General features: G+C 44.6%; 3 protein-coding genes and 1 long non-coding RNA gene across 6 annotated transcripts in view; 2 read left to right on the forward strand and 2 right to left on the reverse strand.

Moving 5' to 3' along the window:
- fdx1 (ferredoxin 1) overlaps window positions 1-1,981 on the reverse strand; it is an 11,200-nt gene extending 9,219 nt beyond the window's left edge. The window contains exon 1 of the mRNA XM_088645671.1: window positions 1,659-1,981. Within this exon, the coding sequence (XP_088501797.1) occupies window positions 1,659-1,831 (173 nt within the window). The 5' untranslated portion in view covers window positions 1,832-1,981. The remainder of the gene's footprint in view (window positions 1-1,658) is intronic.
- Window positions 1,982-1,987: 6 nt separating this feature from the next.
- On the forward strand, window positions 1,988-6,078 carry LOC148675703 (uncharacterized). Its single transcript, XR_015941234.1, has 3 exons — window positions 1,988-2,116; window positions 2,917-3,040; window positions 5,805-6,078. It is a non-coding gene; the product is annotated as an uncharacterized LOC148675703 (long non-coding RNA).
- A 14,268-nt stretch (window positions 6,079-20,346) lies between these two features.
- Window positions 20,347-68,615, forward strand: LOC148675704 (radixin). Its single transcript, XM_088645727.1, has 14 exons — window positions 20,347-20,712; window positions 26,412-26,532; window positions 41,544-41,627; window positions 47,083-47,178; window positions 48,142-48,416; window positions 49,129-49,212; window positions 50,790-50,936; window positions 52,075-52,171; window positions 52,886-53,049; window positions 53,795-53,925; window positions 58,868-59,028; window positions 60,011-60,103; window positions 60,992-61,249; window positions 63,063-68,615. Exons 2-14 carry the CDS (start codon window positions 26,521-26,523, stop codon window positions 63,225-63,227), a joined length of 1,767 nt encoding a protein of 588 aa, XP_088501853.1. The 5' UTR covers window positions 20,347-20,712; window positions 26,412-26,520; the 3' UTR covers window positions 63,228-68,615.
- A 4,690-nt stretch (window positions 68,616-73,305) lies between these two features.
- LOC148675705 (putative ribonuclease ZC3H12C) lies at window positions 73,306-121,114 on the reverse strand. 3 transcript variants are annotated; one of them, XM_088645714.1, is made up of 7 exons: window positions 120,584-121,114; window positions 120,032-120,173; window positions 97,269-98,077; window positions 89,769-89,908; window positions 85,891-86,125; window positions 81,738-81,844; window positions 73,306-81,495 (listed from the first exon to the last, which is right to left on the reverse strand). In XM_088645714.1, exons 3-7 carry the CDS (start codon window positions 98,003-98,005, stop codon window positions 80,090-80,092), a joined length of 2,625 nt encoding a protein of 874 aa, XP_088501840.1. In that variant the 5' UTR covers window positions 98,006-98,077; window positions 120,032-120,173; window positions 120,584-121,114; the 3' UTR covers window positions 73,306-80,089. The 3 variants fall into 3 exon arrangements, with proteins under 3 accessions (XP_088501840.1, XP_088501830.1, XP_088501823.1); XM_088645704.1 differs by lacking the exon at window positions 120,032-120,173 and having other exon boundaries at window positions 120,584-120,735; window positions 120,995-121,113; XM_088645697.1 differs by lacking the exons at window positions 120,032-120,173; window positions 120,584-121,114 and adding an exon at window positions 107,724-107,823.
- Window positions 121,115-121,896: the final 782 nt, after the last annotated feature.

Below are 121,896 nucleotides of genomic sequence, written 5' to 3' on the forward strand. Positions count from 1 at the left end.
GAGTAATAAAGGAAAGTATACGTCTCCTCTTCTTAACACTAACTGTCCTTAAATGCCACTGCTCATTCAAATAAAACCTGTTTATTTCAGCTCTTAGCTGTCCCCTATTAACCCTGAAGACCAGAGGATTTAATTCACGCCTTAAGCATTGATAAGTTTACACCCCATTCATTCTTACACTGGGATACCAAAATTCGAACCTTGTGAAGTAACTGTTCAAGGTGACAATTCGGTACCACCAATCACAAAATCACAAAACAGCTTTATGTAGTTTTGCGTCTTTAAGCCAACAGAAAGAATGCTTTATACGCTGCAGCTACAATACAGCCACTTCCCTGCAAGGTGACGACGCTTGAAATCATTCTGTTCCTAAACCGATGAAAAGGCATGTGATCAACACATTTTCAAACATCATTCTGACCGTGGACCTCTCGGCCACTTGACAGCTGTTACCACCAAGGGTCAAGAGAAGCTGGTTTCGACTGACCTGAACCGATCTTAACTGGGTGGCAGGGGGTTGATTTACAGGTTAATTTACTTGATGAATGGGAATACTGTATGTATAGTCTGAAAACTATTTCAATAGCACAGGCAAAAGGATTTGAACCACTAAGACCAGGTGCTGGACGTTAGTCAGAACAGGGTACGGGGTACGGACAGGCATGCAAAACGATTTTAAAATTAAATACATTTGATTTCTGCATCATCAGTACAATTTGTAAAAACAGGCAAACCTCATATCATTTAAACTGCCCGTCACCATGAATGGCCCCAGGCATTTGATATACGCTGTAAACACGGGACAAAATCTGGATTTCAACTAGCATTAAAGACGGATGCACAGTCCTTACTCTGAACAATACAGTGCTTTATTTTCTACCTAGTAGAGAAAAATCAAAGAACCGAGGCAGCTCTGCTATAATCTCTCCGACACTGTTGGTGCCACTGTGAAACAGGCCTTCACAACTACTCAAGTAGGAAATTTAAGCATTGAAGATTACTTGTCCAAGCAACACTAATCCGCAATCGTTTGATTAATTCTTAAACACCTATCTAGACGCTTACTTAGCACACCCGAAACATAGCATAATTGTATTTTTTTGCTTTATTTTTACATAATGCAGTGCCTCTCTTCGCGAAACGAAGCAGAGGATGCAAACTCGTACGTGAATCTTAAAAAGTCAGTTTTAGCAGACTAGACACGACTTGTCTTATTTAAGAGTCTCAAACAGCACACAAGGTGACATCCCGGTCAGGCCAGCTACGTTCAAACAAAGTTGAACTTCTGTCCTTGTTACGTAACCTGCACAGGATGACAGCTCTTCAGCCTTTTCCCAATTATGAAACGTTTTCGTCAGACTTAACGGTGGGGTTTTAGAAATGTTCAGTGAATGCCAGTTTTACACAAAGTACATTTTAATGCTCTAGAAAACGACGTTCCTGTGCCATTCATTACGTATCCATGCGACATTCACGTCTCACAAACACAGGTGCAAAGCAGCTATCCGATTCTTAAACATAGTTCACGACGTGTTTCTTCAACAAAGGTTATCTCTTACAGCGAGTTCGCACATAAAGGTCGCTGCTGACTTTCAGCCGCTAAGCCGAGACGGTCCGCTCAGTGTCCCGGGTCTTGGGCGCCACCGAGTGTTTCCTACCTGCGAGCCCCGGTGCCGGAGCTCAGCGCCCGGCTCAGACTGCAGGCCGTGCCCCGGCGGCCGGCCGCTGCCAGCGTCCCCGGCGGAGTGTGCCCGGCAACCGCCAACCTGGAGCCGAGCACCAGGCTCTGGGAGAGCGAGAGTAATCTCCTCGTCACCGCCGCCACCGTCATGTTAATGACACGCTAAAATAAAAATAATCAGAGGAAGAAGGGGGGAAAAAAAAGGCCGGAATGACACCACCGCTCGTCTTCCACAATGACCGGCTCCGAGCTTGTGCAGCAGATCCTCCAGCTCAGCACACTGCCTCCGTCTGGTTTGAACACCGCGTCTTCTCTTCCTCATAGATCACGCAAATCCTGTATAAAGTTCAGAGGCAGTATATGTTTCTTCCGCCCCCCGAAAGTCTTCTTTTCAACACGTATGACTCGTTCCTTGGCGATATTTTACGTTTAAAGGTGTGTCATATCTTTTTGTCCACTTTGCGTGCACAATAAAAATTGATTCTGATTTCGATATTCAAGATAGGATTTGTCTACGAGTTTCATAGCTGAAACAACTGGAACATATAAAAAATCGAGTTATATTGTGCGCAATACAAAAAAAAAAAATTAACTTATCTAAGAAATGTTTAAAAGTTCTGCATACCTTTTCAGATATCTTTTTTTTTGTAACTGCTTTTGAGCTTGCAGGTAGAATTATTTGCAAATGTATCATCTTATGTAACTAACTATAACTATACTATGGTCAAAATAGCAATTCTGTACAGCGAAAGTGGTACATTTTTCGTCTTTTAGGTTAGTCTAAATTCCATTTAGAATGGTCTGCAGATCTATTCATGCTTCCGACTAAATAAACAAAACAAAAAAACATCATAGAACGGAATCAGTTCTATGTTAAAATGTCTTGCTTACAATAATCTAAAATGTTACCATCGTAATTTTGCACAGAATAGTCATATTTGTGGTACCTAATTGGATTCCAGAAAACACGATGGTCCCATTTATTCACGTCTCAAATTATTCATTTACATAAATCCCATAAAAACAAATCTTCAATAATATTCTTATGTCTGGAAGTGCAGTGGAACTATTTAGAGGCCTTTGAAGGGCTCTTGTTTCCCTGGGGTGCAAAGGGGCAGCACACAGAAGAGAATAGTGGCAGGCAAATGGTCATTGACTTCTGCCATTTCGATGTTGATGATGATGATGATGATGATGATTAGTTTTCATAATAATAATTCCTTACACTTAAAAAGCACTTTACAGGGACTCCCCTCCACCACCACCAGTGTGCAGCCCCACCTGGATGATGCTCCAGTACTCTCCCCACACACCAGCTCTCAGTGGGGAGGAGAGCAGAGTGATGAAGCCAGATCACAGGTGGGGATTATTAGGAGGCCATGACTGGTAAGGGCCAGGGGGAAATTTGGCCAGGATGCTGGGATAACACCCCTATTCTTTTCGAGAAACACCCTGGGATTTTTAATGACCACAGAGAGTCAGGACCTCAGTTTTACTTCTCACCCGAAGGATGGCTCCTTTTTACAGTACAGTGTCCCCGTCGCTATCATGGGGCATTAGGACCCACACAGACCGCAGGGTGAGCGCCCCCTACTGGCCCCCACTAACACCTCTTCCAGCAGCAACCTTACCTTTCCCAGGAGTCTCCCATCCAGGTACTGGCCAGGCTCACACCTGCTGAGCTTCAGTGGGTTATGATGAAGTATCCCCCAAAATGCTGAATATAAAATCCGAGAGGATGCAGGTGTATCTTGCCTCAACAGACCACAAGAAAAGTGATTTGGGAGGCAAAGCTAATAGTGGAAGATCTCAAGCACAAATTGGCATCTTCAGGGATACAAACAGTTAAAAACTACCATTCATCACGACCTGCATGAAGGCGGTATTAATAGACTGGTTGGGTCTTCCTCGAGTGACAGAAAAGTGACTTTCAGATGTTGTTTGTCAAAGTCCTTGGAGTCATGTCTTATGATCATCTCAGGTGGCATCATAAACCCAAGTGCTGAATGTAATCAACACTTTATCTTAGACTGAGTAATGTACAGTACGTACCCCAATGTTTAATTGAAAGCTTTTATTACACTTTTTCTGCTTCCTAAATTGTTAACAAGCACAGTACAAATTTTGCAAATGATAGGAAAAGTATGTCCAAAAGTGCTCGTGCACAAGGAAACATAGGTGGAACACTTGACACGATCAAAGAAAAGTAACAATATGTGCTTTAAATATAGTGTTGCAAAAGTTGACACGAAGAGCTGAATGAGCTTCCACACCAAAAAAAATAAAAATAAACTTAAAAATGTAAATGTGTATGATTTTAAGTGTTTATGTATGTGTACGCAATGTGTTGTATTTGCAACACTGTGTGTACATATAAAGTTCAGGGGAGGAGCTGCGTCAGCATGCGTAGGCAGCAAAGGAACAAGTAATAGGTTTATTCCATGCCGAAAAGAGAAGAAAGAAAACACGTTTCGACTGTGTGAGGCCCTCACACCCAAAGAAGGCTCAACCGCCGAAACGTTGTCTTCTCTCTTGTCTTTTCGGCATGGAATAAACCTTTTACTTGTTCCTTTGCGGTGTACATACAGTATACAGTATATACATGTTCAAGTAGGTAGCTACGTCAGCATGAGTAGGCTACAAAGGAACACGTAGAAGGTTTATTCCCTGCTGAAAAGAGAAGAATATATATACATTAGGAACACCAGACTTTTTTATTTAGGAAAAAGTTTGTTTTTTTTATTCCTGAGTGTCAAGCCACAATATACAGGTTTTTCCTACTTGGAACATTATTCAATGGCCAGATTAGAGGGAGTACACATTTCTTCTGTCTCAGTAACATTCCAAAGCCCAACCAACAACAAGCTGTGTGTTCGTTAATTACAACGTCTCGTGTTCTCCTGGGGAAAAAGCTGCTTCTCACCCATTCTCTGCTCGGGGTCAAGAAAGTGCAGAGGCATTACTGGATTTGAACTCTTTTCAGTTTAGTGCAACAGCACTCCAGGAAACCCACGCCAGTCTGTAATTGTTTGCTTTGTCCACTCTTCAAAAAAAATGAAGCTAAGAAAAGGGTTTAGTGACTGTAAGTGCCTTCTTATGCTGACCTGCTGTAAATAATGCACTGTGCGTTTCTGAGGGCACTGAGGAAAAGTCTAAATCATCACCACTTTTCAACAAATGATAAATAATAGTGATTCGTCTTTCTTCGGATTGTTATGAAAGCCTGGGAGGTGTTTTTATTTTGACAAGTACATCTTGTATTGCATCTTGTCCAGGCATAGGTGCAAGTTGCATAAGATGGGTATTAAAATAATGTTACAGAACATGAATATTGTCGGTACAGTTGTTCAACAGAGTAATTTGTGAAAAGGAAATTACAAAATTCCCCTTCCCACGGCCCGCCAAATCACCCCTCACAAGAAAGAGCAAGATTAAAGGAAAGAAAAACAGACACAAGACACAAACAGAGGGCACAGCAAAATACTAATGATACTAAACAGTCTTTGGGAAGCAAAAAAAAAAGATGAAAGGCCAGTCTTATCAAGTTTAATCTGATTAACCAATTAGATTGAAGTCTAGGGTGTAAAAGAGAGGCTCAAAGTCAGAAATGGTCGCTAAGCTTTAAAACAAATAGTTTGCATTTGATTTTCTCTAATTTAAGAAGCTGCATCATGTATCTAATCCATTGAACAAAGCTGGGTTGGACAGCTTGGCATGGGAGGTGTTTTCTGGAAATTGGCTTTGTGTGTTGGCAGCGATCAAGGCACAGAGTGTTAAATCCTCAGGTCTTCTGGGTGTGTACAACAGAGGCACTCTGTCCTGGTCCTAATCCGCAAAGGAATGCAGATATTCCTGGTCTTTTTAGAGTTCTGCACCCTGGAAAAGGTAAAGCTTGAAAAGCTGGTAAACGTTGGGAAATGTACGTCTGTAAAGCCAGGTAGCAGCTGATTTAAGTCATAAAGAGCTGAGATGGAATGAAAACTGTCTCTTCAGGGCCAAGACTGGAGAGACCTGGTCTACGCTGTCCTGCAAGTATAACACGTCCTTATTATATAGGATGTCCTTTATCTTCAGGCAGTGACAGATGACACGTACCTGTATGTCTTCCCTCCTCTCAACACAGGAGTGTGAAAATATGGCATTGGGGTGGAGCGGTGGCTCTGTGGCTCAGGATCTGCGCCTGGGGCTGGAAGGTTGCCGGTTTGTATCCTGCGGCCGGCAGAGGAATCCTACTCCATTGGGCCCCTGAGCAAGGACCTTAACCCCAACTGCTCCAGGGGCGCTGTACAAATAACTGACCCTGCGATCTGACCCCCAGCTTCTCTCCCTGTCTGTGTGTCTCATGGAGAGCAAGCTGGGGTATGAGAAAAGACAAATTCCTAATATGAGAAATTGTATATGGCCAATAAAGTGATCTTATCTTATAAGCGCTAAGGAACATTGTTTTTCTGTGTCAACTCTGTGTTGGGAATGAGCCTTGACCCCCTGGAGGTGGTGGCTGAGAGGAGAATGCTGACCAAGCTCACAGCCATCATGAACAACACCTCTCATCTGCTTCATGGGACTGTTATTGGGCAGCGGAGCACTTTTAGCAACAGACTGCTCCAGCTGCGGTGTTTCCGCAGGTCTTTCCTCCCGGCGGCTGTCAGGGTGTATAACGCTGCCCTAGGCTAGGACTGTTAGCCCTTCATTTGCTTGTCTATGGACAGCATGTTGCTCCATTGTACTTTTTTTGGAAACTCAATCTGTATATACCTATGCACATTTTGCACATATTATATTGTTTTTACATTGACTATGAGCAGAGTGATGAAGTTAGTTCAGAGATGGGGTTTATTAGGAGGCCATGATTGGTAAAGGCCAGGATGCTGAGGTAACACCCCTACTCTTATAATAATAATAGTAATAAGTAATAATAGTATTATAATAATAGTAATAAGTCCTTACACATACTGTATGTAGTGCTTTTCTGGAAACTCCACTCAAAGCACTTTACAGATAATGGGGATCCCCTCCACCAAACACATCTCATCCAAAGGACAGTTCCAGACCTGGGGTGTTATCTGTGCAGAGTTTGTCTGTTATCCCTGTATTCGTATGCTTTTTCTTCCCACAGTCCAAAGACATACTGGCAGGTTAATTGGCTTCTATGATAACTGGCCCTGGTGTGAGTGAGTCTGTGCCTGTGTGTGCCCTGTGATGGAGTGGTGTCCTGTCCAGGGTGTGTGTGTGCCCAGTGATGGACTGGTGTCCTGTCCAGGGTGTGTGTGTGTGCCCAGTGATGGACTGGTGTCCTGCCCAGGGTGTGTGTGTGTGTGCTGTGATGGACTGGTGTCCTGTCCAGGGTGTGTGTGTGTGCTGTGATGGACTGGTGTCCTGTCCAGGGTGTGTGAGTGTGTGTGTCTCCTGTGATGGACTGGTGTCCTGTCCAGGGTGTGTGAGTGTGTGTGTCTCCTGTGATGGACTGGTGTCCTGTCCAGGGTGTACCCTGCCTTGCACCTCTTGCTTGCCGAGTTAGGCTCCAGCTCCCCTGTGCCCTTTTACTGGAGAAAGAAGTTACAGAATGAACAGATGGTTACAGTGGAGTAAATCCTATCAGCTATTGGTTTCATCTCTGTGGTCACTCAGATGAGCTCTAGAGCTGCAGCCAGAACGTCCTGTTCCAATTTTAATGATCTGCATTTAGCTCATGCCAATACACTTGAACCCATTCAAATTTAGTTTGCTTTCTCAAGGACTGAGGAGAATCACATCTAAAAAAGCAATGCTTTTAAAAAGGGTTCAAATAAGATTGAATGGCGGTTGAAACTAAAATATTTTAACATACATAAATGAATATTACATTTTGGTGAAATGCTTTATGCAATGGAAAGTTGCGAAAAATGATCATGAAGAAGAGATGCAGGAACTGGGAGAGGTGCCAAGGGAATGCTGCCTGTATGCTGAAGACAGGAACATCTCAGTTATCTTGCATCTTTGATGGAATTTAAGATGCAGACATTCACATGCATTTGTGAATAAATGTGAAATGCTGACTCCATCCCCAGTTCTTAAATATTCTGCATAACAAATTACTCACGTACTGTACCAACACAGACCACAGGGCGAGCGCCCCCTGCTGGCCTCACTAACACCTCTTCCAGCATGATCCTTAGTTTTTCCCAGGAGTCTCTCATCCAGGAACTGACCAGGCTCACACCTGCTGAGCTCCAGAGGGCTGCTAGCTGGGAGTTGCAGAGTGATTCAGCTCTTTGTTGAGTAAATTCTCGCGCGTTGCCTGAGAAGTCAAACACATTATGTCACGAGTGTTGTTGTGCGGCTCTGTTGAGGTGCACGGAGCTTCATTGCTCCCAGTTGGTCATCTCTGCTTTTGAGACGGCGATGGCAGCGGTTCGGAGTTGCTGAGAGAGCAGCCCCTCTGGCACTGCTGCTGACGCCGGAATGACAAGCTGGACAAGCGCTGACCAATATGGGCAGGCTTACTGGCCCGCAAGACGACGGCTAAGCGCTTGTGGTGTCAGTGCACACCACCCTGGGGAAGGGCGTCGGGTATTTCCCCCAGGATCAAGCGTGCTTTCGTGGTTTCATAGATTAAAATGACTCCCGATTCTTCTCCTGAAATCTATTCCATGGCCTGCCCTGAATAGTTATTAATAGGCTCCAGAACTGTGAGCTGATACATGCCCTGGGGGATGAGTGGCACAGAGCAATCAAATCATTAATACCATCACACAGCTATGGACTAGCCCAGTACTTGATCTAAGATTCAAGGTTGCTTTGGAGCCAAGGTACCTTGAATGCAGTTTTACATGCCTGTTTCTTTTGAATTAGTTTCTCACCAGACATCACTGTTTCTCATGATTGCTAACATATACTAAACATATTACATGCGTAAGCGCGGCTGATTTGATCATTTTTACACGCAAACACTCGTGTTGCTCTTCACTGTGAGAGCTCCAACCCACCCAGAAGTATGAAGAGATCTGAAGCAACACCCGACATTTAAGGTTTGGCTGTAGTAACAATAACTTCCCACAAGGTGTCTCTATTCGCCGTCATAGACAGGCTGCTGGAAAACAAAGCTTGTAATAATAGTACTGGTTACTGTTCCACAATTCGATAAAGTAGACGAGAAAGTGCTGCGTCCCTCGCCAGACCAGATGGATGGATAAATTGAAGCAAAACTTCTCTTTATCAGACTTTTATAACCTTATTTCCTACCAGCTATATCACCCTGCAGCTCACAAGCTGTCAGCCCACAAAAGCTCAGGAGATGGGAGACCTCCTGGGAAAAACTATGCTGCTGGAAGAGGAGTTTGTGGGGCCAGTAGGGGGCGCTCACCCTGCGGTCTGTGTGGGTCCTAAAGCCCCAGTATAGTGACAGGACTATACTGTAAAAAGGTGCCGTCCTTCACCACACACCAACTCTCAGTGGGGAGGAGAGCAGAGTAATGAAGCCAGTTCAGAGATGGTGGTTATTAGGAGGCCATGATTCGTAAGAGCCGATGGGAAATTTGGCCTGGACACCGGGGTAACACCCCTACTCTTTTCGAGAAATGCCCTGGGATTTTTGACCTGACCACAGAGAGTCAGGACCTCGGCTTTACGTCTCATCCCAAGGACGGCGCCTGTCAGTGGTCTTGTTTTTTTCCTATTCATTCTTTTTGGTTTGGGGAACATGTCAAAATCCTATGCCCAGAGACGTTCAGATATAAACAGCGGAAATGCTCAGTTGACACCCCAGGTAGGGTTAGGGTTAGCATTTACACACTACTTCGACAATTTTTAAGCTCAGGAATTAATTCTGGGTCCCAGGTTAGTTTGAGGACGAGTGGTTTTTACCTTCTATCTGAACATTTTTGTTTCAGAATCTCCCAGGGGCCTGGATGTCCCGGTGCACCGCGTGCCAGTTGTATTCCAAAACTGATTCGGTTGGATCAAAAGGCAAAACCAAGCATTATTGTTTACAGTATAGTGTTCCTATCACTATACTGGGGCATTAGTACCCACATGGACCACAGGGTGAGCGCCCCCTGCTGGCCCCACTAACACCTCTTCCAGCAGCAACCTTAGCTTTCCCAGGAGACTCTTATCCAGGTACTGACCAGGCTCACACCTGCTGAGCTCCAGTGGGTTGTTAGTTGTGAGCTGCAGGGTGATGTGGCTGCTGGCATGATGAACAAGACTGCCCTGGAGCCACGGGCAGGTGTCTGAAAACATCGAAGAGCAGATGACTGTATTCTGACTCTCAGTAGATGGTTACACCCTGAGCTGTTAAGGTGTCAATTTCAAGAAAAAAGTTCCCTAATTGAATGTTTTAAAGGAAGAAATACCCAAATTAAGCGACTAGAGTGAGTTGAAGTCCTCTGTCTTAAATCATCAATACTCTAACAATAGAAGACTCCTGCTAGCCATACCTGGTGGTCTTATATTCTGTTCTTTACAAATGTTTGTTACAATCTTAGGTTTTCTAAAAAGAGTATTACAAAGGGGTTCTAAATGCAGAAATATTTCAGTATGCAGTATGTTTTGAGACCTAAGTTAATAACCATATATATGTAAAATTTGTAATAAGATGAACAGCACACAACTAATATTGGTAGTCTTTTTTTCTCTCTCTAGTATCGATTCTGTTATTTTTCATTTTCTGAAATGCCGGCAATAGATATAGTTATTTGCATTTGTATTTGGCTTAGAAAGGCTGTCATTTTTGCACATGCATACACACTTCAGCTCCAGGTTTTACAGCTGGGTTTGCTGGAGCACTCTAGGTAAAGAATCTTTCACCCCAAGGGCACAGCTGCTATGATTGGGATTCAAACCCTCAACCCCAAACTACTGTTCATACTAGCACTATGCTGAATGTGCTATTTTTTTAAAATAGTCCTCTTAGCTGCCCCACTTCAGACTGCATTTAGTTTTCCCCATCAGACCTGCTGTCTGTTCTAGACAGCTAATTGATTGATTGATTGATTGGCCAAGGAGGAACTGCTTGCTTTAAATTCTCCGCTGGGTACTCAATCAGTTCGCAAAAATGAATAGACATGCTATGCACACCATTGTGCCAGCTACTTTATACAAATACAGATAAGAATGTTTCTAAACAACCATTTTACAAATACAAATAAGAACGTTTCCAAACAAAGACAAAGCCATCTGCTTATCAGCTTATTTGATCACAAGGATCTCACCCAGCTGGACAGCCAGGGTATCAGCTTCACCCACATGGCTGACCAGCTTGTTCGATACTCCTGCAGTCTTCTGTGTCCAGACAAGCTGCTTGTCCTACGTTAAAGGCACTTCTCTGTCGATTCCGCTGGGGCTGACAGCTTTGTGTTTCAGTGTGGATTCTGCAGACGTACTTGGGGTTGAATTGGGTTGGAATTCAGGATTGTGAATACTAGAACCAGGTCCTGTCATAGTCTTCTCTGTTCAGAACTAAAAATAATCATTTCTTTCTGCCTGTCGGTCATTCCTTTGAGCCCAGGTCGAAGATTAAAGTTGTGTTGTGGATTCCAAGTACTGAGAAAAAATCAGCTTTATATACAACTATAGGAAGCTTTCAAAAGCAGTGGAATATCATACCGTCTACCCTTCCCTCCTTAAAGTAATTATTAATCATCAGATTTGATTTATTCCAGATACCTTTCATGACAGATATATAGTTTATATTTTTATTTGCTTCATTGGTTGTGATATTTGTGCTGTCTTTTATCTATTGTCGTGTAAGTATTGTATACGCAAATGCATCTCAGGGGGTTTTGTCTTGTCTATTAACTTAAAAAAAGCTGTTGCTTCACCCTTGGACTGTTTTTGCTCAACGTTAACAGAAGCATCTCTTTACTCAATTACCCTAACATGCTCTAACAATCAGAGGAAACAGTGAAGGTTCTGTCCTCTCTGCTTTCCCCTGCTCTTCCTCAGGATGTGTGTGGGTGAGGAGGGAGTAATCATGGCCTTTCTGTGTGTGTGTGGAGCAGTCTCAGTGAACACACACCTCGCCAATACGCACCCTGTTTCATGCCTGCTGCAGGCTAGGGAAAGCTAAAAATCCAGACCTCCGCTGAAGAGAAAGCCCCACATTCAGCGCAAAATTGGAGAGAATAATTCAATCTAAAGCATTAGAATCATTATAGTCAAAATGACAATCGAAACACTACCTTGCTTAATCGAACAGTTTGCTTCATTTGTGATTTGTTTAGGAAAGGCTGACTATGGGATCGCATACCTAGTTTCTCTAATAATGACTTATTAATCACTTTCTGAAGTTTTCACATTTCCACTAAGAGGGTTTAAAAGGATCTTTAAACCCTTGTTTGGCCAACTGCAGCCCTACTCTGGTAATGCTCTTAGTCATTTAATCGACTTATATTTATAAACATGGAAACTATCATTTTACTTTCATTAACAAAGGATAACTTCCGTTCAAAGGCAGTTTTCCAAAGTTGAAAACATACAATTGCTGTACATGAACCTTTTTTTAACCCACTCTATTTATTTTCAACTGTTTCCAAATATTTCATGTAAAACTTATATGTATTTGTATGTTTGTTTTAAAATGCCCAGCGAACGTTACCTTTTAAATACTGTAAGTTGCTAATGTTATCTGGGGATGTTCAAAACTATTCATTCTTTCCTGGTTTGCCGGGGGAACATTAGTAAACCCTTAATCTAAATTTCCATTTCCCTTGATTTGAGTTAGAAAGGAAATTTGCTCTCCTGTCTAGAGAGCGTCGGTGGAGAACACCTGATTCTCAAAGATATCAGCACACAATTTCCACAGTCCAGGTGCTACCAGATCTGTAATAACATCGGTAATGTTAGAGGTTAAAAATGTGAAGCCAGATGCTCTTAGTATATAAGGGTGTGGAGGACGAGGTGGGTTATGAAACACAAGTTTGCCAGCGAGAGGTCCATCTATCTCATTTTGTTTTTTAATAGCTAATTGATCTCATCCAGCTGTTTCTTCACAGACCTGTTGGTGCCGGCCTCAGTAATCTTGTTCAAGACTGCCACAGTCGTCTGGGTCAAGAAATTCCTCTTGTTATCCATTTTAAAAATGTATTTATAAAGCAGCTTTTCAGCCCCAAGGGTGCTGTACGCAGCAATAAAGAAAAAGACGAAAAAGTGCAATAAAAAGTAAAAGAAAAAAATTAAACAAAAACATAAAGGCTATGCAGGATAGAATGTAGGGTAATCAGATATACGCCCCTTTATGAAGGTGAGTTTTGAATTTGGATTTGAAGAGAGTCCGAGAATCTGTCTCTCGCAGAGTCTGAGGAAGGTCATTCCTGAACACCGGACCAGTGGCAGAAAACGCGCGGTCATCAGCCGTTTGAGATTCAGTCCCAGGTACAGTGAGCAGAGGAGTGTGCTCACAGTGGGGAGTGTGAATAGAGACGTATGATGGAGCCAGACTGCTCAGAGCCTTAAGAGTCAGAAACTAGATCTGGTAGGAGTGTAGGCGTGATCTGCTGCCGGGGTCTGGCGTGAGTCAGAAGTCCAGCAGTGGGCTTTTGGACATATAGCAACTAACTGAGAAGAGTGTTCGGGAGCCCCTCTCTGCTTGGTTTCATTTCTGACCACTGGTTCATCTTTCACTGTGGAATCTGAGAGTATTTTAAAATCTATAAGGTTGACTTTGTCCTTGACGTTTCTGGATTTCTCTCTGTTCGAAGGTGAAAAGATTTAACTCTCAAGGAAGTGCTGGTCACCCCAGTGCTGGGCCTGGTCAACTCAGTGCTGGTCACCCTGATACAGAGGTGGGCACCTGGTGTTGCTGGACCAGTAGGTGGTGATCTTCCCTTTGTCAAAAACAGGATCAATTAGATGCATACAGGACTACTGTATATGCTCCAAAAATATTTATTATGTAAAAAGTGGTCGACGGTTCAGCGTTAAAGCCTTCATCAGACTGTGACTGCTTTATAAATAATATTTTTGGAGTGTACTGAGAGCCTACGATATCCTGTATTTGTTCATGGTTTTTTTCCCTCTGGACTGCACCTCCTTGACATTTGGAAGCACGTCGTTTTCCTCTCTATGGGCTCTTGCCTCTTTACCAGAATGTCCAAACCGGTGCCCCAGTCTGGTACCGTGCTATAGGAGTCCCTGCTGAGAGGCTCTCTGTGATCTTCAAAGGTTCCAAGGCACAGCTCGCCTTGTCTAGTGTCCTGGTGATGTTCCACCTCAGTTTAAGTAGTGAAGTGAGGTCTCACTTCTCTCCTGATCTGCTGTGTAGTGGTCTTCTGGAGGTGTCATGTGTCGCCCAGGCAGGAGCTTGTGAAATGGGATCTTACCTGAAGCTCCCCCGGTTCTCTGTCCACCAAAGAGTGGATTTTAAAGCACTCCTCCTGGTCTCTAAAGCTCTGAAAGGCAAAGGTCCCATCTACTTCCCTGTCCTTCATCTTGTTCATAACGTCACCCTGGTCTTCAAGATCAGGTCGGTTTGATCTGCTGCAGGTCCCCAGTAGCAAACTGCAAGCTCTGGGTGACCATGCTTTTCCATCTGCTGCTCTCTTGTGGAACCACAAGTCATCTCACTCAAGCAGCTTCCAGTGAGACCTTTAAGAGATCCTTTCCTAATACTGTAATAATACTGTTTCTTTATTAGCCCTATACAATTTCTTGCATTAGGAATTCGTCTTTTCGCATACCCCAGCTTTTCTCCATGGAGACGGAGACACAGATACAGACACAGACAGGGAGAGAAGCTTGGGGTCAGAGCACAGGGTCAGCCCCTGGAGCAGTTGGGCTGAAGGGCCTTGCTCAGGGACCCAACGGAGTAGGATTCCTCTTCCGGCTGCAGGATTTGAACCGGCAACCTTCCAGCCACAGGCGCAGATCCTGAGCCTCAGAGCCACCGCTCCGCCCACCGCCAGCAAGCCTATCATCTCCCAGTGCTATAAACTCATTTCCTATCTTATCTCTTCTCGTATTTGTTAGGTTCATTGATTTCTCTTTTTTCTAGCTTTTTTTCATGTGAAGCACATTCAGATTCACTTTAATGAAATGTGCTACTTCAATTAAATGTATTATTTATTATTTATTACCTACAGTATATAGAAGAGCAGTTACGGACGACAGGAGGGCATTCAGCCCATTTACCCAAGCCCTCTGGGATCCTCTGGAGTGAAAAACACAATACAAATGCAAGCGATTGTTAGATAGAGGCACACCAAGCATCATACGCTCTGGGTAATGGGATTGTCAGGCAAGGAGCAGCTGTACCGAAGTGTTTGTTGAGCTAAAGGAACCACTGCAGTAAAAATGACATATCTGTACCAGTCTGCGGTCATGTCTTAGACATTTTGTGTCAAGCTTTATGTGTTAAGTATTATGTGCCCCAGGAGACTGCCAATTACTGCCAATTAAATCATTATTTTAACGTGAATATTTATGAAGTAAAATATTGCACTGTTAACAGTGTTTTTAGCTATTTTAAATGTCTATTTTAAATAACTCAAGTAGGTAGCTGCGTCAGCATGCGTAGGCTGCAAAGGAACAAGTAAAGTTTTATTCCATGCTGAAAATAGAGCTGTCTCCATAGCCGAAATGTTGTGTTTCTTTTCTTCTCCTTTCAGCATGAAATAAACCTTTACTTGTCTATTTTAAATGTCTTGTGCATACCTTTCTTTAATATTGAGTGGGTTAACCTGGGCGTGTATAACTCCTCCTGAAATTTAGGAGCCCTGAGCTAAATCTTAAGTATGCCTCATAGTATGAATGTAAACATATATTCATTTTTCTAACAATGTTTTACCAATGCATGTGCCACAATACTACAGTATAACAAAGAAAGTAGTTGCACAATGTAATGAGCTTAGTTTGGTGTCATCCACCCATCTGTCTATTTTCTAACGGCTTCTTCCAATTCAGGGTCATAGGGCAGCCAGAGCCAATAACAGCAAGCAACAGGCACAAGGCAGGGTACACCCTGGACAGGACACCAGTCCATCATCGGGCAGACAGACACAATCGCAGACTTACACACAACCAGAGCCAGTTTCCCTGAAGCCAGTTAACCTTCCAGCATGCCTCTGGACTGTGGGAGGAAACCCATGCAAACACATGAACTCCACACAGATAGCACCCCAGAAATTGAACCCAGGGCCCCAGCACTGCAAAGCAGCAACGCTAAATGCTAAACACTGTGCCACCATGCCACCCTAGTTCAGCGCCATGTACTGCTGAACAGAGTCTTACCACTCTGCTGCTTTGCATGATCAACAAACTCAAGACGAGGAGGATATTTGCTTCCAAACAGAGACTGATTGCTTTGATGATCGCAAATAAACAAATGAAATAAAGTTTGCTTGCAGGTATTTATTTAACCACACTGTTCTGTGGGTTTTTGTGTTTACAAAGCAAGATTATGTACAGTACAGAGTACTGCACTGTTTGGCAAGGATATGCTGTAACAGACTTGCTAAAGAGGAGAAAGGGCGTGTGTGCGTTAGATTGCAAATCCAGTTGTGATTTAAGTTGGTAATAATTAAATGGGTGTCTTTTGGAGAAGTATAAAACCACAGTGTAACATTGGTAGAATTCTTTAAAAGTTATTAAATGTGATTTAATTTTAAAAAATGACACTCTCATGAAGGAAAATCTATTCGTTGAAAATACTGGTAAATGGGTAGAGCTGGTCAAACATCTGCTTTGTGACCTTGAGAAACTTTTATTGTCATCCTCTTTCTCATTTCTTATGATCCTACGCTACACTGTTATATTACATACTTCAGAATAATATTGGCTTTATTACACTTACTTTAAGTCAACAGTCTTTCGGAAACTGAAATTTTAAATCATGGATATGTTTTCCAAGAGGTTTTTTTGTTCTGTTGAAGACAAAATACTTTATTGTAATTGATTAAAAAGTCCATTAATTTTGGAAAATGCTTCATGCTGCATCATGTGTAACGTGCTGGAACAGGCAACTAACGAGAGTATCAGGGTCTGGATCCTACAGCAATGCTGGTCAGAGTCTCCTAAGGGGCTCAAGGACAAGACTTAAGGGACAATTTGTTATCTCTTAGAACTGAGGACCCAGCAAGTTCAAGTCTTGTTTTTACTGAAGAAAAGGAAAATACTGGTTCTTTGTGTTGCTCTGAGCATTTTTTCCCCAATATTACCATTACCAATATCTAATTATCTAATTTAATTTCCAAATGTAAATTAATTTCAAAATGAATCAATGGAACGTGCATAAAAATAAAATGCTGTGTAAAGTCTGGTCCTGGGGTTCTGCCTGCTGGGCAGACATACAGTACTGACAAAGAATTTATGAATTAGTAGTCATGTAAACAGGAGTGTCTACTTTTAAATGTGTGATTTGCTGTTAATGCGATATTCTCAATCACTGCTCAGCTTGGACAGAGCACTGTTTACAGCTAGTTCACTTAAGTTGCTTTCCATTAATCTGAATGGTGATTTGGATACCTCAGACACGAATGCTAACCGTAGGATTTCCATGATTGAACCTTCTTTAACTCTAGTTAAAGAAACAGGCGGGTTAACTCTTCAAAGGTCTATGCATTTAAAGTGATTTTTGTGTGTTTGTGCATTGATCATCTGAATTCTGATTATGGGAATTCAAGCAAGTAAGTAAAATGTGCTTATGATCTGAAGTTCCTGGTGATTAAAAGAAATACTGAAAATATATTTGCATGTCTCATATAATACTGCTGTTCTTGACTTTAACTCTAATCCTAGTATCTGAGTACTTTGAAAAGTTTGAGCTTCTGCTTGTGCTCATATTTTGATCAGTATTCGCATGTGAATTCATGCACTGTTGCATGTCCTAAACTTGCAGTGTTTACTCTCTCTCTCCCACATGTGGGCAGGCTCCCAACTCCCACCCAAGTTTCCCATCCCGGGCTTTGGCTCATTCTCGTTTCAAGGATCATGCCAAGACACAGCGAGAGCTGGAGCAAGGAGCATTGTGGAAAACTGACAGAAACGATCCATTGCAAGAACTGGTTTTTTTCCACCTTCCCTTTCCACTCCCAGAAAGCCCACGAGTCGCTCCTCCTCTCTGAGCGGGTTTCCGTTAAAATGTGCTGGTTCGTGTTCAGAACCGAAATTGGCCCAGCAGCCCTAAAGACAGCTGGAAACCCTATTAGGCAACACACACGGCATCATTACTACAGCCTGGGCTGGAGGAGCAGAGCACACAGCCACTAACGATCTGCTAGCCTTGTCTCCTGTCAAGGATATTTTTTAAATTATGGACCTTCAATGCTTTTCAATTCAATTCAATTCAACTTTATTGTCATTATACTCACACAGGTGCATAGTGTAGTGAAAAGTGTTTCTCATTAGTCACTCAGGTGCAGTATATAAATAGAACAGAAGATAAGACAATAGACAGTAACACAATAACAATAACGTGTAATCAAAACTGTGCAAAATCCGCAGAGAAAAGAATACAACAAAGACAGATGGGGAATTTCTAAAAAAAACAACAGACATGGTCTTATTTATTTTGTATGTAAACCAAAAATAACTGTCATTGATTTCCACATAAAAAGCATTTGTTTTTGTTTCAGTATATGTGTGTGTTAGCTTTACCAGACCAAGTGGTAATGTCTTCACCTCCTTTAATCCAGGTATGACAAACGCAACTGCTGGCGCCCTACACCGCCTTCGGAAAGAGTAGACAAAATCCTTCTAAGCAGATCCTTATTGTCAAGAATAGACAATTGCTTTCTCTTTGCAGAAAGGACGCTGTTATCAAATGTGAACTAACGCTGACATCTTGTTTCAGACTTCAAAGAGGTGATTAGCATTGATTATAAAAACGCTTCTTTTAATGTCGCTCTTTAATAATAATAATTATTATTAAAATGTATTGAAGAATTTTAGTAATAAATTACACCCTTTTGGTCAAGGTGCTCAAGCTGAAGAGCCAGAGAATTGTAATTTGACACCTCCTGCTCAAGAAAGCTCTATGGAAGCGTGTCGCCTGACCTTTAGCTAAGACGTGCAAGACTCGCATCGCAATCACCCCGTGCACATTGCAGGTCCACACACGTGCACGATCGATGATTAATATGGTGAAGAAGGTTCCGGACTGGAAGATATCCAAGGCGCCCTGGCGGTAGAATACTAGACGAGAGGTCTGGACTCGAAAGAGCCCGTTACGGGTCCTGGCTTGTTGCTTCTCATACAAAGGCTTCTTTAATTGAGCAAGCCAGGAAGGCGGTGATAGAACATGAGGCAAGAGATGCTGCCTTCAGCGGAATCACAGAAGCCAAGATAGCGTGCTGGTCCACAGAGACATGCGAATCCTAGCTAAGCAGTTATTATTCCCCGTTAATTTTTTTTTTTAAATAGCATTATAGTGTTGCCTGCTCTTTATTTGTGTAGTGCGCCGTGCAGATAACATATCTCTGATCTGAGAATGCAGTCTGGAAGGCGGAAATATCCTATCTGTGGAAGCTCACGTTTCCTCAAGTCAGAAAATAACACTCCAGGCTTGAAGCTTACAGATGATCCCACGCGCGCTGTGCTGTGTTGTTGATCTCGGGTCCAGTAAACATTTCATTAAGGGAATTAATTCATAACAGTTCGCCCATAAAAATGGTAGTACTGTATTTAACATAAAACGTAGCAATACAAAGCAATGTGAACAGCGGGAATAGTACATTGAAATTCCTTTCTAAATGCCCAGTGGAATCGAAGAACATAGAGAGGAAACGAAAAGCAAGAACAAGAAACACGTTTTTCCTTCTGATCAATCCGCATGGCTAGCGGGCGCGTCAGGTTAACGGGTGAGGTTAATTTTGACACAACGAAATGAGGTTTATGCACTAGGAGAAAGTTATTTTTAAAACCGAGAACCTCAGGTTTGGAAACTTTATTCTAAACACGGGAAAAAAAGCCGAAGGTATTGGACAGAAATATTGTCCGTCTCCCGACGACCAATATTTCCTAATTGTTGAAAATAATTAAAATGTTACGTTTCAGATTACAAGCACTACTCCGTGCAATCAGGATGCATCAGCTGCTGCCCCTGAAACTCACGTTTTAACCATTAAAATAATTATAAACAAAAATAAGTTTGAATTTGTAGTATTACTTGATTGTTACAAGAGGTGGAAAACCTCCCAAAATAAACCAGATCTTAACCTTCAGTTCTCAACCTAAAAAAGGCATAACGTTTCATTTGAGCTAGAGAACTTTCCTACAGCCGTGGATACTGCACAGCACGTAGGGAGTTTGGATTTATCCTTGAGTACACGGCACACACACGTTATAAGGAAGAAAAGGCAGAGTTCAAATACATCTAAGTGAAGCTCTCGCCTTAGCTAAGCGGTGAGGCTACTGTGGTCAGAGACCGAGCTGCTACAAGTGATCTTTCTCGGATGTGCAACTCCGCGCACGCTGACCCAAGGCGCTGGCGAGCCCTCAGCCCGAGTGGGTGATGCTGGTCTCGCTCGGACGGCAGTGTGGCGCTGGGGTCGCGGGTGGGGGAGAGGGGTCAGCCCTGCTTCACCGGGACAAACGCGGGGTGGGCTGGCGGATCGTGCAAATCGTCGCGATTTTTCTCTTTTCAAACCCCGCAGACGCGGAGCCCCGAATCCCTCCCTCCTCCTTCCTTCCTTCCCTCTCTCTCTCTCTCTCACCCCCCCTGGTGACGAGCCACGCCTCGCCTCGCACAGCCAGACAGACAGCCAGGCATCCGGCCGGCCGGACGGACAGACCGACGGCCATGTTGGGAGAGGCGAGCGCGCGGCGCCCTCCCTCCTAGCGGCGGAACTCGCGGGGCTCCGCAGCGGCAGCACGCGCGCACGCGGGGACAGGGGCACCGGCCGAGGCGCCAGGAAGAGGAGGAGGAGGAGGAGCAGCGGAGAGGAAGACGGAGAAGGAGACTCGCGCTCTCTCTCGCTCGCTCCCTTTTTTTTTAATTCATAATTTGTGGACGGGGATTTTTTTTATCTGAGAGGAGGAGGAGGGGGGGACAAACAACTTGTGTCTGGAAATCGGCTCGACCCGTTTCCCCTTACGTTCCGGCGTCGGGTCCGGCTTGGGTGAGTTTTCTGCGGGTCGCTGTTTTTCCGCGCTGGCTGGGTGTTGAACAGTTAGAGAAGGGAGGAGGAGGGGGTGAATGCTCATCTCTCTGCCTCTCCCGGTCTCCGAGCCGCCGTGAGCCGCAGGGCCTGGCTCTCCTGCCCGTCCTGTGCAGCGGGCTGGTTGTGCTGTTGTGTGTGCCGTGTTGTGTGTTGGGCGCCGCCGCATTCCCGTGCTGTCGGTGCAGGGGTGCCGAGAGGAGACCTCTGCGCATCTCGCCCCCGACGGGATAGCGACGCTGGCAGCAGCGGGCGGCGGGGAGTCCGCCGGTCCCCGTGAGGCAGCGCGATGGTCGCCCGCTGCTCCGCGTCCTTCCCCACAGGGGGCTCCTTGCGTGTGCGGTCTCTCTGGACCGCCGGGGCTGCTGCTGCTCGCAAACGGGCGGAGAGCCCGGGCAACCGGAATATTTCTGTGTTCACGCACGTTGGATGTTTTAAAACAACAACAGCCCCAATTTAAGATTTCGCAGCAGGCTTTTCGCCGGCGGCGCTTGAAGTGCCTTGTGGAACAGTCCTGCGCCGCCCCCCCAAAAAAGCGACTTTATTTCGCAATGAGCCGATATGCAACTTGACCCTCTTGGATAACTAAACAAGACGGCCCACCAGGAAAGTTATTGATAATGACGGCCATGGCGTAGCTCCTTTGGGATTGGGTGCACCGCCTGCAAAATACCCCCCTTGTAGTTTATTGCGCGTTGAGCCAACTACTGTTGTGGTTCTGACCTCGCAAGGACGGAGGACGCTCGCTGTATTTATTTTAGACGACAGGTGATTGTTGCTACGCTATTTCATATGAGTCAGGATTAGCGTGGAGTGGCGAGAGCTCAAGAGGAGTGTGTTTTCCACGTTCTCGGTGGAGGCTGCTGCACGCCTCGCCTGTACGCCGCTGTTTCGGCGTCTTTCGAGCCCCGGCAGAGACCTCAAGTCCGCGTTTGCTTCGTGAAATCACCCTCCGTGATGGTGTTTTTGTGGCACCCACGTCGGGTCGTCGGTGAAGACAAACCGCTCTCGCACAGTGCCGTGGGATTCCGTTATTCAAACTTCACAAGCGACGGTCCTGACAAGTACTTTACGCAAACTCCCCTAGGCCATTCCGTTGGCGAACGGCAGGAGTACGCCACGGCGGCGGCGCAGGTGCGTTCCGGAATAGGACATTCGACGTGCGCGCTGTCCGTAGGAACTTGGCTCGGGCAGCGCCGCTCCATCTGGCAGAGGCGGGTGCCCGGGGGCGTGCGAGCGGAGTGCTGATTGGTGGGCTGGGGAGGGTCGTGCTGTCAATCAAGTCGCACGGCCCCTCCCCCTGTGCCGGAATATTTGATACAGGCTTTTGTCGCGGTGCCCGGCTGCGTGTACAGCAGTGTGCATTACAGTAGTGTAGCCTCCTTGTCCTGCCGAGCTGGGCTCACAGGAGAGCTTCACAGAGCTCCTGCCTGCCTGCCTGCTCGGTTTTGTGTTTCCAGCCCGAGAGAGCTTGCCCGTGTTTGCTCACATGCGGGTCTCAACCATGTCATGCCAAAAAATAACACCTCTTTTTTTTTAATAAGACGTGTGCATTACAGAGGGGAAGAAAATGAAAACCCAAATTATTTTTTATAGTCCAGAGAGGCCCCCCATGCCAAAACAAAAAAGGGAAAATTGTTTTAATGAGCTCACGGCTAATACGAAGGAGAAAGGGCTGGTGTTCTCATGTTCCTGCATTATCAGAGCGCTGGCAGTTTTGTTAATCGTCGTTGCGTGAAGAAGTAGACATGAGGGGGGCTCTGTTTTGCACCTGGGCGAGGCGCTTGAATAAAGGTGCTGCCCTCAGCCAGGCCCGAGAGCTGACTCGGTCAGGTGTGTGGACACAGCCCGTTTCATTTCCCAGTGTGCGGACCGAGCTAATAATGTAATAATAATAATGTTTCTTTATTAGCCCTATACAATTTCTTGCATTAGGAATTCGTCTTTTCGCATACCCCAGCTTTTCTCCATGGAGACACAGACACACAGACAGGGAGAGAAGCCTGGGGTCAGAGCGCAGGGTCAGCCATTGTACAGCGCCCCTGGAGCAGATGGGGTGAAGGGCCTTGCTCAGGGGCCCAACGGAGTAGGATTCCTCTGCCGGCCGCGGGATTTGAACCGGCAACCTCCCAGCCACAGGGGCAGATCCTGAACCACAGAGCCGCCACACCGCCCCATCAACCGGACACATTTCGCCCGCTGCCACAACCGGGCTCGAGCTGTACCCCGGGACCCAGTTCACCCGGGCCACAGTCTGTTTCCACCCCAGGAGGTATCGCATTATCGGAACACCGACCAGTAGACTCAGAAACAGTTTCTTCCCCCAAGCAGTCCGCATCTTCAGCAGCTCAAATTAGCACCTGCACTTCAAGGCACTGCACTGTTTGCAGTGTTATAACGTCTATCGTCTAAATTTATTGTCCATGTCCGTTTGTCATTTGTGCCTATTTTTTCTCTCTCTAATGTTAGCGGGTCCAGCTGAACGAGTAAGCGTTCCAGTACCCTTGTTGTTTAGGGCACATAAAGAAATCTTGAGTCTTGCTGGAGGCGCTGAAAGAAATGTGCCCCCCGAGCCGGGGGTCGGTGGCTGCTTGGAACGGGCTGGGGGTCCTGTCGATCGCGTCCGGTCCGGTTCTGACCGGGCGCCTGTCGGCGGCGAGGGTCTGCATGGGCCGTGAAGCCGCGACGTGGTGAGGTAGCGGAGGGGGGGTCCGCTGTCCCACGGTGGTCCAAGAGGACCACTGTCCCGTGGGCTTTTAAACGGTCATTAGATAAAGACCCTGTTTGCCCTCGTTGGGCGTGAGGTAATCGAAGCCCCCGTGCCTGTGTGAGTGAATTTAGAGCACCGGCACTCTTAAAGGCCAGTGGTAAGCACTTAGGTCTTCCTGAACTGCGTCTCGACCACGTCGCTCTGTGAGATAGATGGAGGCTGGGGAATTATTACTGCACAGCAAAGCCTTGTGGCTTATGGAGGATTGGCTCTGGGTCTGCGGTTCCTCTGCGTGGTGTCTCTGCCATATGCTGTCTGCTGAGTGTTCAGTATTTTTATTACAGCGTGTCCTGGCCGTGCTGTGCTTTGAACAGTCCCTGTTGCCCGATGAGCTCAAGGTCTTTTTTGCTGGGCTTCTGTCTGTAGATGATTTAATTTAATGACTTTTCTTTCATGAGCGTCGTCCTGTGCTGTTTTCGGTGGCTCAGCGGGCGATAGCTCTGACGTGTGAAGGCTGTGGGATTGTGCCCGTCTCAGACATCGCTAGAAGGACAACACAAATTGTACCAAACTGCTCTTCTAAAAGTAGAGGGTAAAAACGCCCTTGGAACAACCACCACAACTTGTCCATTTGTGGTGCTTGTTAACGCGCCGCGTTTCGACCTAGTCTGGGTGGAACTGGGCATGACTGATGTTCGGTTTGAGCCACACTTCCCCTTGAACCTCAGAAGCGCATGGATGCCAGGAGTAAACTTCACCCGGCTTGTCTTTTAATGTGCACTGTGCAAAAACACATCCGGACATTTTAAATACAGCAAAGTTAAGATGGCCTGCAAAGGCAGACATTTCGGCCGCAGGGCCTTTTGTGTGCAGTCTGTCCAAGTCTGCTCTGTGAAACCGAGCTTTGTGTTCCTGTCGTGTGCAACAGTTTTTCACGTTCCAGCTCTTGTAGAGAACGCTGGAGTGCGCAGATGTTATCCTTGGGACTTTCAGAGTGAGGACATGTGGGCTCATTCGGGGAGCTGCTGCCTTAGCGTCGTGTCCGCTGCAGATTGGCTGGCTGTGGGGTTGCAAGCATTCGGGATCTCAGAAGAACTAGTAGTAGACCCCACCTAAACCTTCCAGCACAAAAAACCTTGGGGATTCTGGCACAGGAGGTTCTCTGCTTTTTGTAGAAAGCTGTTGAGTGTTTTATGTAATGTAATGTTTCTTTATTAGCCCTGTACAATTTATTGCATTAGGAATTCGTCTTTTCGCATACCCCAGCTTTTCTCCATGGAGACACAGACAGGGAGAGAAGCTTGGGGTCAGAGCGCAGGGTCTGCCATTTATACGGTGCCCCTGGAGCAGTTGGGGTGAAGGGCCTTGCTCAGGGGCCCAACGGAGTAGGATTCCTCTGCCGGCCGCGGGATTTGAACCGGCAACCTTCCAGTCACAGGCGCAGATCCTGAGCCACAGAGCCACCGCTCCGCCCCATAACTCCTTTTAACTCCTCCTGCATTTGGGGTGACACTTGGTTTATCCGTTGGTCTGGTTTTGTTGACCCCAGCTGCTCTTGGTGCCGCAGTGGTCTGTCAGAAATCCACTGGTGTTTGGCAGAGCCCTTTAAGCTTAGTGCCACCCTCTTCCTTTATACTGCCTAGCCTCCATACTGCTGTTGCATAACATGTAGCAGTTGTGGCATGGGACTCTTTCCAGTTTACCAAGCGCCATTTAATCGTGAGGGAATAGTGGTGTCTGGGAAGTGTCAGCTGCATCTGCCTGCCATATGTACAGGACTGCAGCTGAGCAGTCGTTCTTGTGAGTTTAGAATGCTACACGAAGACCGTCTTCAGGCTACACTGAGTATTCATGGCACTTCTGCCTCTGTTTTGCTAAGTACCCGACAGTGAGGCATTTCTGTAGTGTTTAGCTGTGAAGATTTGGAAGATAGTGTCTGATATGCGCAAACAGTTCACAAACTGGTTTCAAATGTTAAATTTCCCTTCGGGATCAATAAAGTCTCATCTAAAAAAATAGAAAAATGTATGTTCTTTTTTTTTTGCCGACATGTTTTTTGATACGGTTGTGAGTTCCTGATTGCTTTAAGCTGAGGTGAGATGTGAGGCCGGCAGATTCTCATCTCCTCTCCGAGCACGAATGGGGAACGAGGGGTTAACCTCCCGCAGCAGAACGCTTTCAAAAGGAGTGGGGGGAAGTACTTTTTGTTCTCGCTTTGCGAATTTTGCGAATGAATTATAGCCGTTTGGACAATGCACAAAGAGAAGTTATTTCTCAAATTCAGAACAGTTCTCCTCCTGTTTTTCCTTTTCTGGTGACGGTAGCATTGGACAGTTGAAAATGTCAAGGGAACGGACACTGAGGAGAAGCAGTGAAAATGTAAAGTCTTGTTTTGTGTCGACTGCGTGATCACCGGGCACTTCAGAGAATGGCTTGTGATGGCAATATTCTCGGCATCAGGGGCCCCAAGGCTGGTTATATAACAGCAGTGCTGCTGTTTTTTGTTGGCTTTGCTTCTTGTGTCTGTGATATTTTTGCTCAGCACTTTTCCCGCAGAAGACAGGTTTTCTGTGACCGGATTCTCCTCCCGTACCTCTGCAGAGTCTGGGCACTGTTACCAGAGGCGCGTACCCCAGAGAGGCGCGAGAAACCGTTTTTTTGCTTCACGCGTATGGTGGTTTTCAGTAGCTTTGGCGTATCTCCACCGTGCTCCCCCCCCCCCCCATCATTCCCTCAGCAGTTCCGCCATGTGTTTTGTGTTTGTTGTTCTAAATTTAATCTCGGTACTAGTCCTCAGAAATAGCTTTTGCACCCAGAATCTGAGGCTGGGAAGGGGCAGATTCACGCCCCCTTGGAAGACAGGCGGCTTTGTAAATCGGGGACCTTGGTTCACTTTCTCTGAAGTTTATTTTAAAAATCTTTCTTAATAAAACTCCTTATTCTTCTCCAGGGTTGTTGGCTGCGGGGGAGTTTTGCCGTCTTGAGGCTCAGCACAGATATTCCTTTCCTGGTTTTTCTGCTTCTCCCTGGAAAAGCGGAAGGGTGGCGAGGAGACAAAAATGCCGAAACCGGTAAGCCTTTTTTTTTTTTCCTGGAGTATAACTGGCTTTTGTTTTTTTGTGTTTAAATGGGAAAGCATTTTCTTTGCCGAACAAGAATCCGCCTCTTTCACTAGTTGTAATTATTAGGTCGAACCCCAACCTGATAGCCGATTCCAGTCAAAGGAAAAGAGTAATGAGGAAATCTGATCCAGAAAAATCAGTCCAGGGTCATTGGAAATTGAGGAGCTGGTTTGATTCGTAGTCTTATAGTCTGTAACTTGTTGAAAAAGTGCCCTTTTTTGTTGGACTGTGTTGTACTGAATACTAAACTCATGACATAATCTACTAATGCTAATCCTAGGTCTTGGCAACCAGGCATTTTATATCCTTTAGACCAAGTTATTTGGCATAAATATGACCATATCTGACCACTTGTATAGTTGCCACAGAGTAGCATTCAGGCAGCTGGAAGAGGGATTTTTAGGAAGAAGTGAAGATTACAAACCGATGTACATAAACACTTTGTAATACCCGAGTTTTTCGGATTCCGTGGATCCGTGGAATATGGATTTTGGGGATCTGTTCTCTGTAAATTAAGGAAAAACTATTCCTGTCACAGTGGATTTACAAAATGACATAAGTTCTCGAATAACGAGTGAAAAGGTGGGTCTTGGATCTTTTCCTTTTTAGATCTGAGACAGTTATTCTTAATCTAAATGAGGCGCTAGATACAACACTACTTAAAAGACCTGCTTGACTACACCATTGCAAGACGACAATGTTTATTTTCAGCAATAAATCCGGACGCACTAACAGAGTTTGGCCGATGGTGACTAATAGGAAGCATGTTGATGGGTTTGTGTGATGGGTAATTACTGGTTTAAATGCGTGTACACACTGAAGATGGATCTAATTTGTTCTGTCTGCGCAGAATTTCTATGAGGGGGCTTTTCAGAATTCATAATTTTCCATTTGTCCTTCAGTTCTTAATTCTGCAAACACAATGTGCTCTTTTAGTTGAGATCCCTTTGGCCATCTCCATTCTGTCCAAGATGTATTCTCCTGAATGAAAAAAGAATAGTTCCAAGTTCCACTTCTGGGCATGCCCATCTTAGCGACTGAACAGAACAGGACATGGCCCTGAATTTTAAAGCATGTTATATGACCATGACATAGAGCTTTAATTTTTTCCTGATAGTTAAAAATCCTGTAAATCAAAAAGGAAGATGAGAGACACCAGTGTTTGGTATAATATTGAGTTTCAACAAGTAGTGTTTCAAAGATAGAAAAAAAATCTAGAATTTCAAAATGAGAGCACTTAAAAAGTACAATATGCAATACACATGTCTCTTAAGGTGCATTTTTATTAATGAATATCACTCCATTGGGGCTATGTTGGCAATACATTTCTGGCAAAAGTTGTTCTGCAGAAATATTTAGAATTATTCGTAACCCTGATGTTCTAGTATGAGTTACATGTGAACCTTATAGAGATTGAACACAAAATTCCTTTAGAGACCTAGATATTTGAATGTTGTGTGATGTCATGTGTTGTCACTCTGAAAGGTTATGCAGGTTAGGATTATTATAGGTTGTGGGGCACATCTTTCTCTGACATCTTCTGAAGTTTTGTTAGAGCTGAAGAAATAGAATATTTTGAAGAACTACATTGAGTTATACTATAGAAATATTAGCATTAAGGTACGTAGGGTATGATTTAGAATTTTTATCACTTTGCATTTCGATATTTTTTAAAACCCCCCTTGAAACCAAAACTTCACTAATCACAGAGCATTGTGTTTCTGCTGCCTTTTCAAGATTAGCACTAGGAGACACCCCTCTTTACTACCCCTTACTAGCTGGTAGTCCACTCAGTAGTGACCCACACTGTCTAGTTCAGGGGTCTCCAACACTGGTAGTGGCAGATCAGTAATGATCTCCATAGTCCATGAGCCTGTCCCAGATCACCTGTTTTTTAAAGATGGGGAACACATGAAAGTGAATAAATTAAGCAAGTAATCTGTGCAATTAGAGAACCCTGGTTTTTGTAGGATAAAGGGGATTTTGATCTCTGTTCCAGTGAACTCTAGATCAATCAATTTAACTAGTCATTTTTGGTTACCTAATCAATGCGAAATCGTCAAGCTGTTTAGAAATTGAAAAATTAAATATCTATAAAATGTGCTTTGTAGGGTCTCTCCAGGACCAGGATTGCAGACCTCTTACCCTCTTACTGAACTGTAAAGCATAAAGTTAACATAAAACATTTTAAAGAAGGTGAAACTTGATTTATGGTTATTCAGAACTTCAGTGAACTATTGAGCACCATGATCCTGATGTCCTCCAGTATGCAGATATTACAGTAACTAATAGACTACTGAGTTCAGCCCAGTGAGAAATGTCTGCTGTCTTTGTAGCTTTTCAAGGTTGTGAGGTGCTTATCTGCAGTTGGACCAGCACCAAGTGATCATGAAGTCTGTTCTTTCCTGTCTTGTGGCAGTATCCTCTGCAGCGGGGTCTTGCACAAGAGAAATAAAGATAAAGATGAAGCAGTGACTTGAAGGGCTTGCCATCACTGACAGAACCTTTGTTTTGTCTGCTTGAAATGTACTCAGCCTAAAAAATGCAAATCCTGTTAGGAGGGTGAAGTTAATTTTCATACTTCAGTGTTGTAAACGGATCCCTGCTGAAACGTGCGAAAATCCACACGTGCATTTTTTCACTAGGAACTGATAGATTTAGATTTCCGTTTTTCCTGCGAAGCAGCCTATGCTGTAGTGGGGAATGGAAATTCATCCACCTGCCGGTCATGTTAAAGGGCAGGTGTAAGGTTGAAGCCAGAGGGGGAAAATGGGCATATTCTGTGCCGAGTATGAGTCAGACGGAAACTGTAGAAAATCCGTTTTGAGGGGTGATATTCTTAAGCTTTGGAAATCGGAAAAGCCGTGAGGGGGGAAATGTGTTCATACGTATGGGCACAGAAGAGCTTTGGCCTTCCTGCTTCCTGCTTCCTGTCCCATGTCCCTGCGGGCAGGCCCATCAGGAGCTCCAGGGAGTGCTTCACCTTTCACTCCTCTACTCCCATGAGCAAGTGAGTCAGGACACCCCGCCGTCCCGCAGGGCGTGCTGCTGGGGGGGGGTCATCAGGGCCGTCCCTGCCAGAGAGGGACATGAAAGGCAGAGCTTTATGATGGCGGTTTGAGGAGAGGCTGATGGGTGCAGAAAACTGTAGGGTAGAACCGGCTGACCCTGCGGGCGGTGGGTTCAGGGGTCCCCACCTGCTTGACGTTGGAAGAGGCCCCACTGAAGGGACCTGTGCCGGGGTAAGAACACGAGGGGTTTTGAACGAGAGGAGGCCCTCCAGCCTGTGGAGGCCGCTGGGTAGCGAGTCGATAACACGGGTGTCACCCGGCTGATTCCAGGGTGTCGGCCCCAACAGCAGGGCCGGGCAGCTTGTTTTATATGTTTTATAGCAGCTCTTCTGCTGGTGTGTTTCCCTGCGTGAGGAAGTGCTTTTAAAAGGGGGAACGGGAGGCAGCAGGTCCCTTCTGCTTCAGCGAGAGGAATTCACGTCCGAGAGAGTTTTCCTTTCTGTAAGATTTTAAAATGGTCGATATGCTTTTTTGCATTTGCTGGCTGACGAACCCTGCCATCTGCGTGCTCACAGGTACCGTACAGAGCAGTGACGGGCAAGCCAGTGATACCAGTTTGCATGTCAATTCAGTACCGTGCACTTCTGCAGAGAAGCATTGACATTTATATTGTTTCTGCCCTTTACAAGAGGACAGGGAGTCCTAGGGAGCTGTTATATTTTCTGTAAATCTCCAGAATATTTCAGATGTTCATTACAGGTTTGGCTTGTTTATATTAGGTTTTTTTATAAGAAAACATAATGTGTGCCATTTGTAATAAACAGGCAATATCATAACAAAGGCATTGTTTTATTTTTAATATACCTTTAAGCACTGCATACGGTACTTCAAGGTAGTTATTACTGAGCATCCTAGTGTTAGTTGTCTATTATTATGTGTTGAGGCTGATTTGTAATTACAGTGCTGGGATGTGTGGGCTGCTTCATTGGTTGCTGTGGGTAACCGGTGGTATTTGTGTCACTTGCGCAGTGTGGTCACAGGCTTTATTGGGGTTTTCCCCACTGGGCTTACGGCAGATGGTGACCTTCACCCTCCATCCACTTTGCAGGCTAGCACAGTAAGAAACTTATCACTCACTACACCTGAACAAAACATCTGGTTCGATTAGTAGGGTTCATCAGAGATGTAGGGTGTCCAGGACGCTGCCTGAGACAGCTCTGTGCTTGAAGCGTCTTGCTATTGGCTGTTTTCTGGCTCCATCAGACCATCTTTGTGTTCTTTTAGCTACTGGGGCACGGTGGAGTTTATCATTCTGAGTGCACTGAGGCCATAAGTCCTTTTTTTTTTTTTTACCATGAGAATTTAGTGGCAAGCGACTGTCTGAGCCGGTGATTTAAGAATGAGGTAACCCCTTGACAGCTCTCAGGGGCCCAAAACTCTATTGGCGTGAGATTTGCTGTCGGCATAATTGAGATTGCGTTTGGTTTGCACGCATGGTTTCTTTTATGCACATAAACACATTGGCAAAAGGAATAGAGAATCTCTGTAACAGTTTCAGACTTCACATTTATTACTTCATTTTTTTAAAATCAACCTAGACCTGATGCGACTGCGTGAGATTTCCAGACCAAGGTGTGAGATGGTGAGATTCTCTTCCAATGTGCTAGACCTGAGAGCTGTGCTATTACTTACCATTTTGTGGCTGCCAGTTGGTAAATGGTCTTGTGCTGTTATCTGTACGAAACAGTCTTTCAATATGCATTCTTCTCTACATTCTGTTAGCGTTCATGCATTTGTTTGACCAGGCAGCCTTCCTGGCCTGTATATACTTGCAGGGAAACTGTATTATTCTCTGAATCTGAATCCAGTCTATCATTTTGAGATCAGGTGTTCTTGTTCTGATTCTTAAGGAAGAGCACATAGTGAACGAGGATCATGTTTTCGTCAATGCATTTGTAGTGGAGCACCAATAACTATCCTTGTTATTCAACAGCATATTGAGTGATGCATTTGTCTAAATAGGTGTACAGGTTTGTATGTAAAGATTATTTTCCGATCAGTTTACAGTTTCTCTTAATTCTGTGGCTCACATTTGGGTTCAAGTAAATCTGTTGCATTAGTGGTCACAACAAACGTCACCTTGGTGTACTAACGATCTTCTTTTGTTAAGTTGCCAGATCCCATGTCTTTTATATATCTCTTGAGACATAAGAAGTGGATCCATTTGAGGATGACACCTTGATATTTGCAGAGGTTAAGGGGCAGCAAAAGTTTTTATTTGAGATTGAGACGTTTGAATGTACACCTGTACTATGGGAATATATATTTATATTCCATGCTATTGCCAAGCGTTTTTTTCTATCTACTTGGAAGGTCCTTTGGTTTCCGTTGTCTCATCCTCTGTGTCAGAGGGAGAGCTTGTTGCCTTGAGGAACCTGGAGAGCCATTGTTCCCTGTAATAATCCGCCCAGCAGCTTATTCCTGGGGCGTAGGAACAGCCCGGTGTCTTTCCTGAAAGCGCAGTGGTTAAGACGGGACCGCACGCTTTTGCTAGCATTACTAATTTGTTTTGCCGACGCTTTGCGGCTTTCATCCAAGGCCGATCCAGTTTATACAGCTGGATAAATTACTGAAACAGTTGAAGTAAATGTGTTTATTGTGCGTCTTCTGTCATTATAACAGTACAACAATCTATATGATTGTACAAAATCATTGAAGTGCCTTGTTCAAGAGGACAATAGCAGGGTCTCACTTGGGACTTGTCTTGTGAGTCCAGAACCCTGGTTGCTCCTCCTCACTGTGATGCACTAGGCGACCCTATCCAGCGTCAAACACGGGATCCAGGAGCTGCTGTGCCACCATTCCACCTACCTCTGCAAAGCTCTTTCACAATAATGACTTATTTTGTTAATAATTATTACTTAGATATTATTAAATCCTGGGAGGTTCCTTACATAGTGCCTTACTAGTTGATTATAGGCAGTGATAAAGATATTTACTTATTGTTTATATTAAATATAGTTTAAATTAAATTTTAGTAAGTTTTATGAGCAACCATTATCACCATTATGAATCTTGTGTTTTTAGTAAACCTGATAGGATACAACTGCATGAAAAGGGTAGAATATTTTTCATTTCTATAATATTGAATTACATACCTGTAGATCCTTACTCTTTTTTGCCTGTCTACTTAAGTTTGGTGGTTTTGAGCATTGTCTAGTTACATTATGTACCACGATCCATTTATTTTATTTTTTTCTAGTGCACTGCATTTACACAGGATGTTTTTTTTTCCTAGAAGACATTTGCAAACTCCATTTTATGAAAAATGGATGGCAGAAATCCACTGTTTGGCCCGGAGACGGAGTGGCGCACGACACTGCAAGCCTGTTCTCTCGGAGCAGAGCTGCTGTGATCTCGGAGGAATCTGCCTCAGGTGTCCGACAAACGAGGGCCTGCGGAGCCGTGTGCTTCTTTAGGAAAAAGCTCCAGAGCTGAGGCCGGTTCAGGTGTGCGGATGCCCTGGCCTGCCCTGGCATGTCTTCAGGGCCCTTGTTTACATTCTGGCTCTCCTGTGTTTAAACCCCCACCGTGTGGCTAATTCTGCTGAATCTGGTCGGGGGGGGGGGGGCGGGTTGGAGACAGCCAGCCTCCCTCCCCCACAGCAAATGGCCATTGGAGACAGCTGCTCAGGGCAGGATTACGAGTTTCCCACTCCTCGCGCGGCCAGTCGTTTTGGGGGAAGGGGTTAATGGGTTAATGCCTCCAATGCAGACACGACTTGGAGAAGTGCCTTGTAAACAGGCACAGTAAGTGCTCCTATTTAATGTTGCGCAGTTCATCTGGGCACGTTTTCAGTTTGCGAATCAGAAAAAAAAATTGTCCACACAATAGTATAAAGTACAACCACGAGCGTTTTAGTTTTTAAAGCATCTCTTGATCAAGAATACTTCGCTGCACTGCAGTGGCTGTGGGAATGCATGCGATGCTTTAGACGAGCCTGCTGTTGCCCTCTCTTGATTGTGGTAGCTCTGTGCGCATCGTCTAAGGTGATTCGTAATGGTCTGCTCCGTTAAAGCTAAGCATTGATTTGCCTTGGCCAGGGCAGAATGAGCACGAGTTACCCTCGTGTACAAGTAGGAAGACCAAGTGTGGTTGTTGGTGGGATCTTTTTCGATGCGCGTCTTTGTAGGAAGCATGGCCATGTCTTTTCTCTTTGTAGGTTTCTCCCTCTCTGGCTTTCCTTGGCAAACACACAGATTGCTCAAGTTTTCTGCAACCATTTCCCAAGTAATTACTGGAAACTGGCATCGTGCTAACTCTTTAAAAAAAATAGGCCTCTTTTCATTTTCTTCTTAAAGTTGGAGTTGGACGACAGCGTGATGTGTGATTATTTCATTGTTTTCAGTGTCTATTGTGGTCGACCTGCAGAAGATAAATGACCGATGCGCAGGGATGTGATCTAGGGCAGTGGTTCTCACACTGTGGTACGCGTACCAGTTGTGGTACCGCCAGGCAGTACGCCGTGATTTTGGAACAATGCCAATGTTGTAGCACAGGAAAATGCGTAGAACGAACGTAGAAATGCTTACTACGAATGCCAGCAATCTTGTGAGCACAGGAAAGCATGATAGATAACAGAAATATATTTAAGAACTGTTCTAGGTTAATTTGAGAAAAATACACCGAGCGTCTCTGTGTTTCGCTCCCATGCGCATGAAACAAAAACTTCTTTTAACTTATGAAACAAACTCCTCAAATGGAAACGGGGAAAAATGCAAGCTTGCGGATTGCTAAAGCAGGTAAGCCCCACACTATTTTTGAAGAACCTTGTTTACCGTTGGCAAGACAGCTGATGCGTATTATGTGTGGAGAAAAAGCTGCTGAGCAGCTCGACCTGCTGCCCCCTCCGAAACACACACTCACTCCTAGAATTATTGAAATGGCGGATGATGTCAAAAGTACGCTGATAGAGCGCGTTAAGATGAGCAGATGCTTTTCACCGCAATTAGATGAGTCTATAAATGTCGTTGATTTGGCCAATTTGCTCGATTTACATTCGATATGAGTTTGAGGGCATGTCCCATGAGGACTTTCTGTTCTGTAAGCCGCTACCAACAGGAGAGCACGTATTTCAGCTTCTGAATGAATGTATCGAAGAGAATGGCATCGACTGGATAAAATGCGTCGGAGTTTGTACAGACGGTGCTAGAGCGATGACAAGCCGACACAGCGGTGTAGTCGCACGAATTAAGAGAGGTTGCTCCCGATATGAACTGCAGCATCCACCGCGAGGCCTTGGCAGTCAAGAAACTGCCTGACGATTTAAAATCTGTTAGACTCTGTCGTGAATTCTATCAAGGCTCGGCCAATTAATTCACATCTGCTCGACTAAACAGGCTCACCCCTCTCACTGAAATGGTGCTTTTTTATTGTTTATTTTTCATTGTTGTTGTTGTTCCTTTTGTCATTCTGTAAAGTGCTTTGAGAAACCACCTTTAAAGGCGCTATGCCAAATAAAGTTTATTATTATAATATTTATTATACAGTATGTGTATATGAGTGTTGGTCATGTTGATCATTGAGATTTTCTGGGGTTCCTTTGAGAAGGTGACTTGTAGGTGGTACTTGGATGCCCTGGTTTGTTCAAGTTTGAGAACTACTGATCTAGGATGTTTAGAGCCCGTCTCGTCTTGAGTGTTTCTCGTGGACTGGGCCTGTAATTAGCTGCAGTGGTGTCTGGTGTTCCCAGAAACTTGCCCCCCCACCCAGGCTCTGCTCTGTTGTGGTTCCAGGCAGTCTGCCAGGTGTTGTCTCTGAAGTACTTCACCATTTCAGCAGTGCCTTCACCGGGGGCTGACTGAATGGGAGCAGGCTATGAATTCCGATCTGGCTTTGTGCTTTTCCCTTTAAATCGCTTCTGAAACGCTTGAACTGTCGCAAGAAGGCAGTCTGCTTTTGTGCAACAGCGTTGTTTTACAGGGCCTATTCTGGCTTGTTCTGCAGGGTTTTCGTTAAGCCTGTATCTAAAGCAGCCCTGTGAACTAGTGGGCACACTGCCAGCTGCCCGAACTGCACACAGATGCCCACCTCTTAAACAGAGCCAAGAGCAGGCCTGGCTTCACTGCCTGTGACTTTTTGCTGCTGTTCACACATAATTTTGTGAAGAAAAGGGGGTTTAACCTCCTTGTAGCATGCAGCTCTGACGTTTGTTAATTTGTCTTCACTGCCCTTGATTTTAGAGATTTCCTGCAGGGTTCAGCTCGTCAGTAAAATGTGCAGCACTGTAACAAAGGTCATGTTTTCACCTCTGAAGTGTCAGATTGCAGTGCAATTCTGGAGGAAGCTCCTAACCTTGATTTTGTGGTGCACTGGTTATTTATTTTATGGAGGATTTCGTGCAGCATTTAATTACTCGAAAAATAAACTACACTTTGATTTGCTTGCTAACACAAGACACAGACTTTAAACACTCAGGCTTTCAGGCTATTTTAAAGCCCTCTCTACTAAATACTGTTTACAGTGTCTTCAGGCAAGATTCCCGTGTTCACCTACTCCTGCTGTTACTCTCATTCCCTTTCAGCAAATGGAGACAGAGACGTGTTTTCACCGGGACATTTTGCTGAAACAGACATTAAGATGTCAGGTCAAACGCATGCAGGTGGGATTGGCTTGGTATTTCTTATTGTAAAGCAGCCCGTGTCCGAACACCGTGCAAGGCCTGATGAAGGAAGGTGAAAGAAGTGACTCCTGTTTTCTCTGCATTTAAAACCAAGAGCAGGAGACGCCTTTACCCAGAGGGTTGTGCGAGCGTGGAACAAGATACCTGGGCATGCTGTTGAAGTCAATATCCTGGCATCTTTCAAGATAAAGCTGGGGCAGATCCTTGGCTTGGAGATGTGTACTGCAGTGAACTGATTCTCTTTAGTGTTGGATTGGAAAGACAGAGTTTCTGAGCTGAGTATAGAGAATCCTCTAGAGTAGTGATGAAGATAATTTTATGGTATTTTTCTGAATGAGGTAAAACAGTGAAACACAAGCCCTTAAATGGAAACACACATTGACTTAAACGAGCACTAAAGGGAGCTGCTTTTAAACTTGAGAGTAGGGGAAACTTATAGAACTGTGGAACAAGCTATCGAGTCTTATTCACAGAGTCGAAACCCTGGTTTCTTTGAGAAATGGCCGGATGAGATTCTCGGATCGGTTTGCTTCTAAAAGCAAATGAGCGTGATGAGTCGATTGGTTCTTTTCATTTGCCAGCTTTCTCACGTTCTTATTTTGTTTTGCAGTTCTTCATATCGTGCGCTTTTAGGTGCAGTGCAAGTCAGCGTCATAAATGCCGAGGCCCATGGTAGTAATTTAATGTTACAGCAACACTAAAAGAGACTTTTCCAGGTAATTCATATTTTAACAGTGTTATGTAATACACTGAGTTGACTACAGAGCAAATAAGAAAGCCTTGAACAGAACAGTGATCTCTTTTACAGTAGTTCTGCGGGAGAAACTGCAGGTCTTGTGATTTTGTCTGTTGAGAGTCCTTAAGAAGCAGAAGAGGCGATTGATCCCTTCACTGCCCTTTCAGAGGGCGAGCCCGAGTGAGCGCAGGAGGCGGTGGGGGCTGGTCCTCGGTGTGGTCCACCCCTTGTATCCCTGCTCTGTCGGCTGGGAGGATGTCTGGGGTGCAGCAGGTCCAGATGGGGCTCTGTGGTGTGTTGTGATGCTCTAGCAATGAGAAAGGACAGGTATTCTGCTGTTCCTTACCTCACAGGTGCAGCAGGAGCTGTCCGTAGGGTTCCGATTGGATTAAAAAAAAAAAGCAACATGACATAAGCAAGTTTGAGAGTTTTGTAGAACATTTAAATCAAATTTTCTTGTAACCAAACAACTTACTGTACATAAATAAATAAAAATGGAATCACTTAACCACTTACATTTTCTGCTGTTCTGACATCATGATTGCCTGATTTTTCACCTTTCACTTCCAAACCATGGGTTTTAATACAAAAGGCACTTCTGAAGAATATTTTTCAAATTTGACTTTGTCAAATTTAGTCAAATTTGACTGAAACACAGAAAGATTCCCTTTGCTCTTCAGCCTAACTCTTTGCCTTCTGATTTGGGACTCAAAAACTTGTGTTAAATGGTGCAAGTTGTTATGATTCCATAAGACTGTGAGATGTGCGCTGGCAACCCAAGAGAGTAAAACGATCGAATTTTCCCTTTCATATCTTTGCCTCCTACTGTAGGTGTTTTCAGACAGGGGAGGAGGAAATACTGCAGTGTTTGGCGGCTGTTGGCTGGGTCCTGTGACGTTCTGTCAACCAAGACCAGAGGTTACCGCAGCAGCACGTGTGTGAATGTACGGTCCGCTCACCGCGAGACCCCTCGACGGGGCCGCGCCTCGGGCCGACAGCCGTTTCCCACTCGGCTCGCCCCGCCCCGCTGGGGGCCAGTTTCAGGGATGTAATGGCAGGGTAGATGGGTGGCTGGCACGGAGGGCCGCGGGGATCCTCTCTGTCCGTACGGAGCGGTGGCTCTGTGGCTCGGGATCTGCGCCCGTGACTGGAAGGTTGCCGGTTCAAATCCCGCGGCCGGCAGAGGAATCCTACTCCGTTGGGCCCCTGAGCGAGGCCCTTCACCCCAGCTGCTCCAGGGGCGCCGTATAAATGGCTGACCCTGCGCTCTGACCCCCAGCTTCTCTCCCTGTCTGTGTGTCTCTTGGAGAGCAAGATGGGGTATGTGAAAAGACAAATTCCCAATGCAAGAAATTGTACAGGGCTAATAAAGAAACATTATAGCATTATTATGATTATATACGTGGCTCATCTCTCTTTACAGCGTGACCCCCGTTCTGGCTTGGGATGACCACAAGGAAAAAAAATGATTGGGGAGGAAAAGCAAATAAGGGCCCTGTTGCGGGGAAAGAACGAAAAGGTGTCGGTCGTCACAAGTACAGAGATGGCAGGCCTGCCCTCGGCAGCAGCCTTGCTGCCATCGTTGAGCTGCTGTTATGTCAGGTTGTCGGACCGATGCACGGAGAGTGAGCTGCTCTGGACTTTTACTTGTCTTTCCCACGAACGGAATCCTTTTTCTCCCCCATTAGAGCACAGAGCAAGGTCTCTGACCCGTTTGTCCCGTTTTGTTTTTCTAAACCTCTGCCCCCCCGTCAGTACTTCCCCTCATCTGAAGCCAACGTGTTTCGGAAAACCCGCGTCGCGAGGCTGCGTCCCGGCACGGTCTCACCTGAACCTGCTGGACAGAGCGCTGTCCGCTTGGTCTTTTTCATCTGTGGACAGGAAAAAAAAAGTTCCTTTTGGTCGTCAGACATCGTAAAAAAAAAAAAGTTCTGAACATTATTGAAATCCATCACACACGTTTTTTTTTCTTGTGTACAGATTTTCTCATTTCATTTACAAATGGCACCCACACATACATTCGAAACCTGCTTAAGAAGCTGGGAAAGGTTACATATGAGAGAAGGCCATTAAGTCCATCGAGCTCATTTGATAGCTGGTTGATCTGAGGATCTTATCTAGCTGTCTTGAGGGAAGCCAGGGTGTCAGCTTCATCAGCCTGGCTGGGGAGTGTGCACAAGAATGGTTTGTGCTGTACAAAGTGAGAGCGTGTCTATTTGTGCTGAATATACAGTATATATGTACTGAATATGAGCACACAGGAGTTGGCACCGAGGCAGAACATGTGGGATGAAGCGTTATTTGTTTTTCAAACCTTTTGCAAATTGTTGACAGCAGAATGTGCCTTGTGCCCTGGTTAGAGCACCCTAGGCTGGTTCCCAAGAATAATTCAGGGTTGCTTGAATAGTCGGCGGGAAATATCAAAGTGGCAGGGCTGGTTCTTTTGCGGAATTTCATGTGAAATGAGGGGAATACAGGTGTTAAAATCGGTCTGGCCTACGTCACCCCTTTCGGACGTCAGGCGTTTTGCACAACCTTCAGGAGGTTTCGCCGTGCCTGAAAAGGCGGATGAGCATGACATGAAAATCTGCATGGAGAACAGTAACCTTATCCTGCTTGGAGGACTTCCAGGATCATCGTTCCCAAGTGCGCGACGAGACTTGCGTAGGGAGAATGCCTTTTAGAGAGCTCGGGATCAGCTGCAGACTGTAGGGCCTGCTCTCGCAGACGGCCGAATGACAGTACTGCCAGTACTGCGAGCGCATTCGTTTAACGAGCCCGTTTATTTGCTCCCTGTCACCAAAGAGCTATTTTTAGGAGGCCATTAGGAAGTGGGACACTTGCCCTTTGGGGATCAGCTGAGCGTATGTTCTGACCGCCAGTCTCAAACCCCTTTTTTGGGCAGCTGGGAGGATAACACTTCTGCGTTACTGCTGGTCATGACAAGCTTATGAAGAAACGTCAGGTGGTGTTTTGTTATGCTGTAAAAATTCTGTCGCTTCCATATTTAGTTTTCCCCTTTCTTCTTTGAATCCAGCATATCCAGTAAGGATAGAGTCGAGGTGTTCAGTTAGTTCTTCGTTGTGCCTGTTTGTACTGCTATGATTTTTGTACTATAGGTAGATTGTACAGGACTGTCTGCTGGTAAACGTTTCTCTACAGATGTTACAAGGAATTTAAAAGCCAAAATAGTGACGTCATTACAGTAGCGGACATTAGAGATGGAGCAGTGTGCCTGTGTCATTGCAAGAAGTATAACTTGAATTGGGACACAGAAACCACGTGAAAACCTTGAATAATTGTGTCGGCTTGCAGACCCTGCTTTTTCTGTAGCTTTTGATTCAGTCTCCCAGTGCCGTATAAATCTGTAAAATGTACATTCAAGTAGCAGCATACTGACTTTGTGATTTCAGATAAGATTAGATGGTTCATTAATGAAATATCGCACCTTGAAATAATGTTTAACCTCTAGATATATTTAGTAATTTGCAGTGCACAGTAAGGAAGTTTTTCCGCACAAATATTTTGGTCCTCATCAACTTTTTGAGCATTTGCTCTGTTAAGATTTCTACCTCCTGTACGATGAGCCTGTCCCTGTCTTTCGTGTTTGCCTGATATTACGGAGTACATGTGTCACAAGTCCCTGATACCAGGTGTAGAAGCTTGTAAGGGTAGACTTGAGCTGAGGAAGTGAGGTGTGAGAGTGGCGCTCGTCGGTCACAGAGGTGCCTTCTGGCCTGGCGCAGGATTCCTGCTGTCCCAGAGTTACAGGGTGGTGAGCGAGGCGGCCGGAAGACTAGAAAGTACTTGAGTTCAGCAGCGTGTGGGGGGAAAAACAGAAGCAAATACCAGTCCGCGAAGAGTGGAGTCGCACCCCACCCAGAAAAGCCCCAGTAACTCTGGCAGAGGAGCGATCCTTCAGGTTGCAAAGGAACAAGTAAGAGGTTTACTCCCTGCTAAGAAGAGGATAAAAGAAACGCAGCGTTTTGGCTGTGGAGCCTTCTTCAGGTGTGTGTGAAGAACTGTTTTCTTCTCTTTCCAGCAGGGAGTAAACCTTTACTTGTTCCTTTGCAGCCTACGCATGCTGACGCAGCTCCCTGCTTGAGCTGCTGCTTCGGGTCGCCTCATTTCAGTGTCACAGGCCAGCTGTCAGGTGGTTGTAAGCGACTGGCTTCACACAAATGGGAAAGCTTTTAACTAGGTGTCTGTTTTCCATGCGTCTTCGGTTTTCAGTTCCTCTCGCAAAGCCATAGATGCGCTTGAATCCTTTATCACGTTGGCCTGGTTTAAAGAGCGCAAAGAGCATTTACTTGCGAGCAGATCTCTGAGATTTCAAAATTTGTTCAAATTTTCACTGTCCAGGGACGTGTAGCTCTTGGGCCCAGGTTAATGCGACTGATTGGAGGTTTGTATCCAAAGTTGTTGATTTCAGAGCAGTTCACTGTGAAAACGCATCCTGTTCTGTGCTGGGTGCTGCCACTCAGGCAGCCCGTCACGTTCTTCAGCCTGACTCTTTGCTCTGGTTGTGCAGATCAACGTCCGGGTCACTACCATGGATGCAGAACTGGAGTTTGCCATCCAGCCCAACACTACCGGCAAGCAGCTCTTTGACCAGGTAAGTGTGATTTGTTTTATTTTTACATGGCTTACGTATATCTGAACGGCAAATTCCAATTGGAGACGTTCTTTGGCGGAACATAAGACCATCAGAAAGGATGCAGAGAAAGAGGAGGTCATTCGTCTGATCCTGCTCATGAGGTTGCAAGTAGCTAATTAGTCTAATCCGTTGATTCTCATCCATCTCTCTCTTGAAAGAAACTAGAGCATCGGCTTCAGCTGCTTGCTCCACACACTCACAACTTACAGCCCTCTGTGTAAAATGGTCTCTCTGTGCATCGGTACATTTATCAGTGTGTCTGGCCAGAATACAAGGCAGCCATGAAGCCAGTTTGGGCCCTCTGCCAGATAACAGCAGGAGAGCAGCACAGTGGGGAGAGTGGGTATCCACAGGTGCAGGAAGTAAACGGCAGGGGTTTGTGACTGTACACTGTGTTCTCGGTGTTCTCCCCAGTGCTAGTTTGAGCTTTGGGATCACCAGTGCGGTCCAGTGTAGGAGTCGCTGCGGGGCGCAGCTCAGCGCCGGGAGACCACGGGCGAGTCTTCGGCAGCCCCGGTTTCCCCAAGTCCAGGGCGCGGGTGCGACTGGAGGGCTGCGGGAGGAACGGGGAGACTGGAGGCCTGCAGGAGTGGGGTGTGGGGGGGGTTTTGAACCCGGAATGCCAGCGGCGGGGAGCCGGCAGAGGGACAGGAGTGGTGGGCTGCAGCACAAGGAGAGCGAGGAAGAGAAAAGACCGGCCGGACCACCGCTGCGTCGTGGACGAGTGGGAGTGGGCTGGCAGTGTCGGCAGGAATATGGGGGGGGAGTGGCGCGGGGCGAAGAAACGTGTAACCGGCTTGAAGGCGCAGTCGTCATGGAAGTTCTTCAGTTGTTCGTGTATCGAAACGCACTCTGTGGGCGGGCGAGAAGGAAATCTCCACGCTGCTGTCCGTGTGGGGGTTGGGTGAGGTCCTGCAGTTTCTCCTTCAAGCTCTGTGCCGTTTCCCCACTGGGTGCATTAAAAGAGCTGCAAGAATTCATTTAATGAAACCCCTACATTAAAAAAAAAACGACTTTACCCGTGCTGAGTACTACACACTAGTGGGCCACATTGGTAACCAAGATCCAACTAAGGGCTGGCTGTATGCCTTAACTTCCTTACTTACTGTTGTAATAATAAGTACAGGCAGCTTATTATATAGAAGAAGACGTCTTTTCTGTAATTAAATGGGAGCTTTCCTCCCCCCATCTCTTTAAAGATTCAGGAGGAGAGGGGATTCTGAGGGTGCCGGGAGACTGGGCCCAGAGACAGGGCTGCGGCACGTTTATTGATGTGGCTCCCAGCACGCGAGGCCAGGGTGTGCGACGCGCTCTCAGCACTCACACGTGCCACAATGTTGACATTCCCCCACATTCTCCAGGACAGCCATCGGTACGCCACAGGCAGGCTTCTTCCGCGCTTAATTCCCAGTGATGCCAGGCGCTGTTCCGTCAGGATGAGCCCATCCCAGTCGCAAGCACTGCGCCGCATTGTAGTCTGATCACATATGGGTAGGAAGAGGCTGGATAAGCATGGCTTTAGAGCTTAAACATATGCAAGGGATTTAAAATTTGAATCCCACTTACCCAACGAGATTTTCTACAATATGCACTCACTAAGCATAGTCCGTTAATTAGCATGTTCGTTTTAATGCACTTAAAATCTTGTCAGTCAGGAGAGAGAATTTTGTAAGTTTTTTTTAATGAGTTTTCCCATCTTAAGCTACTTGGACAAAAGTTTACATATTGAAAAGTGAAAGAAGCAATTCTCATTCATACAAAAATCTTTGGTTTATTTTCTTCTACTTTGACATACTGCAGAATCGAGCACATGCATCTCGGAGGCACAACGTTTTGAAGCTTCTGATTTTTTTTTTTTTACATTGGCCGACATCGTTTAGAAATACCAGCCAGCCATTCATTAAGCTGTGCTCGTGGTGCTGTTACTGTATGCAGACTGGGATCTAAACAGTGCGAGATTGCAAAACAGATTTAATGTTTTCTTTCCTTAGTGTGAAAGGATTTTTGTGGTATTTTTGTTAACATAGTTGCTAGAGGACAGTTTACAGAATGGAGACTGTAGGCAAACACATTTTTATTTTTATAATAGTTGTAATTTAGCATGAGAAAATTAACACTTAATTTTTTGAATACCCCCCGATGGGGAATGAGCTAAATGTGTGTTTTTTACACGTGGGGTTGCTAGCCCTGTGCCCACAGATAGGGGCGAAGGGGCACTCCAGCCCGGCCACCGGTTTCCTAGACTTTTCCCTCGCGTGTGTCCGAGAGTTACGCTCCCTGGGCTCGGGCTGTGGGCGCTGAGCTCTGGCAGAGGGACAGCAGGACAAGGACCTCGCGGAGACGAGGGACAGGTTCCAGCCGCTGAGCCCCACGGCGGCGGCATGGGCAGCACAAGCAAGACGTTTGACGTGAACTGGAATTTCCTTTGGGATTAAAGCCGCTATAGAAACGCAAAGGAAATATGAGTAATTGGGAAGATTAACTCATGTATGTTTCAGTTTGCAGAACAGAAAAGGGCTTAATGGCTTCTTTACCTGTTTTCTACCTTACAGACGTGTATGAGCAAATTAAATCATCTAAAATGTCCAACGGTGAACAATGTGTTTCTGAGCTGAACAGACCCAGGCTTTATTCAGTTTACCCTCTTACTGTCGTTTCTCCCTCTCCTGCCCTTGGAAGACATCAGAGTGAACTTTGCTTCTAACATGTGCAGGCATATTGATGCCTTGTTTTTACACTGGGCGACACTAAATTACAGAATGAGAGTTAGCGGGGCCAGATATTAATATTTAACACCACACTGTGCGTGTGGAAGTCCGTACAGTTTTTACCTCATTTTAATTGTGAAATGGGTGGTTTGCAGACATCGTCTGAAAAGCTGCGTGTTGTGGAATATCCTGTTTCCCTTCCCTGTGCGTCTTGGCCAGCCTGTAGGTGCAGGTCACAGGCATCACTGCGCAGTCTGCTCCCCTGTCGCTGGAGCTGGTCGTGACGGAGTGGAGCCGGGGGGGGGTGAGAGTTTGCCCCCCGCGGTGGGGATTAGGACAGGACACGTTGGTCAGGACAGGTCACAGAGTAATAATTAATGGGGCCTTTTCAACGCTAATATTGTAATATCACAGCACAGCAGTGTTGTGATCCTTCAGCATTGCCTTAAGTGCTGCCCTCCCTCTAGAGTCTTGACTCAATGCAAACACTCATCCTGCAATATTAATGCCAGATGAAATATTAATATGCAGTGTGGTTTTTAATATAATTCAGTCTGAGGTTTTAGTGCTGCGCTCTCCATAAATCACTTGATACCACCACTACAACTGGAATTGCTGAAGGTGTGTATTTCAGCCTTGTGGACTGGAGAGATGGAGAAAGTGAACAGATACAGTACTTGGCATAACTGCATCACTGTTCTACTTTTTGAAAAAATACATTTCCACTGAAGCTCAGATTCAGAAAAAGGAAACCCTTTAGATCTTATTTACTAAGTCTTTTTAAACTTTTATTTTTTTTTAGTTTCCTGAATTGTTTTCTTCTAAATTAATGGTTGTTGTCCTGTGAAGTAAGAATAGGGTGCGGTTTCCAAATGACCACTTTTTTTAATCCGCTGTGTCTAATCTCTAAGTCAGAGCATTCTTTTAGTTTGTCTTTGTCATAGCCAGTGAGCCACGACATCATTATCGTAAATTACTGGAAGTAATTTGCATGATTATTGTGAAATTTAAAGCTGCTAACAGGTAAGTTACCTTCTTGGCGTTTCCGAAAAATCCACGTTGCTTGACTTAGCTTCGTTGTTGTGATCTGTTAGGCTTTGTAACGGTGTATTCAAAGGCCTTATATAACAGGTGGGGTTTTTCTCTTTGCCTCCACAGTTCTTGTGTTATAAGGCTTAAGCTGAAGGGCCGTGCATGCTGGGTTCAGGATCGTGAATGACTTAGATTCTGCTGTGGTTAGCAAGCTAGTTAGGGTTTGGAAAATAGAGGAAGTGACAAAAAGAAACAGTGGCAAGGGAATTAGAGATAGAGAGAGAGATAATACTTTATTGATCCTGTAGGGAAATTGATTAGGGGAACCAAAACTCAAGACAAAACCAACATAGCAAGTCAAATGTATTGTTGATAAGTGCCGAGTGATCCACACCGGCTGTGATGGCTTACCCTCTACATAACACATGACTGATTCTGAGCTGCAGGAAGCTGTACAGGAATCAGATGCATCTTTATCAAGATAAGATGAAGGAGCAATAGAAAAGCAACCGGAACCTTTGAGTATAATATAGAAAAAAACGTGGAATTCAGATCATGGTTTACACTGTAGTGTTCAGGCTTCATTAAGAATAGTGTTCTGTAGCTACCATACCACAAAAGGATATTAAAGCCTTACTTTAGAGTTCAAAGAAGGGCAACAAGTATGAGGTCTTATTTTTCATCAAAGTATATAAATTACTAAGGTGTGTGTGTATATATAGGATCAACCCAGAGGTTAATTACATACTCGGCGGTGAAATAAGCACATGGGGTCAGAACTGGAAAATAATGGGGAATTTGTTTTGGACAACAGGATTAAGCAGGAAACTTTTCTTCACATGAAGAGCTGTGGGTATCTGCAACACGCCTCGCAGCTCAGGGATCTAAGGTCCAAACACTAGGCTCTGTTAAGAAGTGTGGATGAGGCTTCCGAATATCTTGCCTAATAAGCAAATGAGCAAGCTGAGCCGAATGGCCTCTGTATTTTTGCCAGCATGCAAATTCTTATGCTCCTATGAGCCAGTCTAAATGATTTGGCGCGATAAGCTGGAAACGGACCATTGCCTTTTTTATGTTGCTGAATTAGCGTGTTTGTTTTTCTGTGTGTGGCTATTTGGCAGCACATCCCTCTGCCACAGGCACCTGTGGGAGGAACAGCAGTTACCCGACCTTAAACACTGACAGACACATCAAGCGGTTTAATGGAACAATGCCGATTTCCGTGTGTTAAGAGCCTAGGCTCGATGCCGTGTTTGCTTGGACAATAAAAGGAATGTCTCTAGCGTGCAGTGCCTGCCGAAGTGCTTCCTCATTGTGAGGTGCAGCGTGACAGCTAATCAATGGGGTGACACAAGGCTGACCTGCAGCCCCGCAGGAGGGAAATATAAGATGGGTCTCATGGAGGAGTACTGGGACTAATGAAAAGGGAGGTTGTTCTCTTTCTGGCCCGCTGACTTACGCGCCTGCTTGTGATGTGCTGTGAGCGACGTGCTTGGGGGAATCCAAACAGTCCAGGCTCAAACAAATAAAATAAAATGTTTCAAGTGCCGTCAATGCCTCAGCCTGCATTGAGATGTTAAAGAAATAGCCACACGGCAGGTCCCAGCAACCTTTTGCGCTGAGAAGCAAAAAAAAAACAAAAACGAACTTGCACTGTGTTGTTGTGTTAACAGGTAGTGAAGACTGTGGGCCTCCGAGAAGTTTGGTTCTTCGGGCTGCAATATACAGACAGCAAGGGTTACAGCACGTGGCTGAAACTGAATAAAAAGGTGAGTTTTCCAGCCGATCAGGGCTAAACCTCTTTCTTGATGGGGACACGATACTACACCTCGGATCCACGATCGTTGCGAAGGCTCGGGTCTCCCATATTAAGTAAGGGTTTGAAGTATGAATGCATATTACCAGGCTGAAAAACATGTGAATTAAAATTTGGGAGGAATGTCTGTGTCTTTAAGTAGTTAAAGGGATCCTTTCTGTTATTCAGTGTATTTCATCTTAGGTAGTTGTTCTTTGAAGTATTTTATACTTCAGAAGCCCTGGGCCATTGAATCAACATGCATGCATACAGTTGTTAATAATACAAAAAAAATAGTTACATTTACAGAGTGTTTTTCTGAACACTCCAGTCAAACCATTTTGCCTTGTAATAGTACAGAGCGAACAGAGAGCAGATGATGAAGCCAGTTCCCTATTAGGAGGATTATTAGGGGATTATTAGGAGGCCATGATTGGTACAGGCCAATGGAAATTTAGCCAAGACACCCGGCTGTCACCCCTACTCTTGGGACCCAAACCCTGGGATTTTTAATGACCGCAGAGAGTCAGGACCTTGGTATTTGGTCTCATCCGAAGGACGGCGCCTTTTTACAGTATAGTGTCCCCGTCGCTATGCTGGGGCATTAGGACCCACACAGACCGCAGGGTGAGCGCCCCCTACTGGCCCCACGTACACCTCTTCCAGCAGCAGCCTTAGTTTTCCCCAGGAGGTCTCCCGTCCAGGTACTGGCCAGGCTCACGCCTGCTGAGCTCCAGTGGGCTGCCAGTGGGGAGCTGCAGGGAGATATGGCTGCTCTTAAGCTTGCCAGATGAAACAAGTGCAGGTTTATGGAATTCCGTTATTTTGGACACTCGTCTGTGACTGTCAGCAGGGATGTAACATGGCCAGCGTATATTATTACACATAAGTATATAACACTGTGACTAATTTCGTGCGCGGCCCTGTTGTCTCGCAGGTGACGCAGCAGGATGTGAAGAAGGAGAACCCCCTGCAGTTCAAGTTCCGGGCCAAGTTCTTCCCGGAGGACGTGTCGGAGGAGCTCATCCAGGAGATCACGCAGAGGCTCTTCTTCCTGCAGGTCAAGGAGGCCATCCTGAACGACGAGAACTATTGCCCCCCGGAGACCGCCGTCCTGCTGGCCTCCTACTCTGTGCAGGCCAAGTACGGAGACTTCAGCAGGGAGGTGCACAAGCCCGGGTACCTCTCCAACGACCGCCTGCTCCCACAGAGGTGAGGGCCGCAGTTGAGCACGCCACCCGGGGCCCGACCTCGGCGATGTCAGCCCGGACGCGGCCCCAGAACTGTAGGGAGGGCCTGTGAGGGCGTAGCAGTGTGGTACTTTCGACACCACTGATTGGGAAAATGTGGCTGCGTGGTGGTTTTTTTTTTAATGTCTCTCATGAGCACATTGTTGCGTTATAGCCCGTGATGCAAGTTTAGGACATTTCCAAAAACAGGGCGGCTTTTCAGAAGACACTGTTGATCCGGGCGTTTGCTGATGGTCGGCGCCGCATGAAAAAGATGAGCTGCGAAAGGAAGCTCTCATGTCTCATCGTCCTTTAAAGGTTCACTTCGCTGTTGTGCTGGCGAACCTCCACTTTCACCTGTAACGCTGACCATATGAAATGATCGGGGAGAAAAAAGCAGACTGAAGTTATTGAGGTCTGTGCGCAGATAAGAGTCTCTTTCTGCTGTGTGAAGATGGAAGTTTTGGTCATGTTTGCTCCCCGTCTGCCAGTGTTTGGGCGTTCCAGCTGCTGGGGGATAGGGGTCAGTGGGTGAGTGCACATCACCCCCCCCCCCCGAAAAGACTATCACTATCCAGTAAGGCTGTGTCATGATATTGCAGCTTGCTGAGGTGTGCACTCTCTTGTGAGGTCTCGGCAGAAATTGAATCAGCTGCTCAATATTTACTGCCTCCGTGTTTTAATGAATTTTCCAGGGTCCTGGAACAGCACAAGCTAACCAAAGAGCAGTGGGAAGAGAGGATACAGACCTGGCATGAGGAGCACAGAGGAATGCTCAGGTACCTCACCGCTGCTGGTTCAGCTGTTCATGCATTTAAGTGTAAATTTCCCTAACCTTTTTTTTTTTACGAAGGTGAGTGTTAAGTGAAAAGGTGACACTGTGTCGAGGTCTCTTCACCTCTTATGTAGTTCAGATTGAACTTTCGCAGAACTATTTTTTCATCACGAGAGAGTCCCTGTTCTTGCGGTAACCCTTTGTTACCTCTGTCGGTGCCCAGACCTCTCAGGGGCCGAATGAGTCCCTCTTGCTGGATTTGTCCAATGCTGACGATGCGGTCATTTCAAAATCTCGCTTCCACCGGGCTGTTGTGCAGTCTGCTGGCGTAGGCTGCACTCGTCTTGATCAGAGCTCAAGTGTTCTAACAAGACTTACCGGTACATGAAAGCCTGTAAAATCCCAGAAGGCCATTGTTATTTAAGAAAAAGACCATTCTGTTCAAGCTGAATAAGTGCAAGTATGCAGTAATATTTTATTTACAAAGATATAACTTGTAAAGCAGTCAGATTTCCAAACAAGCTACAGATGTGCGTCAGGATTTCATACAAGGCGGTAGCGGGCGTTGGTCCCATTGTGTCGAACCTTTGAAGGTCCTTGCGAGGCATTCCTTGCAGCTCTGTACTCTGTACGTCCGACAGTAGATCAGAGGATGCATGCTTTTCCTCGCTTTTGTTACTGTAGGTGAAGGAAGGTAAAGATGAGGGCTGGATATTGTTTCTTTTCAGAGTTCTTCCAGTGGCTGAAAAGATGATCGTGTGAACGAAAAGCAAAATCCATATCTGGACTTAAAACCTGATAAAAACAGGAATGATAGATATCTGAATTGGGTGACGGGGCCTTCTCGTGCCAACGCCCCAGAGCTCTGGAATTCTATCTCCAGGGATTATCAGAGAGTCACCTGCCCTGAGTGCTTGCAAATCCAGAGTCAAAACCTTCTCCTTCAGAAAGGCTTTCACTTAATCCGTTCTGTCTGCCCCTTTCGTCTTCTGCTTTCCAAACCCTTGTTTTTAATTGTGCTAATTTTGTCACTTGTTCTCGTGGTGTACTTGTTTCTTACTACAGTGTAAAGCTTTATTATTATTTATTATTGTCATCGTTATTTTTCTGATAATAAAGGACCGATGTTGCCAGGTGGTCCTAGAATGTCCTCGTGTCTTCTGGTGTGCCTTTAATGTGAAGGAACTCGCACCCTATTCCAAAATCCTGACCGGACGTCTCGTGTTGGTCCGGGAGGTGGGATAAGGGGGACCTGTCTTCTGTGGCTGTGTGGGTCAGAGGAGAAGACCCGGTTGTGCAGGTTCAGCTCTGCAGTGTCCCTGCAGATCCATGATTAACAGCTGCTCTGCCTGACTGCCAGCCTGCCTGCTGGCCTTGTGCTGTCCTTGCTGGCAACATCAGTAGTGCTGCAGTGTTGTACAGCACAGATGCTGTTTGGGGGAAAGAATATGAATAAATAAAGGATGAGGCTGTGATTTAAGATTTATTTAAGGTTTGAGTTCGCCGCGAGTGGCGCAGTCAAGGTCTGAATGCAGGACAGTTTCGGTGAATCCAAGAACACGCTTGCTCTTGTTTGAACAGGGAGGATTCGATGATGGAGTACCTGAAGATCGCCCAGGATCTGGAGATGTATGGCGTAAACTACTTCGAAATCAAGAACAAAAAGGGAACGGAGCTGTGGCTGGGGGTCGATGCGCTGGGGCTGAACATCTACGAACACGAAGACAAGTAAGCTTGGCAGTTTTCCTTTCTCTTCGGAAGAGATCACAAGAGAAGGACTTCACCTGTTGGCAGGTGTAGTGTGTCCCATAGCTGAAGCATAATAACAGGATAGGATGGCTTATAGTTTTGTGTCTTTATCTGCCACATGGAAACAATATTTAGCATTATCTCCTTTTTCTACTGTTCTCGCCTTTCACAGCAGTGAAGTTAGGTTTAGTGTTCATCTATGATTAAAAAAGATAAGTCAGTGTTTTTCCTGTTTTGTCTTTTTTTGTAAGCTAATCGAAGCTTACAAAAAGGAAAGAGAGCAGTTTGCAACTTCTGTAAAGAAGTCGTCTCAGCTTGTCTTTGGACAAGTTTATTTTTACTCTGTGTGTAATAAAACAAATTGTATATTTTGTTAAAACTACAGGCTAAACGGTTGCCATGTACTATGACATCGTCTCCTATATGTTTTCTTATATTGCCCCCTGCTGGTATTTCCTGAAATTTTTGTACTTTTTTGAAAATTCATTTAATTAATAATAATAATTGCTTACACTTATATAGCGCTTTTCTAGACACTCCACTCAAAGCGCTTTACAGGTAATGGGGACTCCCCTCCACCACCACCAATGTGTAGCCCCACCTGGATGATGCGACGGCAGCCATAGTGCGCCAGAACGCTCACCACACATCGGCTATCAGTGGGGAGGAGAGCAGAGTAATATAGCCAATTCATAGAGGGGGATATTTAGGAGGCCATGATTGGAAATTTTGGCCAGGACACCGGGGTTACACCCCTACTCTTTTCGAGAAGCGCCCTGGGATTTTTAATGACCACAGAGAGTCAAGAACTCGGTTTTACGTCTCATCCGAAGGATGGCGCCTGTTTACAGTATAGTGTCCCCGTCACTATACTGGGGCATTAGGATCCACCTGGACCACAGGGTGAGCGCCCCCTGCTGGCCCCACTAACACCTCTTCCAGCAGCAACCTTAGTTTACCCCAGGAGGTCTCCCATCCAGGTACTGACCAGCTTAGCCTCAGCCTAAGGTACCTGCTTAGCTTCAGTGGGTTGCCAGTTGTGAGTTGCAGGGTGATATGGCTGCTGGTGATATTTCACACTTTTGCCTTTGTGTTAAACTGGGTTGCTCTTTTTCAGATTGACACCAAAGATCGGCTTTCCCTGGAGTGAAATCAGAAATATCTCTTTCAATGACAAGAAGTTTGTGATCAAACCCATCGATAAAAAGGCGCCAGTAAGTCCCTGCACAACCTCCGGTTTGCTTCTCCAGTGCTGATGGATATTATTTCCAGTTTCCAGTGCTTGTGACATGGTGTGGTTTGTTTCGTCTTCTGTCTCGTCCATACAGTATGATCACAAGTGATATGTATACGATGTGAGCCCTCTGTCCTGGAGGTGCCCTTGAGACTTGTTTGTATGCATTTTCTTCGTTAGAGGCGTTTAGATGACACTCTGTGTGGACCACTTAAGGCTGCACGACTGAGACTCATTATAGTGATTTATTCCATCAACTCAGGAAAATGTTCACAGCGTCAGGGGCAGCCTATGCGGCAGAGCACGTCTTAAAAATCGCATCTTGAACGTTGGCCAATATTTTTTCCAAATATTGCCAGTTTAGTTTAGGTTTATCAGTAAGTTAGTATTGGGTAAAAAGACTTCTGCAAAGAATAAATAAGCCCTTTACTGTGGCAGACTAAGTGACTTGTTGTGACCTTAAGAAATCGCCGCTGTAGACAAGACATTTTATCTGTGTTCTTGCGCCCCCTAGTGACTGTTTATGGTCTCCTGTAAACATCTCTACAGCCGTCTCTTTCTGAAACTCGAGGTGACTGGCACGGCTCTTCACAGCCGCGTGTGGGGTGGTTGAACACGCCCTTCACAGCGGCGGGGCTGGGTGATGTCCAGTCAATACGAGCGATTAATCTTCAGCTGTCTCTGTGCCCCGAAGGACTTCGTCTTCTATGCCCCGCGGTTAAGAATAAACAAGCGCATCCTGGCCCTGTGCATGGGCAACCACGAGCTGTACATGAGGAGGAGGAAGCCAGACACCATCGAGGTGCAGCAGATGAAGGCGCAGGCCCGGGAGGAGAAGCACCAGAAGCAGCTGGAGAGGTACAGCACAGGGCAAACGCTGCTCCTCTCTCGGCCCGTGGTGGGGGTCCAGGGGTGCCGTGTCCGCAGGGTGCACGTGCAGGCTTCTCCACTCGCAGTTGGGTTTTCAAAAGTGATGAGCAAGCAAGCAAGAGGAGCAGTAATTGTGCAGTATTTGCCATTGCGTTAAGCAGTAATAGATGATTGTTGACGCCTGCCTGAACTAAATGAACAATGAATGGTTAATCCCAATCTGAAAGGCAGGAAGAAGAAACGCAATGTTATTGTTGTTGAGTCTTCTTGAAGTCTGAGGGTGAGAGAAAGGTAGCAGGTTTTCACACCCATGAGCCCGTCCTCTCCCACTGGCCTTTATTCTGGCCTGCAAGATACCTGGAGCTGTTGTTTCATCACAAGTCAAGGAAACCTTGGAACTCGGCAAATAGTTGAGGTTTTTTTGATAACGGATTAAGATCTGCGGTTCTTTTGAATCTTTTTGTACTTCAGTTGGCGTAATGTGTTGTGAGCAATGGCATTGAACACCGGAGCATTCTGTAAGAAGGTCCGTCGTTCGGCAGCAGGGGGCAGTGTGGCACCAAGAAGTTCCAGTACAGTACAAGCTTTGAGCCTTGCAAGGGAGAGAGGGAGATGGACGTGCAGGTTAATTCCCCTGGGTGGATGCGGAATCGGTTGCCAACGGTGCGATATGAGTGAGGTCGGAGTAAGGGAGGGTAATATGGCTCTGTCCTCGCCGATGCCTGTCTTTCAGGGCGCAGCTAGAAAACGAGAAGAGGAAAAGAGAGCTGGCAGAGAAGGAGAAGGAGAGGATAGAGCGAGAGAAGGACGAGCTGATCGAGCGTCTCCGGCAGATTGAGGAGCAGACGCTGAAGGCGCAGAAAGGTGAGTGCCGCACTGGTGCCGTGTCCCCTCCACTGTGTCCAGCAGGTCGGCGGTGCCCGTGTCCCCCAGCCCTCAGTGGACACGACCCTGAGGCTGGGGCACGGACTCATCTTCACGGCTCTCTCACTGTGAAGAGCAGGACGCTGGGGAGACGGACCAGCCCCCTTTACACCGAAACTATGCCTAGAAAGGAGGGGGGTTGTTTTCCTTTCCAGCGCTGTACCCCAGTGTTATCCATTTGTACGAGTAGGGGTGTTGTCCTGGCTAGATTAGATCTTACACAGCCTGGCCTACCTAAAGGTCACCCTTAGTCCCGTTTGTGAAGCAACTTCCCAGTCCTCTGCCTGGTCTACTGTGCAGTGGGGCCTCAGGCACATAATGCCAGCTGCCCTCTTCCCAGGGGGATAACCCGGGCACTTTCACCGAGAAGCGAAAGGCAGGGTGTGCCCAGCGCAGCTGTGCTCCCAGCAGGGCTCGAGAGAATCGGGAAGGGATCTGGTCGTCTTCAGCCACATTCCAGTGCTGTCCATCGCCTTCACCACTGTAACCTGAATGTGGTTTGGTTACATGTGTCGGCTACATCATCCTGTACTCATGTTTCTCCAGTATCAAGGGGAGGAATGGTATCTTTCAGTGAGCTCCATTTAAATTACCCCCAGATTCCCTGCACTTGGGACATAGTTCCACATTAAATGTTTCAAAACAAAGAAAGGGAAATTTGCAGCTTATACACCAGTTTTCCTGCAGTTTTATTTCCTCTTGGCATATTGCTGTAAGGAAAAAATACATTTTTCTTCGATCAAAATGTTCTGTTTTAGGAGCGCCAGTCAGAAGTAACATTAAAGAGGTTAAAATACAAAGTTTCAAACAAATGTTTTTGCTTTGTTTTTCAAGCATCATTGGTTACAATCATAATGTCTGTGATTGTAGTTGTCCTTTATAGCTTAAAATGTTCATAAACAATAACTTTTTAAGAGAAGTATTAATTTCTTAACTGTGTGTACTGTACTGTTCATCCTCACTTTGCGAGAAATCTTATTGCCCTCTTCATTATTTGAATGTGAACTGTTTGCACTTGAGTCGTACTGCAGTCCTGGCTCATGGAGACTGTGAAGTATCTTCTCACAGGATTTCCAACAGCACTGAGCCGTGTGTGTCCCGAGACTGCGGACACTGAAGCTCTGTATGGGGAGCATTTCTATGTATGGTTCTGTCATTGCTATTGAACATCGGCAGTAGTGCTTCTCAGGCCTTCTGGCCAGCCCCAGGAATTAGTTAACCTGTCCGGCGCTGCTGTGGGACAGAAATGAACTGTGTTTCACACTTCAAAATCTGCACTGGAAAGCGAGAGAGGTACAGTTAACAAGCAGGCAGAGAGACAGCAGGGATGTGTCTGTGCAGGTGTCTCCTTTTCCCCTATACATATATTTGCTTTCTAAAAACACCCGTTATAAGATTAATTTCAGTTGGACTCTTGTCTTCTCATTCTAAGAATTGACTGGCAACGGTCTAGCTGCAAATAATCGAGGCCGTGCTAATGAGGGTTTTCGCCATTCAAGTCAGCTGTGTCAATAGCCTGCCATGTTTGCGCACTTAAGGCAAGTCAGAGAGCTCTTGATTAGTCAGGCAGCTCAGTTTCTTCTTGCTGGGAATGCAGGTTTTAGCTTTTTTTTTTGTCCAAGTGGAACTCGCAGTATCCGTCCTGTGTAAAAACGAACGTGCTTCCTTGAAAGGCTTGTTTGGGTGAGACCACTTCTGCAAGAGCATCCTGGTGTTGTGACATGTATGAGCTGCTGTGCCAGTGTGTCTGGGGGATCCCTGGCGCAGTCCAGTCACGCCCAGTGGCTGATCTTTCCTGGGGCACTGCAGGGTTTGGAGGTAACAGAGATCGCAGATCGGATTTCTGTTTAATGTAATGGTCAAATAACAATTATAATTTTTTTTATTTCAACAGTAAAAAATAACTTTTTTTAGATTTTAAGCAGGAATTTACATTGCAAATTACAGGTGGGTATTCAGTGTATTGAGTGAGAATTTATTAAAGTGATGCAGGAGTATTTCTTTATGAAAATAAATATCAGTTTAAAGCATGCTCAGTGTGCCCCGGTAATCACACATTATGTATTAATCCCTGCATACATAACAGCTGATTAGAAAAACAGACGCTAGATTGATTTTTCCGGACAGACATTTTAGAATAACCAAACTTTTAGAAAACCAAACTTCAGGACGTGAATCGTTCAAACTAATTAGATCACTATTTTGTCTTTAATTATTAGTTACTAAACTAAAACCTTTTGCTTCTCTCAGGGCTGCACCTGTCACCAGGTAACCATGATTATAGTGGCACTAGAAGGATCTCTCAGTATATTTCCCTAGTGGACCCTCAAAGGTTTCTTGGCTGCCCCTGTACCACAGACCAAATCAATACTGTGAGAGACAGGCTCTAGAAAAGTAATGTCAGTGCCTTGTTCACACAATCCAATTTCCTCGTGTCCACTTTCATGTTGCGACCGATGTTTTCATGACTTCATTCAATTTCACGGGCTCACAGCTAAGTTGATGAGAAGTGGAGAGAGCACTGGCGGTGGTTTGGTCGTTTTCACACCTGCTTCACTAAATATTAAAGGCCTCCAAGGAGATTTCTGCATGCAAATAGTTTTCGGTTTACTTGCCTCATCATGGGTGCATGTCTGTTAGTTGATTTTTGGCGTTGATTACTGTTAAACACGTCATGTGGATCTTTTGCTTGTTTTCTGGACACGTTTATCACAAGAAAATCAAATGCCAATCAGATGCGTAATTTGTAAAGGTTTTTAACATGTGACACAAGTCATGAGTGGTGCGTCGCCCCGATGGCTGGAAACAATCCCAGGGCTGTTTATATTGTAGAGCTGCTGTGAATATGACTAAACCAGCATGTGCCAGCTTCTCCTCACAGTGCTGATGAGTACAAGAGCAAATTGGATCTTAGTAAAGGCAAAAGAAATCCACATGCCAAAGACTGAAAGCTGTTTTCATCAGTCTAATCACCCTAGCCCATTGACCTTTATCTCCGTTTGCAGGGCTGTTTTCAGAAAATGCTGATAATTTTTTTCAAATGCGGGAAAAATTGTTACCTGCAGGTCTGCAGCTGCTTTCTGTCAGTATTGACCCCCCAGAATTGACCCCTCCCCCCAAAAAAGACTTGTTGAATTGTTCACAGACTCTCCTGCTGTGCTGTGCCTGGACCGAGAGATTTTTATTAATTCAGATTGTTTAGAAACTGAACTCTTGGTTACTAAAATGGACTGAAAATGAATTCTGGAAGGCAACAAGTAAATGAGGACACTGAGGCGGAATGAAAGTGTAGTTTTTGGTACAAATGGGGTCAGCTAGAAGACCTTTAAAATCTGGATCTCAGTTGTGACTCCTTGCCCTTCCCACTCACTCCCCGTGTGTCCCTGCACCCCTGGGGTCTCCCGGACCACAGCTGTGCCGGGGTGTGTACAGTGACGCGCTGCTGTGTTCGTGATCCCTGCCGTAGGAGAACAGGCAGCGAAGGCAGACGGAGCTGGGCGGGTTATCCCAGAGCTCGCTTCGAGAGCCACCTGGTTGGGCTTGGGGGGGCGATTTCAAACACGAATCGAGCTGCGGCTCTAGGGGCAGGGCCTAGAGGATTACAGTCCTGGCCTGCTAGGTGAGGAGCGACTGAGCACTTTTCATTTGCCGGCTCCGAGTTGTCTCCAAGTTCTCAAAAGGCTCATGTTTATGCCATTTTGCTGTAACGGCAAACAACAGAATATCACCTGAGCCAGTAGTTGGTTGCTTATTGATCTGAGGCTCTCACCCAGCCGTTCCTTGGAAGGAGACGGGGTCTCGGCTTGGTCTGTGAGTTAACAGCGACACAGGAGCCAGGGGGTAGTGGAGCTAGCAGAAGCCAGGGGGAAGCTTTTATAAAGCTGAGAGCAGAAGGAACGTCTTCCCCCTGGGGGTTGTGGGAGCCTGGAAGGGCAACTGACCGTGCTGTGGAAGCTCATCTCCTGACGCCTTTCAAGAGACGGCTACAGGAGACTCAGATCAATCAGCCACCAACTCCTGAGGGGACAGGTGGGGCTGAAGCCTTGAGATGCTTCTGTCTCCCAACAGTATGATATTGCTGAAGAGTACACCAGCCTCTTTTTTACTGCTTCATGTGAGGTGTTCAGGGAGTTGCTCATTAACCGTTAACCACACAAACATCCTACTCTTTTATGTCTACCTCCTTTAGAGCTACTGCCTGGCTTGTTTACTGTAACCCCTGTAAGCAAGTGTGTGTCAAGTTAAGAATGTCACTGGTGTTAGTTTTGAAATGCATGATTTGTTTTATCCAAATACTGCAATAGGGACAGCCTACTTCTTCAGCATAGACACAGGTGTTCGTATTTATATTTCTGTTCATTTCAGTCTAGTCTCAATCTGCCCGTTGTTAGCGTCATTTCCATGATATGATCATATACTGTATATGAAGTAATAAACACACAACTTTTTGAGATTGCCAGTACTGTGAACGGTAATGGAAATCTACAGGCACCTGGGGTGTTTCAGTCAGTGAAGGTACCCTTATCTGCAGGCATCGTTTTTAGGATATCCATTCTGTTTTGGGACCCTCTGTGTTAAAGCATGAGCAGAAAATCGGACTCTGAAATCCAGACTTTACACACAAAAATCTTCAGGCCAGAGACGAGTGGTCCAGCGCATTAACAGGAGCTTTCTTTCGCGGTTCGGCGAAGTGAGGTTTTCTGTGACGAGTGGTGTTCCAAGGCGGCGTGCGTCAGGACTAGCTTGACGGACGGGGAGAATGTTGTGTTGTGGAGGAGGGCCGCCCCGAGATCGCGCCAGTGCCGAGCAGACGGGCCGGCGGCCTCGCTGTGCTGCCCGGCGCGCGAGCTCTGACCCGCGGCCGTGTGTGTGTGTGTGACAGAGCTGGAGGAGCAGACCCGGCGGGCCCTGGAGCTGGACCAGGAGCGCAGGCGGGCCCAGGAGGAGGCAGAGCGCATGGAGCGGGACCGCCGGGCGGCGGAGGAGGCCAAGGCGGCGCTGGCGAAGCAGGCCGCGGACCAGATGAAGAACCAGGAGCAGCTGGTAGGAGCGGCGCCCTGCCAGCCTGTTCCCTTGGCGTCTAGCGTGTCACAGGATGCCCCATTGCCTGCAGTGAAGTCAGTGTTTGATGGTTTTGGCACCCTAGCCTGAAAATTTATGACTCTGTGTGCCTTTTGATGTTTAGTGAAGGTGTGTGTCTAGATATTGGGCCGCTTTCCAAGTCAAAACCGTCAAGTTGGTTACGACCGGTGTCCCGAATGCAGCTGGCGGGGCCCGGCTCCAGCCCGCGCCGGAGGGCCGTTCAGCCCCGTTTCTCTCCCGAAGCCTCGGGTTCTGCCAGGCGGGTGAGGGGGTGTTCTGCCAGGCAGCCCCTTCGCCCTTTCAAAGTCCCCGCTTTCGACACGAAGGAAAAATCCCAACCTTTTCTGAGCCTCCTCCAAGGTTTTCCGTTGGATGGAAGTGTGAACTTGTTGATTTAAAGGAAAACCTGTCTCCCCCATCCCCCCTCTCCCCCCCCGCCCCCCCAAAGATGTCGTTCTGCTAAAGTGTATAGGAATGTGAAATGGGTTGTTCATCCCATGGGTTGTTAAATCAACATTTTCAAGCAGGAAAAATTAATTGGCGCCATGCTGGCGCAGTGGTTACCTCTGGGCCCTGGGTTCAATTCCAGACCTGGGGTGCTCTCTCCCTGTGTTTGCATGGGTTTCCTCCAGGTGCTCCAGTTTTTTTTCCCCGCAGTCCAAAGATATACTGGCAGGATAATGTGCTCCTGGAAAAAAGGCCCTGGTGTGTGTGTGTGTGGACGTGTGCGCCGCAGTGGACTGGGGTCCTGTCCCGGGTGTATCCTGTCCTGCGCCTGTTGCTTGCCGGGATAGGCTCCGGCAGCCCTGTGCCCTGTACAGGAGCGAGCGGTGAGAAACAGGATGGATGAAGGGGGAGGAGGACGTGATACCCCTGCTGCCGTGCACACGGGCCCACAGCACAGCCGGCGGCCTGAGGGGGTTTTGTGTGGTTGGTGTTGCAGGCGGCTGAACTCGGCGAGTTTACTGCCCGAATCGCGCTGCTGGAGGAGGCCAAGAGGAAAAAGGAAGAGGAGGCCACAGAATGGCAACACAAAGTAACGTTTTTCATTCTCACAACACCTGTACTCGTCTGGCTCACGGTCAGTGGCTTACAGTAGCAGGGGTAGGGTTGTTGAAGGAACTAACTTAGTTTATGCAAAAAATGAGTTTTGATGATTGGTTTTCAGTTGCTGAGTGGGTGGGTGGCAGGCGGGGGGCTGTTTCAGAGCCATTTCAGTTCCAACCTCAAATTGCTTTCAGCGTGTGAAGAGCCGTTTCCCCCTAAACCTCTCTCTCACGTCCTTTGTTTTCTGTTTTTACATTAACCGTGGAGACAGTCGCGTGTTGCCTTTGCTTTTTCCCCCCGACGAGACCCTCAGAGCCCCCGGGCAGATTTAAGTCTAATATCTTTCAGCAGAGCTGAGGTTATTTGTAATCTTATAGTAAACGTTTTAAATATTGCAAAAGGTTAGAATCAGTGTTGAAATTTATCAGCACGGGCTGAATGTGCTTCACCCATGGTAATTATGGAAATGTCAAGTGAAGCTGAATATTTTATTGACTTGATAGTTGTGAAACATTTCCTGATTCTTGTCTGGAAGTACAAAATGACAGTGGGAACACGGCAGTTTGTGAATACCAGTTTATATACTTTGAAAGTTTAAATACTTTGTAATTTATGTATGAAGTCCTTCAGCCAGTTTTCGCTTGTCAAGCCTTTGCTTGTCTCTGGAAAATGTAAGCTGCTGGCTGATATTCGCATGTCCTCTTGCAGCTTGCTTAGAGGAGAAATTCCAGATTTGAGGAGAATCCTTTCCCAAGCGTCTGGTGACCCGACGTGACCCAGACGTGACCCTGGCGGCAGTTTTAGCTTGGGTCCGCCCGCCGCTCTGTCCGGCCTCTGGGGCCTTGCACTGACCCCCTCCTCCGCCTCTCCGGCACAGGCGATATCGGCCCAGGAGGACCTGGAGAAGACCAAGGAGGAGCTGAAGAGTGTGATGAGCGCCCCGCCGCCGCCGTCGCCGCCCCCGCCCCCGCCGGCCCCCGCCGCGGCGCCGGTGGAGAACGAGCACGACGAGCAGGACGAGAACAGCGCCGAGGCCAGCGCGGAGCTCTCCAGCGACGGCGTCGCCAACCACCGCAGCGAGGAGGAGCGCCTCACCGAGGCGCAGAAGAACGAGCGCGTCAAGAAGCAGCTGCAGGTCAGCCCGCCACAGACCTGCCGGAAAGAGCACCTTCAGGTTCCCCCTAGCCCTCTGGAAACATACCCAGCAGCTCTCTCGCCCCGTGCCAGTTAGCTTGTTTCATTCCTCCGACTGGTATGGGTACCATTTCCATTTCTTGTGTCCGTCTTCGGCCTTTCACTGGTCTGAAATACATGTCAGAGCCTAGTTCCTCCTCCCACGTGGGACTGTGGGACAAGTTATCCAGCTTTGCTGTTTGAGTTGATACCCCCCACCCCCCTCACACTTTTTTTAAGAAACGTCTGGGTGTGATTTCTCAGAAAATATGAACCCCCTAGGGGGGGGTCTGCATTCTCTTCTTGTGCATTTTATCCCTCAGAGTTAATTAGATGTTTGTGAATGTCTTCATAAAAATGAAATGGACAAGATAAAATGTAAAACACAGACATCTGTGATTGTTTAACAAAATGATTCAACACTAAATGTCTGATACCTAGGTGAACACTTCCGGTAACTTGTGGCAACTCCTCGAGCAGCGATCGACTTCAACAAGGTCTCCTGTGACTATCAGTCTCGCACATCAGAGTTTTAGGGTTTTTGTCCCATCCATCCTACTTGACGTCTGTGATATTTCAGGGTTTCCTTGCAAAACCAGCGCACTTTAGGTCCTGCCATATCATTTCATTGGGGTCTAAGTCGACATGGCCGATACAAAATGCAAAATGGCGCTCATGCTGCAGTCCGTGTGGGTCCTAACGTCCCAGTATAGTGACGGGGACACTATACTGTAAAAAGCCACTGTCCTTCGGATGAGATGTAAAACTGGGGTCCTGACTCTCTGTGGTCATTAAAAATCCCAGGGCGTTTCTCGAAAATTAGGGATGTTACCCTGGCATCCTGGCCAAATTTCACCCTGGCCTTTACCAATCATGGGCTCCTAATAACCCCCATCTCTGAACTGGCCTCATCACTCTGCTCTCCTCCCCACTGAGAGCTGGTGTGTGTGAGAGGACTGGTTCATCATCCAGGTGGGGCTACACACTGGTGGGGGTGGAGGGGATCCCCATTACCTGTAAAGCACTTTGAGTGGAGTGTCCAGAAAAACGCTATAGAAGTGTGAGGAGTTATCATCCGTCTTCCAGTAGTTGTGTGGATCAACCAGGTTTAGAGAGTTTCTTCTTGGCTGTACCGGCCATGAAGACCAATCCTGGTTAGTCTTCCCCTGAGGGCTGAGGCATGAACATTAACTTTAGCCACAGCCGGAAAGGCAGGCAGATCCTCCGATGTTACCCTGGGGTTCTTGGAGGATTTTCCGGGGAGATCTCTGGAGGACAACCCGTCCCAAATGTTTCAAAATGGTTTTGTAGCGCTCTCCAGACTTAAGACTCTTATGACCCTTTTTCGGAGGTCCCCAGGCCTCTTGGCCTGATGTGTTTTCACTGGCTTTTTTTTGGCTGAGTGACCAGACTCAAAAGCATCTGACCGTTATATCGGACGGGGCTGCCCGTTCTCAGTCCTTGTTAACTGCCTGATTCGAACTATCCCCTTAATTACGCTAAGTAAACTAGGGGTTTGTGTATTGTTTCACACACTGATTCTTATTTTTTCTTTTCTCCTGCTTCATACACCATTATTGCACCGGTAGACATAAACTCTTTATTAAAGAAAAGACCGTATTTTGATGAAATAAGGATATCAGGGTAAGAAACTCATTCCCGTAACTGGGGGGTTTGCAAGCACTGCGGCTGCTAACTGCCAGACGGGCTGGAGAGGCCGCAGACCCTCCTGTCGTTCCTGACCGTCCTCGCGCCTCCTCTCCCCTCGCTCGCAGGCCCTGAGCTCGGAGCTGGCCCAGGCGCGAGACGACACCAAGAAGACGCAGAACGACGTGCTGCACGCCGAGAACGTGAAGGCGGGCCGGGACAAATACAAGACCCTGCGGCAGATCCGCCAAGGCAACACCAAGCAGCGCATCGACGAGTTCGAGTCCATGTGAGCCGCGGTCGCACGCTGGCGCCCGTGTGGGGCCGGGCTCCCAGCAGGGAGGCCGGCGTGTTGCCTTGCCAAAGCTCTGTCCTTGCACTGCTCCGGCGGAGCCAGCCTGCTCGCCCAGCGTCGCCGGGAAGCTGGGGAGTCGCTTAGCCGTGGAGTACGCATCACAACACACCACATATCCTATTAAATAAACTTTATTCGCAGCCTAAAGGTGATTTGCATGTCTGATCCAAAAAAGCATTCTCGCTTTTATCTGAAAAGGCTGTGTATAGCTTTAATGCAGCTGGCGCGCTATGTGAGGTTTCAACCTTCACGGTTTTTTGCAGTTGGGATAACTGAAATCCTGACTCTAGGAGCCTGTTTTTGGTTTTATTAGTAATTTCTTCTTATTCCCTCGCTAATTCATGCTGAATGCATGAAGAAAGTGCTTACCTGTCTGCAGTGGGGGTAGTGTTGGAGTGGCAGGCTGCCCTTTCCCTTTCGTTAGCGCTGGTCACAGGCGTATTTCTTTTTTCTTTTTCGTAGTGTTTCGTGTATTCATTGTATAAAACGGGCCGTTCAAGAGGGCAAGAGTCAGAAGGCGAGTGGGACGTAGAGAGATGTATGACAGTCATGCTAACTCCATGAGTGTTATGATGCAAAGCCTTTTTGTTGCTCAGACAAGCAGTTGCTGAGGCTGTGTTTCATCACAAAGGCAAGGTTTCACCATGGCGGGCTGATCAGATCCACACATTACCTTTGGATCATTCGCGGGTAGGGATAGCTAACAAAGCACTTCGATTATGCTTGCGTATGGCAGTTTCCATAAGCACGTCAAACTGCAAGGTGCACCTGTGCAGGTGATCTTCATATGGAAACACAGGGAACCACATTCAGTGGGGAAAATGTGTTCCGTACCACGCAGTATTTTCATATTCTTTGAGTCAAACTGTACTAAGCCTCCTGACTAAATCGGATGATTACCAAAGCAAAAACATTAACCTTTCATTGGGCAGGAAATAAAACCAAAACTGGCGAAAGGTATTATTTGATTCAAGCACAGTGTTACATTTTCAACAGTATTTTAAATAATCCTGTATTTTATTTTTGCCTTAGGTATTCATGACACAGGTCCTCTAAATAGAGATGTGAGTTGGTGTTTCCGACCCTGCTAGAATTAACAAATGTTAACAAAAAGGCTGTGGTGTCTACCGTAGGTGGCGCTAGTTTTAAGTTAGTCTGATTTTTCTGTCTTCGGGAATGTGAGAGCTGTGGACTAGAATGAACCACATTAAGATCTGAGCCCTCGAGAGACTGGCTGTGGAGTCTTTTTCCTCTGCCCTGGTGTTTGATACCCTGCCATTATAGACGGACCACCATCCCCACGCTGACACCATCTGAAAAGGATCCATCTCCATTTCATTGTCCTGAGAGGGAAGGAAATGCAGAAGAAATCCCAGTGGATCTGCCGCATTTAAAAAATGGTGTTTTGTTTGGATTTCGAAGTGTTTAATCAAACCTTCCAAAAAAAACACCCTGAATGTAAAACACTTGTGAGAACATCCTGATTTTTGGAAGGCTTCACCTGTTCTTCCACCTGATTGCCCAGCCCTCTTGTGTACAAAAGACTGCCTGTGTGCGTACATTTAATTCCCTTTGACCATTTTTTGTTTAATGAACTAGGAGAGGCAGTTTATTTTGTAAAACTGACAGATTCCCTGTTGAGATGTCACAAACGTGATCATGTGTGTAATCTTAAAACAAGCTTTTGTGATCAGTATTTTTCTTCAAGAATGGGCTTTTCGAGTTTTTCTGTGACAGCTCTAACACACTGCCGAAATAACCGGAGCAGTTCTGAAGCCCGGCGTATTTCACACTGGACTGCTTCCAAGAACAGTTGCAAAGGTTTCTTGAATTGGAATGAGACACATTTAGCTCAAAAAAGATCCCCTAATATTGTCTTCTAAGTATTAAAATGAATCATGCAGAAAATTGCTCTGGTGAGCTTTGTGATGTATATAGTGTTGAACAAATAGTACTGCAGTTTGCTTAGCTGAGTGAAGAATGGCTGACAGTGGTTAGCTTAAACCTTGCCTTCTTAAGAGCACTAAGCTGTGGACAAAATGTAGGTCATTATTTTGGTTGTGTATGAGCAAGAGATGTTTAGTTTGTTTTTTAGCAGTTGCACATGCGTCTGAATTCACACGGTGCAAATCTGTTCACGTTCCTGCAATCAGTGTGATGTGATCACTTAATAACCCAGAGGAAGCCCTTTGTGCGGCCACTTCGCAGGTTCTCGAAGTGCTCTTGAGGTGTATTTGACCACACCTCCACACACAATCACTGCTAGTCCTCCAGGCTGCATGACCTGCGTGACGTGATCTTCCATTCATATCATAAATGTTTTACTGGAGCCTGTGCTCACCAAACAAAAACACCGGGTTCTACGTTTCGGTCATCGAGTCTGAAGCTGGACTGTCACCTTGGTGTGAAGTCAGTTTGCAGCCAGGTGGGGTCCTGCGAACGCAGATGCCTTGTGGTTTATTTGTCACTGTTGCTGTAGTTGTTAGGTTGTCAAGTCAATAATCTTGCACCTTAGAACAACCTGACTTTCCTTCTGGTGAAGTGATACTGGGTGCTGTAGTTCTGTTCTGCTTCCAGTAACGCCCAGTGGCAATCCAGTTGACCTTTCAGAGGATGATATTTCGCTACCAAATGACTTGAAAACAACAGCATATATTTTCAAATAAGGGTGTGACCACATCTCAACATTGCGCGTTTAGAAATGTAAAAATAATTCTATGTAACCTTATATACGCAGTACTCCTTTTCACACAGTAAGGCACTGTGGACCTTGTATAGTGTCAAGAGGTGAAAGCAGGATGTGCCGGTCTGCCGATCCTCAGTCTTCTTATGAAATACAGGAATTCCAGCCAGAAACAAAAGGCTTACAACATGAACGATTCCAGACCGGGTGGGTGTATGTCAGAAAATATAATTGGCGACTCTTAAAGATGTGTATATATATATGCCAGCAGTAACAAGACCCCCATATTTTCAGCTACTTTTTCATTGGTGTCTGCAGTTAGCATTCTCCTTTTAATTAGATTACAGTTCTGCTCAAATGAGTTTAAAAAAAAGGTACATTCATCTGACATAGACTTGAAAGCATTTTTTCAAAGGTACCGTTTCATGCAAATTAAACCCTTCTACACAGTTGCAAGCACGAATGTATTTTCTATGTCAATATTGCTTTTTTTCCTAATCTTGGCCATTAATGGCGATGGCAGTTCCAGTGTGCTCCTTCGCCCAGCTGGGTTTCCGAGTGGCACATGTGACGTTTGTGGGTTTTATTTTCCCAGACACTGAGCTGTTAGGAATATGCAAGAGCTTTTTTGCACATTTAACAAAGCATTTCGTGCAGGGTTTTGAGCTCTGTTGCTAGCGGTGTGGTTATTTCCAGTTTTTCTTGCATGACTGCATTGTGTAGTTTCAGAATAAGCTAGCTTGTTAACAGCCGTTTGATCAAATTTGACTCCACATTCGTTTTCTTCTCCGAGACAGGTATTGTGAGACTTTGAGAATTTGCTGTGATTCTCTGGTAGGTGGCTGTGCTTTTGTGCAGCTCAGGGTTGGATGTTTTCCTGAAGTGGATTAGCACAGCCCAGAAAAGTACAGATAGAGTGAAGGGCGCAGTCCTATGAATAAAGGATCTTGGGACGTGTGGCATGGGGTCTGGAGTCGCAACTTGTCGGTGTGCAGGTTCGAAAGCAGTTTTGAAGATCGTGGTGTTGAACAATGGAGTCAAGAGTAAGATGTACATCTCACGGAGTGCCGTTCTGTCATCTCTTTCAAGCTCTCACAGTGCTCTGCACTCTTGGGTCATGGCTTCCTTACACCTCTAAGAACTGCAGGTTTGCTGGGTCGCAATCTGGCCTCTTAGGTTGTTTCACTCTCTTCGTTGTGGTGATGTAGGAAAAGGAAGACTCACTCCTAGCGTCCAGTACTGCTTTAGGTTATACAACTCAAACAGAACTGATCGTATGAAACGTCTTGCGCAATTGCCGAGAGTCCAGCGCCGTCTGGATTCACTCAGTTGACTCTAGAGAGAAGGGAGAATTCACTAGGCCATCCAACTGTTTACTCCAAGGTGTGAAATCTGCAGATTTCATATCAAAACACGTTTCCTCTCTGGTGGCGGTTCAGCATTCTTGATTATTATGGACTCACAACCGTGCTGGTCAATATTGTTGAAATTGCCGTTTAATGTAAAGCATTTCCATGCACAGTAGGCCGAAGGTACTTCTTGATCGTTGCATCTTTTCCGAAGACAATTTTTCAGATGCTTTTTTTTTTTGGAGTCGTTTCTTTTTCTTTTGTAATGGAAATCACTGTTTTTGTCATATTGTTGAGACGATGGCTGGTTAAGGTTTCGGAAGATGCCCGCACGCTCTTGATCGCTGCTTTCCTGGAGTGCGGGACTCCTCTCGGGGGGGCTTGAGCTGCGGAGCCCCAGAGCTTTGGCAGGAGCGGACGTGAACTCCGGGGAACGAACACGCGCCTGTATTTGCCATAGCAAGTTAAATACTGTGCTTCCAACTTTATTTTCCTGAAGCGCGTGTGACTAACACTGATGCGCCAGTTACCGTGTGGGCCGTTCCTAGGTCTGTATGTTTATAGAGTTAATACCAGAATGGATCTAAATCCATTAATATTGATTGTGTGAACAATTTTCTAAGCAAGCAGGGAAAAATATTTTCTCATGTATATCTTTTTTTTGTTCTTGTTTTCGCTGTGGTGGTGGGGGGGAGCTGGCAATACAGAGCACTAACCAGTTTTAATCCAAACGGCTCCCTTTCCCCCCGTCAGCCTCCAGGAGAAACTGTGTTGTACAATCAAGCGCACCTTTTTTGGACAAGGTCCATCGGTTAACAGTGAAGCTATCGGATTTACTCCTGCGCGGTACAGCGGTGTGCTGCGGGCGGCCTGATGGGCACTCCGGCGCCGCCGGCGGGACAGGAAGGACGCGCGCTGGCGTCGGCTCACGCCGGAGACGCCCGCAGCCCCGGTGGGTATGTGTTGCGCGCAGGACTGCGGCGCGCTGCTCTCCCGGAGCGAGAGATACTTCTGGCTGGGGTCCGGCGCTTCAGTAGGAGGCAGCCAGTTAGAAACTCTAAACTCCCTGCGGAGAAGAAGCCTGCGTCGGCCTCGCCGGCCTGGGGGATGACTCCGACGAGGCGATGGGACACACACCAATACACACCGCTTGAAACTGTTCTCCGCACGCTTTCACACTCCTTACTTCATTGCTAACAGGGGAGGGAAATCGTGAATTTTGGGGGGCAAGGGTTTCAACATCTTCTCTGTTATATTTTTTGGAGGTGGTCAATAAAGTTTACTTCAAACCAAATAGCTGAAGCTGCTTCTTCTGTTCCTGCATCACGGGCAAGCTCGCCAGCCAAGCGCTGTGTGTGTTCATGATTAATGTTTCTAAACGCCATCCGTAGGAGAGTGCAGCAGAACCTACCCACCACTGACCGGGTTTATTACGGGGCTCTGGCATAGGGAGGATGCGACTCGGTTCGCAGGTGGGTGTGCCTTCTTTCTGTATAGTCAAATTACACCCGTTTGCATATTTTTATGATTTGGAGGAAAAAAAAAATCTTTCTTCCTCAAAATGTTTTCATGTGTCATTTTCCTTAAATGCAAATCCTTTTATCAAAACCTACTATTAGCGTTCCCCCCCCCCTTAGGAAGTTTAGTGAAACTACTTTCGTAGCCAAAAGGAGGGATCTGTCCTGCTGAGACCTGTCCTGTCCCTCTCCCCTGCCCGTTACCCCTGGACCGCACGTTCTCAGCACCTTACAGAGGTTACAGGAACATCTTTTTTTATAACCTTCGCACTGAGGTATGGAAAAATCCTGTAGTTCGATATGGGAAGCCACATATTAGCGGAGCGGTGGCCCTGTGGCTCAGGATCTGCGCCTGTGGCTGGAAGGTTGCCGGTTCAAATCCCGCGGCCGGCAGAGGAATCCTACTCCCTCGGGCCCCTGAGCAAGGCCCCTAACCCCAGCTGCTCCAGGGGCGCCGTCTGTGTGTCTCATGGAGAGCCAGCTGGGGTATGCAAAAAGATTAGTTCCTGATGCAAGAAATTGTATAGGGCTAATAAAGTGATGTTATGTGAAACCAGGAATAGTTTGTACAAAATCCTCGTAAGAAATGAATCCACCCATCTGAAAATAGGAGCCTCCTTTATTTTCTGTATTAACTCGATTTGGCTGAAGCCCTGCTTTCAATTTCTGACGTTTCCAGATGTACTTCTGTGTCATAAGCAGACAACACAAGGCCGCTTCGTAATCTCACGGTGACTCTTGGTGTGTGGGTCACTTGCATTTAAAGTTTCCCTGCTGTAGGACTTGCAGACTTACGGGTGTGTGTAGGACTGCAAGCAGGCATTCAAGCAGATTCCCTTGGAATGCTGAAGTAAGGATATATGGAAAATCAACCTTTGTGCTTCTTCCAAAAAAAGGGCATTAATTAATCTATAGTCTTAACGAAGGGGAAAAATAACTCCTAAAACGAATTCCTTAGTTATAATTATTCCAGCTAACGTGTTGTCACAGTTCATGGAGTTCTTTTCCTCCTCGAGTCTGTCCCCCAGACAAACCCGTGTTCCTCCACCTCAGCAAGAGATTGTTTTGCACTCTCTGTGACCCTGGGCTGCAGCCCAGACTGAACTCCAGGGTCTATGGAAATCATTCATTTGCAGGGACATGCATTCTCGCCTCCAGAGCAAACCGGGGGTGGTTTGTTTTACATTATTGCGAAACTGAATCTTGAAAACTAACCAGTTTCTGAAACATTTGTTCTGACAGGTAAGGAACCTTTGTCTTTTTGGCCCTTGATGAAGTATTTGTTTGTTTCTAAGTACCATATATATCATGCTCTCTCTCCCTATAGGTTTTATCATTGTCTGCATCTCTAGCTATTACAGGTTAGCTACACTACATACACCTAAAAATAAATTACCACCAGCGTCTGCTCATTCAAGAGAACCTTTGTGCAGTGGTGGGTTGCAAGAGACAGTTTGGGCTCTTAGCCTTAGACTGGGTTGGTAGTAGTATGCATTTGTGAATACGCTTGAAACTGAGGAAGGAAGATGTCTGTATAGAGAGGGTTGTGGGTGTCCTGAATAAGTCGCCCATCGGTGTTGATGAACCGACATCTTGCATGAATGGTCTTGGAGTTGGAAAGTACTGTACAAGTCTCTCCTCTAGCTTGTACTGTGATCCATGCACATCACAAGACCATGTTTGATTGTGGACACAATTCAAAAGGCCTGGAAAAAATGTACAGCATCTTGCAAAACCCTTCCTACGGTGTCCCATTTTGTGGAATTACAAAATGATGTATACACATTTTTTACACTTTATATTCTATTCAAAAACCTGAAAACTCAAACAGAAGACTTCTAAGGGAAGACAAATTGCAGCAAATGGCTGCAATAACTACAGAGATCCAATGTGTTGCTTGCATAAGTATTCAGATCTATGACCCCCCAACATTTTTCTGGGAGCACTTCTGAGAGCAATGATCAAATAGCATGTGATTTGCTCAAACTCTTGCAAGCTGTTAGGGTATTGCTCATGGGCAGTAGTTTTTCCAAGTCTTTCTACAGATTGTCAACAGGTTTCAAGTTGGGACTTTTACCAGATTCTTCATTTTCTTACTCTTAATCCACTGCGATGCGATTTTGGTGACTTTCTGTTCCAGTTGTAAGTCTTCAGCAGGTGTTCTTCCAGAATCTGCCTGTACTTTACTCTGTCCTTCAACCGCGGCGAGATGTCTGGTCCCCGGTGAGCAGAAGGGTGCCCATGGCATGATGCGCCACCCCCTTGCTTTCCTGTTGGGTCCATCTTTACTGGAGATGTGCGGTGCTGGAGGGACCACTCAAAACTTCTGAACTCTTTTTGGCAGAATCACTCATGCTTTATTGCATAAATAGTTGGGTAGAACAATTTACAACAGAAAGCACATGACCTTAGTGCAAATTTAAGTTAAAAAAAGATTATGAGTGCCTGTACTAACAGCGTGAAGTTGTGGGCCTTCAGTGATCCATACAAAGCCTACATCCGAAATGAGGTTTCGCTACTAAAACCAGTAAATGATAAACATTCTTTTACCTTGTATATACAGTAGTTTCTTTAAAGCGCAGGCAGCTTTAAAAAAAGCAGGGATGTGTGATCCGGAAGCACTAGAAAATTGTCACAACTTCCATGCTGTACTGTCCCACTTTTAACCACTAAGTAATGGTTATAAAGGACCAAACAACCTCAACTGGATTGTTTTCAGAGATTCAGAATCTTCACCTCTTCTTGGAACTCTGCAGTCAGCTATACAGACCTGTATCAAGTGCAGGCAACCGTTCTGGTCATTCGGAGACTTCTTCCTCCTCTGACCTAACCAGAGCAATCTCATTTTCCCTCCCGCTAGAGCAGGCACAGTGCAGCTCATTCCCCCGGTACACAGCTATCTTGCTACAGAAGACACTAAGAGGGCAAATGCTACCCAAGACAATAATTCAGGAAAGATATTAATAAAGTGAAGACAAGTTTCCTGCTCCCTCTGCCCTGTTTTTTTGGATTTTCTCTGCAATGTTTGTCTTTGTTCAGAATCTTATATTCCAACCACACATATAACAATAAAAAAACTGAAGTGTTGAACCACAGGGGTGGTTTAAAAACTGACTTACTCGATGGTTCTAGCTACTGGAGGAGTGTGATTTGTCAAATGATAGTTCTTAAAATGTTCTGGTGTTATTTTTAATTGCAGTATTGACAAAAGATTACAGTGTGTTAAAGAGAAAACATTTTACCCGACTGTAACTGGTAATTATTTTGCCTAGCATAAATTAATGAGAATGTATATTTGTCATTATTAACCTATCATTTCATAAATCGGAATGAAAGAAATACTAAAAATAATACAAAACAATTTTAGTTAGGAGTGCTTTTCAGAATAAACAAAGGGCTGGCAGCTCTAAAAACCTTCACATTTGTCATTGGGTGAAGCACTGAAGGTTCTGACGGCTTCGGCTCCAAGTCTATTAATAAAGGACACATCATACGATATCGTAAAATCAAAACGTGAAAGAGGACTGGCAACTTTTCCACAATTACATTATTCAAAAACAGCACTACTCCAAACAATAATATATTGTTTAATATTAGATATGCAGATGAGTATGGGCATTTATTTTATGGACATTATGTCACAAACCATTAACCAGAATTCCCTCATGTACAACAGCCAAAGACCTCTTATTTTCTTGCTGTCCTACAACACTTTCATTCTCTCCACATTACTTACATCGTGAGTTGAGTTCTCTAGGACATTCTGCTGCTCCCATTTTTTAACAATAGTTGATGAATTACTAGATGCCTCACCCAAGTGTCCTGCCATTCAACTACAAGTTCGTCTTTGGATATGAAGCCTTTAAGCTATGTCTCTTCACAGTCACAAGGTTTATTTAGAGGTTCAGCCCCATGGATACAAAAATACAAGCGGTTTTGTTTCTCTCGTGGCAGTTCAGTCACCACCCTGAAGATGCAAATAACATCTGAGTCAGGATCGTAGTCGCTTTCATGCAGCACGTCACGCAGTGCCCCAGTGAGTACAGAAATGGGACCAGTCCTAAACAAGAACGTCCGAGCTTTTAACAAGGTTATGACCACTTATACCGTAAGCAACAGATGCAAAGAAACAGATAATGAGGTGGAAAACACAAATCATTGAAGATCTGACCTCTAATAAAATGAACATGAATGAATGTCTGCTAAATATTGCTTGGTACCTGAGAGTAAATTAGCATGCATATAAGAGACTTCTACAAAACTCCTTTCCACTCTTATTAACCAAACACCTGCTCGCACAAATTTAAAATATTTTCTGTGCTAATCTGATACAAATAAATAACTACTACTTTATTTGACATCAGGAGTCGTGATCTTTCTTAGAATTATTTGTTCAAACTGAAGAACACCCTTCCTAGAATTAGAAGGAAAGCACTGTTATGAAAAAAAAACCTATTCTCAAAGTGGTAGAATGATAAGTTTTATTTAAAAAAAACACAGAAGCCCAGTCATGTTAATTTTATTTTTAAAAGCAGTCTGTTCCATTTCACCAGTTATTGTTCACAATAAGCCCGACAAACAGCGAGAGGCTTTGTAAGTTACATCATCACAGCCTTATCAAAGCCCTCCGCTTTTCAGATCACCCAGTCCGTGGGAATTTCTCAACACTCCTTATTCTGATAATTCCTTCACGGTTCTGCTGGCCGTATTGCTAAATCTCCCCCTTCTGAATCACAACACTTTCCAGGCACCTCGCAGCAAAACACACCCTTATAGTTCATCCAAGAAAAAATGGTTCAACCCAAATGAAGGCGCTCAGCAGTGGTTCAGAAAGGGCCCTGTTTCTCCCCCAGCTGTGCTACTGGCTTGACAGGGCAACACGCAATCCAGTCGCCTTACAGCCGGAACCCACTCACGATAGTACAGCTTCTGTGGCCTGCCCTTCTCGTACAGGCCAAGGGAACACGCCAAGAGGATGAAGGCAGGACCTTGGCTGCTGGCCTGCCTGACCTCCAAGGCTCGCCGTCGAGCGAGTCCACTGTGCTTCGTGCTTGTGCCCCGTCACATTCCCTATCCACACCCGAAGCAATCCAGTAACCAAACACCACTCCTTTACTTTAACTGCATGCGTAAGCTATAGGACATACACAGGAAATCGCCCTCTAAACTATACAGAAATATCTGATGACCCATATAGCTCGTGTTCATCCTAATTTGCTCCCTTACTAGTTTACAACCCTTACTCAGAAATCTAACCCTTTACATCTTCTATCGTCCTTTTCGGCGATTTAATGCATCGAAACTTGTTGACATCAGGGGCTCCTCACACACACAGGTGTGCTATGCTTCCTGATGGGCAGACTCTCAGCGCTGCCACGAGAAAGAAAAAAAGCTTCAAAAGCAAAAGACGGGACTTTTACTTTGAATCATTTTTCATAGCACTGGGGAGTCGAGGTGAATGGTTTTTACACAATAATATAAAAAAAGTTATCATAAGACAGCTCTATAACATTTACTGTCAAAAACCGGATAAGTTGCATGTTTATCTCCAGAATTTCAAATCAAGGAACGGCAAAGATCCAGGCTTTCAAAAAGCTGTTAAACCCAATATAACCTGAAAAAGTGGCACTGCCACAGAATAATGAGGAAGCACTTATTGCCATTTCACAATTGGAAAAAAGGGGTTTAAATGATGCACAGCAAATATGGCTTTGAAGCAGGTATGCAGAGTCAGCACAGCGTGAACCACTAAAAATCTCCTGACTATTTGGTCCCTAAAAGCTAGATGGTATCAGGGCACAGAGGCCAATTGCTGATTGTAATTTCTGTAATTTCTCTACCAGTTGCATTGGGGTGCTCAAAAACATTTATAACAGGATGCTACACCTGCAGTATTGACAATACACGATTGTTGTTTTTTTAAGGTTAAAATATAAAAAACATCTATATTTTAGCAAACCAATAACAGCAGTAGTTACAAAATTATGTTTTGACTGAACTGGATGTGACCCCCCGTTTTCTGGTCATCAATCAGGCAGCAGACCTCAGCCATGGAATTTCCCAGTCCACTTCCCTTCTCCTGCCCACGGTGAAGCTGAAAGTGTTGCAAAAGAGTGACTCATTTCCTGAAATGCATGACACGATTTCCCCACGGGCAGAGGCCTTCGGACTCCAGCTTCGAAAGCAGACCCATGTAAAAGAGACAACATCTCATCGTGAGCCACGTGACGCTGACTCTCCACATTGTTAGGAACAGAAAAAATAAAAATATATCTCACTGAACGGCAGTTACAAAACCTTTCTAGTGCCAGCATACATTCTACATGCAAGACAGTTCATTAACCCTGATCTACCTAACTAGCCCTAAGAGATGAAGCTTGGGAGAAACTTGGCAAAGTTAATTCTTTCTCAAGATCCCTTTGCAACAACAGGGCATAACCGTAAAGAAAAGATATTAACTTTACAAGCTTAAAATTATATTTTAAGCAGAATGGCAATTGCAAAACATTCTGCCAAGTCTCAGGAGATAAATGACAACTTGAGCACTTGGTTGTTTCGAGCACTGCTGCTTTCACAACCCCTTAACAACCCTGATGTATCAGTATAGTTGAACAAACACAAAATGACGGCCGACACACCCCGGACGCAAATTTCACACTGGATATTCACAAGCCTGGGGGTTAAAAAACAAAATATGAACAAGCCAGGAGGCAAGACAATAGGGCTCAGGAGCAGACTGGGAGTTTAGTGGCAAGTCCCTGCCAGTCTTCCTGTATCATTAAGTTAGAGAACAGATCCAGATCCCAGGTCCTTCCTGGGAGCCTAGAAATTCCAAGAATTAAACTACCTCCTAGCAAACCAGCTGCAGAACAATATCACAACTAAGACACACACCGTGCACAACAGCTACACTGATAGGCAAGCACCACCATGAACATTACTTTTAACGGTCAACACAACAGCAAAATATGGTGCAGCTTCCTTTTACAAAGACAATACTTCTAAGAATGAATTAACCCGGCTTCAATGCAACAGGAATATGCTGCAGTGTCATAATTGCAAAGCGCAAAGTTAGGACAACGGGATTCTCTAGTGCTAATGGTAGCCATTCCTTTAGGTACAATTTAAAACACTCAATACAAAAACGTCTAATTAAACACTAGTGTGTACTGTAAGTCACAAGACGCAAACGATTTATAAACAGTATGCAAGATGAAGAAAGGACAGCTCTGCATAGATGTGCTGAGAGGTCTGCTGATCACATCTGTCGCTGTGTGTTCATCTTCTGTGCCTTCAGCAAACATCTACATGTTGCTATACGGACTGAAATTAATATACAGCAGTGAGCTAAACTACTTGAAAGTAAGAAATCCAGAAAGGTTTTCATATTTTTTTAAATATATACACAGTAAAGGTTATTTTTTTTTTATTTAAAATAATCTGGACTGAACTAGAATGTTTCGTCCAGTGAATAATAGTAACCTACACATAATCTATTAATCCATTAAGCCTCTCGGAAACTATTTCCAAGCAAGCCACTAACGCACAAGCCAAGACTTAATGCCTCCATCACAAACTGGATTTAAAAAAAACTCTGATAGCTTGATCTGCAACGCAATGTTTCAGTAGAGACCTGAAAAATGCCTTTGAGACCGCACCACTAATTCGGTAAAACTGAATGAAGGAAAGACAGACAAGCTGAGTAAACCTGGGAGCCCATCTGAGGATCTACAGCAGAAAAAAATATTCTACACCATTAAAGCATTTTATTGGGACATCCCGCCAAAGCTACATTTCTTGGTTTTTTATTTTTTTCATATTGTGGTATAAAAAAACACAAAGGAGTTAATATGTTAAATTGTATAAAGATTTATATGTAGAGCGTTAATATTGACCTTATTGTTCACATGTGATTAGAGAGTGTGAGAATACCCAGCTTAAAAAAAACCACAGTGTTCCAGACCTCTGATTTTGAAGTAATACTTGAAAGGCTAAGGCCTAATGTTTTAACAACTAAGGCTTGCACTGTTGAGAACAGATATTAACACAGTGATCAGATCAACGGTTTTTGTTTTTCAGAAACACAATTGCTGAAGATCAAGAAAAGAGTAAGGTAGTCAGAAAAACTGCAATTATGTACATAATATACAACCTACAATTTAAAAATGCTACTTCTAGGCACCACATGAATTATATTACGCTAACATATATGGTGCATGCAAAAGAAGCTTATTTACTTGAAATGAGTATGTAAATGGACAACTTCAATGCAAACACTGTACATAGTAATGAAGAATGAAAACAACGAACAGCCCGAGTGAATGCTGTTTTAAAGTCAAGCTGCTAGTAAAACTCCCAACATTCCTTAACAATAATAAACACTGAGATAAAAATAAATGAACTACAGTTTTCTGAACATGGTTCAGATTATCGAATTTGTCAATAAGCACAATGCCATGTAGAAGCATTTACTGTATACCCAAAGCCTGCCCGTGTTGACACACAGTGCCACACAAGCAGAGAGAAGGTTCTCTTCATTAAAAGGTGCTTGGACATTATTTCAGGCAGCATTTTACCTTTTCTCTTGGAATGAGAGTTTGTATTTCTTGAGCCAACCCCCTGAAAGGCTTCACCCAAGAACACCCTGACAGAGCCAAGAATAATGAGATACCAATGCAAAAAGGCTAGTTAAAAAAACTGCCAAGGATTTCAAAAGTGTATCTTGACTGATATGTTTATTTGTCAGAAATCCGTGGTCCTGGGGTCTTCTTTAATGCATGACCAAAATGTATGAAATCTAAAATTCAACGACACAGCATTCCACTGCAGTCAATTTGGACAATAGTTAATTTTATAAAAACAAATCTGATCTACTACAAGGTTTCATATCTGGTTTAGACACAGCCCAAGCACTTCACAGCAAACAGAACCATATAACCTTTCATAAAGTTGAGTTTTGATTTGACACTGACATTTCGATCAGTTGCTGAGCCCATTAAAGGAGACCCCATCTAAAAATGTATTTGATTCTTTCTTATGACCCACTATTAAGTTGAAGTACCCACATTTTTCAATAACATTCTCATCTCCCCAAAATTTTGGAACAAATGCATTTTATGCACTTTTGAAAAAAGCTTTGCTAAAAATAACTGATAAAATGTTGCCCAAAATATCTTTTAATAACAGGTTAAAGGTGTCTCTAACTACTGTACATATATTTATATATACTGTATATATCTTTTATATATAAAAACTCTCATTCATTTAAAAGATACAATTTGTATCAACACAGAAAGGTGTTCTCTGGCTATCAAGGGTTCTGCTAACAGCTGATATGGATTTAAAGAGCAGTTTATTTTCAAGGGATGCTCGGCACCTTTTTTCTTGTCCTGACAAGCATAATAATGGAAAAACAGAAGTGCTTCTAGACCACAACTGTACAGGGACAGTACAGCGCAGGAATTCAATGTTGAATGACTGAACTCTCAAGTTAGCAAATTCCTTATTTAATAACAAATATTAATGAAAATTTAATTTGCTTTGCAGAAATACTGAATGCCACTGAAACTGCATTTCTTACTTTTCGATTGATGCAATTTAGTGATTTGTTCCATGGTCTACAGTGTAAAGTTCTTCATATTACCCAAGTTTGATAAAGTATCATGTAGAGCAGATGGCCTGTCATTTATTTGAAAATGTTCCAATGTTTCTTATTAAATTGGGTCCCTAGCTCTCAGAATTTGTAAATAGGGGTTAAACCATCGCTTATATATCCAGATCTCTTTAAGAGAGAAAGGTCCCTTGAACTAGTAGAGAAATATCCCGCTCAGCAAATAAGGTTCAGGTAAAGTTTAAGGTTGATTAAAATCTGTTTCCCAGGATTGAAACAATAAAATGTGTTGTAATGAACAGTGTGCATATAAAAGTGGCAGTTGTGAAAACAGCTAGCAGAAACCCATGAGTGAATAAGCCAAAAACATCCCTTACTAAAACTAAGGTACACAGACAGCATGTCTGTTTCTACAACTAAATCTGTGGCAAGATTCTGAACATCTAATAACAAAATAGCTCTGCTACTAATTTCAATAAAATACATCTTCTAACAAAAACAAAATGAACACAAAGAAAAAACAATAATTTATGCTTTAAGATAAATAAAATGGCATGAATTGTACACTACAGTGCATTACCAACGCTATTTTGCATATTCTCAAGAACTGACATTTTGCAATTTCAATGGTGTCTGGTTCAGGAAAAATGATTAAAAAAAATTGCACAACATTGGTAAACCACAAAATGTGAGCTGAGAATAAGCAGAGAATCACAAAAAGGAAACTTTAGCCTGTGGGTAAGCAGATAAATTAAAAAGAAATCTGTTTAGCAAGGGTTAGGTAGCATTAGAAATGATTTGGAATAAGTTGCTATAATTACACTAACTTTCCAATTAACAAATAAATACATGTAAATTGTATTTGATTAAATATATTGAATATAAGGTACCAAATGCAAGTTTTATGATGCGACTTTGTTTACAAATAATACATTGTCTCCAAATACAAAGATGGTATCTGCTTTAAGCAGTTTCACCTACGTTTCAATAACAGGGAAGTATCTTCTCATACCCAGAAAGTATGAAGCAGAGTTTCCTTTGAATTGATTGCCTAAAGTTAACTTTTTATATTTGATATGCAGCAAAAAGTGCCTTAAGAACCAACACCTCCTTAATTGTAAAAGTTCGTTTTTTTCTGCAAATTATTCCGTGGAAAAACAAGAACAGCAAAATAAATAAAACCAAGGCAACAACAAAAACAAAACACATGACGCTCTTACTCTATGGCGACACTCCCCCAGCACGCCAGAAGGGTTCTCGGAGCGAGGCGGGTGAAATTAGTATAATATAGTCAATTGCTGGGTTTGACTGAGCCTACGTGCAGTCCCGTCCAAACTAAAAGGTGTAGCAAAACATTCAGCTGACCCCTTCAGACACCGCGAAGTGGATCTCGGCATCTAACGCACCCCGAAACGTGAAACACTTCAGCGACATTAGCAGCTTCTTTCGACTCAGTTTGGGTCTTCAAAGACGCGTGCGCCTCCGGCAGACCGGGGTGAACCCCCCAGCAGCGCGATCACATTATATGAATCTCACGGACTCTCCTGCGACTCTCGATTCGGGCTTCCCCGCAAGGGCCTTCAGGCTTCCCCGCAAGGGCCCTTTGAGATGGCACTGCCGCGGCGGGAACCGCGGCCGCCCTCAGTACCCCGGCTGGGACTTCTCGGCCAGGATGGCCGCCGCCAGCTGCTGCGCGTCCGTCATGTGGGGGTTCCTGCCCATCACCAGCCGGACCAGGTCGGCCGGGAAGATGTTGCAGAGGTTGACGTAGACCTTGTCCCGCACGTCCTGGAGCCTGGCGTGGCCCGGCGGCTCCTGCTGCGGGTAGCCCCTGCCCCAGGGCATCCTCCAGGCCTGCTCCCTGTTCTCCGGCGCGCTCTGGAAGGCGAACTGCTCGTAGCAGGGCGGGGCGGGCTTGCTGGGCAGGGAGTAGCCCTGGTGGTAGCCGTACGCGTCCCAGCTCAGGCTGTCCCAGCTCCCGAAGCGCTCCTGCCCCGCCCGGGGCTTCCTCTGCCGCAGCGGGGAGCCGCTGTAGAGCCGCGAGTCCGACACGCTGTCGAGCCGCGTGGACCCCAGCGCCCGGCCCGGCGGGGCGCTCGGGGGGGGCGGGTAGTCGGTGGGGCAGCTGGAGCGGGCCCCGACCGCGGGGTGCTGAAGGTGCGGGGGGAGGTACGGCATCGCGGCCTTCGGGTGCGGCTTGGGCTCCTCGTGCCCGAAGCTCTGGACGCGGCTCAGGGCGTCGTGGTAGTGGTGGACGAAGGCCTGCGAGTGCAGGCGGCCGTGGGAGTGGGAGTGGGAGTGGGAGTGGGACTGGGGGGGCAGGGGGGCCGCCGGGGGGTGATGGTGGCACTTGAGGCCGTCGTCTAGCAGGGGGTCGGGGGAGCTCATGTAGGCCCGCTCGCTGTAGCCCGCGTAGGAGTCAGAGCTGCTGCCGCAGCTCAGGCTGCCCTCGCTGCTGCAGTCCGAGGCCACCGAGCTGATCCGGAAGTCCGCGTCCACGGAGAAGCGCCTGTCCGGGCTCCGGGGCCCCAGCAGGCTCAGGCCGGAATAGGCGTTCATCATGGAGTAGTAGCTCACGTCCGGGGAATCGCATTTGGGATACTGCTCCGCGTACGGCAGCGGAACCCCGTGGTTCTTCGGCACGCCCGGGGGCCCTCTTTGATCCTGAGGGTAGCAGTGCAGGGGCCCGGGGCCGCTGGGCGCCAGGAGCTTCTGTGCCTGGGGGGGGGTGCTTTTACAGGCTGCCAGAGGAAGGGAGCGAGTCTCGGCTTTGGCTTGGGTGCACAACCTCTCCTCCGGCTCGCCGCTCGCCGGGGTGCGGATGCTGGGGTCCGACTGCCTCTTGGGGGCGACACGCTTCACGTCCGGGGTGCCCTCTGCTTTGGAGCTCGAAGGCATACTATGGCTCTTAAAAAGCGCTGCTTCGTTAATGCTTTTGGCAGTGTTTTTGGCGCTGGCTCGGAGCTCATCGGCCACAGAGCGCTGGGGCAGGTTTCCTCTTTCTGGGTGATAGAATTTACATTTATGACCATAAGTGCACTTCTTTCCTGCAGGAAGAGTGAAAATGCTATTAAGTATGTATTAGATACAGTTTCATCTCACACAACACTTCTGTGGAAATGTTGACGATTTCCAGCCATCCCTACAAACTATGCAGATATGGGGTAGCCATTCTGCTGCAAGATGTCTTGATCCTGTTAAGACACGCTGCCCTCACCCCCATCGCAAGCTGAAACAAAGAAAACCAGCAGATCGTGCAAAAGCAGGAGACGCAGACGTTCAAGCTTACCATAGGGACAGGGCTGCTTCTTGTGCTCAGGAATCTGAGGCCGCTTCCTCAGGAAGTTCTCCAAACTGGGACCGTGGCGTCCAAGAGGGTCATCAGGAGGCATGAACCTTGAAATCGAAGAAGAAGGAAAATCAGGATTCAGCGAAGCAAAAGGCCATCGCAAGGAAGTATATTCCAGCGGGAGCAACTCCTTGTCACCCCTGACTTTGCTTTTTCCCGCGCAGGAGGAAGAAAAAGACGATTTCCCCAAGGCCTGGAAACGAACCCTTCCCTATAAGTGCAAGAGCTACCCTGACAGGCTTGTCCACATCCATCTGTGTCCAGCCTGAAGTGAAGTACCAGAAGGAATTTGTCCAGTTTACTCTGTAGTCCTAAAAGCAAATTGATGCTTATCAACTCTAGGCTTACTGGTTAACGTGTCATTAATGAGCTTCAACGCTGACTTTGAAACACTGAAATATTAGTTTACAGCAGTATCACTGCTGACAGAATGACTGTTATCAGATAAAACATTAGTAAACTAGAGGCAATACTTTTTCATTAAATGTGGAATAGGGGGATCCAAAACAGGCGTGTCTCTCTCCAAGGCAGAGGTGGACCCTACAGACTCCAGGCTGGGTCCGGCCCACTGCCCAATTTCATCCCGCCAAAAAGATCAGGTAAATAAACCAATACCTACTGTGCAGTACACCACTGTGACTGCAGGGAGTAATTCCAAGACCTAACATCTAATTTACATTTGTGCCATTTGATGTTAAAATGATAACTGGCAGTCACCAGTCAGACTTCTGTGCTTTCAATACATAAATCCAGCAAAACGTCCCAAAGCACAGCTGTGTCGGTCAGAAGTAAAAATCAGTTCATGCCAGAGAACAGACTTGCTTTTTACTCCTTGCGTGTTTCAAGTAAAGCTTTGCTCAGGGTAGCCTGAACATATCGTCAACTTGTTCGTACCCATGACCGACTGGTACACACAAATACTATGTACAAACACACTGAGAGGTTTCACACTTGAAATGTGATGTTTAATCGCGTGGGCGTGCTTCCGACATGCTCGACCTGCTGTGTATAGCACTGTATACACAGCCCATAACGTCTTCCTCTGGTCCCCTTCACCTGCGTCACAAAATGCTTCAGCCTTTTTTTTAAAGAATCCTGCAGCAAGCGCAGCAGGGGACCGAGATGTGAAAAAACACACCCACAGGCAACATTCCCCGCCGAGCATGAGCAGGGAGGTACGAGACGACGAGAGCACAGCTCACGGTCTCATGCGGTCCATTTCGCATTTTTCAACTGGCGACCGTGTTCGTTTTATCATCAGTTTTGGGGGGGGAATTTAATTTTGTGTGCACAGTTCAATTTCCTCTGGGCGCTGATTTCATCACCGGTGTGTGCCCACAGCTTAGAGGGAACATTGCCCACAGGGCTCTCTGTTGGATCGTGGGTGTTCGCAAACCGGCGGTACTGAAAGTGGGGAATAAATGTTTTTAAAAAAATAGACAACGGACAACACCAGCACCCACAAGGAGACAAATCAAATACACAGATAGCATGAACTCGTCCTTTTCCACAGCCACTCATGAATTAAGGAGCACTACCTTACAGCAGCGTCGTGATTCCTTGCTTCGCTGAGAGATATGGGGCACTCAGCATCATTTAGTGAACAGTTTGCGTGCACCAGACCATCTTGCCAGGTATCTGGTTATATTGTTCTTAGTACGTTGATACGTACGTTGTCGTTGATCGGATTATTGTAAGTAAAAGCTTCAGACGCTGGGACCTTGGGGGAGTTGTTGCGTGAGATTAGCAGAGGTTTGGCGAATATCGGAGGTGAACCCAACCACCGATGGCAAGGGACCTCGGCGGTCAAAACACATTACCGCCACGAAAAACCGCCTAAATGTGTTTCTTACATTTCTAAGACAGGAAAATGAAACATTGAGCACAGCATCCTGAAACGCCCAATGAAGTCGAGACATACTGTAGTTCACGCTTATTTAAAACACAAAACACGTTTTTGAGTGGCACAAATGGACGCAAAAGTCACTGTTAGTCGTTTGATTCTTTGGGGGGATGCTGGGTCGGTTCAGATATACTGTATATTAAAAATGTACTGCTACCAACTAAATGGAAAGGCTTGGCTAGAAATCAAGTTATAGAATCGGAGGTTTTTAGTAACGTGAAACGTATTCTGAAAGTATTCAGCCATGAGATGAGAATGACCATGAAAGCTGTGGTCCTTTAAATACAAGAAGAGATATGGGACCACAGATCTTAACTGCATCCAGAGCAAATGGAACAAAACCATTTTAAAATTTTGGAAAACACCATTGTACTGCCATGAAGTACTGCCATGCATTCATATCCAAACATATCTTCCCCCATAATGCTTTTAACACAGAAATAAGAAGGTTGTCCCCTGTACCGGATTAATTCTACAAGGCAATTTGTTTCAAAACCGCATCCCTGAGTTAAATCAAAACACCAGACACTGAATTTTCTAAATGTGCTGTAGGCCTGGAACCACAAATTGATCTAAAAGGCTAATCTAGCATTTACTGGTTAACCTTAAACTGCGACTTGCCCTGTGCAGCATAACTGTGTTTTCATAAACCTGATGCAAAGCAGCTGTTTTTGTCAAAATTCGTATTCTCACTTTGCATAATTGTAAAACAAAATCGTTTAAAAGCAAAACTTGATCACAGCTTCAAAAGAAAACAACCTTACAGCCAACATTAATCTTTTTAATCACTGTAATTATTTATAAAATCAAAGATTTGCCGATCATTTCACTCCTCATATCCGATACTGATCTGGGGAAAAAGAACATACTTGGAATCAGATGAAGGGGTAGTTAATAATTTCCAAGCAAGCCTAATAAAACTGTAGGCTGCATTTAACAGCCCCTAACAATCCCAGAAATGTAGGACATCCGGTCCCAATGCCATAAAAAAAAAATCACTAAAATACTGTAACTCCTGCTACTGACATCAGAATTCATCACTTTCATTTGGACTGAAAGTGTTTGGACTGGTGTGTTTGAAATCATAAACCATCTTACTTGATACTAAGTTTCACACTTAGAAGCAGTCAAGACATTTAACAACTGCAGACATCTGATGCTGATAATTCACAGAGAAAACGGTATTTAAAATACAGTAATGATTATATAATTGCCCACACAACACAATGTCAGCTGTGGGCCTCTTATGGCACTTGGCAGACACAGGGCTACATGTAATTAAATTCAGTCGTTTTAAATTTAAATTTTAACTGTTGAAAATATGAGCTCCCAAAATGGAATATTAATTTCTGAAAGTTTACATATGGTCATGATTTTCAATACTTGACTTCTACTTTTGTCCTTCTTTTGACTTTATCTTAAGCAGAAAGTTCATTGCTTAACATTTTTAGTTCAGGCAGTTACTGTTTGTACCATTAAAGGATCTGTGGAGCTCATAATTTCAGGGATATTACAGAACCTATGCTACATTACTTATGTTGTAATGCAAACCCTGATCAGAAAAACCCTAACAGCCAGCTGAATTTGGAAACGCATCTGAAATGCAAACAGCTGATGCTACAGTCTTCAACAGCACAAAACAGTAACATGACTAGGCAAAAAGAACAGAGATGAATAGTGTCACAATTGAGGTAGTAGAGAACTACTATGCTACTATGATTACACTTTCAGAAAAAAAAAGGATAACACAAAGCTAAGCGAGTGCTCCAAAAAGCACATACCAACAACCCATGTGCAAACCAAATGAATCAGGATTATGTGACTGGTTTGTATGATCAGTCTATGAAATCTAAACTTTACTGACAAATTCTTTCTTAATTGTAGCGGATAAGTAGAAAAAAATGTTTCTGCAAGGGAAGCCTTCTTCAGGGTTGTGCTCCACAGAAGGCTCCACAGTCAATACATTGTATTCTTTTTCTACTTTTCTACATGGAATTAGCTTCTCCTTGTTCCTTGGCACCCCGCACGCTGACAAAACCCCTCTCACATTTCAGGATCACTACATACTCCAGTTCCTTGCTACCACCAGACGACAACCTGTTGCTTTCCAAAAATGTCTCCTCGGCCTGCATGCATCACCCTCCTTCCTACTGGAACTCAAAGATAAGCACGTCCAACCCATGACCTTACTTGTCGTTCACGAACGAGTACATGAGCAGCCGCTCGTCGATGAACTTCTTCCACTCCGGCTTCTCGTTGGCCAGGTCCCTGTAGTTGTCGTTGGACACGATGATGCCGTCGGACTCGTAGGCCAGCTTGACAATGAAGCGATCGTCGTAGCAGACCACCCTGCGCCCCTGCACGCGCCGCGAGGGCGTGAACACCAGGATCTTCTCCTTCTCCAGCCTCCGCAGGATCTCCTGGTCTGTTCGGGAAGAAGGAGAGCACCGCAGCATCACTGCACTGACGGAGCTTCCCTCTGAGAGCGGGCTGGGGTGGCACACGGCACTGGGCAACACCTCGGCTCCCAGCAGCGCGGACTTTCAAACTGAGCACACCTCACGTTACAGACAACCAAAAACAGAAGGCAGCTTTTGTCTGAATTCGTATCTCACACACACACACACCTGCCAAAACACAGAAGAATTATATATTTTTTTTAATAGAAAATCAAATCTTCCAAATACACACAGGAATCTCTTAACTTTTGCAGCACACTTTTCAAATCTTTCATCTTCTGGTATTTCTTAAAGGGAACTTAGAATTTGTAACCATTCTCTAGTCTAAATTAAACCTCCTGATCAAATTCAATTAACCCCAATGGACTTTTGTGTGGAAAAGAGACCACACAAATGTCTCATTTGGGGATCACCAGGGAATACTGTATTTAACAGCTGTCAGCTCGTGGCACAGCCTGGACACAAGCTGTCAGTCTCTAGGGTATGAGTTGCCTTCTGCAAGTCTGCTCTAAGCATGGAGACTTTCCACAGTGTTTAAGTCAGAGAAGTTCCCCCCATTAATTACTTGTCTCGGGGGCAATAAAATCCCTTTATAAACAGCCTTGCACATATTGGCAATAAACAGAAGTCATGGTGTGAGAAATCGCTCTGTGTGGGTGAAGCTGACACAGTGTCTTACTGGGCAAGGAAACTGCCATATTTCCACTACTGCTCAGCTGACAGTTGGCTCCACAGCTGCAACAATGTAAAGAAGGTCTGTGTGAATAAGATGCATGGAAAATCGCAACAGATTCCAGCTTATTTACCATATTACACAGGTTCTCAGATTACTTGTCATTTCTGCAAGACCTTTGCCTTTTCGCATGAATGATCTAGTTTTAGAAAGAAATTGTCTACAGATCGCTTTTCCCCCTGACCTACACATAGCAGTGAAGATTCAGTACATGATGCAAACAATAAGGATAATTTTAAAACAGGTACTGTAAGGTTATCACTTGCATATCTAGACACCTATCTTGCAAAGAGGGGGAAACGGGTGAAAGCAACCACCACCTTTAGCTGATCCTCAACACTAACAGAAGCACCTCGGCAGTAAGGTATACTTACCCAATTTTACACACCACTACAAAGGGCAAGTGAGAGCTGCAAAGCTGACATTAATTCCAAAGACGCAAGAACTGAAGTCCAGAATACATTCATTTTGGTACCTTTTTGGACTTTTGAGCAAAGGTGCCCTTGCTATTTCTATTGTGCTGACATACAGTACCAGCCTTAATCTTTTTATGAGTATGGTATTTCTTCAGAGTGTAATGCCATCTCATTCAATTCAACCTTCAAAACTTTTATAAAGTAAAAAGTAATAACAAAAGACTGCATTACTGATTTGTCAGGAGATGTCTGAGGCAATTTAGGAAAGCCCGATAAGCAAGTTCATAGGAACACTCAGTGGATCTTGTGCAATTATTAGACTTGTTTTACTGGAAGTTGTGCCGAAAGTATTAACCCCTTCCAATGATATCCTGTTTTGCTGAATTAAAAATAATCTCATTTTTAAAGATAATTTTAATCAGTTGGTCCAATATGACACTTTTATGGTTTTAACACTTATCATTAAAAACTATTTAAAAAATCTAAATGTTAAATTGTATATGCATTAACGCATAGAAGTACTCACTTTCGCGAAAGCAACTTATTGCAATTCCTTCATGCTCACAAAATTACTTAGAGCACAATTAATTGAACAGCCTTTGTGCCAATACAGCGGTTCACATCATTTCAGAGCAAATACACCTTCTCTGTAGGGTCCCTGAGTCAGGTAGTACAAGTCCAGAAACTTTCAACCGCGGTGACCAAGGAGATGTAGAGAACATTGATCCCGAGCTGTTTCGAAAGACACAGAGCAGGAGTTGGGAAATGAAGAACGCTTCAAAGCCCCTGAACATCGCCTTGTGCACGGTGAAGTCGCTCATTAGGAAGCGGAAGACACTCGGATGGGGCCTACAGCAGGCTGTCTCGCCAAGCTGAGCAGCAGTACCATCTCCGCGAGGCCAACGGAGACTTACAGAACTGAGGCTCGGATGGGAGAAAAAGCTCATTGGTCAACAGCAGCCCAGTCACTTATACCCCGCATGGGGTTTCCAATAAAGCAACGAAGAGATACTGCAAACATGGCAGAAGGCTTTGCGGGCAGATGACCCAAAACCGTAACCTTTTGATTTTTAACGCAAAGCTTTGCATCCGACGCAAATGCAACCTAGTGCCTCACTCAGTCAGCACCAACCCTCGCGCCCAGCAGGACAGGGGGTGGCAGGAACTTCGCAGCAGAGACTGGGGAGCATGTCAGGACTGAGGGGAAAATGGACAGGGCACATTACAAACCCTCAGCCATAAAACTGGGGTGATGATCTAAAGCTACGCCGGAGCGACTTAGTGACCCCCCATCAGTGACCAACTCAAAGGCCTGACTGAAACCCAACAGGGAACCTTTGACCAGACCTGCCCATCTCTGTCCACCAACAATTGCCAATCAGGGCTGGACAGAACCTGAACAGGTCTGCAAGCACCTCGCCGCCCCAGTGTGCACAGTGAGCAGAGACATATCCCTGCCACAGCTACAACTGTTGCCACAGGTGCTCCCAGCAGGTATCGACTGGGGGAGGCATGAACACGCGTAGCAGCAATCGACATTCTCCTCTAGTTTGTGTTACTTCTCGACTCTACTTGACCGCGTATGTCGAGAGCTTCTCTAACCCACAGCGGTATTCAGTGTGAGCATTCAACTGTCAATTAGAAATGGTCACTTTAGAAATGTGTTAATTTGTACTTAGAATAGAATATCATTGGTAAGGGGTGGACACCTATGCAAGACATTGTATTACAGTGCTAAATAATATAATACTAAATAATTAATACTAACCAGAACACTTTTATAAAACCTTATAGTAGCTCTATCTACACCTCCAAATGGAATTAAGATTGCAACTGTAAAATGAACACAGATTTGAAAAAATAATCTACTGTAAACCACTGAGATGCTATTAAGCCAGCAGATTTCTTAGCAAAAATAGAGTTGAGTAGACTACAAACACTGTGTAGCCAATAAAAATTGCAGATTCTTTGCAGATGAGGTTGGATGTAACAGACTATTTGGTATTTTAGGTGGTGTGGCCGTAAGCCATAGTCGGTATTTTGTTCTCTTTGTACAATAACAATCTGTCATAGAATTAAAAAGTCTAAAAACTTCTTGGCAACTTTCTGATGGTGTGAACAAGGTGCACAAATCGACACAATGAAATAACTGCATATGGAAAAGCATGTAACAGTTTCATAGTTTACATTTTGATATACATTATAAATAACAGAACTTTCTTCCTCTTGACTGGACTGTACTCAAAACTCGACAATTCCACATTTCAAAGAGTTTCTTTAATGACATCTCGGCAAACGTACTGCAAAATCTCATGTATTTTCGCAGCACAACTGTATCACTGCAGGGGCTTCACTGTTAATTAGAATGTGCCCCCTGAAAAGTCCACAGTTCTGCTATAACTAGTTTGCTTGCTATGACCTGAATATTGTTTGGCCCACGGGTAGTTAAAGAAGCATTACCTGTAATGAGAGCATCTGGCCTGGACTGCTCTTTCCTCCAGGCAGGAACAAACACAGTGATGTCTTTATGGCCTCGGTCCAGAAACCAGTCCACTGCCAACTGAATTCCATGGCAAGAAAACACCTCCTTGTTTCCATGGCTGAAAAGTCAGTAATATACACAGCTTAGAAAACAACTGTTCACATGCAACAAGAAAACAACTGCTCACATGTTTCAACAACTCATCTTGAGAACATTCACTGAACCTTTACTTTTGAAACGGAGAAACCTAAGGAGAAAAGACGTATTGTACAGTTAAAGTAAGCATTTTGGTTAAACCTCTCTGAATCCTCCGTTTTTTAAAAAATTCAACTCGTATTCACCAGTTTAATAAACCACCATCATGAAAATACAGCATTACGGGCTAAACTATGAATGTGGCTTTTGTGGCTAAATAGGTGATATATGGGTTATAACTGGAAATAAATGGGTAATGGCAAATATTATCCTCTTAGTTGAGAACAAGGCAGCTGATAAACAGTTTCCCACAAAAAATAAATTGGGCAATCTTAATTATATTGAAAAACCAACATTATCATAGTGTGGGGAGGATATGCAACTATAGGTTAACATTCTGCTTTTATTTTTTATTGCAGTGTAATCTGCAGTGAGCACATAAACCCTATTTGTCACATGAATACACACCCTCGTAGATCACCTCAATGCCAGACATGGTTCTGGATAAGACTGCGCTTAAAGGGGGATCTACTGTCCCGAAGTTATCAGACCGGTTATTTAATCTCAGTAACAAAATAAACTCATTGACGTTATAGAAACAAAAGAAATTTGGGATTAAGCACAAAATTGTTAAAGTACTGTAAATCACCACGTTGTTGCAAACCCCTGGTCTCACAGGCAAGAGCAAGAGTTCCCACAAAGGGCAATGTAAGCAGCCCTTCCTGCTCACTAGTCACTGTAATGATGACGTACGAGTGATGGAATGTGACGTACGAGCAAATAAGTACAGTTTTGAATTAGACATTTCACTACAGAAATGTTCCATGCCACCTGCATGCAGAATTACTATTTACTTGTTATTTGTCGGCAAAACCATCTAGAAATCCAGAGCACTATTTCTTGGATTAAAAGAGATGTATTCACGAGCCTCCTTCTTCATGACGCGACAGGGATGATTCACCTCACCGGGCGTTATGTTGCCTCATTCTGAATCGCAAAACGCAGTGCTGGGCGTACCTGCAAATTTCTTCTATGTTGTGGTGCAAATTGGAGGTTTTACAAGCTGTGCACATTTGGCCTTTATCGTGGTTTGAAATGCGCTCTTCAATGCCGATTCATTTCAACCCCAAAAGGTAAAAATTGTGCTGCAGCTCCCCTTTAAGCTAAGAAAGTACAGGTAGACTTCAATTAAAACACTGATTTGCACGTTTTGGGTTTTAAGGCCCCTATAAAACATATAAACCGTTTCTTAATTTAGGACTTTAAAAGGCTTGATGGGGTGTTTGAGGCTGCACACTCTGCAGCACCCAGTTTCGCACCAGGACGAACAACGCCACTTGGGCACAGAGCTCGCCGTTTCGGCCACCGACCTCCTCCTGTCGTTTCACACTTGCTAAAAACATCTCAGGACGCCCCCCTGTCTCGGTCTGTAAATTATGTTTAGATTGTATGAAACCTAAAATTCAATCAACAACATCTTAAATCAAGGCCACTGCACGGGAAAAAAAAATCGAAATTCAGTGGAAAGAACTGGCGATTAAACCCGTTACGTTCGTTTTATAAAAACAATGAGCCATCCGTCCGCCCGTTCTCTAACCTCTTTGTGCAATTCGAGGTCGTGGGGGGAGCCAGCGCGGCAAACAAGGGGTACAAGGCAGGCTACCCCACTGGACGGGACGCCAGTCCATCGCAGGCAGACACTGTCACAGACACGCACACGCTCACACCCACAGACAACTTCCCAGACGCCCATCAGCCTACTAGCACGTCTTTGGGACAACCATGACACCCACATTCAATGAATACAGTTCTTAAAATATTCTACAATAATCAGCTATTACTCCAAATAAGGAATAATGCAGGATTACTTCAGACTTTAAAATAAACCACACTTACAGAAATTGGCTCACGGGCTGTAACAAAGATCGCTGCGCAGTTGGGAAGCACCAGAGAGCACACAACTCACATGCACTCATCCCTGGCTATACGAGCACAACCAGTTCCAGAATTTTTGCTCGTCGGTGAAAACTCGTAAAAGTGACACAAAAGTCCCATTAAAATACATGTGCAAGTCTTAGATTCTCTCCGCATGCTCAGAACTAAACATAAACCCGTTGAGTACAGGTGTTTCAACTTTCCATAACCATATGTTACAACATGTGGAACTTGCCAACACCTCTTTTCTACACAACCTGTTATGTTTAAAGGCGTCAGGAAGCAGTTATATGGAAGAATGATATCAGCATATCTAAAGCACACATGAACAACAAATATGACGTTAACTAATCAAAATTCTTACTAAACAATAATGACATTTATAAATCCTTTGCAAATAAAAAGACAAAACCCCTAACCGTAAAAGTAAGCAAGATGTCAAACTGTCTGGCGAGATTAATGCTGTGCATTCACAGCGCACATAATCAAAATCATACATTTCATAAACCTGAACAGGTTCACTAGTGAAGTCTAATTAGTTAAGGAGCAATTTCTGCAACTGAATGCAACAAAGTACAGTTTAAGGGTCTCTCTGCCCCCAGCCAACCTCTGAACAGTGAGCAGAACATGCTTTTGGCTGCGTTTAGCTCAGCAAACTAAGGGAGGTTATCGCTTGAAGACTGGCAGTGGCTACAGAATCATCACCGAGATGATGATAGCTGCGCATTCCCGAGGATCTCAGACCTCCGGCACGGGACCCTCGCAAACCGCGCAGGTACAGCTGGTGGACAAAACTGGAAACACCTGGGTAAAAAGGTACAGAGGTGTGGCTCCTTCACTAAACAATATCCCAGCATGCTGGGGATCATGCAATACAATACGAGACAGGCCCAGGTGCCTATGATCAGGGCAGCACAACTGCAGGACGAGACCTAAGCGACTCTGAAACACGGGAGACTGTTGGGGCTCATTTGGTAGGAGCATCAGCGTCCGGGACCGCTCAGCCCACTGATGTTTCAACAGCAGCGGGGTCTCAGACGACATCAGCATGGAGGCTGTGTCGAAGAAAACTCAGTCTTCACTCAGGTTGGGAGATTGTCAACAGAGATCTTTAATACGATCAGCTGAAGGGGAGCACATCACAGAGATAGGGTTTCCCCTAGCACTCAAGACATGCTCATTGGACTGAAGCTTTACTCTCCTTTTTGTACATTAAAAGTAGGCAAGACTTTTACATATCAGAGGAACATACAGGGAAAGGGGCAGTGTCAGAAGTCAAACAACCAGGACAGGGAGATGCCATTTGGGATCCTACAATCTGTTTCATATCTCTCTGGTTGAATGGGTGTGAGGAATCACAGGCTTTAGTTTGCACCTAAGACAGTGGTCTTAGGTGCGAACAGAAAACCTTTCCCGCACATAGTCACTGTCCTGACCTTCTGACTCGATCTTCCAGAGCTGGAAGGGAGGGACACCATCGGTACTGGGGAACAGTGGGTGGAAGCATGGACTCCTGGATTGTGATATCCGCGCATTCATTGGAATGCAAAGGCAAAATGAGGAGAGCAACTGCAAACTAAAACCTGAGTTACGAGCAGGCAGGATTACCTACAATTTTCGTTCATCATACCAGCAATGGTGTAAAGTGGTGTAAAGAGTACAGGCACTGGTCTACTCAGCACTGAAGAAACGTAAAAGGGCCAGATGAATCATTCTTCACCACGTTCTCAAGAGACAACTGCATGTGTGGCACCCACCTAAAGTGCTCTACACTTACGACTGCCTGGTTGGTTCCAACAGTGATGGGGTCGGGTGGCTCCACACTGTTTCCGCTATGATTTGTGCACACATAGAAGGCAAGAGGAGGAGGAGAGAAACTAATGTTCCCGAGCGCATTTCAGCTGGGACTACCATCCAGCCTGTCCAGTTCCCCATCCCATATAAAGTTCCCTTGCTTTTTAGAGCAAAGAGCAAGGTCAAACAGAAAAGAGACTAGACCACCTGCTGGGACTCAAGGGAATCGGATCAGCCACTGGGTGACACAATTAAGCCGTTCTCCGGTAAGCAAGACAGAAAGTGGTCTGTTGGATGAATAAAGCAGGAAAACCTGGAGGAGTAAACATTCTTCAGGACCTGAACCCGAGGCCAGTGTAATCAATGACGTCGCCCAAAATAAGGAACATTACTGGTAGACTAAGGGGGCTACGAAAGGGCTGGGAGGCATGGGGAAATTATAATGCATGTACCTTTACTGATCAGTTAGAGAAACAAAAGCTCCTCCACGGTTTAGGCCCACTGACAACGGAACACGCCGTCCCATTTTATACTCATCGACAACGTATGACTCACGACAGCTGCTCACACTGGCACAGCCTTGCTAAAACCTTGCAACTCCATCCCCTGTGTCTACACAGCGGTGAAATTGGTTATCAGGAGCATCAGAACGGAGCAGACCACACGGCCAGATTCTGACAGGGGGATATCTCAATCTCAATCATGGAAATGTACGGAATGGGATCGCTCCGAGCACAAAATCACGCCCCGTCATTTAATCCAACGTGGATTTTTCCCTATAATTCCATCCATACATTACCAGAAAGTTAATTGTCTGTAAATCCCATTCACTGCTCTACAAGACATACTGGTTTGCAAAAAAAAATACTTTGCCTCCACACGGGAAATACGTGGTCACCAAACTACTGAACCAAGCCAACAGGAAAGGCCTGGAACTGTCTCTCCTCAGTGGTGTCCTTTGGTACACCATGAGGTTGATGGTGAGCTCCCTGAGTTCCCTTCACTCTTGAATAAGGACTTAATTTGTTTTACCTAAGATTTCCTAATAGTTTACCTTGTCTTCCAAAGTAAACACAAAATCCCACCCTCTCTGTACAGTCCCACATGTTCGTGGGACTGTCACCAGCAAACAAAATCAGACCACCAGACAAACTTTCACAACTTTCAGACACGCTAAACAGACAAATCATTCAGCTCAAAACCAAGGTCCCTTCAAGAGCCAATGCATTTAACTGTGAGAAAGGCAACACACAAAAATGCTACCTGCTTACACTTCCAAAGACAGCTCAAATACTGTATAACGGATCACACTTCCTCGCACTGCCTATAACAGTGATCAACTCTAAAAAGTGATGGATTTATTCCATTTATTAACAATACCCAGAAAAAAGCTACCCTTGCTAAGTTCTTCCACTGAGGAAAGCTATTGAGAGAGGGCTCTGTAACCATGAATAATTAAATTACTGTTGCCAACAGTGATCATTAAAGATATTTCAGAGAGTTCTGTGCGGTCTGAATGTGATGTGAATGATGCACTGATTCAGCAGGTATCTTCTTCAAAATCAAAATAGGAGAAACAGCTGCATGTCTGAAAAGCTGCATGTCAAAGGGGCTTATTTTCTATGACATGCTGTACACAGTGCAGGCAGGTAAAGAAGTGAGCCAAGCTTTTCTTTTTGGTGACTGATCACACTGCACAGATTAAAAGCTACAAGGATTTAGCTAAAAAAAGGTTTAAAATATAGAACGTCAGTCCATTCCTCTTATAAAAAGACTCCCTCATTCTCAAGATGCAACAACAAAATATGAAATATACTGTGAGTCTAACCACTGGAGCTCAGTTATTTCTTGCTCCTTAAAAATTGTTGTTCAAATACTGTCATTACTCAAACTTTATTATCACAAGTTGCGACCTGATAACTCAAGACTTAAAGAGGGAAATTTGGATCTATTTATAAACCGTTATCAGCCATCTGGCATGCAGCAAAACTCCCTGGCCTTTGTGCAGTCACTGCGGTCATGTTCTCTTGCTGATGTACTGGCTGAGCTTTGGTTTGGACTGTGCTTATGTCTATGCAAGGCAGAGACTAGGACCAAACTCATTTAATCTCCCCCAAGATGACAAATATTCATATATAACTTTTACCCTTGTTCAGAGAACCACATGAACAAGTGCACAACTTAAAGCTTCTAAATATTCTGTATTTTGAGTAAAACAAAGTGAAGTATGGACAGTGTCTGGAAAACAATTATCCACAGATAAAGCCTGTCTTGTTCACACTGTTGTGGCTCAGTACAGCGCAGCAATGTGACTGCAATAAACCTGCTGTAACATATGAAGCTATTTTGATATTTCATTTGCAATTGTGATTTTGTTTTAAAACAGCCTTAAAACCCTACACTGGCAGCCCTGCTCTGTTATCACTTACTCTTACCACACCCATCTTTTTTATAAAAGTGCTACCAGCTGTATTAGAAAATAAAAGGTCTGTTTTAATTTTGTTTCACTCTGCACTCATTCCCTAGGTCTCAATTATGCAGCTTTAACAGCAAAGTAGCACAATGTTATCTTCTGAGTGTGATCTTCTGTTGATTATCCTTTCTACTCTCTATCCTGTAGGAATTTATTTGGAGAAGTATATCAAAGCAAAGCTGAAACACGTATTACTTATGCAAGAAACTTGCTATGCAACTGGTCCGTCATTTCTGAGATTTATTTTATTAATTCTCAACCAGGTTTAGACTTACTGTGCAGCTCCTAAGTATCACAAATAACAGATATTTATATCAAACTAAATATTTTCAGTTTGCGACCTGCCGCTTGAGTAATCCTGATCATACAGCAGCTGGCAGTAGATGTGACCCAGGCTCAAACCCAAGATCAGAAAGGTGAGCTCAGACAAGCCCCTTTACTGGACGAGCAGCTCAGGAGGCATCCCCAAAACTACTTTCAAAACACCAAATTTCAATATTTGCCACAAAAAAAAACACGATTTCAGTACCATCCAACACTACAGGGTAGGCGCTGTAGGACTTCCCAAAAGGTTCCCGAGGGCAGCAAGCATATCGTTTTCATCTCGCACAGCAGCACCCTACCTCTAAGGTACACGTTACCCCACACGTTTAGATCTGAAACCGTTTGGTTTTCATCAGAAAATAAATTCCAATCTTGCCTGTTGTAAACACACTCCTTGATTACTGCCTAAGCTCGTCTCATGACACAAAAACATGATCAGCTTAAAAAAAGGAAGCCTGGAAATTCTGACGTTTGCAAAACACTTCCGAACGGTTTCTGGTTAGCACTGAAAACAACTTAATCCGAAGATCAGAAAAGTGGCCTGATCACGTCGGCCTGCAATTGAGATGTTTGACGAGCTCAAGGGTATTTTAAAACGGGACAGATACTTGTTTCCTTCAAACGCGTTAAAGGTAAAAACGGAAAGACCGAGATGACTTTTAAAGGACAAAAGCGGAGATGAGCTGTGTCCCGATCGACACCGCGGCCCCCTCGGATTCGTTTCCGCAGGCAGGCAGATGTCCGGAGGACTCCTCACCTCATGGCCACGTTGCTGCCGTCGATGACGATGGGCCTTAAGTTGTCGTTGTCGTCCGCCGCCTCCGCGCTGGGCAGCGGGTCCGAGCTGTCGGCCAGCGATAACGACGCGCAGGAGGAAGAAGAGGAAGAGGAGGAGGAGGACGACGACGAGCTGGAAGAACAGGACGACGAGGAGGAGGAGGCCGCGGAGGCCGCACCGCCCCCCTGCTCCGCCTCGGACTTACTCCCCAGCTTCACGAGCTCCCCCAGGATGTCGTTGATCAGCGCCTCCGGGCCCAGCTTGTTCAGCACCAGCTGCACCTGCTCCTCTGCGTACCCCAACTTGAGCGCAAACTCCATTTTGGTCTGATACTCCCTGAGCGCGTCTGGGGGCTTGTTTTCCGGCGATAAATCCGGCGGGCCCCGGGCGGGCGGCTCCACGCACGGTGAGCGGCAGAGCTGCCGGTGGCCTCGGTGCGCGGACCCGCCGCCCGGCGGCTCCCCGGCGCTGCGGAGCTGCTCCGCGTCGCTGTCCGAGCCGGCGCCGTCCTCCGAGTCCCCCAGGGAACTGCTGCAGGTCTCCTCCGCAGACCCGGCCCCCGCCTCCACCTTGTCCATCACAGGCTGCTCTCGCGGGGTCCAGGGGGCGCTCACGCCAGCCTGTCGGTGCGTGCTTTCCACATGGAGGTAGTCCAATTCCAGACCCAGGTCCAGGAAGCCCTCTACTGCATCGTCCAGGTGGTCCTTCAAGCCCATGAAGCTGTCGCATTCATCCGGGTCCTCGCCTCCGGTGCTGCTCTGCTCTTGGAAGTAAAGTGCTCGGTAATCCTGGGAAACACATCAACGAGGACAAAGACTCAGTATTGCCAAGACTCTCAACTGCAGCTTCTCTGATCCTAACAACGCGTGCGGCCCTGGATTACTTCAGGAAAACAGATCTCTCCCTAGATCTCGACTCATTTGATCTTAAATTGCTACCTTTTCCTGACCCAGTAACACTTCATATTCCTATTGAAAACCATACCTGTCACACAGAAACTCAGCACCTTGTACTTCCCCCGAGTACTCGGAAAGGAAGAATAAAAAAAATCTACTTTGGAAGGAGGTTTATTGTGCTTTCTCCGAAAGCACAAATGTCTGCGTAAAAAAAAAAAGTTTAGACCTTTTACTGCTTCTTCAAAAGTTTGAACTCAAATTCGTATGTTTATGGTCATACAGTTTAACAGTGAACCTCGTTAGTCTTCAGCAAAGGTGAAAGAAGTTTTACTTCTGGTTATTCAAATGTAGAGGCATTGATCAAAACCACAGTGAGAAATAACCCCAAATGTCCCAAGCAAACATGGGCATTAGGAACACAGTACGAGAAGACGCATTTTGGACTTGAAACAGTGGAAAACATTTCATGCAAAAAATCCCCATTCACACTGGTCTCTTCTACAATACACACAATACGCTGCTTCAACCTAGTTAGGCCCCATCGGCGGCTGCTCCGTGCTGGATCAGAGCTGTCCTAACCCCAGTGCAAACACAAATCTCAAGTCGGCACAGAGGAGGAATGCACAAAACCAGCACTACGCGACACTGGCACAGTGAGGCCAAAAAGAAAAAAACAGAGCCCTTTGTCCATAAATACTGGAAGATGAGGTCTACACCTTCAGATCTCACAGGATTCAAAGCAGCATTTTGCATTTGATTTTGGTATCGTGGCAGTTTCCCTGGGCAGGTTCTCCAGATAAGACATTATTAATCCCGTAGGGAAATTGATGGTAACACACATTTACTGTAGGACCTGGTCAATACAGGACGCAAATACCAGGTTTAGGTCAGACTCACCCAATGGTACATCCCCTCAAACAGCCTATTTAGGCCCTCAGCCTGTTGCCATTTCACTTTCTCTATTTCAGTCTTCTTTTACTTTATTATTTTTTAAGCTCCCAGTGGATTCCATCTACTCTTGGACTCAACCTCAGTCTGCAAGACTGCAAGTCTGCAAGGGTGTTGAGGATGGTTTGTGAAAATGCTGGGTGGATGCTGTCCGTTATCGGCTTTATGTTGCATATTTCGATTGCAGAGGCATGAGCTCGACGAAACAATGAGCTGTGTCCATAAAGAACTGAAGCTCTCAGGGACACAACAACCGGCTGGTCTGCTTGGTTCTCTAGATCCTATAGCTAAGAGTTTGAGATTTCTTGCAAAAGATGCTATTTTTTCCTACAGCCAAGACTTGACCACTTTACCAGCCCAGCTCCCCAGGAGCTAGAGGCTCTCCGTTGCAGTCCCCTGTTACAGCGAGAGAAACCAGCTGCAACAGGAGCCCCAGATCTCTCCCTCACGCGCAGTATGCACGCTGACTATGTTGTCCAGGTTGTTAAAGAAGCAACTGGATGAGATTCTGGCCACAGACCACCCAGTGAGTCATTAGGGATGCTTAGGAAGGGGTGGAGACACACCAGCAAGAGGAATTTCACTCTCCAGGGGGAAATCTCAAACCGGTGTCCCCGTGTTTTATCGTGCTGGAGGAGATACTGTCGTTTGATGTTAAAGATGTTAAGATGTTAAACTGGGGGCCCGACCGCCTGCGGGTCTTAAAAATCCCACAGCAGTTTCACAAAAGTGGAGGGATGACAACCTCAGGGCCCTCCTTGAACCGCAGTCTCTCTCTACCTGGTCGACCTTCACTTCCACACTTAAACTGTATAACCTCACCCTTCTCGACCTCTCAGCTGGAGCTCTGGCTCTTCCCCTGCTACGCACACACACATTACACTGGATCCCTTAGGAATACAACAGCTCAGTGTATGGTAATGTCATTTATATATGAGAATACATTGAAAAAATAGGGTGATTAAACATTCAATGAATCTAACCATGAAAAAGAAAAACACTTTGTAAATAAATGTTTCAACATTTCAGAATCAAGTTACTGAAGTTTGAAAAGGAGAATTGACAATCACAGCCTAGAATAATACAGTGCCAATTCTGCTTAGCACAGATGATTTGAGACCATGTACAGTGTTTTCAAAATGTGGATTCTGTTTTCAAGGATTGGAAAGTAAAAAGAGAAAAAAAAAAAGGAACAGACGTCAACCAAGACTGAAAACCTTCTAAATCTTAGGGGAAGGAAAAAGCAGAAACAGAAATAAGAGGCTCAGACAACAGCACTTCCAATAATCCAATAAGAGCAGCTGATTTTAGAAAAAACAATGATTGACACTTACAGCAGAAGGGAACAGATTCTCTGGTGAAATGACACAGTAGCAGACACCTAATTATGACATCACATTCGGCACTCTCTTGATTGAGTGCCTTCTGTGATAAGACGGTACTTGAAGAACTTTTCTCATTTGTCCTTTGACTAATATACCCTCAATATTAAAAACTGGAACCATACGAAAGCACTTCATATTGTAGCCTCTGCTGAAACACCTTTCTATAAATGCGTTCATGGAGGGCAATCCTTCGATGCAGCTAAAAGCCTCACTTGGAAACCAAACATGTATGTGAACGTACTGTACATTAAATACTAAACTATTTCTCCATTCGCTCTCTGGGTTTCACATCCTCCGCTGCTTTAGAACTTCCTGGACTGCAAATCTGACTGATGTATAACATGATAACTTTTCTCATGAAGTGAACCGTTTGGGCACGACTGGCCGTGCTGCTCCCCTCTCAGGTGTTCCTAATCTCACTCACTACCAGCAGATGATGCCCCGACGGTGTGGGATAACGCCTCTCAACACTCTTCCCACAGGGCTGGAGTGTGGGGTTTTGGGTAGTGCTCATATGGCTTTTAAAGTGCTCAAGACCCCCAGCTGATGTTCATTTTAAACCTGTTCTGGTAAGGCTGGATTTTTAGGGAGGCGTTTTCACATTGAAACGTGGGAGCAAATCCTCCGCGCTAAAACGGAAGGTTCATCTCAGAATGACTTCGGGGCTTTAGGGCTTCAGAACAAAAAAAAAACCCGCTGCAGCCTCTCCTGCCTAATCTCTCGATCTCATTTTGTACTATAAAAACATACGTCAAAACACATTAAACGCACTGAACTACATAAGGCTACCAGGGCCTTTAACAGAGCAATGATCTCCATCTGAGCGCTTCGATTCTCAAGCAGGGAATTCTAACTTATCTTTCAGCTACGGGTCACAATTCAGCAACGACGACCACTAGTTTCCTCCAGTTGCGAATCCAGCACTAAATTACCAACGGACCCATATATTTGTTTGCAGGAGCAATAGACCGAAAAAGAGAGGGCGATACAAACATTAAGCATCGAAAATGATGGCACTTTATTTACACTAAAGAAAAAGTAACTTCTTTATGACTAAAGGTTTCCATGTGGCAGAGGCTGGGGTTTTTTGGGCGCTATTTTTACACTGTAGCAACGGGGTATTACTGCTAAACCGACCAGTGAAAGATAAAGCATCACACTGACATCAACAGCAAACTAAACTAGTGCAGGGCAACAGAAGAACACTTCTCTAATGAATACAAACCCAACATGCTATCATAGTACTGAGGAGAGATGACCAAAAGGATTACAGAACAGAGAGGTGGCATCTTGAACTTTCAAGATCTTCCATTTAATATGCCCCTGCTGTTCGGTGGGCAGTGAAACTTGAGGTATTTTAATTGGAGCTCTCCCAGATGCCTTGCTGTGAAACCAGCAATGGTACTGCAGCTACACTAGACATAAACAGGATGGAGGGGTTCGGTTTTATGAGAGGAGCTTGTGACAGTCTGGTATCTAAAAGCCTAAAGCACACTTTGTCTTTCACTTCAACAGAAGTTTTCCTCAAAAGAATTGATGTAATACGCTGGGAACACCTTCTTCCAGCACTACACCTATTTTCCTGCGATTTCTAGAGGCCCCGAAACAAACCTTATCTACCTGATCGGACTGATCTTAGACATGATCGTAGGCTTTCCTCCCTACATTTGGAAGAGATTTTAATGCTCGGTAATTCTTCAAAAGGACCCTATTTCACTAAAATCTATTGATGTTAGTTAGGTCTTGCAGTTGTACAATTAAATATTAGGAGTAATAGTATAGTGTATCTAGACCCAATCCAAAAAGACTTTCTGCTCACTTGATTATTCCATTAACATTATGCATGGACTGCCGACGATGCGTTTTTTCATGTAATGTACAGCAGAATGTTCTGCAAGAGGGAGAGATTTTAAAATAATGTTACGGATTAAAAATGCAATTTTACATTTCAAGTATTACTGATATTTTTACATTTAAACATTATAGTTTACGCTATATGTGGACTCAAGTTAAAAGGTGTATGATTCTATATATAAAGGAGAACAATAACTTCAAACTCCACAAACAGAAATGTCAGCTACAGTTACTTATGGGGTTTCTATTTCTATTTAGAAAAGGGGTTCATCTGAGAGCGCTTTTCTAAGTCTAAATTCTTAGTCTGATGCTTTATTTTATAAATTGTGAAAAAATAATGGTTTAATTCTCTTGAGCCCACGTTTATAGCGAAAGTAATTGTAAAATCTTCAGCTGTGCTGAAATGAACATGAACAATTTTCTGTGATGATATTAAATGTCATAAGTCTTCAATCTCAGTTAAAAACTTGTTCAAAATGAATACACTTCCAATGGACGGTTATCCGCTTGGCACGAAAGCCTCAAAAGCGCACAATTAAAATGAAAATACCCTTATGACTTCACAAACCAAACTAAAGGAATTTTAACTCCGTCAAGCGAAGGTCATCTCATCGTTTACCTTTTCTGTCAATAGATGTACCCCAAACATGCATCTTCAGCGCATTCCAATCATGGAACGGTAACAGTATGTCACCTAAATTGTACTTGTCTGGGTTTATTTTAATGTCCTTTTCAATTCTGATTTAGTACATCTCATGTGGGTTTAGCTGAAGGAATAAATAGTATAATGTTGGTGTAAAACACTGGAAGACAGATTTACACCTAATTTCAATCATTTGGACATTTGCATTCTTATAATGTCTTACAATGCTTGTTTGAAACAGTGGAACTGGCTTTCTGAAAGATTCAACAAAGCATTCTTTTTTTCAAATGTAACACTTCTGTAAAGAATGTGGAGGAGTTAATAATAATCCTTGTACTTATTAGCAAAACAACAATGGTCGGGTCTTCTTTATCTTCTTTGAAAAAGGTTAAATTTAACCTGCTGCCACATCTCAGTATTTCAGAATGATATTGTACGGCATCAAAACCAATAGCCACTTTCCACTTCCCCTGCCTCTAGGTTCCAAGTAATAAATCAACACATTTTTACAAAACCAAGGTGCACCACGTTGTGCACTTTGTAGCACACTTCCTCTTCTGTTCCTCTTGTATAAGAAGGAAACACTCTCCTAAAATGTGTCCAAACTGATGAGATTAACAGGGCTTTAAACTGCTCAGCATTTCATTTCCAGAGAGAGGGGGAGAGAGAAACATTGCGAGAAAGTTATCCGAGTATCTCTGAAGAACCAGGAGCAGTAGCAGCACAGGAAGATGTGGCATGCATGGTGTGCTCTGGCCTTCAGCACGCACTCACTGAAACCTATTAAAGACAAATGAGTTGGATAGGGAGCTGCCTAGCAACGCGCCCCTTGTTGCTAAGCTGCTGCTGCTTCAGCATGTCCCCAATGAATGCCATGACAGTGAAGGAATAATTTGGTCCTCACAAAAGACCACAAAAGAGGCAGGGGCTCAAGTGTGTCTGGCTCCCCCCTCTGAACAAAGCAGCTGCCAAAGCAATCTGGGCGCTGCTGCACTATTGTTCCACAGACCTTGCTGTGCGCTCCGACTGGCAACAACTATTCAGTCGACAACTTATAGATCCCCTCTTCATTTCAGTCGCTCAGCTGAGTCACCGTCAGACAGAGCGATGCTTCAAGGTCCTGGGTCTTTTGGGACAGGAAATCATCTGTTATTGTATCTTCAATAACATGGAAACATTTCCATATATGAAAAGCTCACTTTCATTCGCCTGCATTTTTGATAACAGCACTTCATGGATTATAAGCAAACACATTATAGCTTGAAGCCTGAAGGGCAGTGATAGACCATAACTAAATAAGAAAACTAAACTCAGATGGTCTAAATCCTGCAGGTTTCTTGCAGGTTCTGTGGCAGGTTTGTTATGAACAAACTGTAACAAAACAAAATTGCAAATCGAGCTATTCCCATAGACTCTTTAGTACAATTGTCTAGAGATAAAAATGAACAGAGACTGAAGATACAGTGAACATTGCTGTAAGAGCACGTCGGCCTTATGAAAAAAAGAGTAAATTGTTGAAAGTGTGTTGAGTAACATCAAGAAAACCGAATCAAAGTCAAAGATCAAAACCTTTAAAGATCTGAAGTCATACAGATAAAGGCATTGGGTCAACTGTTTCCTTTTATGCGAGGCTTGTAGTTTGGAAATCATCACAAAGAGATAAATGTGGACTAGAGATGCGAGATGGTAAAAGTAGACAGGTTCTACATGAATAACGCCAAAATTAAAATACCACAGTTTTCTGTTATTATTTGGAAAAAAAAAACCTTTTCTTAAAAAGAAAGAAAAATACCAATTCCAAATTTGTACTGGATAAAGTTGTAAGGAAAAAGGCAACAAACCTGTTCTTTATTGGTTATGCAGAGATAGTTTTAACTATTTAAAGGGGGACTACAATCACAATTTCTCAAACCGGTTATTAAATCTTGATAACATAAATCAATCAATGGTATCGCATGTAACAAATTCTGAATTCAGCTCAAAATCATGAACTTCGTGAAAACTGTCTATGGGTCGCCATGTTGTCGAGAACTCGCAAGAGTTGTGAGGTTAGGTAGTCCTTCCTGATCGTTCACTGTACTGACTAACATCAAACAGTTGAGAGCAATATTTTTACTGGATTAAAAGAGATTGTTTACAATGTAATGAGGCCGCTTAATGTCACTGGAGGTTTTATTGCCTTGTTCTGATTCACAGAATATGGAGCTGTGCAGACCTGGACATTGCTTCTATTTTCTGATGTACATTAGAGGATTTACACATTACTGTGTACATTTTACTTTCACTGCGTGATAGAAACGCACTCATCAACCGTGAAATACAGCAATAACAATGCAGTTCCTCCTTAATATAGGGACACTAACCTTTATCCATATAATGATATAAAAAAATAAAATCTGCTAAACACAATGCAACAGTTTGACAGATCTACCCATACAGAATAGATGCATGCATAATTCCCAAATAATTTCCATCGCTTACAAAGCCAAATATCTGGGACCCATCTGTGCATGGCAGTGAAAGGATTCCAAATCAGTTCTTACTTGCGATGTTCTTTCACATTGGAGGAAATAGCTGAATGTATTATGCACTCATCACACCTCTGTAAGATGGAAAAAGAGATGATAAAACCTGTAGGAACAATCTTGATCCTACTATTACTTTTTTTTTTTAAATGTAACACAAAATGTCATTCAACAGAAGATTTAAAACTCTATGGTTTTTAGAAGATTATCGAGTTAGAAGACTGGAAAAATGTCAGACAAATATGGAAAGGAGCAGGACAGCTTGCTTTATCAGATCATATATTGAGAGTCAATTAATGTCAAGTAGCCAGCATTAAGAATTAGATCTACCCATGGAGTGACTTCTACAAAGTGTCCCAAAGATGGGTTTTTAAAGCAGATCCTACACCCTGTTCATGCATTCCCTGGGTTACGAACATCGTTTTAAAAGCAAGTGAACATACAGCACGAACTAACAGACCAAAACCGCTGATGTAGAACCTGATCCATTTGTTTTGTACTCCAGTGCCTTATTTTTGAGCCACTGAAAGCATGCAAGCCCAGCTCGAATCCAGAGACACAGCAGCACAGCACCGACAGGCACGGCCATGGGCAGCATGAGAGAACATGTGACGAGGGGTGATGCGAGCTGGCACAAGCAGAGAAAGACCCTGAGCGTGCACACTCCCTCTCCTACAAAACAACGTCTACACAGATCGAAACAAACGTTAACCCCACAATGTGCATCTTTTCCCTGGCCCACCGCAGTTTTGAATGACATTGTGAAAGCATTACTTATTTGTAAATCAGATGATAATAGGAAGCCTTTATTCTCACCACTTTATTGTTTCGATAGTGTCATAACGTCTGAAGAACCCCACAACATTTTTTGTACTGTTAAAACGTTGATCTGCATACCATTCCAATTATTCCGTCTTCAGGACAACAGTTAGCACGTTTTCAGGCAAGCTGCTCGGATTTATGTTCTTGTCTTGCTGCAGTGAAATGTTCGATTTTTCAGACGTCGTTTTTCCACACCCATCTCCTAGCTCGGAAACCGTAACCACGCGCTTTCGGTCCGCAGACGGGCCAAGGTTTTTCAGCTGAATGATGCACCACTTGTCCCAGTAGAAATTCACCACATTTGCCAGAGAGGAGTAATAATGAATATGTAACAAATGCCTATTGCTCAAGTCCCTGTAGGTTTAATTACTATTGTAGTGCAAAGGGTCTGTTGTCTGCATTGGGGCTTAGAACAAAGGAGGGAGGTCCCATTGAACTGATCAGCTAATGCCAAGAGGGCAACAGATGTCTACTGGAACCACAGGGGACCAGCAACTGGTGGCCTGCCCATCTTCTAAAAACTTTCAATAGGCTTATGCATATGCTCGCACAATGGACCATGTGACACAAAGAAGAACCTCTATTTAACCCTTTAGTTGCCCCTTTTGTAATATCTCCAGTATCATGAGCTCTTTGTTTTTTTTAACTCCATGTTTTAGCCACTGTTGCTGAGGGGCTTACACACGTTAGCTTTGACAGAGCAGATTTAATTTGACATTTTAGCTGCCTTCACGTGGTCTTGGAACAGCAAAAATCCGTCTGAATATATTGAGCTCCACAGCACTAATAGCTGCTATTGCAGCTTAAACGGATGATTAAAACTGCCTTGTGTAACTGCTAGCTCTTTGGCCACATGCTACACTCCTAGGTAGAAACAGAATTCTGAATGCAATGAAAATAATTTATTTGTAGGACTGACAAGTAACATAAGAAAAATATTTAGATGAAGTTCCTTTTAATTGTACTACTCAAGTAAAGTACATACATACAAAAATAACACGTTCTATTCATTGAATGCAATAGAATTTTCAAAATCATGCAAAAAGTGCATGCATGCATGCATTTCACCTCGAAAAGCAGAAATGTCCCATTCTTCAATGCAATGGGTGGAAAAAAGAATTTTACACGAGTCACACAAAGGACCAACCCGAGTAGAAATCTACACTTACCACCGTCTCCGTGAAATAAAAAACACAATCCTAAGAAAGCGTCCCCGAAGAAGCAACGAGGCTTATTGCTGCTGTGTGTCGGAAAACTCAAGATTGTTGACTTGACTTTACTGCTTTAGATGCGAGAGAGGAAAACACCCGTCCCTTGGTCTTCTGCTTTGTCTACATCTGAACCAAATCCCAACTACTTACATTAGCAGGAAAGCACACCGACATTGGCTTCTTTGTAGTGGTCTCCAGCACCAACTCCCCGATACAATTTGTACCACAGACTTCCAAGGCAGGCGAGTGGAACAATGAATAGCTGAACAGATGGAGCTACAATGTCTATGCTTCCCCCATTAGCGAGTGGCCTCTTTCGGCCAATGGGAGCAGAGTTGCCTCACAATGAGCTGTGCAGGCAGATGCAAGCCCACTCCTCGTCTCACATCAGGCCTGGAGGATTCTAAGATAAGCAAGTCGCTGTCACTACAAAGGTCTATCCCGGGCGGCCTGCGAATCAACAAGGGGTGTGCGCCAACAAAGGGCCAAACAAAAGGCACTAGCAGGCAGCTGCTACATTAGGGCTCAAGTCATTAGGGAGCAGACCGCCAGGAAGAAACACCTGGCTTGTTGCGGACTTCAGACTCTCCTCTTTGTTTTGGGTCGCAGAAACAATAACCTGGATTATGTGAAAAGTATTGCGGATTCTCCAGTGCAATTTTTTTTTGCACTTTATAAACAAAAAAAAAACCAAAGAAAGTATTTAAGAATAAAAGATGGCAGTAGGTCTGGATAAAAAAAAAAACTAGCAACTGCTTCTAGCTTTGCGATACTATGTGTCTGCTTTCATGCGTTTGTTTTTTTACCAGTGATTTTCCACATCGCCAGCGACAAACAGCACAACTACTGAAGTCTTTAAACTTAAAGTAAATGGCTGAAAGTAAATAATACGTGCATGGGACAATACTTTAAGGATTTAAAAGTAGATGATTACAGTCATTTTATCAATGTTTGCCGACTAGTTAACAATGAATGGTTAATAAAAAACAGTAACCAGAAACGAAACTTCTAGTTTTAACTTCCTCTAAAATACTACAGCATACTGTTGGACTAGCATCCCTTGAACTCATCAAGATTCTTCTGCTTGAATTTTGACACTTCGGCAATATTTAAAACTGGGTTTTCTGTGCTCATATGTGCAAAGCACTGGAAACAGCTTACGATATGACCCCATTCATCGTGTGATAGAACTGTTCATAAACCATCCAAAAACAGTTTTGGAGTCCTGTAAAATCAGTTTTATGCTGCGGCCATCCCTGAAATAGACTTCTCTCTACACATCTTTAAAACCAATAATGAAGATGCACTAAAACTGAAGCACAAACATGGGCTTAAACCTTCTTCGACAGATCCGGAGCTGGCTTTTCTAGCAAAATGGGCAGCAACTGGGCACATTTCGCTGAACTACGTCATGTCCTGCGTTTACGGAATTGAGCATCTTTGCCTAAATGGCTAGGAGTGAGGAATCTACATCAAGCGAAGTGACTTAGTGATCAGCTCATTTCTCTATAAACTGAGTATTCACTGAATTGCCTCCAGCTTCATGAGATCACATGGCTTTGTGTACCATCGGCTTCTGGCAATTCCTTAATTGAAGCTGCAGCCCTGAGCGCAAGCCATTCTGAAAGCCATCTGCTGTTGTCCAACTGTAAACAGGTGTTATCATCTGACATGGGGGTGGGTACTTCTCTAAGCCCCTAATAATTTTTCTTTTTCTGAATTTACATATGCCCGGAAACACACAGCGCAGGACTAAACATATCATTTTAATGTTTTATACTATTTGATTAACCAGAGGTCTTGAACTGCGTTAACACTAACTTGGTTTCCTCATACTAAAGCAAATGGACAAGACTGAATTATTTCACCAACTTAAAAAAAAATCATTATAACTCTTATAACATTATAATTTTTTTCCATCCTTTAGTCGACTTACAAGATTATTCCTGTAGACATTTCTTAAAGGGAAAAAAAAAAGTTTAAAAAAAAAATTAATTCAGATAAATTTCAAATTGCAAAACACAACAACATTGGTTTTCAGAATACTGTGCAATGGCAGTAAAGAATGGGTTTATCCTGCAATGCTACGTTAAATCAGGAGAGGAAAATGTTGTCGTTTTCCTAGTTCAAACATTTAAACCAAATAAAGCTGCTTTATTAGACTGTTACCTTTTCTATCCAGAGAAAAAATAAGATCTCCACCACATGCAAAGATTATTCACCATCGGCAGCCCTCGCTGACCCTCCCCCACCACGATCTGCTTAAGGACCTGTTGTCTGCCGAGAGAAGCAGCTTCATCAGCGAATCCAGTTCCTGTGATCACTGGGGAGGTGCGGAAAACGACGGAGGCTCCCAGTGTCATCCCCCCATCCCAGCCGGCAGGAGGACGGACACCTTCCATGGGTGGCCTCGTCCTGTTTGCAGGGAGGCCTTCCAAAGTCTACGCGCTGAAACGGATGATTCAGACCCCAGACCCTGCGGCATTCTGACCCTTTTCCACTCTTTTTTTGTTTCTTTGGAATGTCACCTGGCATTCCAGATCCGACCACTGCAGGGGGACCTGACCCAAAAGATCATCTCTGACACTTCACATGTAATACAGTCATCTTGGCCATCTGGCTAAGCAGGGAGATAAGACTGGCAAGGCGATTCTGGACGTATGCAGTACATGAGGTTTATCATGTACCTCACTTCTTACACCAAACTGAATACAGATTAGGCAAGAATCACGTTAAGGCCGGATTGACGGACATTACTAAGGCTGTCAAGTCGAGTAATCTAGGAAAAATCTGTTTTCTTCCACTTTCATGAAAAACGGAGGAAAAATAAATCAGGAAGTTATCACATCACAATAGAGCTCCAATTGCAGCTGAGGGACTAAATATTCAGGCAAACAGTTCTTAATTCTTTAAGCTTCACAGTATTTCACGTGAACAACTTTAAGTCCAAGGCCTCTAAACGTCCAGACTGTTGCCTCCCAAACACTAACTTGACCCCGTTACTTCCACCTGTTGTAGAACTGTCTCTTCACAGTGCCAATAAAGAAGTCAAATACAGACTGTACAACTGTACAAGTACCGGGTGTCTTAGTTTAACTCGCAGATTTACTCTTAAGACACAAACTCTTCATTAAAAAACTCAAACACTGACAAACTCTCTACAGTGCAGTACATGTAGGCTATAAAGTGAGGAGAAATGCAGTCTGTGGGTTACTTTTTTATACATAATGTTTTTTGTCCCCCAAAAAATTTTATCTGAAGAATAGCAACATGTAGTAATTACCTTAGCTCTCTCAAAAGCACATAATGGCAAACATGAAAACACTATTCGATGAACTACATTATTTCTCTGTAACATTAAGCTATCTGTAATGTTATTCCACCTGTTGTAGAAGACTTCTTAATGTACATAACATTTTTCATGGTCTATCAATGAAGCTTACCTTTTCAAATAACATCAATTGCTACACTGAGTGCAGCAAACCTCTATGTTTCCTGAAAGGGATTAAAAAAACTATTCATAAATGCCTTTAACATCTTCTAAGGGGCTTTTAGTTGTACAGCTGTTGATCCTTAACTCTAATATATACTGGCACTAAGATGTTGTAATAAATGTGGTATTTTGCCAGAGCTTTTTCACAGTTCATTGTTTTCATTGCTGAGGTCTCATATACACAGTTTTACACAAACTTAGCATAAAACAGCAACAAACACTCTGGACTTCTATAGATGAAGTTCCTCGTAAAAGGATTCACCCCCCTATCCACTAGTGCCCTGTTTTGCAGATTTACACATAATACACTATTTTATTTCATATTTTAATTAAGACATGAGCATTCAAACTGAACATTGAAGAAGATGTTAAATGTCGGTAAAAACAAAAGAAAAACAACTTTTGACAGTTTTGTTGTTGTTGTTTTTTTAATCAAGAGCACTAACAATTTACTGAACAGATATGACGCAAGTAATTGCCCACTGCAGATCAACATATGCCATCAACAGCAGGGTCAGCTGTGAAAGTCACAGTCTGGTAGCATATGTGGCCACGGGTGGAACCGAGGCGAGCTGCACATCTGACACACGTGCTTGACACCAGGCTGCACGTGCGATCATTTGGGATTCTGCCCCACTCCTCCTGGGGGAACCTTGTCAAGCAGGTGCCTGGTCTCTAAAGCCCTGGACAGCCCACATCACCCCAACTCGTCCCACAAGTGCTCAACATGGATCAAGTCTTCCAAGAGGGGCATTTATGGCACAACTGTCAAACTCCTCTCACAAGAAAACTGTGTCTCTCACGTAGGCGGCGTGACAGACATTTTTCACTTTTCTCCCTCTTCCCTCTGGTAAGCATTATAGGAGCATAAAGGCACAAACTTCCAGACTCAGAGACAGTTTCTTCCCACAAGCTGTCAGATTACTGAACTCTACCCCCACCACTGACTCACAGTGTTTTTTCTCACACTGCTTGTCTGACTTTGTTTTTTAAGTTGTATGTTATTTTACTTGTTGTTGCTGCTGCTGCTGCTCTGCGTTTGTGGTGATTCCTTTAATGTCTCTGTATCGGAGCATACACGCAAATAAGCATTTCATTGCACTTGTGGATATGACAAAAACTGGACCCTACTGACATTGTCCTGCTGGAATATCATCACGTCGATATAATCCCACAGAAAGGACACACAAGTTAACTTCCAGGATCAATGTAGCCCTGTGCAGCCGAGATGTCACCAACAGCCTATAGGGACTAGACTCCTGCCCAGACCATCACACTGGAACCTGCCCCAGAAACACTCGCAAAGGCGTTGTGTCTCGTGATCCCCCAATTTGAGGCTTATCCGTCAACACACTCACTCCTGAAGCAATGTAGTGCTGAGGCTAACACATTCACTCAAGTGTGTCATGGTTAACTATGAATGATCAATTCATCAACACGCCACCAAACACACCAGTTCATCGACACCCAGAATTCGCACAGTGTAGTATTCTAGACCGACGCACACCTCTTTCGTGCTCAGCCGACACAGGTCGCAGGCCTAAAGCTTCGCCGTCCCCGGCAGCAGCACAGTCCCTCAAAAGCGGACCTTCAGCTCCTGCGACGCGGTGGCACGGCGCGACGCAGACCGCCAGCGCACACACGCGTGTCCTGCAGGGAGCCTGGCAGGCCCACGCTGCTGACAGCAGCACGCTAGTAAGGCTGTGCCCTTCGGTGACCTCAGAGGGCATTAAGGCCTCTGGACGGCTCCTAATTCCTCCGGACACTCTGTTTCCTTGGTTTCCTTTATGAGGAGCCCAGCCACCTGCTGCTTGTTTCTAAAGTGACTTGGCTCCTGTTTATGATAATGGGAAGCTGCACAATGACCCAAACAGGCAGGGAGAAGCAGTACTTGTTAACCTGGTCTAAACTCAATTTATCATAAGCCATGAAGAACTTGGAAATCAGACAATTATTGTATTCTAATCCTTGCATGGGGGTAATTGCTTCACAAAGGCTTCAGACAGAACCTATAAAGATGTAGCAGTGCAGAAAGCACAAAGGAAAACAAATGTTCTTTAGTCTGTTCGGTATAAGGTTGGTGTTATTTCAGACTTATTAAAAAGCTTTCTCCGGAACTGCATGGGTTTGTGGTGGAGTCGTTTGTTTTATTTCCGTCAAAGGGGAAAATTTAAAACTGTATCAAACAAGGATGGAGAGGTCAACTGCTTCAGGCTGACTAACTTTGCTGGGCTTGGAAAAACAAAATCCACACACAAGAAGACTTTCGTGCACACTCAACAATGGTATCTGTGAATTACAGATCCAGGTCCGAATTTGGGTGCATTCTGAAAGAGACTTTCCAGGACACCCGGCATCCTAGTGTAATCAGTTTGATTTATATCTAAACAGGTTACGTCTGTAATACAACCAAAAAAATGGAGCCAAGATCTGCACAATTTCAGAATTCTAATATAATCACCAGAAAGACAGCAAAGACCTTATCTTCAGAAATATCCAATCTGGAGAAGCCTCAACAGCCAAAAAGTTCTTTCTTCTTTCCCGTTTTCTCAGCGCGGAATTAACCTTTACTTGCTCCTTTACTTCAAAACTAACCAACCGTCTGGCTCCAGTGTGAAAGCTGTATTAAAAATACCAGGTCATTATGGGAGTGTGCCAGCTGTTAGGCCAAATGCTGATAAGATTTTCATTGTAAATTTTGGCTTTTGCACAGCTATTCAGCAGGTCACGGTCACGTTTGGAGCCCTTCACAGCTGACTAAGCAAGCAGAACTTGGTGTGACGCAAAAACTCTGCTCTGAATACACAATCAGACAGGGCGTGAATAAAACGTTCAGCTTTGTGCCTTACTGCCATACATTTGAAATCTGTGGTACTTCGGAAAAATTAATACACAGAATCACGGTTCATAGCCTGAATTTAAAAAAAAAAGAAAAAGATGGAAAAGGTTCTGGCACAAGTGTGGCAGAAACTCGGGAAATGGCGGAAAAAAAGAACACGGAGAAATTTGTTTACCGGATTTTACACAAAGAGGTATCAAGATCCACACCCAGGAGAATCCGTCTCCAGGGTAATAACCTGACAAACCCACACTGGGAAACTGGGAACACCTCGGAGACGGACAGACAGCTTCAAGTACAGGTGGAACTCCATTTAAGCCCCACCCCAAGATCGTACTAGAATACTCTCAAACGGCCCAGTGCAAAAGCTGCTAAAATGATGATAACACGAGTTAATCACAAAAACGGCACTCAACTTAGAAGGGTTTCAAAGCAAAATGTCCTTCAAGTGAAACAGCCCTCCCCCCCCTCCCCGCCACTGCAAATCACAGCTGCTCACAGAGGAAGGAGTCAAAGAGCGACCCAAAGCTTTTGTTGGCAGGTCACTTTGCCTAGCCACCAGGATTGAGCCTCACACATCAATCCATATCCCATCTCTGCGGGAACAGACGAAATCCCTCAGTGGGATGGGTTACTTTCCGACGCTGTTGTTTCATCAATAGAAAACATCGGCTTCTATTTCCTCCTTCGAACAGATCAGTACAACCTTGACTTGTGATGGAAAAAATCATTCCAAAAGCAGAACGCAAACAAGATATTCAAATCTTATTCCCACCCAGCCTTAATACCGCGAGGCTATAAAGCCCAATATGCAAATAAATTAACAGCCGAGTCACAAAAGTTATGCAATAAACGTAATATCAAATGTTTATTTCTCTGCCTTTTTAAACCAGGAAAAGGCTTGGAAACCTAAAGGCCAAGGGACATTTGCATGATTATGTTTTAACTATACTTGCTTTCAAGTTGCACACAATCTGCACTCCAGGGGAACATCGCCAAAACAATGTGCCGGGAGCTCGCCGATCTTTGGCAAGGCGCCCGAGACAGACTTCACAGGCTGCTCTCCCACGTGAAACCGACCAAACTAACATTAGGGAACAAGTAACAGGTTTATTCCGTGCTGAAAAGAGAAGAAAGAAAACGCAACGTTTTGGCTGTGCATGCAGCCTCCTTCGGGTGCCAGCACCTTCACATCCGAAGAAGGCTCCACAGCTGAAATGTTGCGATTGCAGCCAAAGCACACTGATGCAGCTACCCACCAAAACTAACACTAGTCAACCAAAAAGGTAAAGGCAGCAAAAAATTCCACTCTAAAGCAAAAAGTCATTCATGAGATCTATGGAGAAAACCTGCCTTTTCATACTGTATGACTAATGCAATATCAAAAGAACTAATGGCACTTTGCACATACAGTGTCCTTCAAAAGTATTGGGAAAGTGAGGTTCAATCTTATTTCTGCAATACATTCAAGCAAATTGTATTCAAGATCATGAAATTAATATGAATGTTAAGCACGATATGATACAAATTTATTTTGTGGTAATTAAAAGTAATTAAGTAATACTTAAGAACTAGAGGGCAAAAACACTCCGTTCAACCCAGTGAGGTCCAAGTGATTTCAAATAATGGATCAAAATCAAATGAAGTTCCGAGTTTAAAAGTCAGTATTTGGCTGCATGTCCCTTTCTGGGTATAACTGCATGAGGTCTGTGACCCTTTGAGCTGACCACATGCTTTGTACAATCATTTAAGATGCTTTTCTCCACGCACTTTGAGTGACTGCCTATTCTTGGGATGCGCAGGCTACACTGTTTGCCTCAGCAAGTACAGTGCATGCTCATTGGATTTACACCGGGAGATCGACTTGTCCAGTCTAAGATTTTGCACTGTTTTCCCGCTTAATGAACTCCTGGGTTGCATCGGAAAAGTCTTTTGGTGCACGGTGAACGTGAGAAGATTAAAAACAACAGGAGACACAATTTTGTTGTCGTAGTAAATTGATCAGAGGATCTCAGCATTTCTTTTAAGAAGACTGGGTATCGGCTTCAGCAGCACGGCTGGGCAGCATGTGCCCTATTCCCACTACACATTGGGTAAGGACATGCCTCCTGTTCCTAGTTTTAAACACACTTCCACTTGTTCTCTGTGGATCATATTTCACCATTCATTCTGAAGATGTCCGCTGGTTTGACTTTGTTAGCGTATCTGAGGATTTTTAAAACCGAAGAAGTTGATAAATCGGTACAATTAAGCCAATAATGACATGATTTAGGCAACTACGAGCTTGCAAACTTGCAGACAAACTGACCCTCCAAGACTGCAATTGTATTACCTGGGGCTACAGAACTCATCCCACGCCTTAATAATGACTTAGTATAATTTATCGGTATCATGGAGTCCAATAAAACAGTAACGCGTCCAGTCAAGAATCTCACAACAGCCTGAGCATTCCTGCTCCTGCTGAACAATTCAAGCTGAAAACCTACAAGGGCAAGTGGAAAGAAAATACTTTTCTATCTGATCATCACGATTAGGGCTCATCCCTTCTCAAATAATTTCTGCATTAAGTGGGATTTACCACCTAATGCTCTGAAGCTATAATTTAGCTGTCCGAATCATCAAAATAGTTTCACTTTTTATAGTGTTAATTCCTACATAGTACAATAATACAAGAACAAAACCATGTGAAAAAAATACTCATTACTGTATTAAAATCACAATCAGTCATTTTAAATAGAATTAACCTAACAGACTAGACTATTAAATTTGATTAAAAGTACAAACGTTAATTTGTATTATGATTAGGGCTCCTGGCTTGTGACAAATAACACCATCCTTTAAAATGTACTGATCCGTCTCCTAATGAGGAGAATAAAAGAAGCAGCACCCGCATTTTCCACATTTTCACAAGTTATGATGTTAAACACTGCAGGTGTGTGTGTTTTGGACAGCAGACGTACATCTGTGCTGAAGCAATATTTGTCTGCAGCAGTCGTGAAAGCAACTCAAGCCCAAAGAAGCGCTGGTGTATAAATACGCTCATTGGAAGACTGACATGGGAGAAAGATTTGGGGGAAAAGCAATCGTTTTCAACCATCAGCTGCATTACAAAAGAAACTGAGCAGTGCAATCCAAACATGAACTTAAGATGAGACAACGTTATTTCTTTATTACAGAACCTTGTGCTTTAATTATCAAACAGAATTGGCTTTCTACAACCAACTCGGTTGGATACACCGTAAGCTCTGCTTATGATATTTAACTGAGCTATCCCAGCTAAAAACAATGTACAGTCATATTCAGCACTTGAAGGTTGTCCAAATGATATTCATATCAAGTATTTAACACAATGGTCCACTCTTCAGAACGAAATAATGTTCCCCTGAACAGCTTTATGTACTATTTCATCCACCCCTTGCTACATCTTCACAGGCTCCCTCCCTTTCTTAACTCCTTTTTTAATGAATAATCAGAAATTGAGTATGAATAGTTATCCGTGAGAACAGAAATACTTTTTCCGAGCCCAGCAGTACACTATTCCTCTAGTAAAATGGTTAAAAAAAGAAAAACGATCACACCCTTATGGGAGACAACAACACTGCAGATTACTCAACATTAAAATGAGCCCAGCCGAAAAAATGTTTATATTTCTTCACTTTCTCACGTTAGAAAAATCCCATTCTTACATTCAACGGTGGGTCACAACCACAGAAAAGGTACAAGCAGAGCTGTATGCCATGCATTGGTATTTTAATTTGATTTGATTATTTTTGCAATAGATTAAAGCCAGTCGAGTCCAGACCTTCTTTCTAATTTTTAGCTATTAGTCAGCAGTGCTCCCTAGTCTGATTAACTCTCTGGAAACCAGGACGAGCTCTGGCCCAGTGCACAGCCGTAGTTCAGGTGTGAGCTGTACCGTTTACTCAACACTGCTCAGTGCCTGTAGTCAGCAGCGCTGGCAGTTTCCCAAGTCTTTTGCTAAGGATCTTGGCGTTACCAGGGATCTTGCCTTCCCCGAAAGGGGATCAAGCACAGGTTCACCTGTCCACCACTCTTCTGTTCTCTTCTCTGGCATGAACTGATTCCTGGGACAGAGAACAAAGCAGGCTAGCATATTTTTCTGATTTGGTAGGTTCTAGAAAAAAAAAAACGGAAGTGCCTTAGATTTGGGCTATCATGGCTCACTGGAAGTTGAGCTGCCTGATGACGGAAAAAGAAACATGACCCCCAGTCACTAGCGTGGCCCTTTTTCCTGCACAAGCTTCTAACATCCCCGTCTTTATCTGTAGATGGGAATATTTCGGTCCGGTTTCCTTTGATAGAATTATGATTAGATTCAGGGCAGCAGGTGGCGCATTGGTCAGCATTGCTGCCTTGCAATGGGGTGCTGTCTGCGTGGAGTCTGTATGTTCTCCCCAGGTTTGTGCGGGTTTCCTGCTACAGTCCGAAGACAGGCTGGGAGGTTAACTGGCTTCTGGGAAAACTGTCCCTGGTGTGAGTGTGTGTGTCTGTGTTTGTCTGTCTGCGCCTCAGTGGACTAGCGTCCTGTCCAGGGTGTACTCTGCTTTGCGCCCGTGTCTTGCTGGGACAGGCTCCAGATCCTCCACAACCCAGAATTGGAAGACACGGTTAGAAAATGGAGCAGGTCGATTAAATTTAAGAGCACGATGGCTGTCGGCAGCAGTCAACTGATATGGAGAACATTTAATTTCCCCCCTTTTACCTGCAGAATACACAAAGTGCAAAACATCTAGATACTTTTGAAACAATAACATCTGAACCTATACTTCGTCGTATGGGTGTAGAAGGTATACGGTTCCTATAGTCTCAGCTAAAATACTATCTCACATGTGGCCAAGTTTAATCCTGTGTGTAGCCTAGTATCCAGAATGTTCCTGATTTAACTCTAACCTGTCTGAACAGGCTAAAACTAAAACTCAGCAGGGATTAACTTGAGCGCTTAAACAATACGAAAGCACGGATATTATTATTAATCTAGGGACATTTTATATTTGTCTTGTTTAAAAACTCTACAGTTTTATTTTCGCTCTAGTAGGTAAATCTCAAAATAATCCTTATCACTTTGCAGCAGGCAGACATTCCTGTGGCTGGTTTAATACAATAAATCTTGTGTTCATTAATGCTGTATAAAAAAGTTATATGACTGTTGGCACCTGAGATCCTTTAATTTCCCTATATCACCCATGAATCACAAATTCCTGAAATATTTACTTCTGTGTATGGGGAATTTCTTTGTGATTTGACTAACAAGAAAAGTATCGACCAGCCCTGCTAAAGTAATATCTCCCTCCCTCTGTGCATTCACCAGTGTAAACACTACTTGCAAAAGTCAGGACTTGGCCTTGTCTGCACTGAGATCAGATAATTGCATATTTGTAGGTGGGACTACAACTTCATTAATATTGGCCTAAGTAATTAACTGGAGGTATAATTTACCTTGGATTATGTATTAAAAGCTTGCAGACTTCTTTAATGCCGATTTCTGATGACAATGTCTCATGGTCTGTGCAGTACAAAAGGGGTTTTCGAGCTCAAGGAAATGCTGTTTTGTAATTTCATAACCTACCATTTTTAGGGTCGGTTAAGAGATACTCCCTCACTGAAACGATGCCCCAGATAATTTACATTTCTACATTACCGCAGTTCAAGAACAAAAATCCTTGCATACGAACCCGATTAGTTTGCCTCCTTCTTTAGCACAGCACCATTTAAAACCACAGAGACATCTGAACTCGGACCAGCAGTTAAAAGAAAGTTTCGTTATGATTATGGTTAGATCATTTGAAATCTTAGTTGCAACATCTTTAGCAATACTGACAATGACGGCAGCAAGCTTTGAAACGCAAATAGATATTAAATATCTATATTTAATCGAGTCTACGTGGAGTTTTGTACGTTTCCCCCCCTTATTTAACGCCTGACTGACTTTGGTCTAACGTAACACCGTCACAATATATTACAATGTAAACTGCTTAACTTTAAATTGAAATTGTGACGCGAAAAACGCTCAGTCACGTAAAACGGGGAGGTTAAGGAAAAGCACATGAATGGTTATTCTACCACTGTGTATATGAAGCGCTCCTGAATTTGATGAAGCAGACTTACATTTCAAAAAGTGAGGGGACCTGATCGGATTCGGCCAAGACTGACTCGACCGTGGTCTAGCGGCTCCGCAGCCCGGGTGCAGGGGTTCTCCTTTGGGTCACTCGATAACTGGAGCTCGATGTTGTAATCGCCAAGCAGGGGCCTACAGCGGGATTTAACAAACATCGCACACAGCCTTTAACATTCAATTTAAGAAGTGGGACGTTACTAACTGTGCCACTGTAGCGTCTTGTGGCCATCAAATTGTGTTAAATTAACCGTTTGTCTAAGAGAATAAAACAGCCACACTATATATTACGTTACCCCCACGACTATTAAAAAAAACATCTAATCGTCATTACCAGGCAAACTAATTCCTTATATTAAAACGACGTGTGCCCCTAATTTAAATCCAGGAATTGTAGCAAGTGACCGTCACCTGTCGTAAAACTATCAAAGGACATTTTATCTTTAAAAGCCCCATAAAGTTATTAACTCCAAACCCAACAACACAACAGACCACAGCGGTTTACATGCCGTGCAGAACAAAGTCCAAGCGGCAGCGATATTCACCATTCATCAGGGCACATGGATGGGAAGCCAGTCGTGATACTCCAAGAGTTGATCCATGATGCTTCAAGAGGAAATGTAAACGATGCTCTTTATTCTCATTGCGCAAACTGCTTCAGCCTTTCCAGGAAACTTGCAAATGCTGTGAGTAGAGCCTGAGGTGCAGAAGGGAGCATTATCTGCCCGTGAACGAACAAAATAAAAAGTCAAACGGTACAAAGATTATAGCGACCTCTACGGCGTTTGGTATTTTTAAAGTACACTGTTAGAAAAACCTTCTGCCTGGTGGTTATTTATTTATACTCCACAAATCTAAATCAATACGCCTTAAACGCAAAGGGGCAGGAGCCCTCTTTCTGCACCGTGTAAAAGCACAAGAGCGGAGTTTCGCCGCCCTACAGCCCTCAACACTACCTCCATCTTGCGGTAAGAATCCGTTTCTTGAAGCCGAACAGACCTCTGGAGCTACTGTACACTTAACGCAAGACAGCAGAAAATCACAACACGGGATGTCTCATTTCGGAAACGTCCTCCAGCTGCCGGAAATTGGCTGCAATATCCAATACAAAACAGCTAAGACGGTGTGACCCTAGACAGATCATATAAAGGGCACTGACTTATTTTTCCATAAGCTCACTTTTCAACAAATCTAGGCTCTAATCAGTGTCCTGTATCGCAGAAATGCCTCTGGTGCTAAGTCAGCAAACATCATGCTCTACTGACCACAACCTGCCTCTGTTGTTATTACCTCTCAGACCAGGGAGACCTCTTGTGCTCTGGCAGGCTAGATAAGGTCTCCATTCAGCACTGAAGAGGAGCACTCTTCCATGCTCCCTAATTTATGATATTTTCAAAAATATTATTGAAAATGCTAAGCTACAATTACACAGCTAAAATACCTACAGTAATACAATACGACGTGCGGATCCAGTATTCAATGGCAATCAGTACAAAGTGTCATGCTTCTGCACTCTGTAGCGTGTCAGTTTCTCAGATGCACGTCAATAAGTTTTTCACAAAATTTGTTTATACTAAAAATACTAACAATACTAACAAAAATAGAGATGGGCAGAGAGAATGTTAATGTTAATGTTCAAGAATGTTAAGAGAGAGGGTGTCCAGTCCTTGTCCTGTAAGGGTCAATGTGTCTGCAGGGTGTCCAGTTCTGGTGCTGGAGGGTCAGTGTGGCTGCAGGGTGTCCAGTCCTGGATGTTTATGGGTCAGTGTGTCTTCAGAAGGGTCCAGTTCTGGTCTTGGAGGGTCAGTGTGTCTACAGGGGTGTCCAGTCCTGGTCCAGTCAGTGTGTCTGTTGGTTT

The sequence above is a fragment of the Lepisosteus platostomus genome, chromosome 2, assembly GCF_059453375.1.
Source record: "Lepisosteus platostomus isolate fLepPlt1 chromosome 2, fLepPlt1.hap1, whole genome shotgun sequence".
NCBI classification, from domain to species: domain Eukaryota; kingdom Metazoa; phylum Chordata; class Actinopteri; order Semionotiformes; family Lepisosteidae; genus Lepisosteus; species Lepisosteus platostomus.

Excerpts from the sequence above, each read along its gene's own strand:
- LOC148675704 (XM_088645727.1), top strand. Across the intron at positions 47,179-48,141 it reads GGCTGAAACTGAATAAAAAG|GTGACGCAGCAGGATGTGAA; the intron begins GTGAGTTTTCCA and ends GTTGTCTCGCAG. Across the intron at positions 48,417-49,128 it reads GACCGCCTGCTCCCACAGAG|GGTCCTGGAACAGCACAAGC; the intron begins GTGAGGGCCGCA and ends TGAATTTTCCAG.
- LOC148675705 (XM_088645697.1), bottom strand. The coding sequence starts at position 107,747 with ATGTCGGTGTGCTTTCCTGCTAAT. Across the intron at positions 89,909-97,268 it reads GGCAGCAACGTGGCCATGAG|CCATGGAAACAAGGAGGTGT; the intron begins GTGAGGAGTCCT and ends CTGACTTTTCAG. Across the intron at positions 86,126-89,768 it reads GCCAGATGCTCTCATTACAG|ACCAGGAGATCCTGCGGAGG; the intron begins GTAATGCTTCTT and ends CTTCCCGAACAG.